Source organism: Cavia porcellus, unplaced genomic scaffold (genome assembly GCF_034190915.1).
Source record: "Cavia porcellus strain 051 isolate PalLab524CR breed Dunkin Hartley unplaced genomic scaffold, mCavPor4.1 scaffold_9, whole genome shotgun sequence".
Lineage (NCBI taxonomy): Eukaryota > Metazoa > Chordata > Mammalia > Rodentia > Caviidae > Cavia > Cavia porcellus.
The window spans coordinates 41,740,791-41,884,969 of record NW_026947492.1 but is presented as its reverse complement, the minus strand read 5'-3'; the positions used below and the strand labels follow the sequence as shown (position 1 = coordinate 41,884,969).

The 144,179-nt window shown below is 37.1% G+C and overlaps 1 protein-coding gene and 1 pseudogene across 14 annotated transcripts; one reads left to right on the top strand and one right to left on the bottom strand.

The window, feature by feature from the left end:
* Nucleotides 1–31,488: 31,488 nt before the first annotated feature.
* Nucleotides 31,489–55,063, bottom strand: LOC100723534 (thyroid hormone receptor-associated protein 3-like; annotated as a pseudogene).
* A 14,238-nt stretch (nucleotides 55,064–69,301) lies between these two features.
* Nucleotides 69,302–143,118, top strand: Deup1 (deuterosome assembly protein 1). Of its 14 annotated transcripts, XM_063256259.1 has the most exons (15): nucleotides 69,849–70,307; nucleotides 71,025–71,097; nucleotides 86,460–86,659; nucleotides 87,171–87,342; nucleotides 88,741–88,836; nucleotides 96,077–96,208; nucleotides 101,394–101,507; nucleotides 102,293–102,535; nucleotides 109,438–109,583; nucleotides 112,778–112,883; nucleotides 116,889–117,086; nucleotides 119,412–119,498; nucleotides 126,457–126,653; nucleotides 132,039–132,153; nucleotides 136,112–143,118. In XM_063256259.1, exons 4-15 carry the CDS (start codon nucleotides 87,205–87,207, stop codon nucleotides 136,286–136,288), a joined length of 1,749 nt encoding a protein of 582 aa, XP_063112329.1. In that variant the 5' UTR covers nucleotides 69,849–70,307; nucleotides 71,025–71,097; nucleotides 86,460–86,659; nucleotides 87,171–87,204; the 3' UTR covers nucleotides 136,289–143,118. The 14 variants fall into 14 exon arrangements, 11 of the variants coding, with proteins under 11 accessions (XP_063112330.1, XP_063112327.1, XP_063112329.1 ...); XM_063256257.1 differs by lacking the exons at nucleotides 69,849–70,307; nucleotides 86,460–86,659 and adding an exon at nucleotides 69,304–69,521; XM_023564595.2 differs by lacking the exon at nucleotides 86,460–86,659 and having other exon boundaries at nucleotides 69,850–70,039.
* Nucleotides 143,119–144,179: the final 1,061 nt, after the last annotated feature.

Below are 144,179 nucleotides of genomic sequence, written 5' to 3'. Positions count from 1 at the left end.
ATCATTCGTCACAGAGGCTTAGTCACTGGTCCAGTGCCGCACCAGTCACTAAGTGGAGTTGCTGGGGATTGAATCCAGAATATCTTATCTTCTTTAATGTCCTTACTCTTAACCCAAAGCCTATGTGGTGGCCTCATTCTGCTCCTGTCTGGACTACTGACTCAATCAAATCCTCTCCTTCTGGGTGGCAGACTGAATGCATTGATGCAGTGAAAGAGTGGAAGAAGCAGAAATATAGAAGTAAAGATAGAGGGCAAAGAGAGTGAGTGTTAACAGAAAGCAGGAGGGATGAAACAACTATGGAACTGGGCTAAGGCAAGGTCACAGAAATGCTGGGACACTTCAGATGTCCCTGATAGTCAATATTCAAGATCCCATCAGGCCTGATGGTATGACATTTCCTCAAAGAAGTCACTGGAGCACATCTCTGGTCCTTACTCCCTTAGCAAATCTAGTACAGAAATGATTTTTTGCTTGGGCAAGGTGCAATTTCCTGAATAAATTTCCATAACAGAAAGCCACTCTGACAACATTTGTAGCACCAGCAATAGGCGGAGTGCTCTTTGATTAATATAGAAGATTACCCTTACTTCAGGAAAATTTAGGAGATAATTTGACTATGAATAGACACCTGCTAAATCTTACTTTGAAGCAGTATCTAAGTGTGAGTTTGAGAGATTTGTTAGTTTTTAGACATTTTGTTTCTTGAAATTCTCCCCCAAATTAAATCAGGTCATTATTGAGTAAAGATTTAGTATTATAGTATTGGCTCTAATGTAGAGAGTCATTTAACAAGCAACATTTTAAATAAGAAATGTTCTGTCACTGGGAGGAAAAGTTCACTCATCAAGATAAACATTATATGCTTCTTTTAATTATAAAAAGGATTTTGATACCTGACTATGTTTTCTGCTTTGTCTTAGCTGCCAGGAAACGCCCAGTCACAATACAAACTGCAAAGCAGTAACTAATGGATTCTAGATGCCTGCTGACATTTATATGTCTACTGTTTTCAAGTCCTTTTGTTCTCATCTTTTAAAATAACCTGTTTTATATTTCACTGTTATATATTAGCCACAGACATTTTTAAATGTTATATTGAACCATCTGAAGTTGTAATTATTTTAAATTACAAAATGAACAATTCCCAATGCTTCCGTTTATGTATCTGAAATAGAAAAAAAATAGATATATGGAAATAGTCTCAAAGGGAAAATGGAAAAATTTTAACTGTGAAAGCTGTGATGGGAGAATATATGCTTTTCATTTTCTTTTTGATTTTAGTGTTTTCTAAATGTTCAACTGATCACTCATAAGGTAAGTTGCTTCTTCTTCTTTGCCTCTGTTGAAGATTGTGCCTCACTGCGGTATGATTATTACCCTGCATTGTACTTTTTAAAAAACAGATATATCTTTTCTGTGAATTTCTTAAAAGGAAATACTATGCCTTGTTTATCTTTATATCTAGTGCACCTGGAACATAGGAAGATTTAAATAAGCATTTGCCTGATTGAGCAAATAAATGTATCCAAGTCTGGCTTAACTAAATCAAAACATAATTCATATATAATTTTTTTCTGCTTTGGCTTTAGTAACTGATTTTTCTAAAAATAATTTTATAAAGTTTCATAATGACTTCTCATATTTTACACCTTCTCCTATATTAATATACCAACCTTTGGGTGACATATATGCTTATATTCTATTCAGGTGACATTAACATTTCTTTTCACTTTATTCCAACCTAGCAATGGCTCTTAGCATTGCATGACCACAGCCTTAAGATCATACTTGGATGTTTTCCAGAATTCTTAAATTAGTTGGAAGTTATTTCAAGGAATGTCCTTGGCTTTTATCCTCTGCTTGGAATTGTTCCTTTTAGTGAACCCAATTTTATGGCAGCTAATCTTGAGGTTGCTTTGTCTCAGAGGTTTTTTTCCTATGGTTTACATCAATCAGCCTGTTGAGAGTTTACAGTATCCCTATAAAACTAACCGGTTTCAGATCATAATGCTCTTCTGGCTTCAAAAGCAAAAAAGACTCCACTCTCCTATGGACAAGACATCCGTAACCTGTAATAAGCAAACACCTCTCAAAATTTAATATGCATAACAAATCACCCAGAATCTTGTTATGACTGAGACTTTGATTCAGTTGACCTGGGCTTTTGCATTCTAACAAGGTGTGGCTGGTGCTCCTAGGCTAAGCCCACAGTATTTTGAATAGCAAGAACATAAACTTTATAATGTATCTTGAATATCCCAAAGTAATCCAATAAAGTCTGAAGAGAGTAACACAAAGTTCCCGAAGTTAGTGACATTGCATCTGAGTCCTCCCACAAGTTAGCCAAAGTTTTCAGTGGCTCTTGAATCCCTTCATTTTTTTTTTCAATCATTCTCTATAAGTTCCTCATGCTGTGGCATTCTACCTGTGCAGAACCTTTATCTTTTGAACTGTCCTGTGTCTTGTATCAAACCAGTTCGAGTTCCCACTTGAATTGGCTGATAGAAAATAATTTGAGGAACCAGTCAACCTCAATCATGTGTCAATGTACAATACAGTTTAACATGCCACTTTGAATTTGGAAACAAAAGTCCTTAGTTTGTGCTCTTAACTTTGGATGCAACAGCTATGGATCTTATCAAATCAGTGCCAATGTAGGCTAAATAAATGTTCCCCAAAAATGCCCATGTCACTATCCAAGGAACCTGCAGATGTTACCTTTATATGGCAAAAAGAACTTTACAGATGGGATTACAGCAGGATCTTGACACAGGATCTAGATTATATGTGTGTGTTCAGTGAAATCACAGGAATCCTTGTAGGAGCAGGCAATGCAAAGACAGAAACAGAGACTGGAGTGATGCACCACAAATCATACCAACCTCTAGGAGCTGGACGAAGCCAGGAATGAGTTCTCCCTTGCCCCTTCAGAAGGAACTGTCCCTCCCAAAGTCTTAATTTTAGCCCTGTGTCACTAAATTTAGATTTTTGCGCTCCAGAATGGTAAGAAAATGAATTGTACTGTCTTAAACCACTGTAATTTGTGTTAATTAGCAAATTAATATAATGTCTTTTCTTAATCTGTAAAATGAGTCTAATAAGATATATATATATATATATCAAGTTTGAAAATTTTAAAGCTACTATCTCAGACTTCAGTGAATATGAGAATCATTTGTGATCTTATGAAATGAAGATTGTTCCTTGTAAATTCTGCCATGATTTTTTTTCAATCTAAGTATATAAGCCTACATTTTCAACAAGCATTCCAAAGTTTCATACTTGGGTTGTTCATGAACCACACCCATAGACATCTTCTGTGTGCCTTGTGATAAGAATTCACAGGCCAAGTGGGCCAGTGGAAGAGATGTTTCAAGAGAAAGAAGCAAAAGTCCAAATTACTCCACTAGAAGTCTCCTACAAGTTAGAGTATATTTGTAGATGTCTTCAAGTGGGATTACAAGGCATCCTTTTATAGATGGCATCTATAAAATAAAAATGATGTCTTCCCATTCCAGTGGCAGGATGTCGCAGCAGCTTGTGCAGGCTGAATTCATCACGCTGGAATTCTCCTTAGTAATTTGGAGATATGGCCTGTCTTGGGGAAAGCCTGTCAGTTCTTCACACTTAAGAGAACTTTCCTAATTAAGGATACCTCCACCATATAAATCTTATCTACAAAGCAGAGTTCTGAGAAAAAGACAGGCATAAAAAATCTTTTAAATAATAAACCTTAGTTGAGGTCCTATGTTAAGCTAGGCATTAAATTTCTGCCCTGAAGGAACTCACAATAAGTTATGGCACAGATATGTGGCCACATCACAGGAATATACATACAAGATCAATGGACATTTTACAGAGTGAAAATACCCAATACTTTAAGTGCTACTTACAACTTAACAGTGCTTAAATAAATGCCTTCTACCTATTATTAAATATGGGTCTTATTACACAAGCCTTCAGGGAACAACTAATTCTGTTTCAGGATGGTACAGCACCCAATGGCTTGGTTAAACATTATTGATAAAAGCTTATTCCAGTGTTTTATGAGGGTGTCTGGGGGCAGATTAACATCTGACTCAGGCAGATCATACTCCGTAATATGGCTGGGCTCCATCCCATCAACTGAAGCCCTGAGTAGAACAAAGAGGCTGACTGTATTACTACATAAGCCTTCTGGTTGCTGAGACAAAATTCCTGACACTCAGTGCTTCAAGAAGAAGGGTTTGTTTTGGACTCACTGTTTCAAATAGCTCCAAGGAAGAAACATCATGGCAGAGCAGCATCAGGGAGCAAAGTGCCCACTCTGTGGTGGCTGGGAAGGAGATCACAGAGACAGAGTTCCACAAGAGGAAGGGGCCAAGGACCAGATCTCGTGCCCAAGACCTCTGTGACCACCCAGACACACTCATAGTGTGTTTACTGATTTCCTAGGCGACTCGCAAGCCAATTAAATGAAAAATCACTGACCTCCAGGGCAAAATTGCTAGCCTTGGGGCTAGGAAATTGGTTTTCCTTGCCTTCATACTCACACTGAAGCACTGTCTCTTTCTCAATCTCAAGTCTTCTGGCCTTTGGACTAGAACAGCACATTGTCTCTCCTGGGCCACAGACCTTTGGGCTTGCACCGGAACTGCATCATCAAGGCTTTTGAGTTTCCACCTTGCTGATTGCAAATCTAGGGATTGTCAACCTCTATGATTATGACAGCCAATGTCTTATAATGGATTTCCTATTGGTTCTGTTTCTCTGGAGGACCCTGACTATAGACAGCCAGAGAAGGCTATTTTTTTCAAAAAGACATCAAAATAATACATTATTTATTTACAAATATTCTATTTTATAGCTATAAAATAGATTAATAAGTTCCCATGTCTTGTGTATATTTCAACATACATTTAGGGCTGTGATAAATTTAATGACTCCTTATTGTATGCCATTGTATGTCATGTCCTCTGTTTTTTTTTTTTTTTTATTGGTACCAGGGATCGAACTCACAACTGCCTGCTTGCAAGGCAGGCGCTTACGCCACTGAGCTATGACATTACTTATACCTGCCTCTTGATTGAGGCAGCCAGGCTTGATACTAAGTATTGCAGAACTATGCTATGATATTTGGAAAAGGCTGTCCAATTTTTATAAAATAGACACTAGCTAGTTAGTATTGCTTAATAAAAAGAATACATGGACACTTTTTAAAAGAACTTATTTTTATTTATTTGAAATTCAGCTTTAGCTTAGCATCCTATTTGTAATCTTTAGGTCTGAAAAGAGGCAGGGAGAGAAGGAGAGAGAAAGAGAAAAGAGAAGATAGGAAATAAACAGGTGAGAGAAGGAGGGGAAGAGGAGGAAAAGCAAAAGGGAGAGGGAGGGGAGAGTGGGGAAATACGGCTGTCCTTTACGACCAAAAAAGTAGATGCCCTCTCTTCTAAATTATTGGATTCAGCCCAGTCTCCCTACTCCTGAGTTCCAGGACTTTCACGTTAGACTCTATGTCTCTCTCCACACAGTAAAGCCTGGGTGCATGGCTTCAGAAACACTATGGGAAGATGCTGCTGGTCTCTGGGAAGGTGTCCTGGACTCTGCCTCCAGGCAGGAGAAGGGACCTGCGTGGCCTGAGTCCCGCTCTACTTTGTCCAAAGCCCCACCTGTCTGGATTTGCTGTTTGAGGTATTTTTAGTTAGCTAAGTCCAGAGCCTGTCTAGAGTAATGTGAGCACTCACAAACAATCTCAGTGGCGGTTGAGAGCACAAGATTTAGAATTAGCTAGCCTGGATTTCAACTCCTGCTCTGTCACTTACTTGTTCTATGAACCTTGGCAGGTAAATAACTTCCCTAAGCCTCCATTTCTTAATTATAATGAAGGAGAACTGTGCTGTGAGGAAGAAAAAAGCGAGGAATATAGAAACATATACTTCTCCATATATAACAGGTACTTCCTGATGGCATTGATAGATTCTTTTACAATTAAGTTATCACTAGTTTTTTGTTCAACGGATTGTTTGGCTCAAATGCTCTGGTGAAAATATTTTAGTGCACCTGGCTTTTTTTAGGTTTGAATTTATTTCTTGGGATATACATTATTAGGTCAAAGTCTATCAGAGGCCAAATGTAAGCTCTGGAGGCAAAACACCTGGGTTCATATCTCAGACCCTTCCCCCCCTACTTTCTGGTTGTGTGAGCATGTCTGGTGTTTTATGAAAAGGACAAATGTAAAAATAATAATGTCTAAACTTCCACAAGGCCCTATTTCTCCACTCTCTTCCCTCTGCATCTCTCCAGATGTTGTCTGCTGGATTCACCAGCCCCCTTCCCACGACTGCACCATCAGTAGCTGCGTGGTTCTCATTGGCACACTTTCTCCTCATCCCAACCAGAAGAGCAAAGGTCTAACCTTCACAGGCTCTCAGTTTTTATCTATTCAGGAAGACAAGGCTAATGGAGCATGTCATTCCCGCGGCTGACTTGAGTTACCTGGTTCTAGATTTTTTAAGCTTATCTGAATTCTAAACATGAGATAATGCGTTTATTCCCCTTTCCAGGAATAATATACAAACTAATATTAACAACACAAACATTTTTTAACATATTGACTCCTGCTTTATCTTTCTCCAGCTAATCACAAATTAAACTTAAAAACTACTTTATACAGCAAGGCAGACCTCCTCTCAATCTGTTTCCTCACTGATAAAATAAAAATGGTTCACAATCTCCATATCTAACCCCTGAGTTATAAGTGTTTTGAGACAATATATTTTAAATTGCCTTCTAAATAACTAAAATGTGCAAAAGTATTAATTAATATTTTATTAGTTTCAAAATCTAATCATTTGTCGATGTCGCTCCCGGCCGGCAGGAAGGACACACGACAAAGTCTGGCAGTGGACAGCCTTTTCTTTTATTTTCTCTCCGTATAGCCTGCCCTGGGATCGCTCCCAGCCGAAGCCTCCTCTGGTCCGCTCCCCGCGGCTCCTTCCGGGCTTCGCTCCGAAGCCTCTACCGGTCCGCTCTCCGCGGCTCCTTCCGGGCTTCGCTCCGAAGCCTCTATCGGTCCGCTCTCCGCGGCTCCTTCCGGGCTTCTACTTCCCCCCAGGGGTGGCACCAGTATATATACGGATACAGTGTCCAATCATATTAAAGTAAGCAAGGCAAGCTGATTGGCTAACATATTATTGAGCGGGTTGTTTACGTGGTAAGCAGGAAACTAACATGCTCGATGGGAGGGGTAATCTAACTCAGGCTTTACTCTTTACCACAGGCCGCATGATCGCTATATGCGGCGGCTCGGCAATGTGGTGGCTCCCAACATCTCCCCCTTTTTTATTTTAAATAAGTCTACGCATCGCAGCCCGTCCTGAATTGAGTGTAGAGGCCTATGCCCTGATAGGAGGCCCACCAAGGGCTCTCGGCGTCGGCCCGGGTCGGCCGTCCCCAAGTCTGCCGAGGCCCCGAGGCCCTCGTCCTTTTTCCAGGGCCAGGAAGGAACCGGACGGAACCTGGATGCACACAGGCATACACTCATGTCGCTCCGCATGATCCCCCCGGGGCGACATTTGGTTCGGGCGGAACCTAGTAATTCAGCGGCTTTCGTGCGGTATGGGGTAGGGCCTGTCTTAGGTTGAGTCATGCTGGGGAGGCATGCTCTTACCCGTCATTGACTCATCTACCCTGCTATATCATAATTTTTTAGAGGAGGAGTGTGGGAAGCTCACCGTCCCTAGACTCAGTCGTAGGCTAGGCGAGCGAGCCATGCATATGCCTGAGGATCTTCTTGTCCATTTCGGGCTACCGCTATTTCTATTCATCTTGTTGGTTGGTCTGTGATGGATCTCCGGTAGGGCAGGTCTGATCTTCAGTCGAGGGCTTTGTCGCCCGTGTCAGTCTCTCCGGTACCCACAGTGGTTCTCGTCCCGATTCCTGTGGGAAGACACAAACCGCACCTCGGTTCCAGCTGACCACTGGATCCGGGCCCATCCATTGTCCTGTCAGGACATCTTTCCACTTCACCCACCCTTTATGGTTGGGGGAAGGGTTGCAGTGCTCCACAGCTGGGGAGCAATTATCATTATTTAAATTTAAAAAATTGTGTGTGAATAGTGCCATGGATAATCGTGCCTTTGGGGCCAGGCCTTGGCCTACTCCCCCTTTTTGTTTAGCTAGAATTGCTTTGAGACTTTTATGGGCTCTTTTAATGATTCCTTGACCTTGGGGATTGTATGGGATACCATGTTTTAATTGAACCTCCATCATTTTGCAGAACTCATTGAAGGCTTTGCCTATATAGGCTGGTCCATTATCAGTCTTTAATATTTTTGGTTTGCCCCATGCGGCCCAAGCCGCCAGGCAATGATTGATCACATTAGACACTTTTTTACCTGTTTCTGCTGTTGCAAATATGACGTGAGAACAGGTGTCTGTGGAAACATGAACATATTTAAGAGTCCCAAACTCCTGTATATGTGTGATGTCCATCTGCCAAACATCACCAGGGATCAAACCTCGAGGGTTTACTCCCATCGGTATGGCAGGTTTGTATGTGGCACAGGAGCCACATAGTCGCACGATATCTCGTGCATCTGCTCTGGAAACATGGAAATGGTTTGCTAGTGTCCTGGCATTGACATGAAACTTATCATGGAAGGCACGGGCTCGCTCGATTGGTGTTAGTAAGGTAAAAATCCATAACGGGCGAGTGGCAGTGTCAGCAGCCGCATTCCCCTGTGCCATAGGCCCTGGCAGGGATGTATGTGCTCTTATGTGGGTGGTGAAGACCTTATGGTGTCTGTTCTGGAGCAATGTCTGGATAGACAGGAACAGCCCAGCCACTGTGGAAGTGGATCTAATTAAACCGGCAGTCTCAAGCACTTGCATAGCATTGACCACATACCTAGAATCGGAGACAATGTTAATGGCTCCTGAGAACCGTTCAAGAATCATTTTAACGATCTGCAGTTCCACCACCTGAGGCTGATCAGGTTCAAATTGTATGGTAACCGGGGGCTTGCCTAGGATCACATAGGCGCCTATCCCCGTCTTGGAGCCATCTGTATATATTGTAGTTGCTGGGACTAATGGCTCAGAGGCAGTAACCTTTGGAAAAATTACAGGGTGCTGAGTAACAAATGACAAGATAGGGTCTTTAGGGTATTGATTGTTTATATCCCCATGGAAAACACATCTCAAAATGGCCCAAGTATCTATGCAGGCAGCCAGGGTCTTGATCTGGCTGGCGGTATAGGGTACTCGGATGGCTTGTGGTCCTGAGCCAAAATGTTGGACAGCTCTATCATGCGCTTCAAGGGCCAATGAAGCAACTGCCTCCGGGTAATGCTCTATGACTTTTGCAGGTGAGACCTTAGGGTGTATCCACAGTAGTGGTCCTTTCTGCCAAATCACCGCTGTGGGCTGTAGACTAGTCTGTAGCAAACAGACATCAAAGGGTCGCCCTGGTTCAATTCTGTGTAAGGTAGCCCCACCTAAGGCTTCCTCCACTCTCTGTAAGGCAGCTCTTGTCTCAGGAGTGAGCCTCCTGTGGGAGGCTATATCTGGGTCTCCCTTCAGAAGGTCGAACAGGGGTTTGAGATCTGAATTTGGTATATGTAAATATGGCCTAATCCAATTAATGTCTCCCAATAGCTTTTGCATGTCATTTAGGGTCCTAACGCCATCCGTCCTAATGGTGACCTTCTGCGGAGAGACTAGCATAGGGGAGATTCTCGCGCCTAAGTAGGTCACCATTTTTCCTACCTGAATCTTGTCGGGGGCAACATGTAGATTGGCTTGTCTCAGGGCCTCGACCAACTGGCCGAGCATATTATTTAGCATGTCTGGGTCCCTGCCGCTGAGCAAAAGGTCGTCCATGTAATGCACACATCTTATCTTGGGAAAGGATTTCCGTAGGGGGGTCAGTAGGGAATCAAGGTAAATCTGACACATAGTGGGACTGTTGGCCATACCTTGGGGCAGCGTTATCCACTCGTATCTGAGATCAGGGCTTTCTTGGTTAATGGTGGGTAAAGTAAAGGCGAACCTATGGGTGTCTTCTGGATGCAGGGGGATTGAGAAGAAACAGTCTCTAAGATCTATAACATAAATCGGCCAAGACTGAGGGATGGCTGAGAGAGCTGGCAGCCCCCTCTGGACCGCCCCCAGGGACTGCATCTGCGCGTTGACCGCCCTTAGATCATGGAGCAGCCTCCACTTGCCAGACTTTTTCTTAATTATAAAAATGGGGGTGTTCCATGGGGAGGTCGACGGCTTAATGTGTCCTAATCTAAGTTGTGCACTGACTATTTCTGACAAGGCTAATAGCTTCTCCTTAGGCAGGGGCCACTGAGGTACCCAGACCGGATCATTTGATTTCCAGGTGATTTTGATCGAAGTGGGTAGGAGAGCTTCTTTAGCGGCCCCTAAGAAAAACCCAGCCCTTGCCTACCTTTTTTGTTCTCTACTGGTATTGGGGATGTCCGACCCTGTAGGGCATTGCCCAAGCCTTTGCCGGGGGTATATCCCTGGTTCCTGAGTATATCCTTAGCCTGGGGGGAGCAGTTTGACGTAAGCGTGACATCCATCTGAGTGAGGATGTCCCTTCCCCATAGAGACACTGGCAACTGCAACACAAATGGTTGGAAATGGCCCTGATGACCCTCCTCATCGCACCAGAGCAGGGTTGAAGCACTAACCTGAGGAGCTGACACCATCCCCAGGTCCTGCAGCGTGTTATCTGCAGTGTTGGTGGGCCAGTTGGAAGGCCAATCCTTTTTGGAGATAATGGAACGGTCAGCTCCTGTATCTAGGAGCCCTGTTATATTCTTGCCATTGACCTTAAGTGAGAGCATGGGCCTTTTATCAAGTGTCATATGGAGTCCCTCGAAGACTTCCCCTGAGGAACCGAAACCTTGACTTTCTCTAATTTTCTGCTTTGAGGGAAATCTCTTGTGGAGACTGGGGAGCAGCAAGAGCTGCGCTATCTTGTCTCCTTTATTGATTACCATAGTACCCACAAGAGATTGAACCATAATTTTAATATGTCCTGTGTAGTCTGAGTCTATGACCCCCGGGACTACTGTGAGACCCCGAAGGGCCGTGGAGGATCTCCCGATCACCAGACCCACGGAATTTTCGGGTAACGGTCCCTTAAAGGTGGTTTCAACCACTTGAACACCCATGTCAGGCACTAATATAAGTCTGGAGGCGACACTGAGGTCCACACCTGCTGACCCAGGGGTGGCCCTTGTTGAAGGCTGCCATCCTGAGCTGTCCTGTCTCTGGGGTGGGGGCCCGCCTGTGAGGGGGGCCCCCTCTGGCCGTTTTTTGGCTCTCTAGCATCTCGTCCACAAATACGGTTGCCCTGAGCATCAAAGACCGACCTACACTCCTCAGCTTTGTGTGATCCCTTCTTGCATCGCCCACAAACATATGGTTCTTCATTCCTAGGACGGGGCCTAGCATCTGCATTGTTTGGGCAGTGACGTTTAATGTGTCCTGGCTCCCCGCAGGCAAAACACCCTCTGGCCTTACATTCCCCTCCTGACCCGCGAGGTCCCCTCTGCTGTACAGCCGCGGCCAGGAGAGCAGCCACTCCCGAGTTGGAGAGCGGCCCCCCTATCTCTCTGCATATCCTAATCCAGGTGTTGAGGTCCTTGTTCTTATGAGGGGCTATCGCTGCCTTGCACTCCTTTGTACATTGCTCGAAAATCAGCTGCCTTACCAGCGGTCGAGCCACTCCCGGATCAGAAAATATTTTATCGGCAGCATCTTGCATTCGGGCCACAAAGTCAACAAATGGCTCTGTGGTACCCTGAATTATTTTTGAAAGACACAAGGAGGCTGTTCCGGCACCACTTACCTGCTTCCAGGCGCGGAGCCCTATGGCATTGATTTGTTCATAGACAGCGCCAGGGAACTGAGTCTGATCATCAGCGTGCCGACCTTCTCCCATAAGCATTTCCTTGTTCCACCCCCGGTTTCCCCGACTGGTGTTTCTCTCAGCCTGCTCTGCAGAGAACTCTGCGTACCAGGCTCGCCAATCCAGGTAACTACCCGAGGGCAGACACGCCTTTGCCAGCTGAATCCAGTCCGCGGGGGTGAGGGGCCCAGAAGACAGGTTCTCCAGCATGGCAATGGTGTAAGGCGCAGTCGGCCCAAAGGTTGTAACTGCATTTTTAAGTTCTCTAATCTGCTTTATCTCAAAAGGCTCCCATGCATTACGTCCCTGGCCCATAGCTACTTGTACAGGAAATATCCCGTAGGGGCCACTATCTATCCCAGGTGGTGGATGTACCTCATGAGACAAACGTCCCCCCTGCCAAAGCCGCCTGTAAAAATACCGACCCGCCGGCGGCGGAGCATAAGACGGCGGCCGTGATTGGGCGGAAAATGGGGGCCCGTGTATCACTTCCTGTTCTGGCGAAAGGGGAGGGAGCTCCCACGCGGCCGCCTCGTGGCGAGGGATCGCTTCCGGGAACAGCCCCCAAGGTGGGGCGGAAGGCTTCGCCTCCCTCTCGCGCCAGGGGGCGCTCAGGAGCTCTCTACTCCTCCGCAGACCAAGTTGAGCGGAGCGCAATTCGCGGCGCAACGCTGGGAAAGAACCCTGCGACTCCTTATCGAGCGGCCTATCCTCTTGGCATCTAGGCTCCTTGGTCTCATCGTTGTCTAAGCCTTCCTCGTTCTCAGAGTCAGACGACTCCGAGGCCTGAGCCCCGTCTTCCTCCTTTATATCTTTGTCTCCTTTGACGGACCCCTCCCGGGAGCTCCCTGACTGGGCCTGTTCGAATGCCCTACGCACTTTAATGAGCTCTTGAGAACCTTCCCTGCAACCACCCTCGCTCTTCAAGCATGCATATATCATTTCCCACAGTGGCCGAGCGAAGACCGAAGCCCCGCCCTCCCTTTCCGCTAGAGAAAGATCCCTGCCCAACTTCTCCCACGAGGGCAGGTTTAAGTGCCCTGTGGGCAAGAACCAGGGAGCGAAACTATCAATCTCCTCAAAAAAGCTCTCCAGCGTTTTGCGTCCCACCTTGAGGTCTCTGGACTTTAAGAGCTTCCGGAGGACCTGTACCAAGGGCTGGGTGTCGTTACTCGGTACGTTACCCATATTTAATATGTTACTCACCGCGTGAGGCCCAAAAATCCGCCACTTACGCGTGAGCCTGAGGGGAGTCTAAAAACCCTGTAGGTGCGCGCCACCCAGGGCCCAGGTTTATCCCCTGCTCACCTGTCTCGCAGTGCTGTATCAAGGAACGTTGTCCACTACCACGTCTCGGGGGTGATCAGTTGTTCCCCGTGCGGGCCTCCAAATGTCGATGTCGCTCCCGGCCGGCAGGAAGGACACACGACAAAGTCTGGCAGTGGACAGCCTTTTCTTTTATTTTCTCTCCGTATAGCCTGCCCTGGGATCGCTCCCAGCCGAAGCCTCCTCTGGTCCGCTCCCCGCGGCTCCTTCCGGGCTTCGCTCCGAAGCCTCTACCGGTCCGCTCTCCGCGGCTCCTTCCGGGCTTCGCTCCGAAGCCTCTATCGGTCCGCTCTCCGCAGCTCCTTCCGGGCTTCTACTTCCCCCCAGGGGTGGCACCAGTATATATACGGATACAGTGTCCAATCATATTAAAGTAAGCAAGGCAAGCTGATTGGCTAACATATTATTGAGCGGGTTGTTTACGCGGTAAGCAGGAAACTAACGTGCTCGATGGGAGGGGTAATCTAACTCAGGCTTTACTCTTTACCACAGGCCGCATGATCGCTATATGCGGCGGCTCGGCAATGTGGTGGCTCCCAACAATCATTAATTCTATTCAATATATATAGAAACAAGACAAACATTCAGAAACATAGCAAGAATAAAAACAAACCAGTTCACTAATGTTCATTGAATATACAGAAATTATGCAAGTGTACATATTAATTCTACTAATATTTTTTTATGGATACCTGGGATCAAACTCACGATCATGCACTTGCAAGGCAAGCACTTATGTTGCTGAGCTAAATCCCCAAACCATTAATTTTTGTTTTATATGTCACTAACTTCCTTTTAAAATTATTATTCACAGGGCTGGGGATTTAGCTCAGTGGAATAAGCACCTGCCTGGCAAGCATGAGGTCATGAGTTTGATCCCTGTACCAAAAAAAGATTATTCATTACATCCTTATGTTTTCTTTAAATTTGTTTTATTAATTTATTTTTCTAATTTTTTAGATCGAGTATTTATGTATTTCTTTTCATTATTATTTAATAATAAAATAATTTTAAAATACAAAGTTGCCACTGAGTATAAATTTGACTATCTCAAAGGTTTAATATATGATAGAAGTATTATTATTTTGTAACTAATCTGGTATTTCAATTTGATTTTCCTTTTAATAAAATTACTTAGCAGAGCTTTCAACCCGGGGAGATCAAGGTGAGTTCCAGTATGCAGCGCTGGCCCAGAGAGAGTTTGGGACCATTGACCCCAGATTAGGCTCGGCAGGTGTCGCAGGCCTAACTGGGCCACTCCTAGTGACATTTCAATTTGGGGAGCTGAGACCATGCAAGGCTAGTTCCAGTGCACAGGCACAGGCCCAGGGGGGAGGGTGGTGGTGGTGGTGGTGGTGGTGGGGTTTAAGAACACTGTTCCCAGCAGTTAAGTGCTCGCCCAGCTTTCAGACACACTGGGCTAGGCTCAGGAGGTTTCACAAGCCTAACTGGACCATGCCCAGAGATCTTCTTTCAACCCGGGGAGCTGAGGCCACATGAGGTGAGTTATAGTACATAGGTGCTAGTGCAGGGAGAGCTTTGGACCATCACAGTGGTTAGGAGCCCACCCAGCTTCCTGGAACACCAGAGGTGGCACAGAAGGTCCTGCAGGCCTGAATGGGCCACCATGTTCAGCAACCTCCATTCAGTCCCAGGAGCTGAGGGCATAGGAGGCTATTTCCAACACACCCAGGGGAAGCTTTGGAACATCGCTTGAAACATGGAAATATAGGAAAATGACAAGATGAAAGACCAAAATGCAATCTCAAACCTTCAGCCCATCCCAAGAAAGCCATGTACATAAAAGAAAATATAAGCCAGACACCTGAAATGCCTGAAACGATAGCAACTGAAATAAAGAAGCAGCTCTGGGAAGCTACAAAGGAACTCAAATTAGAAATAATTTCCCAGGTAAAAGAAGAAATGATAAAAGTAATGAAAGAAATGCTGAACACATCTAAAGAAGACACAGTTAAAAAATTAGAGGAGCAATGCAAGAAGATAGAATCCCTGGATGAACAATATAAGACACAAACAAAATACATGAAGCAGATTCAAAGAGATATACAGAAAATCAAAAATTCTATTGAAAGTTGTCAAAATTGCCTCAACAATAGTGAAGAGAGAATTTCAGACCTTGAAGACAAGATTGCAGCTAGTGAACAAGAAAGGAAAGATCTTTTACAAATAACAAGGAATCAGAAAATAACAATTCAACAGCTGCAAGATGATGCAAAGAAAAATAACAAGATTGATAAGGATAAGTGAAAAAGAAGGGGACAACACAAATGATATCAAAAGGCTATTTACAGAAGTACTAGCTGAAAATTTCCCAAACACGAGAATGGAAACTGACATATGGATTAGTGAAGCATATAGAACTCCAAGTAGCCATAATCAAAATAAAACTACACCCAGACATATGATAATCACCATCCCAAAAATCCAACATACTAAAAGCTGTTAGAGAGAAAAGAATATTAAAAGCTGTTGGAGAGAAAAGACTGATCACCTACAAAGGAAAACCTATCAGAATCACAGCAGACTTCTCAACACAAACAATGAAGCCAAGAAGAGCATGGAGTGAAGTATTTCAGATCCTAAAAGAAAATGACTGATGTACCCTGAAAAACTGTCCTTCAAAATGGTGGAGAAATAAGATACTTCCATGACAAAGAACAGCTGAAGAACTTCATGATCATCAAATCAACCCTGCAAAAAATACTGAAAGACATTCTAGATACATATAGGAAAAAAACACTAAACAAGGCAGACAACTACACAGAATGGAAAGGTAAAGATACAACAGCAGAAAGATAACACGTCAACAATAAATCAATATATAACATTTATAACCATTAATGAAAATTGTCTCAATTCAGCAATTAAAAGAAACAGACTGGCAGAATGGATCAAGAAACAAAATCCAGCAATATGCTATCTACAAGACACCCATCTAACCGAAAAGGAAACTCATAGTCAAAGGATGGAAAATAATACTTCATACAAGAAGAACCTCCCAAAAAGTTGGGGTAGCTGTTCTGTTTGCAGACAATGTGAACTTCAAACCAAGAATGATCCAAAGAGATAAAGAAGGTCACTACATACCAGTTAGGGGAAAACTTTAAGAGTAGGCAATAATAACCTTAAATATATGTGCACCAAATTCCAGAGCATCCAGCTATACAAAGCAAGTGTTAACAGAAATGAAAAGTCATATAAGCAGTAACACAGTTATAACAGGAGACATTAACACACCATTGACACAAAGGGACAGATAAACCAGACAGAAAATTAGCAAAGAAATAACAGAACTGAATGACACCTGTGAACAAATGGGCTTGGTAGACTTATACAGAGTGTTCAACATCAGAATATACATTTTTATCAGCAGTTCATGGGACATTCTCTAAAATAGACCATATAGTAGCCTACAGAACATATTTAAGTAAATGTAAAAAATTGATATTATCCCATGCATGTTATCAGATCATAGCGCCATGAAAAATAGAAATTAATGATAAAAGAAACTGCAAAAAACCCACAAAAACATGGAAATTGAATAATACACTTGAGCAATCAGTGAGTCAGAGAGGAAATTAAAGAAGAAATTAAACAATATCTACAACCAAACAAAAATACAAATACAACTTGCCGGAATCTGTGGGATGCAATAAAAGCAGTCCTCAGAAGAAAATTTATTGCACTGAGTTTCCACATCAGGAAAACAGAACAAACACAAATAAACAACCTGATGCTATACCTCAAACATCTAGGAAAAAGAAGAGCAAGTCAAGCCCAAAGCCAAAAGAAGGGAGGAAATTATAAAAATCAGAGCAGAAATTAATACAATAGAGACTAAGAAAACAATCCAAAGAATCAATTAATCAAAGAGTTGGTTCTTTGAAAGAATAAATAAAATTGATTAGCCCCTACCCAACATTATTTTTTTTAATTTTTATTATTTTTTTTTCTTATTGGTACCAGGAATCGAACTCACAACCGCCTGCTTTCAAGACAGGTGCTTATGCCGCTGAGCTAAATCCCCAGCCCCCAACATTATTTTAAAAAGGAAATAAAAACTCAAATTCATGTAATAAGGAATAAAAAAGGGGAAATCACTACAAACTCTGTGGAAATACAAAAGATCGTCAACATCTATTGCAAAAACCTCTACTTTCATAGATTCAATAACACAGAAGAAACGGACAGATTCCTAGAAACATATAAACTACCAAAACTGGGTCAAGAAGATGTAAAACTCCTGAATAACCCAATTTCTATTAATAAAATTGAAAATGTAATTAAGCCCTTACCAACAAAGAAGAGCCCAGACCCAGAGGGATTCACTGTGGAATCCTACAAAAAATACAAAGAAGGCTTAATGCCAACATTCCTCAAATTCTTCAATGAAATTGAAAGGGAAGTAATTCTTCCTAAGTCATTCTTGGAAGCAAATATTACTCTAGTACCAAAACCTGAGAAAGATCCAACTAAAAAAGAGAAAGGAAAAAGATGAGAGAGAGAGAGAGAGAGAGAGAGAGAGAGAGAGAGAGAGAGAGAGAGAGAACTGTAGGCCAATCTCCCTAATGAACATAGATGCAAAAATTCTCAATAAAATATTGGCAAACAGGATGCAGCAAATCATCAAGAATATTATACAACATGACCAAGTGGGATTCATCCCAGGCATGCAGGGATGGTTCAACATACATAAATCAATAAATGTAATCCACTATATCAATAGAACCAAAAGTAAGAATCACATGATCACTTTTATAGATGGAGAAAAAGTTTTTGATAAGGTCCAACACTCATTTATGATCAGAACTTACAGAAAATTGGAATAGATGGTCTTTACCTCAATATGATAAAAGCCATCTATGACAAACCAACAGCCAGTATCATATTAAATGGCCAAAAACTGAAAGCCTTTATCTTAAAATCAAGCACAAGACAAGGATGTCCCTTATAACCACTCCTATTCAACATAGTACTGGAAACACTGACCAGAGCAATTAGATGAGAGACAAATAAAAGGAGTCTCCCCCCCCCCAAAAAAAGTAATAAGAACTAAGGAGTAATAAAATCCAAAATGTGTAAATTTTGTTGTAAAAAAGAGAGGAAGGAAAAAAAAAAGAGCTCTAATGGATATAATAGCAAGTGTGTTTAGGGGTGTTAAATAGCTGACTATATTAATGTTTTTGGATCATTGAACACAGCTGTTTGCAGTCTCTCTGTTTGAATGTCTACTTTGTATTCTTTGATACTGTGATTTGAGCAACTATTTCCAAGATGATAATATGTAATCTATTAACAGGTGATTTCTTACTGTTATGTTTTTTTTTTGTAGTTCTGTATTATGTGTAACCTTACACTGCTTTGCTTTGTTTTGTGTTTTTCTCTTTTTCCTCTTAAATAAAAAAAAAGAAAAGAAATAAAAGGAGTAAAGATAGGAAAAGAATTTAAATTATCATTATTTGCAGATGACATGATACTCTACATAGAAGACCCCCAAAACTCCATTGAAGACTTCTAGATATAATAAATAAATTCAGCAATAACTGAATTTATTTATTATATCTGGATGACTAACTGAATTTATTTATTATATCTGGATGACTATTATAACTGGATACAAAGTCATTACTCAAAAATCAATAGCATTCCTATACACTAACAACCTAATCACTGAGAGAGAAATAAGAGAAGCCACACCCTTCACACTCGCATCCAAAAAAATGAAATACTTAGAAATTAATCTCATGAAAGAAGTAAAAGATCTGTACAGGGAAAACTATAATACCCTGGTAAAAGAAAACAAAGAGGATCTCAGAAAATGGAAAGACATCCCTTGTACATGGATAAGAAGAATAAATATTGTGAAAATGGCCGTTCTCCCAAAACTGTTATACTGATTCGGTGCAATCCCAATGAAAATATCACTAACATATCTCATAGATCTAGAGAAATCACTCCTAAAATTCATCTGGAACCAGAAGAGACCTAGAATAGCAAAGGCAATTCTAAGCAGCAAAGACAAGGCAGGAGGCATCACAATCCCTGACTTGAAGTTATACTACAAAGCAACTGTAGTAAAATTAACTTGGTACTGGGATAAAAACATATCTGAAGATCAATGGAATAGGTTAGAAGATACAACCACAACTACAAACACACTCAACCACCTTATCTTTGATAAAGGAGCCAAGCAGGTTCACTGGAAGAACGGCAGTCTCTTTAATAAATGGTGTTGGAAAACCTGGCTCTCCATATACTGAAAACTAAAACTAGACCCATGCCTATCAACATGTACTAAATTAAAATATAAATAGATCAAAGATCTGAATATTAAAGCAGAAACACTAAATCTGTTGCAAGACAAATTAGGCAAAAAGCTTGAAGACATAGGGGTAGGTAGAGATTCATCAACAGGAATCAAACCACACAGGAAATACTCCCCAGAATCAATAACTGGGATCAGATCTTATTAAAGTGTTTCCGCATGTCAAATCTCCAGCACAGTGAAAAGAAAACCCAAAAACTGGGAAAAAAATCTTACTGAACTGTCCCTCAGACAAAGAACTTCTGTCTAAAACATATAAGGAATTTTTAAAAATCAGGCCCCCGAAATTCAAAGACCTAATCCAAAAAGGGCATCCGAGATGAATATACAGTTCTCAGATGAAGAAATACAAATGGCAAATTAATATATGAAAAAATGTTTATTATCATTACTCATTTGAGAAATGCAAATCAAAATCACACTGAGATTCCATCTCACTCCTGAAAGAATGGCCAGGATCAAGAACAGTACCAACAACAAATGCTGGAGAGGCTGTGGGGAAAAAGGAACTCTTCTGCAGTGTTGACGGGAGTATAGACTGGTGCAACCATTGTGGAGGTCAGTCTGGAGATTTCTCAAAAAGCTGGGATTCGAAGTCCTATTTGACCCAGATAATCCCCTTCTGGGCACATTCCCAGAGGAACTGAAAACATCATACCACAGTGATATATGTGCACCCATGTTTATAGCAGCACAATTTGTAATAAACAGATCTTGGAAACAACCCAACTGAGGAATGGGTTTAAAAAGTTATGGTATTTTTATACAATGGAGTGCTACTCAGCTATTAAGAATGATCACATTGAGATATTTATAAATAAATAGATGCAAGTTGCGACTGTACTCAAGCGAAATAAATCAAACTCACATGCATAAATACCGTATAGTCTCCTTAGTATACGTAATGGTAAGAGTACATAAGATTTTATGGTAATCGTGATTCCCCATCACAATGCTTTGAAGCTTTATAACGTTTTCATTCATTAGTTGGAATTGTTTTATTCTGTTTTATTTGATTTTATTATGTTTGATGGTATGAACAGCTATTTTGAAGAAAACAAGACATTATGACAGCTATTGCTGATTTAATATCACCTTGCTTTGAAGTCCTACCATGCTTTTGTTCTTCTATTTCCATTGGTTCTATCATGCTGTATCTTATTGGATTTCAATATGTATGATAGTATAAACAAATTTTATATGGAAAATGAGATAATATAGTAGCCATTGTTCATTTTCTGTTATCTGGTTTTGAATGCTCTGTAATACTTTCATTCTCTTGAATGGTTTTATACTATTTTATGATGGTTGATATTATTGTATGTGAATGTATGCTGAACTATTTCAAAGAAAGAGACATTATGGTAGCTACTATTAATATCCAGTTGTCTTGCTGTGAAGTGCTGTGTTGCTTACATTGTTCTGTTCTGATCTGCTTTGTTCTGTCCTCTTTTGTCTTAATCTCTTTAAAATAAATTTTTAAAAAATACTTAGCAGAGATTTTTAGCACTTAGGGAACAGAATTTTTTTGCTCCTATTTCTATTAACAATTCTACCTGTATGATGATCAGATAATACTGATGAGAAATTTTCAGTTTAGTTTTCATTTTGGAACTTACTAAGATTTCCTTTGTGGACTACTATATGATCAATTTCGCTAAAAATTTCTACAATCACATAAAAAGGAAAAGTACAGAATTCTAATTTTCTTAGGTATAGAGCTCTACATACACATTTATTATATTACCTCGTGAATTATTTACCTTATTTGCATTAATATTTTTCAAATGGATGATCCATAGATGAGCTTCAAAAACTATATTGCCTTTTCCAAAAATTTATTTTCATGATCTATTTTTAATTGACACATTAAATTGCACATATGTATGAAACTATACATGATATTTCAATACATGTGTACATTGTGTAATGTTGAAATTGGGGTGAGTATATCAGTCTCCTCATACTTTATCATTTCTCTGCCTAAAATTTAAAATCCTTTCTTCTAGTTTTTTTGAAATATATGTTACATTGTTGTTATCTAGTTACCCCATTCTTCCAAAGAACATCAGAACTTATTTCTCTTATCTAACTACAAATTAGTATCCATTGATGAATCCTTTCCATACCTCACTCTCCCCTACACTCCCAGCCTCTGGTAACCACTCTCAGCTTCTTTTTTAGATTCCACATACAGATGAGATCATGTGATAGTTGTCTTCTGTGTCTGGCTTGTTTCACCTAGCATGATGACCTCCAGGTCAATTCATGTCACAAATAATAGCATTTTATTATCTTTATATAGAAAGATATATGAAAATTAATATTTACATATTTCTCTTTTTAAATTTTAAGTATTTGTTGTCCACATTTGGACTATCATACCCTAATGATAGAGGCAAACATAGCAGAGAAGAAACTCAGACAAAATCCCCAAATTCTTGCAGAACATTTCCTGTTTCAATAATACAGCAGTTTATTCGTATGATTATAAAAGTGATCCATAAATACCTTTAACTCATTTAAGGTTCTCATCTGATATTCCAAGACATATTTTACAAACTCAGTTCTGGGAATAACCTATAAGCTAGAGTGTACATTTTCTTTATTCATTTGTTTTAGTCACATTCTCATTGCTGGGGCTAAATACTCGCTATCCCCAATTTAAAAGAAGAGGGGATTCAATCATGGCTTCAATCTATGTTTGCCCGACTTCAAGGCACAAACATCATATCAGAAGGCACTAACAGAGGCAAAGGCACCCAACCTGTGACAGATAAGAAATAGAGAGAAGAGACGAAACAAGGGGCTGCCCCCAGTGATCTACTACCATCCAGGTTCTACCTTCTAACAGCACATGCAGCTGCTCACCTCATCAATGGAAGAATCCACTTTTAGAGTACAACATCCCCACGATCCAATCACCCTTAATACACATGAGAGTTTTGGGAGACACTTTATGTCGAAACCATAACCCTATTCATCAGCTGATAGATGGTTATTTCCATTTCTTGCCTAGTGTGACTACTACCGTAATAAACATGGAAGTGAAGATACCCTTCCAACATACTGATTTCATTTCCTTTGTGTATATATCCAGTTGTGGGACTGCTGGTATTATGGAAGTTCTATTTTGAATATACTGAGGAATTTTAGTATTTTCCATAATGGTGGTATTAATTTACATTCTTTAGTATTTTCCATAATGGCGGTATTAATTTACATTCCCACCAACAATGTATAACAGATTCTCTTTTGTCCACATCCTCAATAGCACTTGTTATCTTTTTTCTTTTTGGTAATAGTTATTCTAACTGAAGTGAAGAGACATCTTATGGAAAGATCAATTTGCATTTCTCTGATGGCTAGTGATGTTGAGGATTTTTTAATATGCCTAGTGGCTATTTGAGAACTATCTGTTCAAGCTTATTGCCCACTTTTAATAAAAAATTTATTAAACTTCCTTACATATTCTGGATATTAATTCCTTTTGGATGAAAAATTTGCAAGTATTTCTTCACATTCTTTATGCTCTCTTGTCTCTATACATTGTTTCCTTTGCTGTGCAGAAGCATTTTAGTTTGATGTGATCTTATTTTTCAGGGTTTTTGTTGTTGTTATTTTCCTGTGGTTTTCAGTCTTCTGTAAAAATCTTGCTAAATTCCAATGCCTGAAGCGTTTTCTCTAGACTTTTTTCTAGAACTTTCCAGGTTTACATTTGAGACCTTAGCCCATTTTGAGTTAAAATTTGTAACTAGTGAAAAATAGAGATCTCCTTTCAATTTTCCACATGTGAATGTTCTATTTCCCTAATATCATTTATTGGAAAGACTGTCCTTTTCCTAACGTGTGTTCTTAGCAACTCTGGTGAAGGTTAGTTTGCTGTAAATGTGCTAGGCTCTCTCTTTTTTAAAAAAAAATACTAATATCATGTTATTTTGATTATTATAGCTTTGTAGTATAATTTGGAGTTAAGACTCAATTGTTTTATGTTTGTTTTATTTTGTTGGCTAAAGATTTCTTTGGTTACTTGGGTTTTGTTATGGTTTTGGTTGGCATTTCTTGTGTGTGTGTGTGTGTGTGTGTGTGTGTGTGTGTGTGTATAAAACTATGTATTTGCTAGTTCTATGAAGAATGTCCTTGGTATCGTGATAAGGACTCCATTGATCTGTGGGTACTTTGGGTAGTATGGCCATTCTTCCAACCTTCAAATGTGGATATTTTTTTTTTGACTGGGAATTGAACTCACAACCTCTCGATTGCCAGGCAGGCACTTATGCCACTGAACTAAATCCCTGGTCATCCTACCATTTTTAAATGAGTCTTTCTGTTTTTAAATCAATGCTTTCTATGTTTTCATTGTAAGATCTTTTATTTATCTATTTAAAGAAGTTTTTGCAGCTATTGTAAATATGTTTTTAAATTTCTTTTTCTATAATTCACTATTGACATAAAATGCTACTGATTTTTTAACATTTAATTTCTGTCTTGAAACTATTGAATTTGTATGTTTGGTTGTAGATTTGGTTTTTGTTCATTTTTTAATTCTATAGGTTTTTTTTGTTTGGGTTTGTTTATTTTTCTTTTTGTTTGTTTTGTTTGTTTGTTTGTTTGTTTGTTTGTTTTTTATCATCTTTGAAGTTTTCTCTATACAAGATCATGCTGCCTGCAGAAGTGACAGTTTATCTGGTCCTTTTCCAGTTAGGATGTCATTTATTTCTTTTGCCTGATTGCTTGACTAAGATGTCCAGCACTTTGTAGGACAAAAATGAAAGCAGGTAAACTTTTTTTTTTGAAAGCAGGTAAACTTGTCTTAGTCCAAATCTTAGACATATTTCAAGTTTTCCTTCATTTAGGTGTTAGCTGTGGGCTTGTTGAATATTGACCTGTGATTTTCTTCCTTGTCAAGTTTTAGTCCTAAGATTTTGTTAATGTCATAAAAGGTAGGAAACCATACATTTTTTATTTTTCTAATCTTTTATAAAATCCTTCTCCTCCTCCTCCTCCTCCTCTTCCTCCTCTTCCTCCTTCTCCTCCTCCCTTTAAATATTTGGTAGAATTCATCAGTGATATCTGGGTCTATAATTTCCTTTGCAGAAATGTTTTTGATTTAGTATCTCAATTCAAGATTTTCACTTTTATTTCTCCTTGAGTAAATTTGGCAACACTTTACAGGAGTTATCTTTATCATAAATAATTTAGTTATTTTTATCATAAGTAGTTTATTGGTGTGATGTTCTTCCTAAAAATCCTTGTATCAGCATTCATTTCTGCATTGTTTTATATACTCCAGTTTGGTCATGTGGTTGTAATTGAATATGTCAGTTTGAATGGGCAAAGGATACCCAGATAACTGGTAAAACATTCCTTTTGGGTCCCATCTGTGAGGGTGATTATGGACGAGATTAGAAGTAGTAGACTTGGTAATTCTGTGAACCACACAAAGCCCTCATCATAAATTCTCCCCTACTTAAGTCGCTAGAATTAGTTTCTGTTGCTTGCAGTTAAGAACCCTAACTGCAAAAGTGATTGGTTGTTTTAATATTCTTTCCTGACAACCTAAAAGATATCAGCTTTAAGCAATCCCAACAATTTAAAAATTATTGGTTTATGAAATTCAAAAATATTTATGAACCACAGTTGTACACTACAACGCTAAATTGTGCATTCAAAGGTATAGCTAAAGTGATCTAAAAAGAATTTATTTTTTCTTGGAATAATATGTTGACTAGACATAATTTTGGATAACTATGCATTCTGTACAACTTAGTTGTTAGTACAACCAAAGTAACTGAGCCAACTCTTGCAACAAGACTTCTTAGGAAAGAAAATAGATTGATTATGTGTCTGTATAATTGCTTTCTCAGCAGTTGGGAAATGCTTGATCTCATTAGCAATAAAGATCAACTCTTCTTTTTAACAAAATAAAACAGCATGTAATTAATTACCTATTTAATGTATTGGTGCATTATATTTACTTACTGATTATCTCTGTAGGTTTTCACCTAGCAAGATGCCTTGCATGAACAAAAGACACAAAGCTTATGATCTATCTGGGGAGATAATTACAAACCAGTCTTTCTATATTCCCTGCAATCACCATCATGTCCAAGCACTCTGACCTCTTGTCTGAACTGCTGTGATAACTCCCTAGCTAGTTTCTTTTCTTCTGCTCCTGCTCCTCTGCAATCCATTATCCTCTGAGGAAGTAAGTCCTCTTTTAAATCATTAATTGGGCAATATTACTGCTCTGCTATAAACCCGTCAAAATTTTCCTCATATCTTTAGCTTTAAATCTTAAATTCTTAGCCTGGAGGAGCCCACATAATCTTTATATTCTGTATTTTTAACCTTTTTTTCATTCCTGCCATGAGCCCTCTGGCATAGTGCCCCATTTTCAACTTCTAAAATGCTTTAATCTTTTTCTTGGCTCAAGGTTTCTAAAATGTGATTTCCTTTGTTTGGGGTATTTATCTTCCTATTGTTTATTTGTGTAATTACTATTTATTTTTGCTGTTTTAAAAGTTACCTCTTCAAAGCACAGCATTCTTGAGTACCCAATTTAAGAAAAACTGTTAATTTACTCTTTCAAGGCATCTGGTAGTTTTCCTTCACAATTCTTATTGCAGTCTGAACTCTGTGTTTACCTGTTCCACATGTGCCTCCTCTGCAGAAGTCTGTAAACTTCAAGGAGCCAGGGACTTTGCTCAATTGGTTTACCACTTTCTCCCAGTAAAGTACCTGGAATGGGTCCCTAACCATTTGCTGAATAAATGAACTAAATGAGCAACCAAAACTGAGGCTCATATATTTCTGTGTAAAGATGGTGTTTGGATAGAATGTGTTGTGAGATTACAGAGAAGAGGGGACTGTTTTTTAGGAGAAGAGCTGGAAAAGCAAAGGAAAGTCTCCTAAAGAGCCAACACCTTCACTCAGACTCCAAACTATGGGTCATTAACAGGCTCTGATGAGATCTCTGAAGAAGCTTCGCTGATCAAGGGCAGGACTAGGAAGGAGGTGGCCCTGGAAGAAAGGATGGTCATACCTGGATGTCGGTGAGTTATCTGGCTTCTAATTATAACATGAGGCCATGAAACGGTTACTTTCCGACTAAACCTATCACTTAAATAAAAACACATTCAGACAGTAGAACTATAGCAGGGCTATGGTAGGGGCACAGATTTTGCAAGCTGGCTGCCTCAATTCCATGCCAAAGTTCTCTAAGGGTGTGCTTGCTGCATCCTCAAATTTGGAGAGCTGGCTACACTCCTAAGCTCTTGTCATCTTATGTTCTCCATCCAATCTAGATTCTCTAAGAGAGAATCTCTTGTATTGGATTTGGGAGGAAAGGATTATGTATAAAATACCATATTTCTGCTGATGCTTTTTGAAAGCACCATAGTCAAGTTCCTCATTTTTCTAAGCCAGATGCATCAGAGATCTCAGGGTTTGGTCACTGGCTTCCTGGTTATTGGAAGACATGGTGCAGAAGATCACATTTGCCCATGCAGATAATGGCCACAGTCTGCACAGAAAGATTAAACTCTTAGAAAGCTCACGCTTTTGGAGATTCTTTTAACTAATAACAGTTTCATAATCACTTTAGGATGCAAACAGTGTCAACTCAGTTATTTAAAATCTTCAGCCTCAGAAAATAAAATTCAAATGTCATTGAATTTGAAAACCTTCTCTCGCCTCCCCAATTAAACCAGGACCAGCAAAATAAAGGCTGGCCACCACGGCAGGTAGAGTTTGGTCCTTTTTTCCTTCTCTACTCTTCCTTTGTCAGCCTGCTCTCAGGTTTTAACCCCTGTGGGACTGGAGATCCAAGAGGCTGAAAATAAAGGGGTGAGGAAAGTTCTTATTTGACCAGTATTATTGTAAAAAGATTTCACAGTGATTGGGTTGGGCAAATGTGTAAAGTTAACTTATCCTTGGTCATTCCCTAAACATCTAAATATTGTAACAGTCTGTGACTAGCAGGGGTCTTTTTGATCTAGCCAACTGCATGCTATTCCTTCATTTTCTTCAGCAGAAGCTGGAGGGGATAAGTGACCACTTCAGATTCATTTCTACTGAGGATCATTTTCCCCTGATGTTTCAGTAGAAAGGATCTAAGAAGATTCCCCCCCTTACTCTCTAATGCACATATGTACCCATATCTTTGCCACAGGGAACATTCACACATTCCTCCCCTCCTGTATGAGTACAGGTACATCTTTCTATAGCAGCAGTTCTCTTTGGCTTAGTCATCAAAGCCCTGCTACCTCTAGCTTCTGGATTTCCGAGGAAGGAGCCAAGACACGTCCACACTGATTCTCAACTGCAGGGAAAACCACAAGCCAGCTAGTGATTTTGCTGCAGTTCTTCATATTCAGCTTGTGCTAAGATTTTGACACCTCTCTTCCTGAGTGTGGGGGTTTGAAGCAACACACCAGAAACTTTCCTTAAAAATCTTTCATACTAAATCCTCTTTCAATCTCTGGTCTCTCTACCATTTTCTGTCCCTGATATGATTGATTCATCTAATCAGTTCTCTGCCATCTCTCTCTGCCACTTACTTTAAATTTCTGCAGCATAAACTGTCTTAAAGCTCACTAATCAAGTTGTTTTCTCAACTGACATATGAATTTTAACATATTTTTGCACCAGCATTCATGTCTTCTCTACCTCTAATTTCTGCCTTCCTAAGAACATGTCTATTTTTGGATATTTACTTTGGTTTCAGAATGCTGAATGAGATAGTCCAGGCTTAAGCATGTTTGAACCAAAAATTAAATCAAGAATTAAGTCATAATGAAGATATTCTATTGTCTGTTACTCACTCAGATTGAGCGTTTGTCCTAAATTAGCCCAGTTACATCAAACAGCAAGAGACTTCCTTTCTATTTCACCTGTGTGGTATGAAAAAAGAAATACCTTGCTCTAGCACCTGCTAGCAGCCTTCTTATAGACCCGAGGAAAAATATCCTGAGGACCATACCAGTCAGCAGAGCTGAGACAGCTGAGACCTGGGGCCCTTATGATGTGGCTGGGGCTGTTTTACATTTAGACTTTTTGTTGTAAAAGAAAATAGATATCTTTATTATTTTATCCAGTTAAACTAGCAATCTTTTATGGGTTCCCTGTGTCAAGTCATTCAAGCCTGAGTCATCCACTGTGAAAACAGAAGCGTTTGGTGATGGGAGACATGGTGATAGAAAACATTAATTAGCATAAGTTTCTTGTTTCTTCCTGGGAGCTGAGGTTGGAGGTGACTTTTCAGGAACCAAAGAGTTCCCCTGTATTCTGGAGAAGAGGAAGAAGAAAGGAATTCCAGGGAGATAAACTTCCCACTGAGAATATCAGCAAAGCTTAAAATAATCTCCGAAACTGGTCTCTTTTGTGAGAAACTGTTAAGAATGTACGCAGTTTAACGTTCTAATTGCATGGGTACTGATTAACGACACCTGGTGTATTAACGTTATTCTAGATAATTGTTTCATATACATTGCAGAGGTCCACTGTGCTTTATTATTTCCTTCCCAGAGAACATTTTAACTTAAATTTTTTTTTAATTTATGAGACTAAGAGTGTTTGGGGGGGGACCTGAAAACATGTTTTATAGGAAGATACCAAATCAGCCCAACCTTCTGAACTTCATTTTTAATTAAATAGATGTCTTTATGGGAAGTTGATGTTTCCAGCCAGCAAAGCTCTTTAGTTAACCATTTTGTTTTATTCTATAGGAATATTTAATTCTATCGGTTTGGTAAATTACCTATACACTCTGAATTTCTGGGAAGCTCAGGCTCTCTGAGAATTTGATATATTCACTGTCAAAAAATATGATCAAACTATAACCAGTCATAGTTATCTATAGTATCAATGATAAAAATAGACAGGAATGAGACATAGGATGATATTATCTCTGTTACAGTTGAAGAAATGATCAATAACCTCTGAATGCCTCTTGAATCTTCCCCTCTGCTACTTTAGTTCAGACTTTCATTATCTTGCTGGATTACTGCAAAGCCGCTAAAGTGGTATCTTTCTAATCTCCCATCTTTCTTCAGTCAGGGCTTCACGCTGCTTCCAGATAAATCTTAAAGATGCACAACTTTCGTTGCATCACTGTCTTTCTCAAGAGCCTTCAGGGACCCTTCGCTGCCAGCCAAAATCAATGGCATTCAGGCCCTGGGGCTCAAGGGCCTCATCACATGATCCAAACACACTTTTCAAATTTCTCTCCCACTCTTTCCCTGCATGTATCCTGTGATTCAATCAAGTGGGTGCTTGCTGTTCCACAAATGTGGCTCCAGCTCCTAAACATCTGAGCCCTGGTTGGGTTCTTTTCCCTCAGAACCCTGGTCTCCTGTCCTGCCATTCCACCTCCAGTCTTTGCCTGCTGCCTTTATAATCATCCCGCAGGGCCCATCTGAAGGTTGAGAATTCATTCCACACACATTAATCAGTCACTTCATGTAGTTTAGGCACAGAGATACAGATCAGTAAGGTCTGTGCTAATCACATTTTTGTGGCTGAGACAAAATATTTGACACTCACACTTTAAAGGAAAAGAAATTGATTTTGGCTCATAATTTTAGTCCATAATCAGCCATCTCCAGGGCAAATATAGGATGGCAGAGTGGTGTGCTGGAGGAAAAGGTGCTTCACTCATGGCAGCCAGGAAGCTAAGAAAAAGGTTAGACCCAGAAAGGAAATGTACTCTTTCAAGTCACACCTCCAGGAACTCACCAAGCCACACCTCCTAATACTAAATTAGTTTATCTTTGAACTAATTCATCTGTGAGTATAGCACCTCATGATCACCTCCCAAACACATAATGACATTTGGAGGACATTTTAGATCTAAACTATAACAACCTGTCTGCCTGCAGGGGACATAACGTCTGATAAATAGGCAATTTCCCCAATTTAATCACAAGGATCACCAAAGGGAAGTGCTGTGACGACTGTATTTACTGAATGACTATTTTTTGTTGTTGTTTATTGTTTTTATTTGCAGGAGGAGTTGAAACAAATTTTAAGAGTGTTTTTTTTTTCCCCTAAACATGAATCATTCAAGTAAAACCAACTTAACTATAGAAATGTAACAAAGTAAGGGGAAAGCACAACAATTCAAGAAGCAAAGGTTTGGGGAAAGAGGAGAGTACAGTCCACATAGAACATATGCACAAATGCCATATGATTCACCCGCTCAGGACAGCCTCCTCAGAAGGCGAGCACAAAGACCCACGCTAAGAGGATGTTCCCCCCAAACATCTGAGAATGTTCCAACTTAAAGCTGAAGATTAAAAGATAAATAAATAACCAAAAAATACACATAACCCCAAGAACCACCCAGCCATAACCACCTTCCTTAATCGATCATAGGCATTTCTTTCATTTTATAAAAAGATTAATAAAAATATTGAAAAAATTATTTTCTCATCTTATATTTGTAAAGATAATAGAATTCAGAAGTATCTTAGAAAACTGACCAGAAACTGCCCTCCAGTTTTCACCCCTGTTGCTGAGGATCAGCAGGACTAGAAAGTTCAGGACATTGGAGCTGCTGGTGGAGAATGGGAAGCCCAGCCCAGGAGAAATCAGAAAATACAGGAGCAGGGTGCACAGGAAGTGGTTAGGAGCAACTCCATGTGACACATGGCTGTGCAGAAAAGGGGAACACAAGGTGGTCAGAAAGGCCTTAAACTCCTCCTTGACATACAAAACCAGATTTTACAAAGATCCAAGCAGTTTGGTCCCATGCTGAGGTGAACACTCCAATGTTTATTCACATGCTTTGCTTTCTTTCTCTTTTAAAAATCCAAGTTGCCAAATTAAGTCTATTACTACATATACCTAAAAAAAAAAAAAAAAGGAAAAAAGGGGGCCTCTTAAAATCAGGTCGGGAAGAAGAGACTGAAAACCAAATTAGTCCTCTTAGCTCCAAATGAAATGAAAATTAAAAACAAAACTGTTGGTTCCTAACAGTGAACAAACCAAAATCAAGCATCGCTCTCCCTCACTTACCCTAGACCCCATCCCATATACCAACAACAAATGAGAAACACAGCTAGAGCCCAACATGTCGTGTTCTGCTGGGAGTTGAGTTGGGCCTGACCCCAGGCTCTGTGGCAGCCTCCTCTGTGCAGTGGGAGACAGCACCAGGGACACTTTCCACTGTCGCAGGATTCTGCATGGCTGGTGGGGCTGGGGTGGGATATTCGGATCTTCTTGAGGCTCCTCTGTTCAGCTCCTCACCAGCCATCTTCCCAGTGTCTCCTTCCCCTGGACAAGGGCTCCCATCAAGAGTGGCCCCTACTCAGCTGTGGGCTGTAAATTATCCTTCTCTTCTCGGTTCTCTGTTCCACTCTCATCGTCTTCAATCTCCCCTTCCTCCCCAGTGAACTTGTCGTGGGCCCATTTGGGGCTGGTACTAGATTTCCAGTACATGAACAGGCCCGACCCCCGGGGAAGGCTCCTCAGCCGGGACCTGGCTCACCCACTTATCACTGCCTTCGCCTTCTCTGTCGTCGTGCAAGTCGTGCAATACTTCTTGCTTTTGGGTGTGTACTCTGGGACCCATTCCTCTTCCCGGTTTCTCTTTTGGAAATCATTGCTACTGTTGTTACCAGAGTAGTCTGCCCCAGTATCTGCTATTGTTACCAGAGTAGTCTGCCCCAGCATCTCCCTCTGGCTCAAAATTAAGTTCCCCAAGCTCTGCTGCCTCCTCTTTCACTTGGACCCACGAAGCCTTTGGTCTCCAGTCTTGATTTATCAAAACCCGTGGTGCTCTCTTCTCTCTCCTCTGTCTCTTCCATTGTATACGAGTGAGATGATTGGGAGGAGGAAGAGGGGGATCTGGATCGATCTCGTGCTCTCTGATGCTTCTCCTGCTTCTTTGATCCTTTATGTGTTTTCTCTGTTTTCTCAGTTGACCTTTCCCTTGAATGGCTTGAGTCTCGGGAATCCATCGATTCTCTTGATTTACCTCGTTTAAGATCTCTCTCCTTATGTTTTTCACGACATTCAATATCAAGGCAGAGATCAACAGGATCATCTTTGTATTTTCCCTCAGCCTGGTAGCCAGGTTCCCGAGGACTTTCATCAGGAGCCAAACCATGTTTTCTGGATGTACTGGGGGAAATGTCTATCCTCCTCTGTATCTCTGGGCTTTTTTTGTTTTTAGCTGCCTCCTGTTTGGCTCTTCTCTTTAGGTATTTAGTAAAACATTCCAGCAATGTCATTCCAGAGGACCAAAGTGATGCTTTTTAACATGGTGAACAATCATCACTATATGCTGAGCAAACAATTCTGAAGGGCTACACTGAGACTGAACTGACTGTATGTGCCGGAAAATGGAATGAAACTCCTGTTCTTTTTTGTTGCTATGAACTAGATCCCAAGAAAGCTTGTGTTCCTGAGCCAATAAGCCACTGGTTCATGCAAGGTTCTCATCAAATGAGTCCATCCGTACGTTGATCTGGGCCTCACAAGTAATGGAAAATTTGCCTCCCAGTTTTTCAAGGCTCTCAGAGGTCTTCCTTAGGGGAGGTGATGAGCTTTTCTCTTGGACTGCCTTGTAAGCTGTCACTCAGAAATTCTTCTCAGGCACAAACCCCCAGTGCCAACTTTGGCTCCTCTTGGCCCCACCTCGCTCTTCCTTTTTGGATCTCTCTGTGAAAGATTCCTCCTCCAACTCCTCTGCTTTCCTCTGTTTTTCCTTCCCTGAATAAACCAGGCCCTCCCACTTGCCTGACTTCTCTTCCTCCTGGCTTTTACTTGCACCAGCTATGACTTTAGACATAGCTGGATTCATCATCAAACTCAGATTCCTTCCTTCTCTTAGTTTTGTCCTTATCTTGATCATCCATCCCCTCCTTGTGGAAGTCTGCCATCTTCTTCTCAAAGTCATCATGGAGCATATACCGTTTGGGTGACTGACAGCTCCTAAAAGGCTTCTCAGAATCAGTCTTGGAAACAAATGAATCCGATTTCACTTTTGCATACACGTCAGAGAAGCTCCCTTTTCCTTCCCTTTCTCTTTATCAGAATTTGTCTGTTTCTTTCTTTCCCATTCTCTGTCTTCTGGTCTTCTAGATACCTCTTTGTATAGGCCGCTCCTCCCGAAGCAGCACTCTCCTCCTTCTGTGATGAACCATAAGTGGAGCCAGTGGCTGGTGGACTCTTACCCACAGGGCTTTTTTTGGACAGACTCAAAGACCCAGAGCTGTTGGGAGCCGCGGCCGAGCCCGGTCGCCTTACTTGGCGGACGTGAGGCCTGTAAAAAAGAGCAAAGCCTGTGCTAAGTTACCCCTCCCATCGAGTGAGCCAAGTTGGCGCCTGCTTCCTGCCCCCTGATTGCCCTGGCGACTTAAACAACCCGCTCTGTAAGATAGTCTGCCTAGCAACAACTGATGTTAGCCAGTCAGCCCGCATCGCGCGCTTTGAACTGATTGGCCACTGTTACCCTATAAAAGTAAATGCCTCTCCCGCCACAAGAGAGAAGCACAGAGAGAGATAGAAAAAGTCCACCGGTAAGAAAGGACTGGTGGCAGAGCAGAGGCCTCGCGGGGGCCACGCGGAGACAAATAAAGACAAGGTTGCACACCGTCAGAATCTGTCGTGTGTTTTTCCTGCCGGCCGGGAGCGACACCGACACAGAGCCATGGTTGAACTGACTTTGGTGGCTCCCAGACTGATATCCAGCACCACTTGGCAGAGATGAGCCCATCTGGGATGTGCTGGAAAGTGGAGGACTAGGTTTTGGCACAGGGCCAGGACGGGGTGATCGCTGCCTCACCACCACAGAATGAAGAGGGCTCTTGAGAGCTGGGCTTCACTCCCGGGGACTCAGGTCAGAAATTGCTGAGGCCGGTGATGCAGAACCAGTGCTGTGGGTGGTAGCATCTGGCCACGGCTTTGAGTTCTCAGATGTATGTATCTTGAGAGGTGCCTCCAGAGAATGTCTGCTCCTTGGCCTCATCTCCCTGGTCATCCCCAGTAGCTTGAGGTGGCCGGCTATCTTTGGAAGAAGACTTTTTCTCTTTTGCAGATTTGCACTTAGAAGATTCAACTCCACTGTGGTTGGAGGAAGAATGAGAAGATGAGGAGCGCCTTGACCTGTCAGAGGATGACTTATCAGAGTTTCTAGAATGGCTCCTGGGCCTTGCTGAAGGAGACCTTCTCTTTGGGGACTGGGATGGAGAACGGCCCCTACTAGGCCTGTATGCTTGCCGATAGTTCTGCCAATTAGAGTGATAGTTTGCATACCTCCATGGTTATACTGGCCCCATGGATAAAAGCCTCTGTTGTGCCCAAGGAAATAATACGGTCTTTGATAACCTCTGTTGTGACCTCGGAGATCTCAGTTCTGATACACTCTCGGGGGATTTCTTTCTCTGTTATGAGCTGGAGAATACGATCTGGAACGAGACCTAGAACTTAGCCTGCGCTTCCTTGATCGATACACAGATCAGCTCTGGGATCGTGACTTCGAAAATGAAGGAGAGCGAGATCTTGATGCTGATTTTGAGCAAGAAGAGCGAGATACGGACTTGGATTTGTTTGTTTTTGACCTCTCTGAAGAGAGGGTTCACTTTTCAATTATACCTGGGGTGACGTCTAGTTGCTCAGCATGCAAATTATGTAGGACTCTGCAATTTTTTGATTTGTTTCTTGTCAGAACAATGATTCAACTTGCACTAGATCCAGACACTGCTGATGAAGAACACTGGCAATGCCACTGGCTCCCCCAATTTACAAAGTCAGGATGTAATTCTAGGCCCACAGCAGCGACCTCAGCTGCAACCTCGCAACAGGCGCAACAGGCCCAAACCTCACCCCCGGCCCTACTGATTGACTATTAAAGACAGTCATTCATACAAGTGTTCGTATCAGTTGTTAAAGACGATGAGGAAGATATTCTTCAAGAGGGACTATTCCTCTTTGGGGTGTCTTCCCAAAAAAGTTAAAAACATCATACTTCAGTGCTGCATGTATATCTGTGTTTATAGCAGCACAATTCGTAATTGAAAACAGCCTATATGACCATCAACAGATGAATAAAGAAAATGTGATTTGTATACACAACAGAGTATACTACTCTGCTGTAAAGAAAGATAAAAGGCATTTGTAGGAAAATGGATGCACCTTGAAACCATAATGTTAAGTGAGACACACAAGGTCGAATATTGCATGGCTTCTCTTATGTGAAAAAGTTAATGGGAAAACAATGAGGTAACGAAGTTATTGTATTTTAAGTATGTTTCTGCTATTGGTTTCTAGTTTCACTCCCAGATGGACGAGAGAAAGCTTTGCAGGATTTCTGTTTCTTCGGTTATGTTAAGCTCTTTATTGTTGCTATGAGCATGGTTTATTTTGAAGTAAAAAATGAATAAATAAATAAATAAATTCTGAGAATAGGAAAATCTATAAAGAATAGAGAGTAATTCAGTGATTACCTGAAGGTAGTGGGGAGAGATTGGAAGATGATAGCTAGTGGGTAGAGTGTTTGGGATAATAAAAATGGAAAAGTAATCAAACTAAAAATATAGCTATGTTTTGATTCAACTATGTCACTCCTCAGTATATACCAGAAGGAATTAAAGTCAGCACACTACAGGGAAACCTGCACATCCCTTTACAGCAGCACATTAGTAGTTAAGACATGAAATCAGCCTAGGCGCCCATCAATAGATGAATCCTAAGAAAAGATGGTATATGTATACAATGGGGCATTATTCAGTAAAGAAAATGGAATTATATCATCTATAGAAAAATGGATGGAACTGGTGATCATCATGTTGAGTGAAATAAGCTATACTCAGAAAAACAGATAATTGCCTTTTTTCCCTAATATGTGGATCTAAAAAAGAAAACAGGAGGACTATTATTAGAAAAATGAAAAAAATAAGAGGGGGAGTAAGGGAGGATAATGGGGGATCTATAAAGACTTACTAATTATATAATTAAGAGACATGATATTGATAGGAATTTATTGAGATAAAAATACATCCACTACACTCTGTTAAGTGAAATAGCAGGTTACAGAACAGTACATATGGCACTGCCAATTTTTATTTTATTTTATTAATGTATGAAAATTGTCAAGAGATGTTAGGAAACTGCCTAGAATGATGTTTATTTAATTTTCAAAATCTGTCTCTGGAAGTGAGATGATAAGCACATTTAAATAGCTTTTTTATTTGTGCTATTATAAAATATTTTAAGTAGACGAAATTAAGAATTGCTACAAGTAAGTGAGGTGATAGATATGCTAATTATCTGTATTCTGGTAGTCATTTCACAATGTATATGTATTTCAAAACATGATGTTGTACACCTTGAATTTCAATTCAAAATGTTTCCTTTTCATGATTATTTTTTTACAAAAAAGGTCAAAGGCTTGCCATGGCAGAGCCAGTTAACAAGGTAGATAAAAACACACTGTAATGTTTTTACAAGCCTGCCTTTCCTTAGATGGCACTCTATAACAGCGTTCACAGCATTTTGGTATCACACTTTGTAGACCCCCGCAAAGGACTTTCAGAACTGCTTCAAAAAGTGGCAAGGACATGGTATAAATGTGTTTTTGAAGTGAGAGGGAGAATTTTAAGGGGATTAATGGCAAAATGTTTTTTGCTGTAACATTTTACACTTCATAAATACTAACTGTGATAGCAAAAATGAAGATTACAATCATTAGAGAGAATAAGTGGAAGAAGAAGAAGAGGAAGAAGAAAATAATAATGAGAAGAAGAGGAAGGGGAAGAAGAAGGAGGAGGAAGAGGAAAAGGAGGAATCAGGAAGTGGAGAAGAACAAGCAGAAGCAGGAGAAAGAGAAGAATAGATAGATAGATAGATAGATAGATAGATAGATAGATAGATAGATAGAATCACCTGAATTTGCTTTTTAAAAATACAGATTTTCCTGATGTGGGAACTCAGTACAATAAATTTTCCTCTGAGGACCACTTTCATTGCATCCCACAGATTCCAGTAAGTTGTGTTTGTGTTTTCGTTTGCTTATTGGTACTGTTTAATTTCTTCTGTGACCCACTGATTACTCAAGACTGTGTTATTCAATGTCCATGTGTTTGTGGGACTTTTGAAGTTTACTTTATCATTAATTTCTAGATTCATGACTCTATGATCCGGTAACATGCATGGGATAATTTTAACTCTTTTGCATTTATTTAAATATGTTCTGTGAGCTAGTATATGGTCTATTTTAGAGAATGTCCCATGTACTGCTGAGAAGAATGTATATTCTGATGCTGTTGGATGAAACACTCTGTATTTTTCTACCAAGTCCATTTGTTCACAGGTGCCATTCAGTTCTGTTATTTTTTTGCTGATTTTCTGTCTGGTTGACCTGTCCCTTGGTGTCAACGGTGTGTTAAGGTCTCCTGTTACAATTGTGTTATTGCTAATTTGGTTTTTCATTTCTATTAATACTTGCTTTGTATAACCGGGTGCTCTGGAATTGGGTACATATATATTTAAGATTGTTATGTCTTCCTCTTGACGTTTTCCCCTAACCAATAGGTAATGACCTTTTTTTATCTCTCCTGATCATTCTTGGTTTGAAGTTCACATTGTCTGCAAACAGAATAGCTAACCCAGCTTTTTTTGTGTTCCTATTGCATGAAGTATTGTTTTGCATCCTTTGACTTTCAGTCTGTGAGTATCCTTTTGGGTTAGATGGGTTTCTTATAGACAGCATATGGTTGGATGTTGGTTCTTGATCCATTCTGCCAGTTTCTTTTAATTGCTGAATTGAGACCATTTACATTAATGGTTATAACTGTTATATATTGGTTTATTGTTGACATGTTATCTTTCTGCTATTGTACCTTTACCTTTCCATTCTATTTAGTTGTCAGCCTTGTTTAGTGGTTTTTTTTTCCAATGTGTGTCTAGACTGTATTTCAGTATTCTTTGCAGGATTGGTTTGGTGATCATGAAGTTCTTCAGCTGTTCTTTGTCATTGGAGTATCTTATTTCTCCACCCATTTTGAAGGACTGCTTTTCAGGGTACATCACCTGGGTTGGCAGTTGTTTTCCTTTAGGATCTGAAATACTTCACTGCATGCTCTTCTTGACTTCATTGTTTGTGTTAAGAAGTATGCTGTGATTCTGATAGGTTTTCCTTTGTAGGTAATTGGTCTTTTCTCTCTAACAGCTTTTAATATGTTTGATTTTGGGGATGGTGATTATTATATGTCTGAGTGTAGTTTTATTTTGGTTATGGTTATTTGGAGTTTCATATGCTTCACTGATCAGTTTCCATTCTCATGTTTGGGAAATTTTCAGCTATTACTTCTCTAAATATCCTCTTGACATCCTTTATGTTGTCCTCTTCTTTTTCATTTATCAATCTTATGTTGTTTTTCTTTGCATCACTTTGCAGTTGTTAAATTATTATTTCCTGATTCCTTGTTATTTTTGAAAGATCTTTCTTTTCCTGTTCACTAGCTGAAATCTTGTCTTCAAGGTCTGAGATTCTATCTTCATTCTCGTTGAGGTGGTTTTGACAAATTTAAATGGAATTTTTGATTACCTGTATATCTTGTTGAATCTGCTTCATCTATTCTTTGTTTTTTACATTGTTCATCCAGGGATTCTATCTTTTTGTTTTGTTCCTGTAATTTTTGAACTTTGTATTCTTTAGATATGTTCAGCATCTCTTTTATTTCTTTCATCATTTCTTCTTTTACCTGGGAGATTATTTCTAGTTTGAATTCCTTTAAAGCTTCCTGGAGTTGCTTCTTTATTTCAGTTGCTATTATTTCAGGTATTTCAAGTGTATGTCATATATTTTCTTCTATGTACATAGTTCCTAAGCTTTCTTGGGATTGGCTGGAGGTTTGAGATTGCATTTTGGTCTTTTGTTTTGTCATTTTCCTATATTTCCCTGTTTCAAGTGTTGTCACAAGGCTTTCCCTGGGCCTGTTGGAAATCGTCTTCTATGCCCTCAGCTCCTGGGAGTCTGGCTGCACAGTTCCCCGGACTGAGAGAGGGTCACTGCAGGTGGCAGTGGCAACCAAGAGCTACGGTGTAGGTTGAGTGTGGCAGGAAGCTCGGAAATTCATAACCAATATTTTAAACAATTCCATCCTATTATTAGATGAGTCCCTGGAATTCTATAATTGATAATACTTTGATATAGTTTGGAAGGAAATTATTATGACACAGAGCATTAAGTGCCACAAAAGATACATGGTAAAAGAATGATAGTAGTCAGCAGAAATGCTTAAATTGTTTGCATTGCAAAGAGAGAAAGACATGCCAGATAAAGGAAAGAAGTGTACTTAAAGGCAATGATTTTTAAAAGCCTAATATATGTATAAAATAGCTTATACTCTAGCCTCTGTGCAAAGAATGTCCTATGTATTATTTCACAGTGTTTCACAATACCCCATTTCACAGGTATAGAGGCTGAATGCAGTAGTGAAGAGCAAAGGATTAGGAATCAGACAGAATTGTGTGTGACTCTTGTCTCCACCATTTAACAATGAGTGACCATGGATGTGGGAAATTTATGCTGTAAATGCTAGATTTTTCTTTCTCATTCTTCATCTTCACCTCATTCACATAGGATCTCTTTACTTTCATCTTCAACGTTTCAATTTACTTAATACTCTTTATCATATAATCCAATTATGTAAGTTCATTTTCATTTTATCTGGAAGTATAAGAAAGATAAACTAACAATAGTTTCAATAAAATAGAAGTTTATGTCTTTTGAGCAATCCAGGTCTGATATGGCAGATCTGCTCCAAAATGTCTTCAAGGAACCAGAGTCTTCCTGTCATCTTTGCCTGTGCATGGCTTGCACTCCTAAGTTAACTTTATGTTCCAAATTGGCTTCCATGCTAGCCATCTCATCTGCATTACAATCAACAAAAACAAATAAACAAACAAAAAAGAAACAAAGATAAAAGACCAAGGGTAGATGCCAGTAGTCTTTTTTTTTTTTTCTTTTGTCTTTTTCCTTTTTACTGGTACTGGGGATTGAACTCACGACTGCCTGCTTGCAAGGCAGGCACTTATGCCACTGAGCTAAATCCCCAGCCCCTATGAAGTAGTCTTTTTTGAAAGAAGAATTTTTGAAGCTGTTGCTAAGAGACTTCTGCTTATTTCTGCATCACACTTAGCCATATAATCATCCCACCACCAAAGCCACTGGAGAATGTGATAATCATTCTGCTGATCTTATGTCTAATGAAAAACAAGTTTCTGTTCCGGTTGGAGCAGGTGGGTGATATTGTGTCCAGGTTCAAGGGACTTCGGTATTGATATAAAAAAAAAAAAAGACAAGTGGGAGTAACACACAGGCCTTGCTGGATAATTCTTGTGCAGACTGTACAAAAGAGAAAGTCCTCAGGGAAAGGATTCCTGTGTTTAGATCAAGTATCATCCCAGCACAGTAGAATTTCTCCATCAGAGAGCTCTGGAAGATCATAGAGTTTGGGTCTTATAACCCAAAGCTCTACCTTATCAGAAGCCAGCAGGAGTGGAGCGAATGTTGTAAATGCTTTGCATATTGTATGAATGCAAAGCAGATAGACATTATATGGCTAAAGTTTGATTAGACTATTTTTAAAATAATTGGGTGGGTAAAAATATGAGTTTGGTACATTCAGTCTTTCGAATTAACAGATCTCAGCTTGCAACGAAAAAATAAGTAACAGGAACAAATACACAGAGACCATCTTTGGCTCATTTATATGACGTGCTAAGGGATAACTAGTAGACTTTCCCACAGCGACCATTTACAAATTGAATTAATTATTAAGCATTCACAGTTTAGGAGGTACTTTGGCAAATGATCAGACTTATCTTTTAGCATTATAAACTATGACAGAATGTAATCGATATGGTAACAGCAGTTTTGGGAATGAGGGGATAGAAAGGCAATTGTTAACTCAGATAATTATGATACATTAAGTCATCCCCAGTGTTGTTATTCAGAGGTGAAATCGTCACTCTTTCTCATCTTCCTTTTCTGAATAAATCCACAGAAACTATAGTGATCCAGTGAATCCACCTAGTCAGAGTTCAACCAAGACACACAAACCAAGGTATTAATCAGTAAAATGGGGAACAGAGGCTCCAATGCCATAAACACCCTCATGGTGTCACACTATAATTGCTGTGTAGGTTGTTTTCATGAAAGGACTTCTCTTCAAAATTGAAGAGAAGAAAATAATTGGGGAAAAGGGATTATTCTGACACAGGGTGGCAAATATTATAATTGTTTGTTTAACCATAGTTAAAAGTGACCTACAACTTACACCATTCTCCCACAGAGCATATCTTTTTTGTTTTCATGTATTTAGTACCTACAAATTGGACTTACTTTCTATAATGCAGAAGTGATAAATATTCCACTTATTTATATTTATTGCATATCAATACACAAGCATAAACAGATACTATTCACAAAATAAGGGCTTACCATGTTGGAAATTGACAAGTACCTTAGAAGCTTCTGTGGCATGAATCATAATAAAAGATTATAATTACAACTTAATAATCTTTAAGATGTTTTCTAAACTGATTCAAAGAGGAGATTTTATTGTTTGACTCGATATTTATCTTTGTTATTGTTGCTGTTGCTACAGTCCTTCTTGTTCTTGTTCAACAAATATGATTCACTAAACCCCTACATTGTCCCAGGCACACTGGTCCAGATGATGGGGACATGGCGGTGAGGGGATGTTGATGCTGTCCTAATGGGGTTGGAAGTGACACAGGAGTCATATGTTTATCAAAACAGTTACCTCCAAATTTTAAGATTCTGACAAAGTAACCCAAACCCAAATCATTTTATTGTGTTACTTTTTGTGGCCTGCATTCCCCTGAGGCTGGAAATCTGTTGCAAATCTGCAAGAGACAGTGTGTTTTTTTCCTAAAGGAAATTGATAGCTGTGTAAGTGAATCACTGGTCTGAGAAAAGCTTAAACCCCAATCTGCTTCACCAAGGTCTCTGATCAGCCTCAAGGAAGCCAGTTCATGGCCTCTCACATCCCAACTTATCAAAATACCCATTTGACCTTGAAAACATTCTTGTTGAGGCCATTTGGCTTGAAAACAAATAAAGTATCTGAACAAAATGTTTGCATCAGTGACTCCAAATTGACACAAACTCTGTAGGCTGTCTGGGATGAGAAAACTCTCTAAGTCTTGTTTTATTTTATGCCTGCAAGGTCTTGTTATTCTCTGTGCTGACAGATGACAAGCCGCATGTTAATTAAAGAACTGACACCCTTCAGTTTACTATTTTCTCACTATGCAACGTTTCTTTTTCTCTCCCATTGCCCATCTCCACTCCTGCCATTCCCAAAGAAGTGGAAATGAAAGATTTCACAGTTTTTACATGAATAATTTGGGCGCAAATACTGTTCTCTCTTCAACTGCACTACAGCAAAGTCAAATTTTGTGCTGTTATGTTAAATTTGATCCTTTTAACACAAGAAAAAACTCATTTTGATAAAGGTTAATGCCTCCTTAATATTTATACACTTGAATCATATTGAAAATTCATTTTAAAATTCTGAAATCTTGAATTAATATGACAACGTGCAAAGACTGTGTGACACCATTTGTTATTCATTAGCACATACTTTACAATATATTAGCATCAGATATGAAATACTCTGTCATGGTCCTGGCAAGCCTGTAAGTTTCAGCCTAGTCTATTATCTAGAACTTTACAGTTTTGACATGGATGTCCAGAGACAATTCCAAATGATTTGTGCAGATCGGGAATATATTAATGAAACCCAGAATCTGCTAGGGATCATATATTATTGTGAGAAACACGCTTACCTAGCAGCCGTTCAGCATATGTGTGTCTAGTTAGAAGCAGATTTTGAACACCAGTTTTCCATAATGTAAATGAATTGTGACATGATCCCAGTAACTTAGGGACAGCATCTGCTGTACTGCACCTGGCGCTGAGCTCTCCTCCCATAGTAAGTCTGCAGGTTATTAACAATCCCGACTGCTCACATCATTTTGAAATAGTGTCTGGATATCCCCACATGTATTGTCAACAGTTCCTGAAACAGATGGAAATCTAACAGTGTCATAGATTTCATAAGTTTGTTCTTTGCTGCTGCTAAACCTTTTTGAGTGTTTATTTTAATGGCCTGTTTCTTTTGGGAATTGGAAAAACCAGTCTCTGACTGACAGATGCACCATGTCCAAAATAGTAATTCAGTGGCTAAACTTAGTTTGGCTATCACCTTAAATATTTAACTTTTAGCTCTCCAAAACTCCCTGAGTCTCTAAAAATCTTTTGACATTATAAAATATTCAGATATCCCCTGGATTTAAGCATTTTGTAGGGAGTTATAGCACAGGAGTTTATGTTTAAAATTATCTATAAGGGTGTTTCTGGTTTTATTATCAAGAGAAAGGTAAATCCTCTGAATTTTAGAATCAACAGACTGCTTCATGTTTATTAATCTCTGACTGAAGTGCTTAAGGTTTTACTATATCATGACCCTTTACGCAGCCTGTGCACTTAAGAATATGTATGTTTGTGCGTGCATGCTTATTTAGGTACTCAGATCTTCTTGAAACAAATCAGCTCTACTAGTGAATGTCTTAGCGTGGTCTTGTCACTGTGCTCATTGTCTCAAGAACAAATCCACTTGATCTGGCTTCCTCCCTTTGAGCAATGACAAACAGCTTTGTTCCCAGTCTCATCTCAGTCTTGCTGCGTCATCCCTTCAGTTCTGCATCACAGATTGCTACTTTCAGCCTGCTATCCCATTTATTCTTTCTGTGGAAATTGAGCATTGGGTTTTAGCTAAATATATTGATGCACACCCAGATACTCCATTTTCCAGTCTTTCTTGCAGCTGAGTATAATCAGATGGCCTGATTAGAGACAAGAGTTTTTTGACTCATTCTATAAACCTAATGTCTGAACATCAACTTGATGGCTTGGGCTCTAGCAGCCATCTTGTGCAATTATAAAGTAAAGTCCGCACTGTGACCTAGAAAAAGCCTGGTTCTCTGACAACTGAAGGATTCACTAATCTTGGTCTGCCTATCTTCAGATTATTTTATATGAGAAAAAATAAACATCTGCCTTTTTCAGGGCATTATTTTTCTTGTAGTACCCTCAGGCAAGCTGCATCTCAACCAATGAGAGTGCCCTAGGCATTTCTTTAGTATGTGCCATTGGTGCTGTTTGTCCATTGCTCTGAACCCTTCTATCCATCGCATCCTTTGTAGCTCTAGGTGCTCCTTCTTGCCTGGCTAATAGGCTTGACTGATCACATGAAGTCTGCCAAGACATGGTGACGGTCTCCCTGTTCAGCTTCCTTAACCTTCAAACTCCATCTTGCAGCAATTTGGCCACTCTTCCTCACATTTCAGATTTGCATTTCTTCTCTGCCTACAATGTCCTCCTTGTGCTTAACAACCTGGAAAACTCAAGTCTTAGCTACAGTGTTTACCCTCCTATGAAATTTTACATGTTTCCTACAGACAGCACATGTATTTGTCCTTTCTCTGAGGTCCTCTACACTGGATACACGCAATTAATTAATTAGCTGCAGAATATCCTTGGTCTCTATGTTAAACTGTAAATTCCTAGAAAACAAGGCCTGCACTATTTCTTTCTTGTCTATCTTAAAAATCACCTTATAGTTACTTAGTACATGAATACTGGATGAAACACTGAATAAATGAGTGAATGAATGAATGAATCTGCTAGAGACTCATTCCATTAAGAAGCACACCTGTGCCCCGTAAGTAAAGCTTCAACTTTTTCATTGCATGTGTTACAAAGAGCTTCTATGATTTTTTTTAAATATTAGAATTTTTGAGTGTAGTGGATTTTTTCAGTGTTATATCTTCTTCATCTTGACTCTTTTCAGGATAAAAAACTGTATACAAGTAGGAATAACTATATATTTTTAAATTTTTTTATTTTAAAGAGAATAAAACTATAACAGAATAAAACAGAACAATTCAAAGAACACATGACTTCACAACAAGACAACAGGACATCAACAGTGGCTACCATATGTCTCTTGATTTCTTTGAAATAGTTGTCCATACCTTCACATACAATATCAAACATAAGAAAATAGTATAAAACCAATCAAAAGAATGAAAGCATTACAGGACTTCAAAACCAAACAACAAGGAATAAACAATGGTTACTATAATATCTCATTTTCTTCAAAAAGTTGTCCATACTATGACACATAATAAAATTAAATAAAATACAACAGAATAGAACCAATCAAAACAAAAGAACAAAAGCATGATAGGACTTCAAAACAAGATGATAGTAAATCTGAAATGGCTACCATAATGTCTCATTTTCTTCAAAATAGCTGCTCATATCATGACACATAATAAAATCAAACAAAACAAAACAGAATAAAACCAATTAAACAAACGAATGAAAGCACTATGAGACTTCAAAACAAGATAATAGGAAACCAACCACGATTACCATAATATATTCCATTATGTTCAAAATAGCTGCCCGTACCATCAGACAAAGTAAAATCTAACAAAACAAGACAGAACAAAGACAAACCTAACAAAACTGTGAAAACTATACAAGAGTTCAAGACAAGACAACAAAAATTTCCCTCTGGGTATTTCCTCTCCTATCACTTTTACAATAACTATTTTGCTTTTTTGGATCCCACTAACTCCTTCTCTTTTTTACACTACGGTTCACTTGTATGAGTTCAAACTATTTCACCTATCGATATGATCTCCAGTTGCATCCATTTACCTACAAGAGCTTTGAGATTATTCTACTTTATAGCTAGGTAGCTTTCCACTGCACAAATATACCATATGTTTCTCATTCATTCTATGGTTTATGGGCAAGTCGTCCTTGCTTTTATTCTGGTCTTCTGTCATACAGAACAATTGTTTCTCTCCTTTGATTTTTAGTCTATGAATTTCCTTTACAGTTAAATGGGTTTCTTGTATACAGTGTATCGATGGATCTTGACCTGCTCTCCTTGTATTTATTGCTGACCTGAGGCCAACTACATTAATGGTTACAACCAGCATACATTGGTTTGTCTCTGCCATAATATCCTCCTGCTGTTGACCTCCTATTCATTTTTCCCATTCATTCAATTGTCTGTCTTGTTTGGTGATCCTCCTCTGCTGGTTCCTGGAACCATGGTCATCTTTATCTCTCTCTAGAATATCCTTCAGCACTCTCTATAGGGTTGGTTTGGTGGATTGGTTTGGTGGCCTGCAGGTGGAGGCACATCTGTCTGGTTCTTTTCTTCTTTCCTTCAGTTGTTCTTTATCATGGAAGTATCTTATTTTTTCATGAATGTTTAAAGATAGTCTTGCAGAATACATCAATCTGGATTGGAAGTTGTTTTCTTTCAGGATTTGAAACACTTCACTCTAAACTCTTCTTGATTTGATAGTTTGTGTTGCTAAGTCTTGTGATTCTGATTGGTTTTCCTTATAGGTGATCTGTTTCTTATCTCTAACAGCTTTTAATTTTCTGTTCTTGTGCTGAGTTTCTGGGATCTTGATTATTATATGTCTCAGTTTAGATTTACTTGAGTTATGGCTAGTTGGAGTTCTATGTGCCTCACTTATCTGCATGCCAGATCCATTTCCCATGTTTGGGAAGTTTTCTGCTATTACTTCTGTAAATAGCCTTTTAATTTCATTGGTGTTGACCCCTGCTTCTTCACTGACACCTATCACTCTTAAATTATACTTCTTTGCAACAATGCTTTGTTGAATTGTTATTTCCTGATTCCTTGTTATTTTTAAGAGATCTTTTCTTTCACAATCACTGGCTGCATCTTCAAGGTTTGAAAATCTATCATCAGTCTCTTTCAAGTGGTTTTGCCAGCTTTTGATTGAATTTTTAATTTTCTGGGTATCTCTGAATCTGTTGCATGCATTGTAATTTCCTTCTATAGTGTTCATTCAAGGTCTTTATCATTTTCATATGCTCCTCTTTTTTTTAATCTGTGTCTTCTTTAGGTATATCCAGCAATTCTTTCATTATGTTTCTGATTTCTTCTTTTACCTGAGACATTATTTCTGATTTGCTTGCTTTTACAGTCTCGTGAAGTTGTTTCCTTGCTTCAGTTGCTACCCTCTCAGAGATTTCACGTGTGTGAATTCCATTTTTGTTCCTGACTATATCTCTCAGACTTGTTGTGTGTGGACTGGAGGTCTGAGGTTGTCTTTTGCTTCTTCATCTTGACATTCTCCTGGGTTCCTCCCAACAAGCTGGTTGTGGGGCCCCAGACACTTCCCATGTTGACTGCCCCTCTGCAGTGGGACAGGCACCTGGAGTCCTCTGATCCCAGATTTACCTGGAAGCAGCAGGGTGTGAGGAAGGCTTCTCCAGACCTGTGCAGCTACACTGGGGCTTCCCCAATGACCAGATGTGCATGGAGGTGGGGCTGCTTCTCTCAGCCTGTGTGTCTACACTGGGACTCCTGCAATTGTGGCAGGCCCACACGGGTGTGTTTGCTTGATTCTCCTGGTGGGTGATGGCTGCCTGAATGAACCAAAGGCCTTCAATGGTGGCCTACAGGTACACAGGGCTTACCTAACTGCATGTCCCTGCTCCTGCTGGCTGCCCTCAGGAAGGAGCCTTCTGGTGGCGGTGGCCTGCAGGTACAGGCAGATCTGTCTGGTTCTTTCTGTCCACGCCTGCTGCCTGCAGGAAGGAGCCTTCCTGTGGCTGGCAGGTGGAGGTGGATCTGCTGGCTCTCTCTGCCTGCTCTGGCTGTCCTCAGGAAGAAGACAAAATAACTATATTTTTACTTATTGTTTTGTGTCAGGCTGGCCTTGAGCTCACTTTGTAGCCCAGCCTGGCCTCAAACTTGCAGCAATTCTCCTGCTTCAGCCTCAGATGTATACCACTGTGCTCAGCTTGATTAGTTTCAATATTGGCTATTCTGTATTTAGCATCTTGCAGTATGTTTTTGGCACTGCCAAACAATGTGCTAAGTGCTTCATGTGCTTCATTTTACTAAATTTCTGCCATAACTCTATGAGCTAAATATTATGTCAGAACTTTTCCAGTCATAAATGATAGGAACCAAAGTCAACCTAGTTTAAGCAACAGGAACTTACTGGCTCAGGTAGTTAAAGTTCCACGGGTAGTACTTTATCTGGATCCAGAGCTCAAAGCACTTTAAGATACACTCTAAATTCTACTTCTATCTTTATTTCAGATCTGTACCTCTCCCCGTCTCAATCTCTACCTTCAACTCTCACTCTCCCTATCTCTACCTCGTTATTTCTACATGTGTCTCTCTTTTTCTGAAAATCTTCCTTGCATAGCTAGCATGGCAGACATCAATAAATTCAAACTGATCTGCTACATAGGTCATCTGCTTATTTCTAAATTGAGACTTGTTAGAGAGAAGTATAATTAGGGTGGCCTGGGCCCATTCATACACAACCATGTGCATAAGACAAAGTCAAGTTGGCCCCCACCTGATCTAACCACATGGAATGCGAACCCACAGAGGAAAGGGGCATTCCAAAACAAGGTGATAAAATACTAGGCAAACAAAAATGGAAAATTTCTACTACAGATATAGTCTTTCCTCAGAGTTTAAGAAACAGAGTTCAGAGAAATTACTTAACTTCCACAATTACACACAGGAGATAAATGATGCAGCTGAACTTCAAATCTAGTTCTGACTCAAGATCTGCATCATTAATCACTTCAGTGAAATATTGTCCCTTATGTAATACTAAAACAAAAACTTCTAAACCTTCAGTTACCCAATGATATAGTTCAAATAAAAATAACTTATTTTCCCAAATCTTTTAGTTAAGTGTAAGACTGTGAGCTAATTTGTCACCCCATGTCCTAACAAAATTAAACATATACATAAATCCTTTCCCACATATAATGATTTTTCTTTCATTTTTTTGAAACTTTATTCTTAATAGTCTCAGCAGAGACATCTTCTAAATAGTACACAGCTTCCTAATACCTTTCTCTAACCTGATAGGATTATACCAGCCTTAAAACTATTCAAATGGATTCCTGTGTGCTCTGAACCAGCATCTGCACCTCTCTTTAGCTGAGTCATGCTTTTTGACTCCCTCATACAGGCCACCAATCCACATACTTTCCATGTGTAAGTGCTCATCAATAAGTATTCTAACATAATAAATCAGAAATTTAGGGGCAACAAAAGATCTTAGAGATCACTAAGCCTAATAATCTCATTTTATAGATTAAAAAATTAAAGCAGAGGCTAAAGGATTTCTCCAGTGTCATTTTGTTAACTTGGCAGAACTTGAGGCCCTAGGACTCCTGGTATCTTTTTTACCATTGTACTGTTACTCCAAAACCTCAGTGTCTCCTTTACCATGCTCTGTCTCAGCCCTCCTCTCCAACACCTGAGATATAATCCACTTAAGCTTTTGTAGGCCAGAAAATTCATTCTATAAACTTTCGTCCTTTCACACCAACCTTATGATTAATCTAAAGATGAGACAGACACAGCCAAATTCCAGGGAATATAAAAGTTCTACTAAAAAATATTCTGTCAAAAAATGTTGACAGATTCTGTGCTTGATGGCTACGTGTCTTGAATCTTGTATAGAAATCATTGGCATTGTAGAACAAATCATTTCACTGCTGTAATAGCAGAAATGAAAAAAGAGAGGGAAAGAAAAAGATAAAAGAGTGACAACATGTTTGTGCAAATGGTTAGACATTATCCAAATAATTCTAGTATTCAGTCTATCACAAAGCATTTCTTTTCTCTTTCTTTTGATAATTCCATTTCTGAAGCTGGTCAAACCTCATATAGTTCTCATGTTGTCATGGTAGCCTCATTTCCAAATCTGAATTATCTATATATTAACCTGAAGACACATGATTTTCTTATGAAACATTATGTCAATACTGCTAGTGTTGAGATATGCATTCCTTTGAAAACTCTCAGTAATAAAATTTGATTAATCATGAAGCTTAAAAGAATGTCCTTATGTTCACATTCAAAAAATATTTTAATCCTGAATAGCTGTAGCAATTTTACTGAAATAATAGATTGTAGCAGTAATAACTATTGTCCCTTATTTAAGGTATTCTTCAGAATTGGGTAGACAAGGATGCATATTCTAGTTCAGTGTGTCATAAAACACGGTCTGCCTTTCTTCCACTTCAATCTAGAAATGCAGTCAGTCCTGTAAGAGGTTGAAAATTTCCCCTTGGGCCAAAATGGCTCATAATAAAAGGAAACTGCTAAAAGTGATTGTGTGTGTGACAGAAAGATATTAAAAATTAGATTTCACTGAAGAATAATTGAGGAAAACACAATCATTTCATTAGAGGATTTCCACTTATTGGTTTTGTTTCATTCATTTGCTTTTCATGTGAACTGACAACTTTCCCTAGAGAGGAATCCTCCGATTTTCCATCTTTAAATATATGATGGTCAGTATTCTAACATTAAGGAAAAAGTTTTATAGAGACTTTCATTTAGTTGTCTTGTTCTTGGTGTGGTACTCCTATCCTCCTCTCTGCCTTATGTCTTAAGTCCAGAATCCTCTGTTAACATCTCCAGAGAATAAATCTCTAATATTCTCCCGAGGGAAAAGGAGTTGCCTAAGAATGAAGTGGTGCTATAAAGAGAGTCTGCGATATAAACTATACCTGCTGTAAATTTTCAATCAATTCTATTGAATTCATCTTTAACTGTGCCCCATATGTTCTGAATGGAGAAGATATAACTCCTGAAACTTTTTTGGAAATACCTGGTATAAGTTGACAGATTTCTAAACTTTAGCCTGTATGAACTTAAATTTTATCTTCCCCTGATCTGTGAGATTTTGAGCTTTCAAAATGACACTATTCTCTCTCTCTCTTTCTCTCTCTCTCTCTCTCTGTGTGTGTGTGTGTGTGTGTGTGTGTGTGTGTGTGTGTGTGTGTGTGTTTTAATTGACAAATGGGAGGATGAGTCAGAGATGAGAACCAAGAACCCAGAGGATAAAACTATGAAGAATCATGCTGCACAGTTCCTTAAGTTTAAAACAAGGAGCTTCTGGCCTGGGCCTGGGTAAATTTCAAAGGTGCTGTGAACCAGTAATTATGCGTCCTCTGATTTTTCTCTTTTGAACAGAGATGCCTACATTGATTATCTGTCTATCCTACAAATGTATTTTGGTAGAGTCGATGGGTAATTTCTCTTTTTAACTCATGACACTGGAAAAGCTTCATGCATCCCTAGTTCTGATGAAGAAGACAAATGTCTAGATTTTGAGCAATGCTGTGAAAGATAAGACTGAGTTGGGTGATGGGTTTGAAAAAGAATAAATATATTTTCCCTATGTAAAAAAGGTAAGTAATTTATAACCAGAGGACAAGCTAGAATTATTTTATAGTACATCTACCCTTTTCCAAAAAGATAGAGCCTACTTCTCTTCCTCTTAAGGTTGGACTGGACTTGGTGATTTACTATTAGTAAGTAGATTATTACAGATATGATTTTATGTGACTCTGAGATTAGGCCATCAAAGATATTACAGTTTTCTTTTTTAATTAGTTGTTTAACATAAGTATATGACAAATAAATATGCACAATAATATATATATAATATACAACATAACATTTTGAAATATGTATGCATTATTGGAATGGCTACATTGAGCTAATTACCATATACATGCAATCAAGTACTTACTTTTATGGTGCATGTGGTATAGCTTTCATCTTGCTCTTTCTCCGGGTACTTTTTCAGGAAAAGCCGGTTGCTGTATCATGAGAATGCCCAAGCAAAGCGAGCGGTAGAGAAGTCCATGTGTAAGAGACCAAGACTCCCTGCCAGCGGACATGTAAAGGAACCTTCTTGGAAACAGGGCCAGTCAGGCCTTCAGTTAACTGTAATCTCAACCAACACTGCAACTGTAATCTCAGAAGGCGCCCTGAGACCGAAACATCCAATTAAGCCCTTCCTTACTCATGAAAACTGTGAAATAATAAATGTGGTTTAAAACTTGTTTGTTGATATAATTTGTACACAGCAACTGATAAACAAAATAAGCACATACTAATCTGTTGTTCCTGTTCCTCCTTTTTACATAATAATGAACAGTATTATAAAAAATTTGTTGTATGACTGTCTTTCTGTTCCTGTGAGATTATTTCTGTAGCATAAGTTCTTAAAATTGGAATTGCTAGCTATGCACAATTTAACTTTGGAAAACTGCTGTCAAATTACCCAAATATGGCTCTGAATCCTTCTAACAAATTATGTATTACCCAACAGTGAATGAGAATGGGCAACCCTATGCTTCTGCTAATTTTAAATGCTATTAGTTTTTCTAATTTTCTCTACCTATGAAAGTATTTCATAATTTTACTAATTTTCATTCTTTATTGTGAGGGTGAGCATGTCTTTGTATGTCTACAGTTTGAAAAAGTACCTTATATTAGATAAAATTCTCTTTGCGTGCTCATCTCTCTTGATCTTTCCTCATCCACAAGGCTTATCATACAGTCCATGTTACATAAATATGCAGTTTTTCAGTGGATAAATGGATGACTGAGTAAATAAATGAAACCCATACCTGCAGAAAGTAAGACTTCGTTCAACTCCATGGAATTCACTACTGATTGAGAAAATATTTTCAATTAACTTAATTATTTTTTCCTTTCCCCTTTATCACTATTCTTAGTCTAGGCTCTTTATCTTCACAACTTGTAATCTGTTTCTAAAAGTAGTTATATACTTCTGTCTGAATATTTTAAAAATAACAGAGTAATTATATAACAATAATACCAGTAATGACAACAATAGTGGTGCTAATTTTAACTGTTCTTTGGCACTTACTACGTGACAAGTGCATTGTATACATAACTGACCTAATTTATTCCTTTCTATAACTCTATGGGTATTGTTATCCTCCACTATAAAACTAAGAAAAGTAATAGCTCATAGGACCAATTAAATTAGCTCATCATATGACTATTAAATGATAGAGCAGGGATTCAAACTCTATCTGAATTTAAAGTCCACACTCTTTTGACAATGCTCTGATGACGTTCTTAGAAATAAATCATTTATATAATTTTCTCATACTATATGTTCAATAAAAATGGGAGTTCCAGAAGAAAAATTCCATAACATTACACAGTGAACATAATACTTTCCTGGCCTGGGAGAGTAGCTTCTTACTTTTATTGATTTTTTTTCTCAATAACTGCTAAAAAGAAAAAAAAAAGATGAAGTCAAATAAATGAGCACTTTCCCTTTCTTTTGCAGTTAATAAATTTAATTGAACTATCAACAGGCAAGTGACTTGTCTTAGTCCACTGTGGATTGCTACAAGATATTTGAAGCTGAAAGCAATATAAGGAGAACAGTTTTATTTTGATTTATGTTTTGGATCTTGAAAAACTCCAAAAGCTCATGCAGCCACATCTGCAGAGAGCTGTACGCTGCATCATGATATAACGGGTGGTGTTATATGACAGAAATGCATGCAAGAGCAGTCAGTGGCCTGGAAGAGCAGGCCGAACTTTCTAATACCTGCTCTCATGGTGACTGGTCCAGTCTTGTGAGACCTAACCAAGTGCCATGACATGGGCCCTAATCCTTTACAAAGGTAATTTCCTCTTGATCTTATCACCTTCTATTAGGCTCCACCTCTTAAAGTTTTAATCCTGCGGACAAGCTCCCAGCACATGGGCCTTTGGGACAACATAGCATGACTTATATCCACTTAAAACTTAGAAGACATGACCGAAAATTTAACTATGAAAGGAGAAAAAAGGAAAGTATTTCGTTTCACAATGATTAGCCTTAACCATCTAAAGACTTACGTCAAGCTTAAAAAAGTCTTCCAGTCAGATCAGAAAGAGGACTGAATAATGAATTTTAACACAACACCATGAAAATGAGACTGATGCCTTCTTTAAAAAGCTATTTGTGAACTTGCAGGGATAATTTGGATTTCTGGATGTTGAAGTCAGAATAGACTCAAGACAAGTATGTATCTCAGGTTTCATTCTAAAATGGTCCATCAGAATGATGTAGACTTATTTTTTGAGATGATGACTTCCCTAACTGTGAAAAGTTGTTTTCTAACGTAATCATAGAACAATGAAATGCAATCACGTGGAGGAGTGAGGGGCAGTGATTATCAGGGCACTGTGAATTTGATTTTATGTGTAAGCCTTTCTCTTAGTTTTCTGAGACATGCCTAAGAGTTTTCATGAATTTAGTGCAGGAAAAGTGTTGGGTTTTTTTTCTATCGAATGTGGCAAATTCATGTTCCCTCAATGATGAATGAGTCCTAAAATAATGTTTTATTATGGGCAAGAAAACTCATATTTACCAGCAGCAGCAACAATGTTGCCGGAACCAGAGTCAGAAAGAGGCATAATGGTGAAAACACCCTGATTGGTCTCGCAACAGAAACCTAGCCAATAGGGTGCCGGGAGCCTTTTTTCTTCAACCTGTGTGTTCCACATGGTAATTGAAAGTTGACAGTAAAGTGGATAAAACACTGGTATCTCTCTAAAACAGATGCTGCAGGTGCTCATTGTAATGACAGAATGTTTACTCATTAATATTTGTTTGAAATATTTGTTCATGTATCTCTACCTCTGTTGCATTCATCCATCTGCATTTTCACTACCGTTTATAGGGTAAGCAAAAAACATGACTCTCAGAGATAGGCAAAACGTAATTCTCAATTCGCAGAAGTCTTCAATAAAATTAAACAACAAACAAAACTAATAATTGAATTTTCTACTACAAAATTCTATGTTGTACATGTTTTTAAAAAACATGTCCTCTTATAACTAGCTATGCTGTAGTCTTTAGTTTCTCCCTAATACCACAATTTATAACAGATGGCAACTGATCTTAAATCATTCATTTAATCCATTTATAATATTTAGCTGAAGGGAGTATGCAGATATTCATGTATAATGAAATATGAAAAAATTAAAATAATGTAGAAAGGATTTCTATTTCTGGTAGCATGTTTGCTTCAATGCCCTGAATAAGCCTCCTAATTGAAACAAATAAAATACAAATATATTCCTAAGTAGGCATGAAAGAATGGAATCTATAGATTTCAAGCTTAAGTGAAAGCAGAGACTTTTAGAAGGGAGTAAATACCAAAAGTAGTTTTTGTCTTGAGGGTTTCTGCTCTGTGATGTCTACAAATAGAAGGAAAATACGATATAAAGTCCAGGACCACTACAGGTGATGATCCCAATAGAAGACTTCTGCATAAAACTGAGATTCCTCAAAGGCCACCTTCACAAATGAAGTAAACAAGGCACAAATAATGAATTTAATATATTTAAATTTCAAAAATTATTTAGGCGGTTGGAAGATCCCAGGACAGAATGCATAATGTGACAAACTAATCTAATTGTATTAGAAATGTGCAAAACTACTGCACTAAAAGAAGAGAAAAGAAAAAGTACCATCTAAGTATCATTAGAAATAAAAGGCCAATCATACGCAGCACTGTACCCTAATTGGTAAGATTGCTTCCCACACAAGTTAACAATTCTGATGCTGTTACACATATTCTACTGTTGCACAATTAAGTAAATGATGGTAGTCAGCTTTTCACTATGGGGATAGGAGTTTACAGATAACCAAGGAGAGGCTAAAATGACCTATGCAGGGCCAGAGATTTAGCTTAGTGCCTGTCTTGCAAGCTCAGGGTCATGAGTTTGATTCCTGGTACCAAAAATAAAAACAAAATAAAGTAACCTATGCAGATAAAAATGTGGAGATATCTATAAATTTATGTTTAGCTTAATAAAGATACAAATGGCTACCTATAGAAATATTTATAGATATTTGTTTATATAAAGAGTAATGCTACATACATATATTTCCTCAATTGTCAGCTAACAAGGCCTAGAAGCAATGACATTTAACTGTCCATGAGTACATCTAATTCTGAGTTATAGGGTTTTTTTTTTTTAAAGTGATTTTCCTTTTTATCGGTACGGGGATCAAACTCAATGACTGCCTGCTTGCAAGGCAAGCACTTATGCCGCTGAGCTAAATCCCCAGCCCCTTGAGTTATAGGTTTCTAACTGCAGTCTTAATAAAAGGAGCCAGGGACTCTCCAGGAAATATCTGTTTCTAGGACTGGAACAGCATATATGCATAACTAAGATGAACCTGGAACATCTTAAAATGCAAAAAGTACTAAAATTCTCCAAACCAATTAAACAACATACACACACACACACACACAATCCTTCAAAATAATACCAAAACTCTACAGTGCTGAGGGTATGTCAAAGTGATAAAGGAGCCAACTGTAAGAGCTTTCAATGGCCGAAACTGGCATAATTTGAGAAACTAACTTTGGACTATAATTCAAAGCACACAAAAAATATTCATGATTCCATACGGTCATAAACAAATGGAGAAGAGACAAACTGTCTAAGCAGAAACACTGTAAATAATGTACATGGATAATTCCCTTCATGAAGGGGAGCATAGCTTACTCTGCAAGTGTGGACTGCATGTAATGACACCCATCAAAAAAGTACAGTGTAAAAAGGGCCAGGTAAATAGATATGCCAAACACTGCAAGATGACCAAGGTCAGCATCAACAGTCATATAGTTTGTGTCCATGATAAATGTGATGAAAATGGCAGCCTAACCCTCTGATCTTCCTCTCAGTCTAATCATGAGAAAACAATACTCTAATGAGCAATGGAAATTCTACAGAATATTTAACCAACCCTCTTCAGAACTGTCAAGATCATCAAGCACAAATTTAGGAAACTTTCTAGGGGTGGCTAAGAAGACATGATGACTGGATACAGTATGATGTTCTGGATGGAATTCCATAAGGGAATGGATGTTAGGTAAAAATTGAAGAACTCTGAATAAAGAATGGACTTTAACTGATAATGCCGGGTTGGGTTTAGTGACTGAAGCAAATAAATTAGATGAATGTAAGATGTTGATAATAGGGGATAAAGGGTGTAGGTAAATGAGAACTTATATATTCAACTTTTTCTGTAAATATATAGCTATTTAAAGTAAAAAATTCGCTTTTTTACAAAATCAAAAAGATGAAACATACTTATTTTGACTTTGGCACTGAATGAAGGAAAACAAAGAAATATAAAGGGAAAAATCTTTAGAGATTTGTATCATAAGCTGACACTAACACTTATTTTTTATTCATTCATTCATATTACTTGCATTATCTAAGACACCTGTGAAAATGTTTAATGCAGTAAAGTGGTTTGGTCATGCTCCCAGGCAGCTCTCAAAAGCAAATGCAAATCCTTGCTGGAACAATTCAAACTTAATGTTGGTTTCAAATGTTCCAAAAATAGTTCTCCCTCCAAAAGTATCTCATAGTCAAAAATTATATAAAATATACAAGGAAACAGACCGTTTGAGTACAGAGAAGAGCAATAGAACCAAATATTTAAAGAATAAAGCTATAAGACATAGAATAGAAAATGACTATTATTAATACAAATAATGTTACAAATGTTAAAACTTTAAAGAAAAGTTAAGACACTTTGATAAAAACAGAAATTAAGCAAAATACACAGATGATTTGCAAAATTATCAAATTAATTTTTTTTTATTTAAGAGGAAAAAGAGAAAAACACAAAACAAACCAAAGCGGCGTAAGGGTACACGCAATACAGAACTACAAAACAAAACAAAACAAAACAAAACAAAAAAACATAACAGTAAGAAATTACCTGCTAGTAGATTACACACTATCTTCTTGAAAATAGTTCCTCAAATCACAGTATCAAAGAACACAAGGTGGACATTCAAACAGGGAGACTGCAAACAGCTGTGTTCAATGTTCCAAAAACATTGATAAAGTCAGCTATTTAACACCCCCAAACACACTTGCTGTTATATCCGTTAGAGCTCTTTTTCTTTTTTTTTTTCCCTCTCTTTTTTACAACAAAATTTACACATCTTGGATTTTATTACTCCTTAGTGCTTATTACTTTCTTTGGGGGGGGGAGAATACAGTCAAATATGGCAAAACAAAGCTGTCAGTCAATACCAAGGATAGACATAGCACATGGTGTAGAACAGAGTACAAGTTTATCAACAATAGTTATCAACGTTGTCCCTTGTTTCCTTAAAAAGAATTGTCTATCTTATTAGATATTATAAAGTTGGACAAAACAGTAGAGAACAAGACCAATAAAACTTAGGCATTGTAAACATTACAGGACTTCCAAAGAAGACAATAGTCAAACCAGAATGGGTATCTTAGTGAATCTTATTGTCTTCAAAGTAGTTGCCTATGTCTTCAAACTTGATACTATCATATAGAATGGAACAGAGTCTAATCAGTCAAAACAAGATCGTGGGAGTACTACAGGACTTCAAAACAAGTTAATAGGAAATCGAAAAGAGTTACTATTTATATATCCTAATTTTTCTGAATTTTTTCTTTAATTAAGACAAACATAAGAAATGACTAAATAATTTTTTTTGAAACAATAAGGGGGAGATTGAGATAAAACAGGACATAACAATATAACAATAGAGGTCACAGCATGACTGTTTCAACAACCTAGTACTTCACCACCTTATAACCTGACTTAATAGTAGTTACCATAGTGTCTTTTTCCTTGAAATATTTGGATAAAACTTCATATACTCTAGCTTCAAATATTTTCATATCAAGAAGCCCAGAATAAAGCCTTTCTAATTAATGAGTGAAAACTTTATAAGGCTTCAAGGCCACCTAATGGGGAATCATGATTACCACATATTTTTATATATTTGAATCATTATTTACATTAGGGAAACTATTCGGTATTCACACATGCGAGATTGATTTATTTCACTAATGAGTATGGTCTCAAGCTGCGCCCATTTATTGATAAATATCTCAATGTGATCCTTCTTTATAGCTGAATAATACTCCATTGTATAGAAATACCACAACTTTTTTATCCATTCCTCAGTTGATGGGCACTTGGGTTGTTTCCAAGATCTGGCGATTACAAATTGTGCTGCTATAAACATAGGTGCACATATATCACTGTGGTATGATGCTTTCAGTTCTTCTGGGAATATGCCTAGAAGTGGAATAGCTGGAATAAATGGGATTTCCAGTCCCAACTTTTTGAGAAATCTCCAGACAGATCTCCACAAAGGCTGTACCAGTCTACACTCCCACCAGCAGTGCAGGAGAGTTCCTTTTTCTCCACAGCCTCTCCAGCATTTGTTGTCGGTTTTCTTGATCCTGGCCATTCTTTCAGGAGTGAGATGGTATCTCAGTGTGGTTTTAATTTGCATTTCTCTAATGACCAATGATGATGAGCATTTTTTCATGTATTTATTTGCCATTTGCATTTCTTCATCTGAGAATTGCATATTCATCTCAGATGCCCATTTTTGGATTGGATCTTTGAATTTTGGAGGTCTGAGTTTCTTTAATTCTTTATATGTTTTAGACAAGAGGCCCTTGTCTGAGAGAGAGTTCACTAAAATCTTTTCCCAGTTTGTGGGTTTTCTTTTCACTATGCTGGAGATTTCTTTTGACATGCAGAAACTTTTTAATAAGAAGTGGTCCCAGTTATTGATTCTGGGAAGTATTTCCCGTGCGGTTTGAGTCCTGTTCATGAATTCTTTACCTACTCCTATGTCTCCAAGGTTTCTACCTATTTTGTCTTCCAATAGATTTAGTGTTTCTGTTTTAATATTCAGATCTTTGACCCATTTAGATTTTAATTTAGTACATGGTGATAGACATGGGTCTAGCTTTAGTTTTCGGCAAATGGAGAGCCAGTTTTTCCAGCACCATTTATTAAAGAGACTGTCGTTCTTCCAGTGAACCTGCTTGGCTCCTTTATCAAAAATAAGGTGGTTGAGTGTGTTCGTAGTTGTGGTTGTATCTTCTAATCTATTCCACTGATCTTCAGCTCTGTTTTGATTCCAATACCATGTTGATTTTACTACTGTTGCTTTGTAGTATAACTTCAAGTCAGGGATTGTGATGCCTCCTGCTTTGTCTTTGCTGCTTAGAATTGCCTTTGCGATTCTAGGTCTCTTCTGGTTCCAGATGAAATTTAGGAGTGATTTCTCTAGATCTATAAGGTATGTTGATGGTATTTCTATTGGGATTGCATTGAATCTGTATAACAGTTTTGGGAGAATGGCCATTTTCACAATGTTTGTTCTTCCTATCCATGAGCAAGGGATGTCTTTCCATTTTCTGAGATCATCTTCAATTTCCTTTTTCAGTGTATTATAATTTTCACTGTATAAGTCTTTCACTTCTTTCGTAAGAGTAATTCCTAAATATTTCATTTTTTTGCTTGCTAATGTGAATAGTCCAGTTTCTCTTATTTCCCTCTATGTAATTTTGTTGTTCGTGTATAGGAATGCTATTGATTTCTGAGTATTGATTTTGTATCCAGCCACATTACTGAATTTATTTATTGTATCTAAGAGTATTTCAATGGAGTTTAGGGGGTCTTCTATGTAGAGTATCATGTCATCTGCAAACAATGATAATTTAACTTCTTCTTTTCCTATCTTTACCCCTTTTATTTCTCTTTCTTGCCTAATTGCTCTGGCTAGTACTTCCAGTACTATATTAAATAGGAGTGGTGATAAAGGACATCCTTGTCTTGTACCCGATTTTAAAGTAAAGGCTTTCAATTTTTGGCCATTTAGTATGATGCTGGCTGTTGGTTTGTCATAAATGGCCTTTATTATATTGAGGTAAAGACCATTTATTCCAATTTTCTGTAAAGTTCTTATCATGAATAAGTGTTGGACCTTATCGAAGGCTTTTTCTGCATCTATAGAGATGATCATGTGATTCTTATTTTTGGCTTTATTGATATGGTGGATTACATTTATTGATTTGCGTATGTTGAACCATCCTTGCATTCCTGGGATGAATCCCACCTGGTCATGGTGTATAATCTTCTTGATGATTCGCTGGATCCTATTTGCCAATATTTTATTGAGGATTTTTGCATCTGTGTTCATTAGGGAGATCGGTCTATAGTTCTCTTTTGTAGTTGGGTCTTTCTCAGGTTTTGGTACTAGAGTAATATTTGCTTCCAGGAATGACTTAGGAAGGATTGCTTCCCTTTCAATTTCATTGAATAGTTTGAGGAGTGTCGGCATTAGGTCTTCTTTATATTTCTTGTAGAATTCTGCAGTGAATTCATCTGGACCTGGGCTCTTCTTGGTGGGCAAGGACCCAATTACATTCTCAATTTCATTAGCAGAGATTGGGTTATTCAACAGTTTTCTATCCTCTTGATCTAGCTTTGGTACTTCATATGCTTCTAAGAATCTGTCTATTTCTTCTGTGTTATCAAACTTTTGAGAGTAGAGGTTTTCGAAATAGGTGTTGATGATCCTCTGTATTTCTATTGGGTCTGTAGTGATTTCTCCTTTTTCATTTCTTATTGCATGAATTTCAGCTTTTTCTTCCCTGTTTTTAATTAGGTTGGCTAGGGGCTTATCGATTTTATTTATTCTTTCAAAGAACCAACTCTTTGATTCGTTGATTCTTTGGATTGTTTTCTTAGTCTCTATTGCATTGATTTCTGCTCTGATTTTTATAATTTCCTCTCTTCTTTTGGCTTTGGGCTTGACTTGCTCTTCTTTTTCTAGCTGTTTGAGGTGTAGCATCAAGTTATTTATTTGTATTCGTTCTGTTTTCCTGATGTGGGAACTCAGTGCAATAAATTTTCCTCTCAGAACGGCTTTCATTGCATCCCACAGATTCCGGTAAGTTGTATCTGCATTTTCATTTTCTTTTAGGTATTGTTTAATTTCTTCTTTAATTTCTTCTGTGACCCACTGATTACTCAAGAGTGTGTTATTTAGTTTCCATGTGTTTGCGGAATTTTTGCAGTATCCTTTGTCATTAATTTCTAATTTCAGAGCGCTATGATCCGATAATATGCAAGGGATGATTTCAACTCTTTTGCATTTGCTTAAATATGTTCTGTGAGCTAATATATGGTCTATTTTAGAAAATGATCCATGTACTGCTGAGAAGAATGTGTATTCTGATGTTGTTGGGTGGAACATTCTGTATATGTCTATCAAACCCATTTGTTCACAGGTGTGATTCAGTTCTGTTATTTCTTTGTTCATTTTCTGTCTGGTTGATCTGTCCCTTGGTGTCAGTGGTGTATTAAGGTCTCCTGTTACAATTGTGTTACTGATAATTTGAGTTTTCATTTCTGTTAATAATTGTTTTATATAACTGGGTGCTCTGGAGTTTGGTGCGTATATATTTAAGATAGTTATCTCTTCCTCTTGGAGTTTTCCCCTTACGAGTATGTAGTGACCTTCTTTGTCCTTTATGGTCATTGTTGGTTTAAAGTTCACGTTGTCTGCAAACAGAATGGCTACTCCTGCCTTTTTTTGGATTCCTGCTGCATGAAGAATTGTTTTCCATCCTTTGACTTTCAGTCTGTGAGTATCTTTCTGGGTTAGATGGGTTTCCTGTAAACAGCATGTGGTTGGATTTTGTTTCTTGATCCATTCTGCTAGTCTGTTTCTTTTGATTGGTGCATTGAGACCATTTACATTAATGGTTATTACTGTTAAATGCTGGTTAATTGTAGGAATGTTATCTCTCTGCTGTTGCATCTTTATCTTTCGGTTCTGTTTAATTATTTGCTTTGCTTAGTGGTTTTTTCCTTTGTGTATCTAAACTGTCTTTCAATATTTTTTGCAGGGTTGGTTTGGTGTTCATGAAGTTCTTCAGCTGTTCTTTGTCATGGAAGTATCGTATTGCACCATCTATTTTGAATGATCGTTTTGCAGGATATATCAGTCTTGGTTGGAAATCATTTTGCTTTAGGATCCGGAATACTTCACTCCATGCTCTTCTTGACTTTATCGTTTGTGCTGAGAAGTCTGCTGTGATTATGATAGGTTTTCCTTTATAAGTGATTTGTCTTTTCTCTCTGACAGCTTTTAATAATCTATTCTTGTGTTGGATTTCTGGGATGGTGATTATTATATGTCTGGGTGTAGTTTTATTTTGGTTATGACTGTTTGGAGTTCTATATGCTTCACTGATCCTGATGTCAGTTTCTGATCTCATGCTTGGGAAATTTTCAGCTATTACTTCTCTAAATATCCTCCTGACATCCTTCATGTTGTCTCCCTCTCTTTCATTAATCCCTATCATTCTTATGTTATTCTTCTTTGCATCGTCTTGCAGTTGTTGAATTGTTGTTTCCTGGTTCCTTGTTATTTTCAAAAGATCTTTCCTTTCCTGTTCACTAGCTGCAATCCTGTCTTCAAGGTCTGAAATTCTATCTTCACTTTCATTAAGGCGGTTTTTACAACTTTCAGTGGAGTTTTTTATTTCCTGTATATCTCTGTGCATCTGCATTATGTATTCTGTTTGTTTCTTATATTGCTCGTCTAGGGATTCTATCTTTTTGTTTAGTTCCTCCAATTTTTTATCTGTGTTTTCTTTAGATATATTTAGAATCTCTTTCATTTCTTTTATCATTTCTTCTTTTATCTGGGAGATTATTTCGAGTTTGAATTTCTTTAAAGCTTCCTGGAGTTGCTTGTCAATTTCAGTGGCTATTGTGTCCGATATATGAGGTGGATGGGATATATTTTCTTCTATCTACATCGCTCCTAGGGTTTCTTGAGATGGGCTGGAGGTTTGAGGTTGTAATTTGGTCTTTCGTTTTGTCATTTTCCTATATTTCTGTGTTTCAAGTGTTATTTGAAAGCTTCCTCAGGATCTGTTGAAAATCCCCTTCTATGTTTGGAGCTACTGAGACTCTGGTGCCGCGCTACCCCAAGCCATTAGGCCTACAGAACCAGTGGCCCTCCTCTGCCTGCTCAGAACTCCGCAGTTCCAGACAAGCTGGGCCTCAGGGACACTGTGCGCCCACCTGCCCCTTGGAAGCTCCACAGTTCTTCAATCGCAGCCGGGTTAGGGTACTCACCACAGGCCGCAGTGCTTCAGGAACCTGTGGACCCTCCCTGGTTGCAGAGATATCCACAGTCCTCCAGACACATGGAGAGGCCGATGCAGGCACCCCAAATCTGCCCAGCTCCTCCTCTGCAGAACAATGGCCAGGCGCGGCAGCTAAACAGGCTGGGCTAGGCTGGTAGTGTGGGCCAGCTCACCTATGGGGAGCTCAGCAGGTCTCCAAGTGAAGCCGGGAATGGGGAGGCTGATGTGGAAGCCTCAAACCCACCTCTCTCCTTCACTGCACCTGGAAGCCTGAGGGAACTCCAGCAGTCTGGGCGCAGATATCCAGAGTCCTCCAGACACGCAAAGAGGCCAGTGAGGGCACTCCAGATCTGTCCAGCTCCTCCTCTGCAGACCTATGGCCAGGCGCGGCAGCTAAACAGGCTGGGCTAGGCTGGTAGTGTGGGCCAGCCCACCTATCGGGAGCTCAGCAGGTCTCCAAATGAAGCCGGGAATGGGGAGGCTGATGTGGAAGCCTCAAACCCACCTCTCTCCTTCACTGCACCTGGAAGCCTGAGGGAACTCCAGCAGTCTGGGCGCAGATATCCAGAGTCCTCCAGACACGCAGAGAGGCCAGTGAAGGCACCCCAGATCTGCCCAGCTCCTCCTCTGCAGACCTATGGCCAGGCGCGGCAGCTAAACAGGCTGGCTAGGCTGGTAGTGTGGGCCAGCCCACCTATGGGGAGCTCAGCAGGTCTCCAAATGAAGCCGGGAATGGGGAGGCTGATGTGGAAGCCTCAAACCCACCTCTCTCCTTCACTGCACCTGGAAGCCTGAGGGAACTCCAGCAGTCTGGGCGCAGATATCCAGAGTCCTCCAGACACGCAGAGAGGCCAGTGAGGGCACCCCAGATCTGCCCAGCTCCTCCTCTGCAGACCTATGGCCAGGCGCGCCTCAAATTAATTTTTTAAACTTCAAATTCAGCAAGTCCTTCTGGAATACCCCCTAGATGTCAGAGCATGTATTAAATACTTTTACATGCATTTTACTTTTATAATAATAAAAATTTTGTTGATAGAAACTAAAGTTTTTAGAACTTTATATAAAAATATTTTCTACTGTTTCTCTTTTCCCTATAATCTGAACATTTCCTACTGATCTGTTTCCCAGTTTACAAGTTATTTATTCATCTAATGCAAATCTATCTTTATATATTTGTATTTTTTGTGTTAGTAATTTTTTTTAACTTCAGAATTTCTATTTGGCTTCTTTTCAAATATGGTGTTACTTTTATATTTAGTGTTTCCTGCAGATTTTTTCAATTTTATCTTTTATTTATTTAAACATAACATCTACATTTTTATAATCATTGTGTGATTCCGATACCTAGTTCTGTTTCTGTGATCTCTTGTTTCAACTGGTTTTCCCTATATGTCTAATTTCTTGGCCTACATGTGTTCTGGTGATTGTAGCTAGGTAATTATTTTTAGGAACAATTTGAGCTCAAGAAAAATTTTACTTGCTTCTTCCAAATGTCTTAATCTGCTAGTCCATACCACCTTATTCCAAATTCAAAGGCTGAGGTTATCCCAAATTATCTAAGAGAGCCAAACTTGGCTGAAAATTGGCAAGAACAGTGCTTCACTTCTATTTTACCATGTTCCTGAAGGCAAAGTGTTTCAGGGTCTCAGCTTATTGGCAGATTTTTATTTCCTGACTCCCTACCTTGGGTGAGCCCATGGTTTGGCTTTTGCCGCCTTAGTATCATAAGACTTTTATAATTGTCCCTCCTTAGTGTCATAAGACTTTTATAATTGCAACTATTTCTTGCAGAGCATTAATGCCTCGAAATTAAAAACAGCATCTAGTGCTAAGCTCACTTCTCTAGGTTCTTTTTTTTTAGATTTTTGACTCAATAATTTTTATTATCATATTAGCTAAAGGTTTTAACAAATACAAGCTCTCAGAAAAAGTTGACCCAAGTAGAAAAGGGCACTTAAGTAGAAAAACACCTTTCCTCATTGTCCCATTAAGGACTTTAAATTTCACCAATGCCTGAGCCTTGCATGCCTGTCTCCAGGAAATACATATTCTGTATATAAAACTTGAGCTGGGCTTGGTGGCTGATGTTTGTAATCTAAGACCCGGGAGACAGATAGGACTGCTGGTAGTTCGAGGCCAGCCTGGGAAACAAACTGAGTTCAAGGCCAACCTGAACTGCATAGTAAAACCCTGTCTCGAAAACAAAACTGTATATAAAACTTAGTTCATGACTGTACAAGGTCTTTCTTGGTTTCTCTAAGGATCCAAGACAGAACGGCATTGATAAAACTTTAAAGGGTCATAAAAAGGACCCTTTAAAAGGGCCTATAAAAAGGATAAATATGGGGTTCATGACTGATACATTTTTTAGGAATTTGGTTTTATTTTCTGAACTTAAAATGAGACCTGGTGTGTCTAATAACTATCATGAGTACATGCTCATTTGGGAGCTAGACATTGGCCAGCAAAGACTAAGAGGTAAGTAAGGTCCTCCTATCTAATCTGAATGCTCATTGGAGAAAAAAAAACTGAGCCAGCTGACACAGTGAAAAGCCTTACCCTGTCTGGTTAAGGGCTCCAATTTATACATTTCTCTTTGGATGTTCAATCCCTATCCTAATCCAGAGCGAGTTAGTGAGAGTTTTGAGATAGACTACTTTCTCTCTAAAAATCACACTCAATTTAGAGTCTATCATTTTACAATCATTCATATTTAATGAAGGGCTTTAGTACACTGTCAGGCACCCAAATTCTCAGACTTTGCTATTTAATGTTAGCTATCAGTCACATATGACTATTGACCTCTTGAATATGGCCAGTATATATGACTGAGCTATAAGTATGATTATAGATCAGATATAAAGACCTAGTATAAAAATCTGAGAATTTTTATGTTGACTACATGTTGAAATAATATCTTAGATATACTGGGTTGAGTATATTATTGAACTTCCTCTGCTTCCATTTATAGAAGTAGCATAGTATAAATAAGAAAAAAAATAATCATGATCTCTATTCTTGCCATTAACTAAAAATGAGGCAACCAAATAATTATAACTCTGGGTCTGAGTTTCTGCATATAAAGTAGAAAGTGCTTATGTCCCCTCTGTAGTTCCTTCCGATCCTAGGATTATTTTATTATTATGGTTAAATCTTTTTTCTAAGGTATTTTCCATGTATAAGATATCCTTATTTTTAGTTTTTATTGTATGTAGTTTTTTTCAACTTGCTTTAAAAAATTATATACAAAATAAGTTTTGTGTTTAATACAAAGATTCACATCGTTATTTTATATAGTGTACATTAATTTTATATTTTGCTACTGTAAATTTGTTTTTTTTCAATGAAGGCTTGCACTTTAATATTGTCTATTGCTAAGATTATTATTTACTATCTGTAATTGCTACCTTAGCTTTTCTTTCACAGGTCATCCACTTCTTCATCCATTTCTGCCTCTTCTATTCTCTTTTGAACTCTTCTGGGTGTATTTTATGTTTTGTCCTGACTTTACTGTGTCCTTTAATACTTTCTCAGGACTCAACTCTCTGCTCACTTCTCACCATCTCTCCTCTCCTTTAGATTTGGGGCCATTCTCATCTCCTTCTTCAAAACAAATTTGTTTACAAAGATCTAACAATAGGTATATGTCAAGGTGAATTCAAGTCTTTACAGGTACCTATTCCTGAGGAATGGGGTGAGAGGTATAGGATTTTGTGTTTCAAATCTCAGCACTCATTCTGAAATGAAAATCTTTGTTCCTATTAAATTGCATGGAGGTGTTCAGTTTAAATTTAAATTTTCCTAAATTCTGTTATTCAGTATGCATCTTCTGACAGTTTTTGCAAGCCCTTCCCCATCCATTCTTTCTTCTGAAAATGTGAAATCTGTAATTATCTATACAAGACCCTGACTTTCAAAGAAATCAGCTCAGCCCTAATTTTTGACAATTTGAAGAGCTTTGGCTTTTAGAATAAGATGAGCTATTTGAACTAGTGGTATCATCTTGGACAAATCCTTTGTTCTAAGTGGCCGTGGCCCTTTCTTTCTTATCTACTAAAAGAAACTGTTAATATTACTTGTAACCTTTGCCTCCCAGAGTATTTCTGAACTGAAGGAAATAATGAATGTGGTAAAAAGCTACAGAGATTGAATGGCCTTGGGCCTGCTGAAATTTCATTAAAATTTCTTCCTACTTCAGCTTTCTTTTAAGTCAGGAAAAATACACTGACTCATTCAGTTTCGACAACAATAAAGAACATGACTAAGGTTTTCAGAATAGTGGAAAGTTTTAAGGTAAAGTGAAATAATCACTTTCTTCATTCAATAATAATAATGTGAGGACTGTGAAATGCTAATTAGACCTAATGTGTTGAACTCCGGCACATAACTTATTTATCAAACTGGATTTATCAAGAAATAGCAAATGGTTTTATGAAATTCAGAAGTACCCTTAATGGACGAATGCTCGTTGTTTTTTTTTTTTTTTTTTTTTTAAATAATAGCCATATAAAAGGAGCAAATTGATGTTAAAGTTATGAAAGTGAGGGTAAGTGAAAGATTTTAGCAATTAGAAATTATTTACTGGGCATTGGGAAGCAATTGTTTCTAACATATATTCAATATTTTCCAAACACAAAATTCAAGCGCTTGAGCTTTACATTTATCTTTATTTCTGTGTGAAATCAAGGGGGTGGAACAGAGGTTCTGACATCAATTGTTTTTGGAATTTAGCGGACTAAGGAAAGAATTTGGAATCAGCTACCTTGAGTACCGTCCCAGCTCCCCACCTGGAAGCTATTTCTTTTTCCCTGAAAGGGAGGCTACACAGCCTGCTCGCCCTCCCTCCAAGGCGCTGCCTGGGAATGTGAGGTACAAATGCTGCCGTCACCACCAACAGAATGACAGTGAGCTGAGAGCACAGTTAAAAGACCGCCAGCTCTTTCCAGCTGGAGGACACATGGGTGAACAGAGAAAGGTACCACTTCTCTTTACCCTGCTTCCTTCTGCTATTGTTTCAAATCTGAGTAAGAGGACAGCGAGCCAGTTGGATTTAGGGAAACCAGTGGCTTCGTTAACTCCCCGGTTAGTTCATTCATTCCACAGACTTCTCTCGGGCGCCGCTGGGTGCCTGGCAACAAGCGGTGGGGTAGCAGACAGAAGGAGCCCGCCCACGGTCGGCCCTGCGCTCTGGGCAGAGCTGCTCAGCTAGTCCCTCGCGCGGCAAGCGTGGAGGGGGCGGGGCTGCCCCGCCCCGCCCCGCCCCGTCGCCCCACCCCCGTCCCTGCCCCTCCCCAGCGCCAGGCCCGCCGCGCCCGTCGCCATGGCGACCCATAGCGGCGAAGGGGCAGGTAGAGCAAACGCCCGGCCCAGGGCCGGCGGGCGGAGTGGCGGGAGCGCGGTGGCTGGTGGCGGTCCCTGCGGGGCTGGCGGGCAGTGATCCGGGAAGGCCGGTGGCCGGGCCTTAGACCTCCAGGCGAGCGCGGTGTGGCGCAGGTAACCGGCCCCGGCCCTCGTCTCCGGTAGGCAGCTGACCTGGACCCGAAAGGGGTGGCGACCCCCACAAGCCTGGGCCCTGCGAAGTGAGGCTTGACCCCGGCCGGCCGAAGACGGGCCTGGGAGAGTGACCTTGGTCAGGTCACTTAGCTTATTTGCGCCTCAGGTTCCTTCCCCACAGAATCGTTTATTCAGCTGAATGTCCACCAGGGTCTCTGCCTCACACACAGTTCCGGTGTCTCCTAAATTCCTTCGATGTGGGAGTGATGTGAGTCCCAAAGTCTCTTTCTCTTTTACCAATGTTGTTTAACCTTTTGCAATCCTCCTTGGTCCAGTGCTATTTAATTGACTTACTACAGTAATTTGGAAGAGATGAAGTTCTTTCCAGTGCTTTATTTATCCTCTTACATTGTTTTTTAACTAGAATTTTGTGGCTGGGACAAACTTTTCTCTTTTTGAACTTCAGGAAGTACTAACATCTATTTTGTCAAGAAGTGAGTCACTGCTCACAAAGCCACTAAGGAATTGTAAGATTTCTATTTTAAGGCACTCCCTAGGTTTTTGTTTGTTTGTTTGTTTTGCCTGAAATTTTGTACTAGAGCAATCATGGGCCAAAGGAAGAACATACTCAAACTAGAGGATCCACCAGTCTGCAAAGTTTGATAACCTCTGCTTGAACGCCTTTTGAATAAAGAATTCTGTGTTATGCTTCTTTTTTGTACTGAGCACTTTGCAAGTACTGGATTCTAAACTGTTTTTAAGCAAATAGTGCGTGGATGCTCTTTTTAGTGTCATTTCAGCTTATCACTAAGCCAATATTATAAATGTATGGGACACTCTGACCAAGTTTCTGCATTTTGCAGAGTCCAGAGCTGCCACGCTCTGAAAAACTCATACTAACTTGTTTGCCAGTGACAAATTTTCATATTTTATAGGTTAGTAAATCTAATCATTTTAGGAGTCTGGATCATTGTTTCCCTAACAGATTGAAAATCAAGAAATATAAACCGATGTACAGAGTTTCTTAACATGGAGAATCAAGCCCATAATACAATGGGGTAAGTGCTGAGAAATTTCTTTTTTATTAGCTGATATTTAATTATGTGGAAAAACTCCCCGATGAGATGTAAAATTTGAAATTTATTACTATTATAAAAATGTTCCAATTAATTTTGGTGAGGAGACTAAGCGAAAATATCAAATGACTAATTAAGAATCTAATGGTGTATTTCCAATTTCTGCTCTGTATGGCTGCATTCTAAACCACTATTTTTCCAACTTGTAATGACTTCCTGCAGTGTCTGAGGGTGATGCCGCCCACACTGGCCTCGGTTACCTTTCCACAAAGCAACAACTCCTGGTCAGCTTGTGCCCTTTTCCCCTCTGCATCGAGTAGCCCAGTTTTCCTCCTGTGCTCTTACCTTTAAGACTTTACTTACTCAACATTTAAACCACAACCACAAAATAGATCCAGATCTGGATATTTTATTAAGGTTTCTATGAAGAGATAAATAATGTAACTAGTATAACATTCACTGTCACCTCCTTACCACAAACATCTGTCCTCACCTCTTCCACAGAGGTTCCTCTTCCTATTGTTTCACTAGTGAATTGGCCGTGGGCCGACCTCATAGGGTGCACAGTCTTGTTTGTGACTGTTTTTGGCACTAATCACAGCACTCTAGATGTCTTACTTTCAGTGATTCTACTCAGACCATGACTTTGATATCAGATTAAAAGAAAACTTCTGAAGTCTAGATAATAATAACTGCCACTGATTTAACCCCTCCTCCTTTCAACAGTGCTACTGGATATAATTCTAACTGTATAAAAAGAAAACTGCATATATTATCACATGCTCTGAGTTCTTGTAACGGAACCCAAATGAGAGGCTTAAATAAGATTAAAAGTTTATTTCTAGCCCAAGGACTGGCGGTATCTGCCAACATGATTTTCCATCTTTGGACCCAAAGTGATTGCTTCAGCTCCTGTTATCATCACTGTACTCCTTGTTCACAGAGGGAAAGGTGAGGGTGAGAATATTATGTAAGATCTTTCCCATTAAGAGTATGACATGAACTCAGCCCGAGGTAGCAGCAAGAAAGGCTGAAAATGTGGTTTCTGTGTCCACCTAAAGGTTAAGAAGTTCCATCATATTGACTTATCATCAACTTCATGATAGTGCAAAAGTGATACATTGCCAGAAACCATGCCTCATATTTTGGGTTGTTTTCCCTGGCTGGTAATACCTGGTATTCCTTTTTGAGGGAGGTAGACATCAGCAGCAAACCCAAACTTCCAGCCAGCCACATGATCATGAGAGTAGACAACTGATCCTCCGCAGTATACTATGCTGCTAAGCTTTGACATTCAGTAGATTGAGGGTATTGATGGATTTTTAGTTTGGATATTTTTCAATTTATGATGGGTTTATCCACATGTAACCACATTACAAATCAAAACGCATCAATAAAGGAGGAAGAATAGATATATCTGGGTAATTAAAAATGTTTGCCACATTGAAACTTAGACCCAAGGAAAGCAGGAATTTACCTAATCTATACAACTGGTTAGTGCAGGGGGTCTGATTTGATATAGATACTGTATGTCTGGCTCTAATCTCAGCTTTACTTCCTGCACTGTAAATGAGATGTAAGAACAGCCTGCTTAGTATCCATTACAGAACCATGTTAGGATTCTGGGTTGAGCCTATGCTGGATTCCTAGTATGGTAATCACACTCAGTTCTAAGATACTGATCAAAGACCTCAAAGGTAAGATTGAGTACCAGATAGTGTCACTCCTGCAAATCTGATGCCATGACTATTTCTCTCCATTTATTCTTTTCTATTATGTATTGAGTACTGAATATATAACAGGTACAGTATTGAGCCCTGTGGTTTATACAAAGATAATTTAGAATCAAACTTTTGGCCTAAAGAATTTAAAGAGAACCATAGAGCTTGTTTGGGTACAGAATAAGTATAAACCAAAAGTTAAAAAGAATTTCTGTACATCTCCATTTCCATGCATCTGGCAGATATAAAACGAGAGATTGTTTACCATAATCTCTAGAACATGGAAGTCTTTGTTTCACATGACAGTGAGTAGTAAATGAAGGTCTAGATCATGACTCGTAAAACATCATTAGAGATTTGCTATGTGACTTACCAAATAATTTATCTCTGTATCCAGTAGTATTTTCTGGAATAGCCTTCATTCAACACGTAGTTAGCATCTACTATGAGCTGCTCATGAAGCAATATAAACATATGAACATCGTATCGTATGCTGATAGTAAAGAAAGTATGTGTTTGTAATACAAAAAGACATTTGATTCTTAATCACTGTTAATAAAAAGTAAGTCTCCTGTTTTCTGCTTCTCTCAGTTACCCACTTTCAGAGGTAACTACTTTCAGCTGATTCTCCACTCCTGCTTTGATATTTACATACATGTCTCTAAGTAACCTTTTTATCAGTACTGCTTTTAATTTCAGGGAGTACCTGTTGATTATTAAAACCTATCTTTACTTTCTCACCACCTCACCCACAGCACACACAGTCATATTTTTCCCTCCCTTCATCCTCCTAATCCATCATAATTTCAGTAGGGTCAGTGTTCTCATTGCCTTGTTATGACTTTGTAAGTATCATTCACCTCAGTCATGTACTGTATTTTGATTATTTTTTTCTTGGATTATAATTTTCCTGCAGTCAATAACTCTGGTACCGTAATTATCGATTATTAAAATTTATTTTTTTTCTGCATAATTTTCTTCAAAAACACATTTTTCTTCATATTTGACTTGTTTCCTCTTATCATGTGAGCTGCTTTCCTCAAACATCTAGGATGCCTGACAGCTTGTTCCTGTGCAGGGGTAGTGGAGTAGAAAGCTGTTGGAAAGTTTGGGGCTCACTGCCAGCAGTCTTCAGTATTTGGGATAAACTATTTCCTTGCAAGACTCCATGTCACTGTCAGTCAGTCTTCTGTTTCTGAGTGACTTGATTCCAGAGTACCTTCTTCTAATCTCCTCCTTAGAGAATATAAATTGGGTCACTGGAACTCAAAGCTGAGAAAAGGGAAAAGAATTTAGGTTTACTCTATGTGACATTAGTTTAATGTCTCAGTCTCCAGTATAGTGGCCCCACCCTCACTGTGTCTCATATTCTCCTGGTCCGTGTTTTGTCTTCTACCAGAGAATGTGCCTCAAGGCTAATGCCAATGAGAGGATTGGGACCCCAGCCCTGTGTTAGCCATTCTTCCTGATTTCAGGCTCACAGTTAAACCCCTACTTTCCACAGTACCTAGTTAGGTTATTTCTTCACTTTCTCCACCAGCTTCCATTATTTTTGTCCTTGTAGATTTCACCCTGGAGGTTAGAAGTATGCCTTTACTTTAGTAGGACTCAGAAAGGCAGCAGAAAATATGTGTTTACCTATCTTTAATCAAGTCTCATTTTTCTCTACTGAATCTTTTATCATACCTTTTATACGTGACTGATACCTTCGTCATTGATGTCTTTTATAGAATCTTGTCAAATGCTTCCTAAAAATCTTAAGTTCTGCTGCATGATCCACCAGAATTTTTGAAGAACCAAGGTAGAGGAACATAGCTTCTCATGTCTGAATTCAGATTCTTTAAAACACAGGTCTTTTCTGGGTACATCTATTATTTTTGTGTCTGGGTGGCCCCCCCAAAGCCCCATGCAGTCATGAGGGGTTGCTTTTGGGAGGGGCTGAAGAATCTAGAGTTTCTGATTGATTCATTGTCTAATGCTGGGATTTGGAGTATGAGTGCTATACCCACCCTGGAATGGGAACCCCACATACAACACAAGGGACAGAAAGAGTCTTTTCTCTCCTCCCTTTCTGCTCTTGTTACTTTTGCTGTCTCTGCTGCCATGAATGGTTGTTGCTCTCTCTTGGAGCCAGCTGATTATGGACTGAACTAAGACACATTTTTCTTACCTCTTAGCATGTCTTTTTCCTCTAAGATACATTAATTCAGAACCACAACTTGACTTACGAATTGATGAGCTAAATGTATTTTTAATTAGTTTGTAAAAACTTTTAAGTTTTCAGATATTTCAATATGTTGTGATGTTAATAAGTTATGATAAAGTATTTATTTGTTCTTTGAAATTTTCTGTAATTTGATCATTTCTCTTGACTTCTGGATGGTCCAGGCTATGCTTCCTATTCTTCCTCTAACATATTTTACCCTCGCCCACAGACACCGTTATTCCTCCCCAGAGTCATAAATTAGTGTTAGCTCATTGTGAAGAGATTGTAGGGATTCAAGGAGTGACTTTTTTTGTGTGTGGTTGTTTTGAGACAAGGTCTCACTACACAGTTCAGGCTGGCCTTGAGCTCCTTTTATAGTCCAGGCTGGCCTCAAACTGCCAAGGATCCTCCTGCTTCAACCTCCTGAGTGCTGGGATTACAGGTGTGCACCACCATGCTTGCTCAAATGAATGATTTTGAATGAAAGGAAGAAAATTCAGCAGTGGAGCAGCAATGAAGAAAAAGGGAGTTTCCTTTGAAAAACTAATTAGGTTTTTTCTTAGTTACTTTTTTATTGCTGAGACAAAATACTCAACACTCAAAGTTAAAGGAGGAAAGGTTTATGTAGCTCAGAGTTTGTAGAGGTTTCAGTCCATAATCACCTGGCTCCAAGGCAGGGTGGCTTGGAGGAGCATCACAAAGAACAGTTCATGGTGCCCACGAGATGGCAGAAGCAATAAAGGGACTTTAATGGTGTCTTTCTGCCCTCTTACCTTGGGCAGATAACACACACACACACACACGCACCCTTATCCTAGTGTGCTTGAGCCCAGCATTGCACTATGAATTAATTCCAGAGTCACACTCTAGCTCCAGCCACCTGTGAAAAAGCCCAATCATAGATCACATGAGGCTTTGGAGGACATCTAAATACAACCATAACAGTTTGTACTAGGTTTAGGGACGTTTACAAAGTACCACTATGTAGGATACATTTGCATTCAGTTTTTATAGGGCAGTATTTATAAACAGCATTAGTTAAATTACATTAAAAAAAAAAAAAAGGAGGAGGCCTGATAAAAATAAACCTAGGCAAGTACCTTTAACCTATCTGAGTTTTCTGTGGTGCTCAGTTTCCTGGCTCCATCAACTGCCTGGAACACTTGTGAACCTCTAGTCAGAGCACTTGTGAAACAGAAAAGTGGCAAATATACAAATATTACAGAAATGTGAGCAGCGTAAAGAAACTCTCCACAAGGACCGGTCTCATTAGATAGGAGTTAGTCAAAAGCTAGTTCTTGCTTGAACTAAATTGAAGAAGCCAGAAGAAAAGGAGAAATAGAGACAAAAATAGGAAGACAGCCAAGAGCAGAAGTAATGCAAGTACTCAGGGCAACAGGCATGTGCAGCTGATGCAGCAGCACTGTAGGCAATGGAGCCTGAGGGCCCAGGACTGTCTGTCTTCTCCTTGGTGGCAAACACAGACCAACAGCGTTTCTGGTGCTGGTTGGGTATGCAGTCAGATCTTTGAGTGATGAACTGACAGTCTATTAAAGGAATATAGTGTCAGAGATAATGATCCAATATAAATACCACATTCAAGGGCCAGAGAAAAGTGGAGTCAAGTGTTCAGTGGTAACTAAGAACAGGGTGTGTGCAAGCAGGACGTGAAAAATTGGAGAGAATTGGGGAGGTTTATAGATAAATTTGAGGTACCTCGGGCTTACCTCTTTAGTTGGGAAACATATAGGATATATTATGTTATTAGGAAAGGCTTCTTGGTGAGAGAGTAGGCTGTTTTCATGGAGTCTCTGAGGGTAAAATCCTAAGACATATTATTTTCACCTTGTAACATTTAAAGTAGGTTGTTTCGTGAAATTAGCAAGCATTTGACTGTTATTCCCATTTTATTCTAAAAGCAGTACCAACTTGTTGCTTCTTATAATTGGAATTGTAACGGAATAAGGAAACTGTGTTTCATGTATAGTCATATCAAAGCACAAAAGTGGCATAGCTGTTTCTGGGGAAACCACTGTCAAGCCTTAGTGCCAGGGAACAAACATAATTTGTACAAATGCTAAATGTATGAAGTGTACAGGACAGAGCTAGATACACTTACAGAATTCATACAAAATGGCTTCTACATTTTCTCTTTACAAAAGAGACAGATGCAAACACTTTTTGCTAATCTATCAAATTTCAAGTTTATTTTACTTAAAATGATTAAAGAAAAGAAAAGTAATTGGCAGATCAGCAAAACAGCTGACTCACAAAGGATAGCTGTTGAGAGTACCCATGCCGTCAGTCTCCATTCATATTAGAAATTGAAGTGGAATGGGAAATGTAGTGGGTGTTATAGCCAGGGAACCAGGCATATCCAAATCTCGCCTTAAGTCAGGCATTCCCAAAGGAGATACATACATGACAACAATGGCAACAAGGAACAAAGCACCTTGAACAATAATGTAGGAGGTCTGCATTTGGGAGGCTGAATCAGGAGGACTGCAAGTTTGAGTACTGTCAGGGAAATTTAGTGAGATCCTGTCTCAAGATAAAAATGACTGGGGACTCAGTGTGAAGGCACTGGGTTCCATCCCAGGTATCACACATATAAAATGTATCATAATGTAATGAAGCCACCCCCCTTACAATATTACTGGAACCCAAGATGTGCTGTAACCCTCTTTTAAATAGCTGTATGGGAAATTCATTTACATTTCACAGGCCAGGTTTTGATATACAGCATGATTAGTTCCAAGGGAGACTAGAAAATTTAGTTTTGTTTTGTTTTTTAGCTGGACACATATTCACTCCAAATAATATAGAGTTCTATTAATATGAAAGAAAAGAAAGATGAATATTATATAAATATATTAGTTTATTTTCTGTTGCTATTACAAAATACTTAAGGGCAGGTACTTTAAAAAGAAAAGAGGCATATTTCTTCAAAGGTTTGTAATTTGGAGTCCCAAGTTGAGGAAGTTTCATCAGTTTGGTTTTTGCTAAGGGCCTCATGGTGGGTGGTATCACAATGATGAAAGCAAATACAGAAGAGATCACATAGTGAGACAGAAAGCCAGAGAGATGTAGTGACCAGCCTTCCACTTTTTATAACTTGCCTTCTTGGAAACTAACCAGGGTCCTGCGGGAACTACATTAATCTTTTCCAAGGTTGGTGCCCCTGGTAATGTACAATCTCCCCCAGAGGTCGCACCCATCAGAAATTCCACCATCTCTCAACATCACCACACTGAGGACTGAGAGTCCAGTATTTTGCCCTTGGCAGAAAACACTCAAACCATACCTAAATTTTAGCAATTGGCAATTAGAAGACAAGTGATAGGAATGACTCAGACCACTAGTGATGGTGGGAAGTGGTCAGAAGTTAGCATGTACAGGAGGGGTTGCCAGCAAGGCTTCATGTCGGTTTGGGGCCTTGGGGAAAACATACATCTAGAACCATGAAGGTTTTTATCTTAAGCAGCTGTTAGCAGTTATGCCAATTAAAGAGAGAAAGAGGCCTGGAATGGGAACAGGTTCGTGGTGCTGGGAGAAAAGTGCTGTTTTAAATGTGAAGTCTGAGATGCTACTAAATGTCCTATGAAAATGTCAAGGTTGCATAGGTAGCAGGACATAGCATGCTGAAGTTCAGCATACAAATACAGATTTAGAGTTTATCACAACGAGCTCACAGGGAAGTTAATTAGAAATTTCCAACATTCAGAAAACAGCCTATTTTTTAAAAAATTGTCCAGTATTAAACTCAGATTTTTATCCATTTTCCCTGTTATCATCTAGGGAAAAAGCTGGTTCCAAATTTAAATGGAAAAGGACAAAAGACTGTCTTCATGTATATTAACGCTGTAGTCTCATCAGAGACCTTCTGTCACAGGGAAATTTTAATGGTCCTGGAGACTGGTTTACAAAGCACAAGTAATTCAAGTGTAGATAAACATTGGTTTATTATGGACTGCACCATATGTTGATATATATTGCTATGAAATCAGACACATAAGGTTAATGAGGACACTGAAGCATATTTATACATCTAAATTATTACAAAGATCCCTTTGAATAAAAAAGTTAGTGCCTTCTAATAGTTCACTGTCACTCTCATCTTTCCGCTTTCCTTTGGTAAATGAAGAGTGTGAAGGTAACTCAGAATGTGAAAAGTTATTAGAGAAAGAAAAATCCATATACTGTAGGTATTTTAACAGATCATCTTCTTTTTAGAACAGATATAATGAGATTTTAAATTTGTATGTGCCTAGAATTCTGATAAAACATTAATAGTGACTTGGTGGCTGTGGCATTTTGTTTTATTTCTACTAAAGTCTCCCTTTTATGATTATGATAAAGGCTTTAGAATAGGTCTTTATGAGTACATTTAAACACACATAAAAAATAATAGAGAAGTTTGCATTTCCCCAAAATCCCATCATTAAGCTTCTTTGAAATGAGAGGAAAAAAATGGACTGGATATGAGCCTCCATCTTAGTTGTGCAGTAAAATTAGGCATTTTAGTAACACTAACTCAGCAAACATTAATGATGACTGTAAAGAACATTTCTTAGAGTAGTGCTTTAAAAAGTTATTTTTATTTACAATTCAATAATTTCAAAAAGGGTAACCATGAAACTGAGCTAAAGTTCCTAAATCTTATACTTTACCATTGTGTAAAGTAGAAATGGTCAACTGTAGAACAGGCTGAAATCACAGACTTGGCTGTGAAGGTGGGCTCTGGGCCAGGAGTCATGGTACACACCTGTAACACTAGCACCCTGGGAGGCTGAGTCAGGAGGAGCCGAAGTTCAAGCCCACCCTGGCAACTTAGTGATATAGCAAGATTCTTTCTCAAAATAAAAAAAGGTATTGAAGCCCCTGGATTCAATACCTAGTACTAGAAGGAAGAAAGGCAGGCAGGCAGGCAGGCAGGAAGGGAAAAGAGGAGAAGTGAAGAGAGAGGGAGAATGGCAGGAAGGGAGGGGGGAGAGGATTGATTCTGAACTTTGGAGTATCTCTCACTCAGTCTTGTTTCTCAGGTCTGATGCAGTATTTGTATTTGTATTTTGTATTTCAAAACAGGCTCTGAGCCACCGTGAAAGAATTAAATTATATTTAGTTTAAGTTATTGCCTGAGACAAATCAGTGTATAATGTGTTTTAGAATATAAAAGATTAAAGTTTAATTAAAAGATTTTTGAATAAATTAAACCCTAAGAGACTGTTTTATCAGTTCTGTAGAAACTCAGCTTCTTTCTTTCTTTTTCTCTTTCTTTCTTTCTTTGTTTTTCTTTCTGCCTTCCTTCCTTCCTTCTGTACTTGGGATTGAACTCAAAGCCTTCACACTAGGATACATCCCCAACCCTCTTTTTTATTGTTTAAGACATTGTTTTATTGTTTAGTGTTCCGCTAAGTCACTAAACTAGCCATCTTGCCACAGCCTGGAATTACGAGAGTGCACCACCAAATCCAAATGAAAAACTTACTTTCTTAGACCATTTCATGTTTCCTGAAATCTCTATTCTCTCCTTCCCTCCAATATAACTTCCATATTTGTCTTTTAAACCCCCTCTTCTCTCTCCCATCCTTCAGACTCAAACTCATTTCTGTTTACACATCTTGTGTCCCACTAGGTCTCTCTCTGTCTCTGTCTCTGTTTCCGTCTCTGTCTCTGTCTCTTCTTCCACCTCAATTTAGAAATCTGTCTTTCCATCTCTGTTGTCCAGAATAGTGAGTGGTAGGTGACCTTAAATCCCAGTTTTCTAAGAATAGTCACCATTGCTATCTGACATGAGTATTAGTGCCCCTCCACTTTCAGACACATTTTGGATAACAAATAATGTGATCTTCCAGCATTCTGTCTGACAAAGGCCTGCCCTTTTAAGAACCAGTATTTAAACTTATTTTAAATGACTTTTGGATAAGGGTCCACCAGTCACTAAATTGGTATGGTTCACCTCTATATAGTTCGTGCATCTTACCCTGGTTCTTTCTAAAATTTATTATTTTTACTTGTGTATAGTATCTGTACCTGTTTATGAGATATAAGATAGTGTTTTGATTCATGAATCTAATAGGTAGTGTCATTAGCGTATCTATCACCTCAAACTTCTGTCATTTCTTTATGGTGAATACTTTCAGAGTCCTCTCCTCTTTTATTTTGAGATACATAAGATTTGTTCTTTATTATATTCATCGTGCTGTGCTATACTCTACCAGAATCTATTCCTCCTTTCAAACAATAATATGGTGCCCATTGATCAACCTGTCTGCTTTCCCCTATCCTTCAGTCTCTGGAAACCACCGTTCTACTCTCACCTTCTTTGGATTCTACATATAAATGAGATTATGTGGTCTATCTTTCTGCTTTTGATTTATTTCACTTAATTTAATGTACTCCTTGTCCATCTATGTTGTCACTAATGACTGTTTTTTATAGTAGAACAATATTCCTTTATAGGTATCACCTTTGCTTTGTCCATTTATTGGCAGATATTTAGGTTGATTCCATATCCTAGCTATTGTGAATAGTAATAGACATGGGGGTTGCCATGTTCAGTTCATTGTCTTTGGGCATATACCTACCACTGGGATTGTTGCCTCATACAGTAATTTTATTTTCACATTTTGAGAAGTCTCTGTGTTCTTCTGTATGGTTGATATATTAATTTTCATTTCTGTCAACGCTGTATAAAAGTTCCTTTCTCCACATCTTCACCAGAACTTGTTATTGTTTTGTATTTTTTGGTCATAGCCCTCCTTTTAGAAGTGAGAATCTGAGTAGCCAAGGCAGTCTTGAACAAAAATACAAAGCAAAAGGTTTTAACACTTCTGACTTTAAAATATTAACTACAACGCTGTAGTAATAAAAACAGAATGGCATTGTCATAAAGGAAGTCATACAGATTAACAGAACAGAATAGATGGCCCAGAAACAACCCTGCACATTACAGCCAGTAGACGTTAGCAGAGGAGTGAAGAGCACACATGGAAAGAGGACAGTCTTTTCAACAAAGGCAAAACTAGATATCGACATACAGAAGAATAAAAGTAGACTGCTGTCTGTCACCGGTTACAAATATCAACTCAAAATGGGTTAAAGACTTAAGTACTAGAAGAAAACATAAGTGAAACTCATTGAAACACATGAAACACATTGACCTGTGCAATGATTTTTTTGGATATGACCCCAATTGCCCAGGCAACAAAAACAAAAATTGACAACTAAAAGGCTTCTCTATAGTCAAGAAAACAATAGAACAAAGAGACAACCTACAAATGGGAGAATATTTGCAAACTGTACATCTGACAAAAGGTTAATATCTAGAATATATAAGGAACTCAGCAGCCAAAAAAAAAAAAAACAAATAAAACTTAAAAATGGGATAAATAGCTTTTTATCCCCAAAGTGACTTTCCCCCATTCCCCTCAACTCTTTCAACACATTTTTCACTGCTACCATCCTAAATGTTATCAATTTCCTATTCTGATATTCTATATCTTGATATATTAATTGTGCTCCCCTTATTATTATTCTGCTGCCCTGTGGGTCTCAGTGTGCCCCCTTTCTTCTGGCCCGGTATACTAAAGAATCAATCTTACCTGACCCCACGATTCTCTTGTGAGTTGCTCCCAGTGATAAACCCAATAGTAAGGACTGATGTTCACATGTTTTAAGTAAATCTAAATATTAACTTTAATTAATGGGATCATCTATGAGAGAAAGTGCAGAAAAATACTCAGCATAGAGTTAGCTGGCATTTGATTAGAGGAAATGAGCATAAAAATAAAGAATATTAATGCCCAACTATGTGAAGGGTAAACCAAGCCTTTAGTTTTATTTTAAAGTGGGGCAATAATAATTGCAATAATTACTAGGTGAACTACAAGTAATTATCTCTGGAAAACTGAAGAACAGAAGATACACTAGAAGGTTGGACAACTGAATTTCAGAAGAGAATATTAAGTTTGACAAAAATCTGAGTTTGATGTAAAATTGAATTTGACCAAATCTTAGGTAAGCCTCTAGAAAAAGAAGCGCTGGCCACAGGACTCAGTGTGGACATCCCCACCCACTGCTCACTAGACCAACCTCCATTGTTCACAGGTTAATGTGTTGGTGCATTAGAGAAACATAACACGGTATTTTACAGGGCCTTTCATAATTTTTTGTGAGAAAAAAATTGTAAGGATGTTTAAATGGATTAATGATTGATCATAATAAAAGAAATAATCAACAGATCACTTTTACCCTGAAGAGCTTGGTGGGGAGTGACATAAGGTTCTGTCTCCATTCTATTCTTTATCTATATCTATCTATCTATCTATCTATCTATATATATATATATATACACACACACATACATAGTGTGTTAGTTATGCTTTATAGATGCATATTTTATATGCACACATTAAATTTATGTGTAAATGATACACTAATATATGTATATAAAACAGTTAATACTTGTCAAATCTGCAGCTCATACCAAACTGGGAGATACAGTGAATATATTCTCTGACAGAAAGAAAGATCCCAAATTTATGAGCTCTGATTTACCTTATTTAAGATTTCTGTGGTAAGGGGCTGGAGATTTAGCTCAGCAGCATAAGCACCTGCCTTGCAAGCAGACAGTCGTGAGTTCGATCCCTCGTACCGATAAAAAACGAAAAAGACCAAAAAAAAAAAAAAAAAAAAGATTTTTGTGGTACTGCATCTGCTCCAAGTGGGTGCTCAGTGCCCCTTTTCTGTCTGACTCTTGGGATATATTCATCAGTTGTTTACTCCACCTGCCCACCTGCCTACCTGTCTGCCTTCCCCATTAGTCTCTATGCACAGCCAATTGGTCTTAAGCACCTCACATGAAAATTAATGAATGTTTGTTGAAAGAACTAGTGATGGTGATCTGCACTGAGAAGCTAAAACTATTGAGATGAAATTAGCAAAGATAAAATCCTGCCTTTGAGTGTTCCCTAAGAAACTAAACAGCACAAGATGGTAAATAGTTTGTTCATATCATGTATATAGAAGAAGGGTTGGGGCTGGGGATTTAGCTCAGTGGCATAAGCACCTGCCTGGCAAGCAGACGGTCGTGAGTTCGATCCCCGGTATCGATAAAAAAAAAAAGAAAGGTAAAACAAGAAGAAGGGTTTAGACAAGAATAAATTCACTTTTAAACAGTATATCATTGCTATATTCTTCCTCCTTCAAAATTCAAAGCAAATGTGATCTCCTTGGTGGAATATAAGTATCTGACACTGAAAACAAAGAATGTGAGTCCCTCTCCAGAGCTAACCCAACCATCCCTCTGTTATGTTAAAGTCCCGAATGGTACATTTTAAGGAGGAAAGCAACAAACAAAAATTTGTTCAAAGGAGAGCCACTAAGATTACAAAGAGTCTAAAAATCTTACCATAGTCATGCAGTTTCTCGTTCGTTTAACAAATACAAAAATTAAGTACTTTCTAGGCAATATACTGGGTGCAGAGAATAGAGCAGTGGAAAAAATAAGAACAATCAAAGGAAATAAAGATATTTTTGGATATAAGCAGTGATCACTCAAATAAGAATATGCAAAGGCCATTTGTTCCAGCTTCCGGGAACAAGGGAATCACCCACTAAACACTGTGTTTGGCAGAGAATCCAAGGCAAGTGGGCAAGAGGGAAAGCTTTATGTAGAATGGAAAAAAGGGAAGGTTTCAGGTCTGCTCCAACTGAAGCTCATGGCATAGGGAAACTGGAGGCTGGGTCATTAGAAGCGGGCATCGTATGTGACCAGTGGGGAAAATATATTTAGCCTTCTCTAGTTGCTTCTGAGTTGAAAGTGAGCAAAAACCAAGGAAATTGGCAGTCAGTGACTTGAGTTCTGACCACTTGGGGATGATGGTTGCAGACTTTGTGGGTTGGCCCTCTGGACTGGTTGTTCCCTAAGTTGCAGGTTAGAATATACGAACATAAGGTCTGATCTTAATTCATTTGTATATTCAGCCTCTAATACCACTGAGAAAAGAAGATAAGGTACAGTAAAAACTATATTTAAATACTTTAAGGTTTAAGTTCTGAATGATCTGAGTAGATCAAATTAAGACCAGTGGTGGGAAAATTGTTGATTTTTAAAAAAAATTCCTAAAATTCATTGTTATCTAGATACAATCTCACGCTGTGGGTACTTGTTACAAAGATAAGTCAAATCAAGGCTGAATGACCTCTTTACAGAGATGTCACAGAACAGATCACGAACTTTTGAGTTTGTGAGACCAAAGTGATATCTTTATTATCAGTGCAGAATCTTGGGCTCAGTCCTAGTCAAATCAGTACTTATGAAATATTTATGGATGGAATGCACACACTGGACATGTGTTGTATTGGATAGCTTATAAGATGCCCCCTATCCTGGAAGAGCTTTTGCATACCATAGGCACAACCAGGAAATAAAACCATTTATTCATTTGCTTGATAATATTGACTGGGCAATAAGTAGATTACATTATGTCCAAAGTCTGCTTTGTAGATTGTATTTTAATTCCATTCCCACATGCCAAGGAGGTAGTAATGAAAATCAATCATTTGTTCATTCTTTAAATATGTATTGAGGATCTATTGAACCTCACTGGAGCACCATACTAGGTGCTCGTGTGTAATGAACAAGGCTATTAAAGTTCTTTCTTTCAGAACTTACACTAGCAAAAAACAAAAACTAATGAAAAACCCAATATATGTACAGTAAGAGTTACATGTGTTAAAAGAAAAAAAATGGTACAAGAACACTGGGCCATACTTATATTCTTTTTTGCTCCATCATAATTCTAATTAAAAATCAATGAAATTTTTTATAGAAGAATTAGTATATTTCCTTTCCTCAGATTTGTTTTAGATTTTTAGGCCTTAGTCTAGGATGCTATAAGAAAACTTCAAAAGTGGCACTTTGTACTTAACATCTCTCTGATGCAAAACTGGTCAATGTGTTTCTAACAAACTAAGGGACATTGATTGGTCAGGTTTATGCTGGGTATTTTAGAAGTGATTCCTGAAATTTTGAATTATTTTGTATCTTCTTACTTGTTTCTTGCCTTACTGCAATAGAGCAAATTTGTGCGTGTATTTTTCAAGCACCATAAGAGGGGAGGAAGGCATGTAAGATGGCGAGCAGCTGCTTAGGACCTAGCTGTTCCATGAATCAGCTGTGTGACCTTGGACCTCTGTGGGCCTCCATCTTTTCAAAATGCTAAATGATCCTTAATTAGCCCTGAAATCTTGATTTGGAAAAACTAAATGAAGGAAATGTTATCATTTTGCACCTGCTTCTCCCTCTTGCCCTCCTCCCTGCTACACAAATATGTTAGAAGCCTGATCATCACCATTGAAATGAATACTGAAATAACTCACTGACCTAATCTGGACATTTGTATGTCCCTTAGGCTGAAGTCTGAGGCTTCAAAATCTACCTGTTTTGTCAGCTCCCTGAGGAATCTTTCAGCTTCTCCCAAGGAGGACCCTGTACCGGGAACACCTTTGTCCTCTCACCACTGTTCAGCCTCTGTAACCCTAATTGTTACCACGAATCTTGTTTCAAACTCAGTGTACCTTCCTAGGCCCAAGATCCTGCCGTGTTCCCATGGTATGAAGATTTACTCTGTGCTGTACGCATCCGTCTGATAAATTCCTCCCAGACAGAGGTCCTGCCAAGTTCTTTGAGGAACAGGACCACAGCTGTTAGTGCTCCTGATCGTCTTTCCCCTCCCCTCCTTGCCCTCCTATCCTTGAGAGGCATCAGAATGTTGCAGTTTGCTATTGTCAGACCTCTTCAAGTCACAGCAGACTTCGGTACATGTATGTTTACTTGTAAGAGCACTGATACCTCAGATAAATCTTAGCATTTTTCATAGCATATGTCATGGAATTAACCTCTTCTTAAAAAAGGCACTTTAAAAATTAAGTATACATAACTCTTAGCTGTGAAGTCAACTTTTAGTTTAATTTGTAATTTAACCTTTACCTTTGAACGTCTTCCTATTTAAATAGTTGAACTATTTAAGGAAATAATAAAGCTGTGCAAAAAATGTCAAAATTATTCTTGTCCTTACTTTTCACTCTTTTAAAAATGTGTTTGACTTTTCTACATTTTTCAGAGCTTCTCCTTGTGAGGCTGAGCTTCAGGAATTAATGGAACAAATTGACATCATGGTGAGCAACAAAAAATTGGACTGGGAAAGAAAGATGAGGGCTTTGGAGACACGATTAGATCTTCGCGATCAAGAGTTGGCAAATGCACAAACTTGTTTGGATCAGAAAGGTCAAGAGGTACTGAATACATGAGTTAACAAGTTGCTAATTCATCAGACTCCTGAAAATGGTGTTATTCTGTCATAATGTGTTTTTCATGATAGATGCTTTTTCTCAGGAACTAGAAACAGCATTTATTGCATAGTATCCTATACGTATTCAATGAAATAAGGGCAGAGATCAAGTCCATAGACATTTACTGATAAAGAGACACAGACTATCAATGTCATGTATAAAAGTAAATGTTTAATACATATGTGAAATAAATATTTTTGCAAACAAAGATATGAATGCTTTTGCTGCTATAGAAACAGAATAAGTGATTATCAAAATTGTGTCTGTTCAAGGTAGAGTTTAGGCATGCGGGCTTCAGCAGCCTATATAGTAAGACAGAGTTCAGGGGCATTTGTCTCTTGTAATCTGTTAGAAAAATATTTCCTGACAATGAGGTGTAAAAGTTGATTGTAGGAGAGAGAACAGAGTTTGGCCAAGCGTGTGTGTACATGGGAGGCCCCCGCCGTGGAGGTATTTTCTCAGGTCCAAAGGGGCTGGCTGCCCGCTGCTGGAACCTGTGCTCTCAGGCCTGAAAAGGCAGGACAACCATACACATTATTTAATATGGACTTTTGTGTCTCTGGACATTTCGTTAAGAAAGACACAAGTCACTTTGTTAATCATATTCTAAAACATCATCATCAATTATCTCACTACAGCCATTTTCTATACCTTGATTGGTATTTCAGTGCAACTTGGTTTTTTACATAGTTAAGTATGTTACTGTTTGGTGTGGTTAATTTAGCTGTTGGTAACTAGTTTCCCTTCACAATAGCATACAGGTCATCAGTCCTTCTACAAGCAAGGGATTAGTCTCTTTTACACCTATAATGGCACAGATATGTAAACAGGAGTCTTACCTACTTTTTAAAGCAGACCAACTGAACAAGCTAAATTCCTAACATTTCTTAGATATCCTTTTTTAAAAAAATGTTATTTCCTGTTTAAAATGTAGCAGTTATTCATAGTACTACTAAAACAGACTTCCCCTTGCAGGCAGTGGAGAGTGGGAAGGAAAGGAGAGAACTGAATTGTGTTAGCAGATTTTACCTGAGTAACAATGACATAGCCACCCAAAAAGATAATGCAAAGTAAATTCTAAATCTTTGTTTAATGTGATAGTGACAAGAATCATTTGTTAAGTATTCATACCATGCTATATTAAGGTGTAGTGAGTGGGATAATGTTAGTGTTTGTTTTTGTGAATTTAATTATTAATAGCAGTTTTAAAAACTGCAGTATAAATATTTATTCTTGGCTGGGGATAGCAGTTTTATTTGAATTGTGCTTATCTTTTGCATGTTTACTGGTTTTGTCAGGCAAAATTTAGAAAAATAAAATAAAATTTTATTGTTAACACAGGTAGGGTTACTTCGGCAGAAGTTGGACAGTCTGGAAAAATGTAATTTAGCAATGACTCAGAATTATGAAGGACAACTGCAATCTCTAAGAGCTCAAGTAAGGAAACTTATTACAATTCTATTACACATTTTGATACTTGTGTTTGACTTACAGAAGTGTGTTTTTATTAAAAATCAATTTGTTGGTGGTGGTATTTGTAGTACTGGTGATTGAACTCAGCACCCTCACAATAAAATACATCTTCAGCCCTTTGGATAGCGTCTCATTAAGTCACATATAGGCCTCCAATATAGTTCAAAGGTTCAAAAATTTGACAAAATATATTCAAGAAACTGAATGAAGTTGATAAACCCAAAAAAACTATAGCAGGGCATATTACAACAAACTTAGAAGGAGTAAAAGAGAGGTGACACTTTTCCTGTAGGGAAAAATCAACTCAGATAACAATAGATTTTTCATCAGAAACTATGGAGGCCATAAAGAAATGGTACAGTGTATTTCAAGAAAAAACTATCAACCCAGACTTCTATATGCAGTAAAGATATCATTTAAGAATGAAGAATGGAATGACATTGTCAAATGAAGGAAAACTACAAGCATTTGTCATCAGTGGATGTAAACTAAAAGAATGACTCACAGAAGTTGATACATATCGATTTTTTTTTTTTTTTTTGGTGATACTGGGCTTGAACTCATGACCTTGCATTTGCCAAACAGGCACTTATGCTTCTGAGCTGAATCTTTAGCTACCAATTTTTATAGCAATACGATTCATAATAGCTAAGTCTTGAAAACATCCTGTTACATCCCTCAATAAATGGATGGATAAAGAAAACATCTTATTATATGTAATAAAATACTACTTGAATATAAAGAAGGATAAATTCAAGACATTTGTCAGAAAATGGATGCACCATGAAAACAATGTTAGGTGAAATACATTAGATAAACAAGCTTAAATCCCATATGGTTTACTCTTAATGAGAAATCCAAAGTATAAATAAAGGTCCAAAGTTGATAAAAGGAAACAGGGAGATAGAGCTTATACTAATAGGAAGGGGACCAAGAGACTGAGTGAGAGTAGGGGGCAAAAGGAAAAGAGAACATAAAGGATATTTAAAGCATGTCATGTACATTTACAAACTACCCACAATGAATGGCATCATTGTATGTTGTAAACATGAACTAAGTAATAGGAATGAAAATGGGAGAAGGGGATCTAGAGACAGTGTGGGGGGAAAGGCGGAATAGATCAATATATATTAAATATATGTATCTACTCCCTAAGATGAAGGTAAGCATGTGTAGCAAATATGTACTAAGAAGAAGTAAACAAGTAAAAATGAATAAGAATTTTGAGAATCTTGAAGGGAAGAGCAAATACTGAGAAAGGTAAAAACATGGGTAACAACAAAATGCTTTCCTTCTTTTAACTCACCTTGATTGATTGACAGTAAAAAATTAATAACAGTGTTTAATGTAGTTCTCAATGTATGTAGAGAAAATAAGATAACTGTGTTATAGATGGGGCAGGGTAAAGGAATGTAGAGCAAAGTAAGGTTTCTACACTTGATCTGGCAAACTGTCTGCACCACTAGCCTGTGATAAATTATGCAAGTATAATTTAATACCTGCAGAAATCACTGAAAAAGGTATACAAAAGATACACTCAAATCATTATTAGATAAGTAAAAATTCATCCTAACAGGTGTTAAGTAACCTGAAAATAACAAAATAAAAATAAAAAATAAAAACTAGGAGACAAAATAGGACAAAGCAAAACAAAAAGTACAGCCTTAAAAGATTCCTGAGCATCTCCTAAGAATTCACCATGCTGAGATTTGGAGGACCAACCAGGAAATCAACTAGCCAGCCTTCTTGGTAAGCTATGCAAGCCATGCACATTCCAGAAAGAGAAAAGACAGTATCTCCTGTGAGCCTACTGGTACACAGGCTGAGAATCAAACACTGTCTCCCTGCCCCCCATTAGAACTGGATGGTTTCAAGAACAGTCTGAGTTGATAGACACTAAGATGCAGAAAGCAGCTAAATGCTTATATTGTTTGGTTGATTATGCTGACCTGGGGCCAGTAATCTGAGCATCTTTTGAGAGGATGACAGTATGCAACATAGCAAATATGAGAGAAGTTCCTTCTATCTTGTCTTAGAAATCCAATGTTCTGTTTTGCTTTGTTCTGATTGTTTTCCTTTTTCAATATTCTGTTTTGATTGGTTTTATAGTTGGATTTTTTTTTGGTTTGATTTTGTTATACCTGATGGAATGGACAACTACTGTGAAGATAACAAGATGTACTCTAGTGTCATGGTTTGTGTTTGTGTCCCCCAGGACTCATGAGTTTGCATTGTTCATTTGTGATGGTTCATTGTATAGTGCTTGGATTGATGGTGTCAGTGCTCCACCCACATAGGGGTGGAGCCAGGATGTAATGTAATGGCAGGAAGAAGGTGTGTCTTTCTCTTTGCTGGTTCGAGTTTGCTGTGGGCGGCCGCCATGAACTGCAGCCCAGCCATGCCTGCCTGTCTCGGAGCCAATTGAGTGTGGACTGAAACCTCCAAAAACTGTAAGAAATAAACCTTTCCTTTCCCAGCCTTGGGCTTCAGGTATTTCGTCTCAGCGATGAGTAAAAAGTAACTAAGACAGAAATTTGGTACCGAGGAGTGGGGTCGTTTGCTGTGACTATACCTGGCCATGTTTTTCAAGAGGCTTTGGAAATGGCTTGTGGGCGGAGTTTGGAAAGGTTTGGACATGTTGCCTGGATGCATAGAGCTGGAGCGGCTTAGGTTGTTCTGTAGAGGAGATTCTGGTCAGAGCTCAGGAGACCAGAAGGCTGATGATAGAAAGCCTCTTGGTAAAGACCAGGCTTGGGAGGTTCCTGCTGGAAAGGACTGCATTGGTTGTTGGACTCCACATGATGTGTGTTATGGCTTGGCAGAAAGTTTGTCTGCATTTTGCTCCTGCCCAGAGACTTTGCCTGAGACTGAGATAAAGGGCAATGGACTGATTAATCTTGAGAAAGAAATTAAAAAGCAATCGAACATTGAGGCTGTGGCATGGCTATTGTTGGGAGCTTTTAGCCAGCTTTATGCTTCAAATCAGGAGCAAAGAGCCCAGCAGGATAATTTCCAATACTGAGTTTGGCCCGAAGGAAGATTCCAGGAAGGGTGTGGATTGTAAAGACAGAGTTGAGATTTTGATTCCTGAGGAGAAACAGAGAGATAAGAAAGATGGCCCCAGGGCATCCCAGGAAGCAGGTCCCCACCCTGTACAGCCTCACAACAAAGGTGAAAATATTTACTCAGAGGGAAAAGCTGCCAAGCGCCATGTCCCAGAAGGGCGACAGAGGCCATGTGAGTTCCCAGAATGGCGACAGAGGCCATGTGAGGTTCCAGAATGGCGGCAACACAGAGAAGCTTTTCATCACAATCAGGTAGACAGAGCCCTGCGATCCAGGCAACTGACCCCTACAGCCAAGAGAGAGAAAAGCCTGGCTAGTGCTTCAGCTAACAGCAAACCTTGGCGGCATCCACAAGGTGCTAATTTTAGGTGCAAGGAAAATGCACGAATTCTGGGGGTAAGACGGCTTCCACCTCTATTGCAAAGGGCCTGGGAGGCCAAGCAGTGTGCCCCTGAGAGGGCAATTTGTGCAGATGTAAAGGTGAAGCCGAAGGTGCAGTGGAGACCCCAGAAGTTTGGAAAAGCCAGGAATGTGGATGATCCAAGGGAAGCTGCAAAAAAGCGAGCAGAGAAGATTTAAGAGAAAAGCTGCAGGAGTTGAAATTACCAGAAGTGCCCTGGGGGTGGAATCACCCAAGGCTTTTGGAACTTGCAGCCAGATTGCTTCAGATGCTGAGTGTAGAACTCTAGGACTTAATGTTTTCCCTGCTGGATGTTGGAATTGCTTTGTTTCGGATGCTTTCTATTCTCCTGTTTGTAACTTTTGGAATAGTAATGTTTATCTTGTGCCTTTGCATTTCAGAAATGTTTAACCTTGTTTCTTTTGTACAGGAGCTTACAGTTAAGAGTTTGCCATAGATCTTGGAGGAGACTTGGGACTTGGACTTTTCAGCAATGTTGAAGCTGTTAGGACTTTGGCAACTCTTGGAGGTGGACTAAATGTCTTTTGTATAAAGGATGTACATGAGTCCTGGGGGCCAGGGGTGAAATGTCATGGTTTGTGTTTGTGTCCCCCAGGCCTCATGAGTTTGCATTGTTCATTTGTGATGGTTCATTGTATAGTGCTTGGATTGATGGTGTCAGTGCTCCACCCACATAGGGGTGGAGCCAGGATGTAATGTAATGGCAGGAAGAAGGTGTGCCTTTCTCTTTGCTGGTTCGAGTTTGCTGTGGGCGGCCACCATGAACTGCAGCCCAGCCATGCCTGCCTGTCTCGGAGCCAACTGAGTGTGGACTGAAACCTCCAAAAACTGTAAGAAATAAACCTTTCCTTTCCCAACTTTGGGCTTCAGGTATTTTGTCTCAGTGACGAGCATAAAGTAACTAAGACATCTAGGAAGCTATTATGGTTTTCCCAGTATCCTGCTCTGAAGTTCTGTACCAGTTTCACTGCATTGTCTTGATTGGCTTTGTTTTGTCTTGTTTTGTTGGATTTTACTATCTTTAAAATTAAAAAAACTTAAAAATTTAAAAAACCTGTTCCCAGAAAATCACTTCAAATGTAACTATATAGTCAAATTGAAAGTAAGAAAATGGAAAAAATATACCATGCAAATATTAATCACAATTAAACAGAAATGCTGCCAAAGTAATTCAACAGAACAAGATTAGTGTTTTCAACAATTGTATGGGGACAACCTGATAACCACATGCCAAAAAAAAAGGTTACCTTAACTCACAAACAAAAATTAACTTAAAGTTCTAAATGTAGACATCAAATCTATAAACTTAATACAGGAGTAAACATTTGGGACCTTGAATTAGTCATGGTTTCTTAGATGTGTCACCAAAAGTACAAATAACAACAACAATTAGAGAAGTTTGACGTCATCGAAATTTTAATTTTTTTTTCAAATAATACTGTCAACATAGGAGAAAGGATATAGCATTTGTAAATCAAAGATAACATTTGTAAATCATGTAGAATATGAAAATAACCCTTAGTTGTATCAATTGTCTGTTTCTGTAACAAAATACCTGAAGTGTTTTATAAAGAGGTTTATGGCTCTCAGAGTTTGGGTGGCTGGAGTCTAAAATCAGGCAATCTTGTGGCCTCTCTGCCTCAAGTGAGAGACCCCCTGGTCAGGGAACAGCATGGGCTTGCATCACAAGACAGAGTGTGTGTCAGTGCTGATGTGCTGAGACAGAAGCTCAGACTCAGGAGCCAGTGTTGATCTTTTCTAACACTTGATCTCTCAAAACAAACTGAGGTCCCACAAGAACTTCATTAATCTCTTTCTAGGACAGGGACTTAATGACTATTCCCATGACACCTTACCTCTTAAAGGTTCTGACTCAACATTGTCATATTTAGTACCCAGATTCTGGCACATGAGTATTGTGAAGAAGCACTTAGACCATATCCAAATCATGGCACTGGTCAATAGTGAGGACCAAATGACTGATCTTTAAAATAGACAACAATTTGAAAAAACTTTTATCAAAAGATTTACAAATGATTGACAAATATATGAAATGTTTAACATTGTTTTTTAGAGAAATGCAAAGCAAAACTACAATGACATTCCCCTTATACAACTAGGATAGCTATAATAAAAAAGACAGACAAGAATAAGTGTTAGTGAGGATATGGAACCTTGTACATTTTGAGTATGAATGAAAATGGTGCAGTCATTTTGGAAAATTGTTCCTCAAAAACTTAAACTTATAGCTACTGTATCATGCAGCAGTTCTCCTAGGTATGCATCCAAGGGAATTGAAAACATATGTCCACAGAAAGACTTAATACAAATTTCATAGCTGCATATTCATAATATCCAAAGTGAAAGCAATTCAAATGTCCATCAATTGATGAATGATAAAGTGTGATGTATCCATGTGCTGGAATTTTACTCAGGTTAATTTATAAAACCAGTGAAATATATCTCAGCAGAAGAAATTATATGAGAAAAAGGAAAGCAGAATTGGGTACTTCAAATGAGATAACATAAACACAAATTATAGCTTTATTGTAATAGTCCCAAACTAGAAACCATCAAAATGTTTTAATATGTGAATAGTCGAACAACTGATGCATTTATAGCATGAAATGTAATACAGCACTAACTGTTGTATCTCAAGGATATAAAGTGGAGTAAGAAAATTCAGTCTCAAATGATCACATATTACATAAATATATGTTCATATATTACATGAATTCATTTCATAACTCTCAAAATGTCAAAATTACAGGCATAGAAAGCAAATTAAAGTATAGAGATACAAAAGAGGGGTGAGGGGTAGGAAGCCGAGGGGTATAGCGTGACTCTAAACAGATAGAATGCAGGAAGGAGCAGTTCTGTATTTTTTTCATTGGTGTTGTTTTGGGATCAAACGCAGAGTGCTGCAGGCTAAGTATAAGGTCTTATCTATCAGCGAGTTATATCCTCAGCCCTGGTCTACATCTTGATGGTGGTTGTGGTCACTCAGATCCACACATGATAAATGACATAGAACTATACATATATATTGGACTAATCTTCCTGGTTTTGATATCACAGTTTATCAATAAGTTGTACTTATGTTATAGTTTGATGAGATAAATATTGGAGAAAATTGGGAAAGGAACTGAAAACCTCTCAATAACAATTTTGTAACTTCCTGCAAACATCTAATTATTTTGACGTTAAAGTATGAGCAAAAGATACTTGAAACAGATATATAGAAATTTTCTCATATATTGATATACTATGCCAATTACAGGAGATATTATCTTTTAAGTTAAATATTTGATTTTCTTTAACAAACTATAAACTGGGTATTTTAATAGATTGAGTTACTGAAATTGAAACTGTCAACACAAGATGGCACTAAATAAAAGTAAGAAAACAACTTTTTTTTAATTGTGAGCTTTGCGAACATTCAGTTAAAACAAAACTGAACAAAACATTTACCAAGTGAATCATTGTTTAACTGTGCATTTAATTAAGTCCCAGATTTACATGAAAGCTGAATTATGTTCAGCTTCAATGATTTAGTTTTAATAACTGGTTCTATCTTCACTAATTGGAACATTTAAGCTTTACTGCACTTTCTAATCATGATTTAAATTTTCAAAGAGATACCCAAAAAAGAAATAATTGTGAAATCAAGCTAGAAATAACTGTTAATAGTAAAATGTTAGTTATTTTTTATTTACAGTTTTCCCAACTAACCAACAGCTTTGAAAAACTGAGATTACATCAAATGAAACAAAACAAAAGTCACCAAAAAGAATTGTCTCACAAAGAAGAAATACCCTTTGAAATGAGCAATTTGAACCAGAAATTAGAGGTGAGGTGCATTTTCTTAGTTTGCACGCATTAAAGATTACTTTTCACTGTTGCTCTTGTGGGCTGTTAGTTTCTAGTGTACACAGTGGCAGGTACAGCTGTGGTAAAAACACCATTACAGATCAATCTTATTGAATGTATTTTCTTAGTGTACCTTCACTTCAAGCACTTAGTGAATTAAACCATCACTTTGATTTATACGTCTGTTATATATATCAGCATTTTGGGAGAGCAAAAAATGTTCAAAGAAACTGCAGCTGTTGAGTGAAACTGAAGGACACCCTTGGGGTCAGTTAAAGGGAATATCTAATAAATCTTTTAATGGCCACTTAACTATTAGGTACTTAAATCCCAATGAAGCCTCAAAATAGTCTTCAGTGCAAGGCTTAAAGTTTCAGAGTTTTTCTTTAAAGGGATAGCACAACTTCAATTTTGGCCACCCTTGTCACCAGGACTTCTAAAATCTTAGTCTGTGGAAAGATTCACTATGTCCTAGATTCACTTATTTATAGCCTTTTAATTTCCAACTTTAGAAAACACAAACCAGCTATTTTTCTTTCTTATATTTTTGAGCATCCCAGCTATGTCACAAATGAGAAAATACATTCTACTATAAATTCTTATCATCTAACCTTAGTTGGGTTCCAGGTGCTGCCCAATGACTATTTTTTAATTGGCCCACACTAACCCTTATATGGTCTCACTCAATCTCTTTCATTCCTCTGAAGTCCTACATTCCAGCATCCCTACTCCTTGCTAAGGAACTCTTTTTCCTCTATTCATTGATTGGTAATGGTTCTTTACCTCCCAGTCACCAAGTTTAGATACTTTTTGGAATCTTTGATCTGTATCTTTCTCTTATTCTTAATATTCCTGCCCAAACTTGCCTCTTTGCTATTTCTCCTAACTAGTTGTCACTGCTCATTATCTTCTCTTCAATTAACAGTTCTCTGCTCCAAAATATCTTTAATAAAAGTAGAGAAAATGAGACCTGGGTTATAGCCTTAAAAGTAGCATGTTGCATGAACTTTGTAGGAAGTCTTGGACTTTGTTCTTTAAAAGGCCTGGGAATTTTACATTTTTTATGTACAGTTCTTTACAAAATTTCTATCAGTGAGTGAATTGGCTCTTGAGAAGAATGCACAATAACACTAATCTTGGCTTTCTCTGGCTCAGAAATTCCAGACTGGCTTTAGAAGTATGCTGGTCTCACAGGGGATGCCCAAAGATGTACTCTGTAAATAACATGTTCTTTCACTCAAATGGAGATCAAGGTACCGATTATCCATTTGATTGACTTTTTGTGTACTTGGAGAAAGAACCACATACATATAAATTGTTCCAACAACAAAGCTTTACACTTAAAATGTGAAACATACGCTGATGACTCATTTATTCGCCCCATGACCTTTAGGCATGTTGTTAACCTCACAGACATTCCATTTTCCCATCACTAAATGGTATTTAAAAATACGAGTGGTATTTTGGAGATATGGAGAAGTGCACAGTGAAGGATTTAAGGATGAAAATACATGAGGTCAAGAAATTGTCTTACATTATCCCAACAAAAAGGGTGGAGAGTGGAGAAATAAATATACACCAAGTTGATGCTAAGTGAGTTTAAGCAAGATGAAGAGTATCCAAAAGTTTCTTGTGTGTCATTTCCAAATTGGTGAGTGTCAGAATAATTTTAAGTAGACTATCTCCACTTACCCTATTAAATATAGCCTATCATAAGGTATTAATATGTGTTTAGAAGAGAGGTAATCTATCTAAATTTCTCTTAGCATCACTCAATTTCAGGTAACATTTAATTACTATAAAAGCTTTTTAAATTATAGGTTTCCTTCACTGATTGTTTTGAGACTATGGATTTACAAAATGGAAATTTTCCTAAATGTTCTTTAAAATCATTTCTCTTTAGAAAATATTAAATACCATGTTCTTCTCATTTTAAGCAAGATATAATTTTCATCCTTTAAAATAGCATATTTATTTTCTAGTATAGCTGCTCTCTAATCATTTCAGTTATCTTCAAAATAATATAAATCACTCTGGCCAAATGAACTATGTTTCAGGTTGACATATTAGGGTAGATGTCGGCATGGATTTTAAGTGACAAAATTATTATACCTATCATACTATAAATTGCTACCTTATATATATATTTCCCTACTTTACTATATATTCCTTACCTTTTTCCTTCAAAACAAAATTTTAACCAAGTAATAATTTCAGTTTTTCTTCCCTCCACATAATCTGAATATTAGGTTATTCATATACCATGTATGTACACAATAATATATAACCATGAATTTAGTAGTTACACAGTTCATTTCTATGTTGTTTTCTTTGCAAAATTCAGTGAGAAATTTCTAAATTTCAGGCAAGGTTAATACCATGCTTTTGCTTGTAAATGCATGGAATATAAGTGGTACCTGACCTTTTGTCACCACTGTAAGCAATAGAAAAGTAATAAAATACATAATCCTGAGAATAAAGTTGCTTACAGCCTGGACAGAGAGATAAATGCATTGGTCAGTTCTAGGCAAAATTAAGAAGTCTTCTTTGGTACCTCCAAAGCCATATCCTTTGTTCACATCAAGTTGTGAACAGATAACCACATTCTGTGACTCCATTACTTGAATAGAAACTTCAAGAACTAAGCATACTCTATCAAACTAGTTCCATTTTTTCCTACTTAAGTAACTCAGTTTGGTACTATCTAAATGAAATTTGAGATGGTTTTTCTAGTCCCAGGAGTGATGATTTTGGCTTCAGTTTGGATGGTAACTTTAAGAGCTGCAAAGGATGTTAGTATTAGTTTACAGTGCTATGACATTTAACCATACACTGCGTGTGTTGCACACCAGACATCTATTTCTCACAGTCCTAAAAGCTGGAAGTCCAAGATCAGAGTGCCACTATGGCCAGATTCTATTAAGAGCCCCTCCAAATGTCTGTCTGCTGCTTGTCTCTCACATATCAGGGAGAAAGAATGAAAGTTCTTTCGTATCTCTTATTAAAAGAGTTGACTCCAGCATCATAAGCTAATCACCTCCCCACCCCACTCCCATATTATCACATTGGGCATTAGGGTTCCAGATGTGGACTTTGAGGAAGATACATATGTGTAAGCCCTGCCTCAGCAGGGGAACACATTCAGTGACTGGAGAGTAAGGAATAAAAGAAGAGAAAAAACTGCTTGTGTCAGGAAATAAAGTACTAGTTGAAGCAAAAAGTTATTTGAAACTACCTACTCATACTCACCATGTGTTATTAGAAACTTAGATATGTAAGCTGTGTTATGGTTGATACATTGTGTCGACCTGAGAAGTTTAGAAGTTTAACTGAGCACCATGATCCAGAGTGGCAGTGGAGGCCCCACGAGGTTGCAGAACGGCAGTGGCATAGAGAATCTCTTCCTCACAATCAGGTTCAGAGTGCTCAGCAATCTAGGCACTCAACCTCCATAGCCAGAAGAGAGGAAATCCTGGCTACTGCTCCATGTGGCAGTAGATGTTGGCATTATCTACATGGTGCTGGTTTTAGGTACATGGAGAATGCACAAGTTCTGAAGTTAAAAAGGCTTCTACCTCGATTTCAGAAGGCTTGGGAGGCCAAGCAGTTTGCCTCTGACAGGGCAATATGTGAAGTTGTGAATGTGAAGCCAAAGGTGCATTGGGGACCCCAAAAGTCTGGAAAAGCCAGGAATGTGGATTATCTAAGGAAACTTGCAATAAGGGAGCAAACCAGCCCAGGAGAGAAACCGTGGGATTGGTAACCACCAGAAGAGCAGTAGGGGTGGAGTCACACAAGCCCTTTGGAGCTCACAGTTTTCCATGTATTTCCTCTATGGTGAACATGGAATTATAGGGCTTAATGTTTGCACTGCTGGATTTTGGAGTTGCTTTTGTCCCAATCCTTTGTACCCTCCTGTTTGTAACTTTTGGAGTGAAAATGTTTATCTTGTGCATGTTGGAAGTGTGTGTTTTCATTTTTACAGGGATATGCAGCTAAGAGTTTGTTTTCCATCTTGGAGAAGACTTGGGACTTGAACTTTTCAGCAATGCTGAAACTGTTAGGACTCTGGCAACTCTTGCAGATGAACTAAATGCCTTTTACATAAAGGGTTGTGCATGAGTCTTTGGAGATCCAAGGACAAAATGTTATATTTCTAATGTAATATGATAAAAGTTAAGAATAAGTATGCCTTTGTATCTGGAGGCTGATGTAAAGAAATAAGTCTGATTGCCAAGTTGACAAGGAGTGGATTGTTACAGTTGATACATTGTGTCAACTTGAGTAGTTTATAAGTTTAACTGAGTCAGTGGGCTGGGAGCCAGGGTTCTTACTTTGTAAATACCCTCATCCTGTGCAAAGGGAGACAAAGAGATTTTGTGAGTGCTACACCTGCCCCGAAGGGAGGTGGAGTGGGGGTGGCCTGTGTACAATATTAAGTGAGAAGAAGCTTGTTTTTCCTTTTTGCTCTGGCTGCTGCCTTGAAGTGTTGCCCCAGTATGGTGTCACACTGTCTTGGAGCCAGCTGGTTAGGAACAGAAACCTCCAAAAACTGTAAGCTAAATAAGCTTTTTCATCCCTAATTTTAGGTGTCAGGTATTTTGTCCCAGCAATGAAAGAGAAGTAACCAAGTTGTATATTTTTAATAAATCATATGTTTGATACCTTATAAAAGGATTAAGTTTTACATTTGCATACCAAAAATTGAAAGATTTATGTTGACTATAGAGGATCTGAAAATTTGAAATCCCAAATGCTGTAAAATCCAAAACCTTTTGAGCACTGACATGATGTCACAAGTGGAAAGTTCTGTGCCTAATCTCTTATGATGAGTCACAGTCAAAACATAGGTAAACTAAAAATACTGTATACAAGTACCTTCAGACTGTGTGGATAAGGTATAAATGAAACATAAATATTTTTTTTATACTTGAGTGCTATCTCCACATTATCTCATTTTACATATATTCAGATGCATCAGGGGATATTTAGCCTATAGTAATAAACCCAACACTAGTGATTTGATACTTTTGTGGTTTCTTTATAATATATTAAAAAAAGATTTGTTACCAGAAAATAGTTACAAATGAAAGAAGCCCTACTCATTGTGCTTTAAATGAATAATATCCCTCAATTTATGTCTCCCCTCACCACCATTTTTAAAGGAATTTAGAGCAAAATCAAGAGAATGGGACAAGCAAGAGATACTGTATCAGACTCATCTGGTTTCTTTAGATGCTCAACAAAAAATATTATCTGAAAAGTATAATCAATTTCAGGTAAATTATCTAATACTGTCCTCTAACTCAGAAGAATTAGAAGCTATATATTGGTATCCTTGCCATTCAACATATAATCCATTTACAAATAGAAATTTAAATGAAGGAACATTAACTAGACTTGATCCAATGACGAATTTAGTCTACATGTCTGAAATGATTGTCCGTTTAAAAATCCTATTGTTTAAATGATGTATGTTTTTGTATGCCTATAGGAAGGAAGGCAGTTGAGAGAGTTTATAATTGCTTGAGTTGCTTGCTTACATTTCCTTGCATATTTCTAAGGCTGAGCATCTCTTCATGTACTTTGTAGCTGTTTTCATTTTCTCTTCTGGGAATTGCCTATTAATATTTTACTTATTTTTCTTTGCCTAATTGGTATGTAGAAACTGTATACATTAGGAATTATTAAATCTTCTAACATGGGTTGACAGCTTTCTTCCTACCATCTAAGGTTCTGTTTTATTTCTGGTTGAGGATACTATTGTGGAATTTTAATCCATGATTTTCTCTTTCTATAGTTTTCAGATTTTTTTCTTAATAAGACAACTCTACCTTTAGCTTCCTTCCCTGTTCAATAACTTTGCTTTGAAGTTATACAAATGTATTTTCTCTTTATACCATCTGAAATTGAGATTTTAGAACAAGCATAATACAGCATTATACAAGCCAAGCTTCATTATCAGATAACATTCAAATATTTTATTAATTCTGTTCTTAACTTTATATAAGATTAAGTATGGGTTTTTTTTTTCATTTAATCACTCAGTTTTCATATTCTCCAGAAACAGACACAGAATTACCAAACTCAACTACATGGTAAGAAACAGTGCACAGAAGACAGCAGCTCTGAAGTTCCTGGCTTGATATGTCATTCAGATCCTGGTTGTGAAACCAGTGAAAGAGATGAATTCATTATTGAAAAATTAAAATCAGCTGTGAGTGAAATAGCATTAAGCAGAAATAAGTTACAAGATGAAAATCAGAAGCTTTTACAAGAACTGAAAATGTACCAAAGACAATGCCAGGTAAAGATTTATCTTTTTTATTTTCAAACTAACACTGCCTATGAGTTGTATTTATGTTGACTAAACAGGTAAAGGAATTAGAAAGCTAATTTTCTATTACTTGTGTAAATTCAACTTACCCTTAGGGTGTAATTCTTACTTAATGAGCAAATTCAGTCATCTTGCAGGTACTTTACCACACAACTTGATTCTGCAGTGACATAATAGTAATGTATTCAGTGTATTACAACAGTAATCACAAAGCCATATACCACCATCTCTGCCTTCTGTTTTTCCTGGTCTTGTGTCTCTTTGCCTCATAGGAATCTTGGGTTAGAGATACAGAAAATTCTGAAAGGATAAACAGTCTACTAAGCTCAGTGCAAGGCATGAGGGGGTTGCTCCTTGTGATTTATGATTGGAAACCTCATTATTAGTTTTATGTCACCATAACAAAATATTCTGAACGACCAAATTATAAAAGAGAAATGGTTTATTTGACTTACAGTTTTGAGTCAGTTTACAATCAGTTGGTCTTGTTATTTGGGGCTTGTGGTGAGGCAGAACATCATGCAGGCATATATAGTAGAACAGACTTCATGGCCAGCAAACAAAAGAGAGAATAAGAAAGGTGTCGAAAAAAACATACCTCCAATGACCCAGTAACCCGGCGAGGGCCTGCCTTCCAAAGATGGAACTTCCTGGCCATACTCACCTTGAGTACCAGGCCTTTAACACATGGGCCTTTGAGAGAACATTCAGTATTGAAACCACACCATTTTATTATAATCATTTAGTAAATACTAACCTTGAATTTTTTTTTAGATACATTTCACACTGTCAGATATGGGTTGATGGTTTATCCAAGTATTTTTTCTTAAACCAACATCTTTTTTGTTTGTTTTTCTGTCTTTGTACTTCTAGCAGTTATTAGGGAGGTTATACAGCACTCATCAAAATTGGTCATGACTGACTTCTTACTAAATATGTATCTTTTGTTTACAAGTAACCAATTCCTTGAGAATCTGTGGAATTCTGTGTATGTTGTACCAGCATTCTGTTCTTTTATGATTCTCTTTTCACACTAGTCTCACAGATTCTCTCATTTATTATTGTGTGTGTGTGTGTGTGTGTGTGTGTGAGAGAGAGAGAGAGAGAGAGATTGAGTTCTCTTTTTTTCTTACTACATGTTTACAGCGCATAATGCTTACATTCCTTGTGGGGAGTTGGTATATGTACAGCACACTTCAATTCTATTTAGAGAAGCATTCCATGGCTTTTCTAAGAGACCTACATCCCTCCATCTCAAAATCCAGCTTTGTTTGAGGTTGGAGGTATTATTCTACTACGAATTAAAATACACATGTATGCATAAACAAATAAACCAACCTAAACTGCAAATATTAAAACACTGAAGAAGCTAGAAATTTTTTAAAAATAGAAAAGATAGTGATAATGTTTTCTCTGGCTCTGAGTCTAAATGAGATTGACTTGTATTCTTCCGTTGTAGAAAACCCAGGGAGCTTTGGGGTTTAGCTTGCCAGCTAGCCCACCATGCCCTGTTTGAGCTGCTTGCTGACTGCTGGTTCCAATTGTGTTCCCTCTCTTTTAGTGGCTATTCTGCACTCATTTCCCTGGTTATAGAACAACTGCTCATGCCTTTAAAGGACAATTTGAACTTATATCTAACAACTGTGTTTGTACTGTCATAGATTGTACCAAGATCGCATGTGATGAATAAGAAGATTATTTTTCTATGTTCTTAGCAAATATTCTTCCCCGGGGCTTCAATTTATCCTGCATGCACTAAAGAATATTTTGCTTTGTCCCTTTTTGAGACCTCTTTGGCTTTGGTCCCTACATATCTATTCACTGCACAGGCCTATCTTTATCTATTCATTTTAGTTTGCCTGAAACATAATTCTTTAGCAAGTCCAGCTATCACATCTGCGTACAACCTGGGAATTTGGAAGTGTAGCAGAAAGTGAGAGAACATGAATCAGTTGGTGGCCAATGTCACCCTATCTTTAATTGATATCTGTTGATTTACCTAACCCGCCTGACCCATGTGCAATGGGATCTGACTTACCACCCACCCCACCACCAAAGATTGCTACACAATTCTGAGGTTTACATGTACACCAGAGAAGGCTCAGTGGGCTGCCTGAGCTAAGGAAAGTCCATGCTACCCATTTGGATTTTCCTTATGAATGCTTGTTTCAAAGTACTTAATAATTTGTTAATGTTTTTTAATATATTCTAACAAACTTAGAACACACTTTTTTAGCTTAATATAATCATGAATTTTTTACTGATACTTACACTAAAGGATGCAAAACAACAGCATTATTTGTCTAATTGTTAACTTCCTTTACATCAGTGGCTCTCTTCTGGGATGATTTTGCCTCCCAAGTGTCATTTGACGATGCCTGGTTATAATTTGATTGTCACAAGGGGAAGAGAGTACCAGTATCTAGTGGGTAGAGGCCAGAGATAATGCTAAATATTTATTGTAAAATATTGTACCCCAGGACATCCCCATACAAAGAATTCCCAATCCCAAACTGTCAGTAGTACTGAGATTGAGAAACCTTTCTTTTAATTTTCAAAATGAGTATATTTGTTATATTTTTCACTAGTAATTCTCAAACTATACACTGTGTGTTTTCTATAGGTAATGATAAAATTCAATGTGACTGATACTTACATTGACTAATATGAAGGAGTTACCAAAATTATATTCTTATAAAATTTTGTTAGGAATAATTTATCCTTGAATCTAGGAACTGTGTAATTTAAATTTAAACAAAGAATCTCCAATTTATATTTTTCCAAAGAATTGCATCTATTAAACACAAACCAAATTACTCTGAAATGTATTTCACACACCAAAAAATAATAACAGTCCTAAGGAAAAGATTTTTGAAAAGTAATTTGGTTTTTAAAAAATCAAAGTTTCCAAAAGATAAGATTTCTATGCCTAAGAAAATATTGTGTATTTTATCTATTTGGAAACAAAACTGAAAATCTTTTATTTTTTTTAGCCTTTCCCCTATTTTATTTCAAGTTTTACTCATGGTTTTTCCTTTTGTTTTAGGAAATATTAAGTAAGAAGATATCAATTATTTATATTTGTTAGTTAATTTGAAGGCTTAAAATCATTTTTCCTCTAAAATAAGGGAAAAGGAAAAAAATAAAAAGTTGTTCATAGATGCATAAAATAGCTAAGATGATTATACTACTAGTTCTGTTAGTTCTTGGAAAAGACCAGCTAATATTCATGATTAGATCAATTTTGCCTGTCTGTACCTGGTAATCTAAGCAACTCTTTTGAAGATATCAATATGCACTATTACAACCATTGTTAAATTCCTGTCATCTTGTTTTGAAAGCCTGTATTGTTACTGTTTTAGGTTTTTGTTGTTCTTGTAAAAATCATTTCTCTCAAATTACTGGGCAGATTTCTAACCAAATAGATAGACCTTAAACTTGTCTTACAAAATTTATATTTTACTAACTGAAAATAATTAGCGGTAAATAGTATGTACTGTAATCAGAATATGAAGTTAGAAGTTATCTTATTTTCACAAAGCTATCATATGACAAAATATTCTGCATCCTGAAAACAAATGCTGAAGACAACCATTTCAATTTGAGTTACTATCATTTATCATATATAAAGTTCTCTTTGGCTTGTAACATATTTTAATGCCAGATGCATCTGATTTTAATATGAATCACATTTTTCTATTTGTCTTTCTACAACCTTGAAATGTGTCAATAAACTAATTCCATTACATATATTTATTTACTGTGCTACACTACACTCACATTTTTTAATGTACAATATTTCCCATTGGAGGTTAATGACAAAAATAAATTGTTCTGCATTTTTCAAATATCTGTGCCAGAAAAGTTAATTGTTTTGTGTTTGCTCATTGAAGATAGTAGAACAGCAATATCAAGAAAAGTAGTATATAAATTACTAATGTAATTTAAATTTTCTAATAGTTTCATTAAAAGAAGCAAAGAAATGAGTGAAATTAATGTAATGCTAATATATAATTCATGGGTACATACCCATAATACTTCAACATGCAGTCAGTATACAAAAATTTTTTCAAATATTGTGTACTTTTTCTATACTAAGACTTCGAAATCTGATGTATACTTTACACTGAAAAATATATCAAAATTGGATAGACGTATTCATTGGAAATATCTGATTAATAGTTAGATTTCATAGAAGTTTACAGTTAAAGATTTTACCTTCTTAATTCATTCTAAACAAATTTAAGTGTTTGAAGACCCGAGTCATGTACCAAAGAATTCTTTTCCTGAATATTTTGATTCATTGACAAGTAACTGATTTGACTGTCATGCAAAAATCATACCAACTTCAAAACTACATATCAGTTTTAAAAATTCATTAATTCCTTAATTAATTATTAATATTGAGTTCAAAGTAAAAAAATTATCAAAATCAACAAGTCTTCACATTTTTATACTTTTGCAGCCAATTTACAAATGCTGTCAATTATAATTAAAATCTTTTACATATGCATTTGCTTGTTAAATTTGTATTATTTTATATTATGAAATTTCAATTTTAATATATATTTGATATGTATATACATATTACATATATATATATATTCTAATGCCTGTGCAACTCAATCACTACGAGCTTTCTCCTTTGATATTTTCAAATGTCACTCAGATAATATTTTATGATAACAATAAACAAGTGGATTACTATTATCACATGTCAGAGTTTCAGCTAATTCTAGTTCATGATGACCCAGCATTTCAAGAGAAGAATCCCAGTTAGTTTCTTTTGTGTACCTCCCTTTCACAACTAAAGGCAGGTCCACTTTTCTACAGGAAGATTCACATTTGATGTTCACTTTGCCTGGTGGAAAATTTGCAAATAAGGAGCCCAGATTGGACCATCAATTGGGCAAAGTAATAGGTGATATTCACATCAAATTAAATTGCTTTCTACATCATAATATACTGTTTCACATCTTTTTTATTTTGTAAACTTTAATCCTTTCCAAAGCATTCTCATGTTCAGAACAGATTTTTTTTATCCAGGTAAGTTCCCTAAATCACCATTTTGAATGTTTTATACTTAATTCCAAGGACTTCTAGAATTCTAGGAACTTGTGAAGCTAAAATAGTGCCACTAAACCTTTCACCTAGTACTCAGCTCAGATCTCCAGAGCTCTTAGAAAAGTGTATATTTAATGATTTGCTTAAAAAAGAACTAGGAACTCATTGTATTCTGTTTTATCTGATTATTCTTGAGGGTTTGTGATTTTTTGGGTAAGAATAGGAAAACATCTTGTACATTAACTTGTATGCCAGCATTATTTTCTTGTCTTTCTCGTTCTCTGTGTTGTTATTGTTTTGTTTTTTGGTAATATTGGAGATTGAACCAGAGCCTTCACACTGAGCTACATCTCCAACTCTTTTTTATTTTTCATTTTGATACAGGGTCTAAGTTACTAAATTGCCCAGCCTGAGCTCATACTTGCGATCCTCCTGTCTCAGCTTCCCAGAGTGCTGAAATTATGTTTGGCTTGATCATTATTCTTAATAGGCAAAATGTGGAATAACCCAAACAAATTGATGAATAAACAAAATGTGATATACCTATATGCTGTAATGAAATATTATTCAGCCATAAGCAGGAATGAACTGATATGTACTAAAATAGATGAACCTTGAAAACATACAAAATGAAACAAGTCAGTCACAAAGCCACATATTGTATTCTCCTAGAGAAACAGTCAAATACTCAGCAGGCCATGGTTATGAACTTGACATGGTACTCGGATAATTGGCAGTCGTACTACCTCTCTAGTTAGCTATCTTCCTCCCACTGTAAAAGCCATTTCAGATCTTCACTATCACATCCCACACCTATGACCTCCTCCCTTCCACCATCAGCACATCATGTAACATTTTACCTCACAAAGAAAGTATGTCAGCAGTAGTCAGTCCTTGTTCTCTTTGTAGCCAAGTGTATAAACTTGCCGATTGTATCTTCCTTGTTTCCTGTTGGAAGAGAGGAGGGAGTTGCTTGCCCTCCCCACCGCCCTTGGGAGCTCATTCCACCCACTTTGTCAGGGACACCGTTGCTATTGTCCCGTTTCTTTCCAAAGGGAATCCTTACCAGCAGCTCCTTTTTTCTTCTCTTCTCTTTTCCTTTTATCTTCTTCCTTTCCTTTCCTTCCCTTCCCTTCTCTTTCTTTTCTTTCTCTTCTTTGGGACGGGATCTTCCTTTTTAGCTTAGACTGGCCCTGAACATTCTGTGTACTCCAGGCTGGCCTTGAACTCTGAGAAATCCTCCTACCTCAGCCTCCCAAATACTGGCATTACAAGGGTGCAGCTTCTCCAGCCTTTCCTGTTAGCAGTGTGAAACACTGAGCCCCCAAGATTTCTGGTATTTCTAGCTACTGACTGAATTATGACTACCATTAGGCAAGCATGGAATCATAGTTTATAATTTATTGTTGGCCAGCTTCGCCACTAGATTCTCATTTGATTGTTATCTTTTTAATTAGGAAGTATGCATCAATTCAAATTTTATGCATTGTGTGTTACTCGAATTTTCATATTTCATGTCAAATTTACATATGATGTGATCATATTATGTGATTTGATTATTGTTTCTCTTTATCAGTGGACAGTAAGACCACTAACAGTTCCTGTGAATGTGTCCCCAAACTACATACAAGATTAATAAGTATCTGTTAAATAAATGAATAAAGGGATACAATTCTATAAGATAGAACAATAAAAGGACTAAATCTTTGTTTAAAAGCAGGCTGATGTTATAGTTGTTAAGTGTTTTCAAACGTACGTACATCATGATGTTGAAAGTAAGCAGTGGCATGCTGTGATACTTTACTCAGGCCATGGAAGCTGGACTCTCAGAAGTGAAAAATGAGCTACAGTCACGTGATGATCTCTTGAGAATTATAGAAATGGAACGATTGCAGTTACACAGAGAATTATTAAAAATAGGAGAGTGCCAAAGTTCTCAAGAAAATAAAAAAAGGTATAGTCTTTATATTTGATAATCTGAGCTATTCAAAATATATTTATATACTTTGAGTTTTATATTTGAAACTAGAATTAAAAGTTATTTTTAATTGTTAATTGGTATATAAAATTAAATACTAACAAAATTATTATTTCATCTTCAAAATTGATCTTTACCTAGAAAATTATATCATTACTGATACTCATGTACTGGATACTCTGTCAGACCAAGTCAGAAATTTTCTTAGAATTTTTATTCTTTATGCTTCTCAAATGCTCTCATTTTGGTTGCATAAAGCCTATTTGTTGTTCATTTACCTCCACACTCACCGTCTTGTTAATTCCATGAAGGGTCCTTTTTAAAACTCATAATGTTCCTCTTTAAAATCAGACAAATACTGTGTACTCCAAAACCACAAAGAAAATAGGATTGCTGAGGATTAGTAAATGCTTATGACTGTGCATAGACTGTTTCAGGGCTTTAGTAGTTAATTGATGTAGGACTGCTAATGTCAAATCTGTAACAGGATTTTAAAAGTTTAATAGCAATATAGTGAGAGATATTTTATTGAACGATAATTATTGTTTTAAAGGCAATAATTATTCCTTCAAAGTTGCAGGACGTGCTGTTTCTTTCAGATTTGTCCTCAACAACAAATAGTAAATTGAAATTCCTAAAATGACCTATTGCTTGTGTCTCCAAGGACAGCAGGGTACCTGTTACTCAGTCACCATTATTGAGTGCCCTATATACAAGCTATATATCACGATCGCCGATGATTAATAAATCTCTTCAGTATTTATTATGTGTAAGGTGCTGTTCTAGTGTGATGAGTTGGTGAGAAATGTCCTCACACACAAAAAATAATGTATATGCCTTAAAACATAAGACATTTTGTGGAAGAACACATCATTCAACCTGTACCTGTCTCTGGTTTTCTGAAGAGTGTGGTAGATACTTTCTAAGGTGCTCTTACACAGCCAGTGCTGAATTCTTGATACTAATGCCTTTCCTTCAAAACATGATTTCATCTTGAGTTTTGTATTTATTCACATGTTTAGCCAATAGAAACTCTACTTTGTTCTGCCTGCTTGCCAGCATCTATTTAATGTGATCTCTAAATTATATGTTTTTTCATTTGGAAGTATTGCTCAGTTCTAATATTCTATGATTTCATAAAATGTTTTTAGATATTTAACTTTTCACATTCCATTGTCTTTAAGGTTCTCAGCCTTGTTTGCTACTGCAAGTTCAGATTCTTTTAGTTTGTTCTCATGCGAATGCTGTTGCATACACTTTGTTATTTTGGTTTCTTTTATTGAGACTCTTGTTTCTTCTTTAGAGTTGTAATGAAGACAACCCAGACTACTGAAAATAAAGTAATGTTTTTATTTATTTTCAGAACTTTTCTCAATGCTGAATTTTACTAGCTTTTTTGCTTTTGCATTATTAAAATAACTCCAGTATGCCAGGAGTTTAGCTCAGTGGCATAACCACCTGCCCGGCAAGCAAGAGGTTGTGAATTCAATCCCTGGTACCAAAAGTTAATTAACTAATTAATTAATTACATTTTTAGAAAACTATAATACTTCTTTCCTACATGACAAATAATAGTTCCTTTATGTATTTTTTAACGTATTATGTTAGCATATTTATTATTTTCTTACCACTTCTCCGTATTTGGAGTTTAACTTTTTCTCCAATAATTCACCAAATGTTGCACATTTGCCATGAGATTTTTAGCATTCAGTTTAGCATTCTGTTCCCTGAAACTTCTTACAAGAATTGAGAAATAAGAAATTTCATTTTTTACTTTTTCAGTTCATAGAAAATTAGAAAAATTTAAGACTAAGCCTGAAACAATATATTGGGAAAATACTGGATAAAATGGAAATGCTCACAATACAAAGTGGGGGCGGGGGAAGGAAACTGAAAAAGTCCGCAGGTGTTTTCATTATAGAGGAAATGTGTACTTGTGAACACATAAGTATACATGAGAAAAAGACAATATACACAAAAATGCTACCAGTTTCTCCTGGATAACATTATTGCAGCATATAATAGACTGATACACTGTTATTCACTCTCTCTCTCTCTCTCTCTCTCTATATATATATATATATATATATACACACACACACACACATTATATATTTCAAATATATATATTATACATGACCAAGACACATATACCTCTGAGTTAGCACTATCAGTTTATATCCTTGAGAGATTTTTTTTTTTTTTTTTTGGTACCAGGGATCAAACTCACAACCTCGCGCTTGTCAGGCAGGTGCTTACACTGCTGAGCCAAAGCCCTGACCCCTTTAGAAATCTTTTATTTTCAATCTTTATTTTTCCATCATTACTGATTTTGGTTTGTCATTCTGTTTGTGAACTTTATATTTCAAAATGTGAAACCTTTTCAGAAGTGCTTTGGAAAACTAAAATTTGTCTCAGTTACAAGTATAGTCCTCATAACTCCAGACCCACAAAAGTAGTCAGGTCTGACTTCCAATAGAAAGCGTTTTGTTTTCTCTATGTGGTTGTCTTTATTTTTGTGTGTTAATAATTTATATTTTACCTATTTACTGTACATGGAAGTGAACATTGCCCGCTTAAATCTCACCATTTCCTATAGGAATTATCATTTTTTGAGAGTTTCTGCTTCTCCCCTCCATTATTAATATGTAGTTACAATTCCATTTCATAAATGTATAGCCGCATTTGAGCTCTGTCTGGTTAGACTATCAGATTGAATCATTTTTAGTACTTTTATGGTTTAGTACTTTTACGGGGTGTAATTGTGCCCCTTGGATTTTTCATGTCAGAGTTACTTTCTGCAGTGCATTAGCCAGTTGGGTATGTTTCCTTTTTTAGGATGGGTGCTCAAGCTATTTATTATAAGAAGCAATCTGGTTATTTTATCCAAAACTTTTGTGTACATATGCATTCCAGTGTTCTGCCAATTTTTAATGTATAATTGAAATTCCATATTAATTGCTACCTTTTTCCCATTAAAATCACTGGCACTCAAAGATATAAATACTTAATGGGATATGCATATATTAGGACTTGCAATGTTGCAAGTCAAATTGTTTCTAACAAAGTAGTGGACTCTCTCTGCAGTCTACAATGGTCAAAATTCACAAAATAATCATAATTTATTGAATTAAGCATATTATTATTATTATTTTATTTTCAATTTTTAGAATTGCACCATCTTATTCACCTTCTGGTGAAGAAACAGAAAGGAAAAAGAAAGAGCTATTTTCAGGGGTCCAGGATCAATCAAATCAAGAAAAAGAACTAAACAAGGTATGGAAAATAATGAGATACATTCTTCCAGGTAGATCTGAACTCTTTGCATACAAACAAATATAAAAATTCTCCTCCTCTCTCCCTTTCTTTTCCTTCTTTATTTTCTCCTACTATCTGTCAAGTTAATAATCTTGACTTTGTTCTGTGTGAACACAAGTGCCCGGATATCACTGCCCATGAAATATGGAGGGCCAGTGGCTCTGTGACAGGTGGCATGTACAAAGGTTAGGAGCACAGACTTGGTGCTCAGCCACATGTGTAAGCTGGGGGAAGCTCTTTGTCTTCATTCTTCAGGATCCTTATTTCTAGGATGAGGATAATTAGTGTGTACCTCGTAAGGTTGTCGTAGAATTAAATGAGCCAACAGTGCCTGCTACTTGCATACCATGTATCACGTGCCAGGAAGTGTTCTAAGGATTTCACAAATCCTAATTCATTTATTCCTCACAGCCATCTTATAAAGTGACTCTAAATATTATCCCTTTTTTATATTTGAGGAAACTAAGACACCAAAATATCTAGTAACTTCTCCAACATTGCTTGACCTTCCATTAAAGTCTATGAAATAATGCGTGTAAAGTGCTTAGAGCAAGGCCTCCCTCAGGAAGCACCTAGTAAATGTTGGCTGCGAGTGTTTTCAGTAACACTCACATTTTTCATTGAGCACCTAACATGCCAAGCACTCTGCCAGGAACAAGGAGTGCAAAATGAATAAGGTATGGGTGCTGCTTTTAAAGAGCCTGCAGTTCTGTACCTGCCAAAAGAGAACGTATTCTCTTCTCTGAGTAAGATTCAGTAATGTCTTTCTTCCCATGAGTCTTACTGCCTCTGGAAAACTACTGTCTAACCTCTCTGGTCTTTAGATTTGAGAATCAAAATAGGTGAATCAAAATTCAATACTGCAAAATCTAAATAATAGTTAAAAGTTAAAGAAACCTGGGCATGGCTTGAAATTATCATCTAGTGGCCTGCACATTGCTTGCATGATGTAAATGAGAGTAAATAGTTAGTTAGTTAGTTTTATTTTGGTTCCAGGGATCAAACTCAGGACCTCATGTTTGCCACGTAAGCATTTATGTCACTAAGCTAAACCCCGAGCCCAAAAGTAAATATTTAGAGAATGAATTAACTAATATTTTTTTTTGAAACAGAGTCACGCTATCTAGTACAGATTGGCCTTACAACTCACCGCCATCCTCTTGTCTCAGGTTTCTGAATGCTGGGATGAATTAATTAATATTAAGGCTAAGTTGTCCCATAAATTTGTTGCCCTTTGTATAAATCCAAAAACCATTTATTGAGTATATAGTATGGTTATAATTGTTCTACTAACTCCTATAGAAAATACAATCATATGAAATATGGGCCCTGTCTGACAGAGTTGACCATCACAGTACTAGTACAGGTTAAATGTAGAAAAGATGTTACAAATTAATGATCATTTCCATTATATTTTGAAAAGTTCAGTAACACACAGTACCATGAAACTCATTTTACTGATTTTAAAACTGTAACTAAAAAACTGTCCTTTGTTGATGTCTCCAGTGAATGCATTAAGCTAAAGGATTGATTAAAACCAACTGAAGCCACCTGTATTCCATCCTTCTAAACCTCATTGATTTTGATAAATAATAAAAGTTGGACTAATATAAAGAATCTGCTGATTTCTCACAGTGTTGACATAGAGGGAGAGAGTGTGAAGCACAAATCTCTTTGTAGGCTCTTGGAGGCTACTTGATAGTGTAATGCTGTGCAGAAAAGGTAACGAATGAGTTGTATAAAAATAGCTACAGCTTCCAGGGAGCATTTGTGGAGAGCATTTTCATACTATTGTAATAAAACCAACAAGAGCCATATATTATAAATCTTGTTTTCTTTTCTCCTTTTCCAGTACTGAACTATTTTTAGTCATTTATTTTGTTAGAAAATTCACATTCTTAGTAGAGTGAAAAGTCATTTGAAGCTCAGGTAAATTAAGAATACAGCTTTGCAATATAGCATTTTGTTTTAATAGCTAAACATTATAAAATAATAAAAATAGTTTACTACTTTACAACAGTATAATCTTCCTTTTTTTTCGAAGTTCCATTTTAAGGGGAACATATTAAACCACATCACAGGAAGCGATCAGCAAGTCCAGACCAACTGCAGAACAGTGCTGTTGTCTCACCAAGTGAATTCCAAGGGAAAAAATGGAATCAGAAAATCAGAGACTTGTAACATCATTCTGGGTTAGGCTGTTTGCATTCCAGTCTCCTCTTTTACTTCCAGGATTCGATAATTTAGGTCCCGTCAGTTTTCTTCCTTTTATTTTTTTTCTAGTCTGTTAAATGGCAGTGTTAAGACCACGTGATGTGACCGTCATGTCCAACTTCAAAATTCTAAAATGTCTGTAATGAGACTTATGTATATGTTCCATATTAGGTCATCATCCTGCTCCAGGCATCATTTCCTGAAAACCAGCTTTTCCAAAGCATGAACAAGAGGCTAAGAGCACAGTGGGCAGAGTCACAGGTCCAGGAATCAGACTCCCTGTCACCATGGTGTGACTGTGAAAAGTTATGCACCTTAATACTTTTTTAATCTGCAAACGAGAAAGAATTTGTGAGCACTGCATGAGATGATGCACATAAAGCACACAGAAACACATAAAAACAGCTTTAAAAAGATACATGAAGAGGACTGGGGATACAGGTCAGCAGCATAAGCTCCGGCCTCCCAAGTGCAAGGTTGTAAGTTTGATCCCCAGAACCAAAAAAAAAGAAAAAGATATGTGAGGAGCTGGGTGTGGTGGCACACACCTATAATCCCAGCATGCTCTGGGTGCAAGGCCAGCCTGAGCTACATAGTGAGTTCAAGGCCAGGGTTGAATACATAGTGTGCCAGTTTCAATGGATAATAGTTAAAGTCTACCTCAATTAAATTTAAAGAACATTTGTTACATTTTCTAGACCATTGTAAATGTGAATTCAGCCTGAATATTTGATGAAATGGAGTAATTACTAATTATTGAAGACACTATAAAGGTATTGTGGTTATGTTAAAAGTCTAAGAGAAGAAAGTGTATCCTTGTTCTTTTAGAGATATACACTGAAACATTTAAAGATGAAATTAAAAAAAAACTTTGAAGCTAAATGCACTGGCATAAATTTATGTAAATATTTTGCAAATGACCTCTTCCTAACCTTTCTAGCCTTGTGTCTCATGACATACTTGATCCAGCCATCCGAACGCCTTTTGCACGGTGTGTGCATTGTTCTCGCCCTTGTGTCTTCACCGCATTCTTCGCCTTGGAGGCCTTCTGCATACTCTCTTCTGACTGGCTTGCAGTCCCCCTTCAATATTCAGTCTGATGACTCTCCTTGGAAGTCCTATGTAGACGTCCGTCCCAGATCAAGTTATATACTACTGTTAACAATCATTATCATACTATACTGGCATTATCTGTTTATTTTTTTGTTTCACCAGTGGAGTATGATGTTTTGAAATTGTTTATTTCATTTATGAGTGTAGAGACTGTTGATTTTATGCTTTGTGAATTTGAAGAATTAGAAACTGTTTGTGGCTTGTGGAAACAATGCTAGCAGGCTGGATCAACATAGCAGTAGCAGGAATAGAGAATAGAGAAGGATTGAAGCAATGTACTGATTTTGTTGCCTGAGTCCAATTGAAAGGATAAGGTTGGAGAAGAGTCCAAGGTAGCAAGGGGTTCCTTAGCCAAGAATAAGAATATAAGAGACTCCACAGGCGTAAGGGGTGATGATGCCTATTTATGAACACATTAAATTTAAAGTTTATTATATTCTAAAATACGTAGTGTTTAGTACCAAATCATACAGCATAAGTCATTTATCCTTTTTAAGCAATTTTTTCTCCATAAGAAGTGCTTGCTAATATTTTATCTAACTTCCAAAGTAGTTCCAAAGTAGTGTCAGTAGTGAATGATAACATGTATATAATGGGAAAGACTTGTTCATGTTTTTGGTACTTTATCTGCTACAGATAAGAAACCAGCTCTATCACGAGGAAGAGTACCACAACTCTGAGCAGGAAAGAATGAGAAATGAAATCTCTAACTTAACAGAGGAGCTTCATCAGAAGGAGATCACTATAGCAACTGTGATGAAGAAAGCTGCCCTTCTGGAAAGACAGTTAAAGATAGAATTAGAAATAAAAGAAAAAATGTTAGCAAAACAACAGGTATGTAGTCAGGAACAGAGCACCTTTGCAGGGCACCTCTTGCTGGGTGGGTGCTAATAGTAACCTTCATTGCTGACTGATAAAATCATTGCATTGGTTGGTTTTGTTCTAGGGCTTAGCATCACAGCAATGCCTGTAGTGTCACTGCAGTGTTTTGTAGAGTCATATAAAATCTTTGTGACGTATTGCAAAGTACTGTGAAAAAAGAACTAGGGAGATAAGTGACAATGCAAGATAATGTGATTAAATCTCATCCTAACATTTTCTAGTAACTTATTCTAAGCACCTCCCACACATGCTCTAACCATAGATTTCTTCCTCAGGTCCTTTTCACTAACATTGATTTTTAAAAACTCTACCCAGCTTTTCTTGGATATTTCCCACCCTCCACTTCAGGTATTTGTAACATGAAACCATTTCATATTTACTGAATATTCATGCAATGCACAACAGAGTGCTTGGAGAAAAAATAACAATTGCAGTTCTGCCATTAAAATACTGGAAGTAATTTCTAACCCCACCAGCCTGCCCTTCTCTCTTCCCTTCCTTTCTTCCTCCCTCCCTCCTTCCCTTCTTCACTTCCTTCCTTCCTTCCTTTCTTCTTTCCTTCCTTTCCTTACTTCCTCCTTCCTTTCTTCCTGTTTAGTTTTTAAATTTCCTAATCTGTTATTCATAATTAAATTGGTAGCCTGCTATTGACAGATTTATTATCCCCTTTTGCTTCAAATCTAGATGTTTTCAAAGCACAAAACATTGAGATAATTGCACTAACTTTCTAGGCATATGAGGATTACTTCACAAATAGCATGACAATTAAATCCTATGTATTATGGGAAAAAAAAATGATTTAGCCTTTGTCCAATCTGCAGCCTTAAACTATGACTTACATGATAATACTCAGGAAAACCAAACAGATGGCATAATACCACTCACTGGCCAGACATGATTGGTGAAGAATATTTTACAGATGGTAACAGTGATCTAAGTAGTTGGATTATGAATGATTTTGACTTTCACTTTTATACTCATATTTTTATAGATTTTGTCAGTGAGCTTGTATTTTATAATTGGTAAAAATAAAACTTTTTTGTAATTTTTAAAGACAATAAAACACGCAAAGTAAAGCAAAATAAAGCCCATAAAAACAAAACAGTATAATACAAGACTTCAAAACAAGATAATAGGAAATAGGCTACCATAATGCCTCTTGTGGTCTTCAAAATAACTGCCCATACTTTCAGACATAGTAAAAATCAAACAAAACAGAACAGAATAGAACCAATAAAAACAAAACAATGAATGCAATAAAGGACCTCAAACAAAATATTAGTAAATCCAAAATGGCAACCATAATATATCTTGTTATCTTTAAAATAGCTGCCCATGCTTTTGGATAGAATAAAATCAAACAAGACACAACAGAATAAAACCCAGTCCAACAAAACAATGAAAATGATACAGGACTTCCAAACAAGATAATAGGGAACTATTATCACCTTCAGAAAAAGATCCCCTGTAGATGCTACATTGCATATTGTGATCCTCTGAATAGATAGATGATCAGACTACCTACTTTAGATCTGCAGTCAGTGAAGCACTAAACACTATAAGCATTAAGTTGTATTTTACCTCAAATGCTATCATCACAGCCTGTGTTTCTCTAGATCAGCTGATCACTTACAGTGAGGGGTGGAGGGAGCTGGCTCTTCGTGTTACCCAGCTGGCAGGCCAGAGCAGGAGGGTATCTGGAGCTCCCCCAATAAAAGTAAATTTTCTAATCATTTTTTAATAGAAATGAGCCCTAGGTAAATAAAATGACAACTATATCCAAGTATTGTCAAGTAGAAGAAATCAGGAAAACAAACAAACAAAAAAATAAGAGGTAGGTGAAAAAGTCACAAAGGAAACTTGGGAGAAACACCAGACAGGACAAAATTAAACATAAAAGTCATGTGTTATATACTGTAAAAAAAATTAATCAAGTGCTAAAGAAATTGAGTGGACAGTGTTATTTCAAGAATGACTTAAAATTGTGATTTTTTCTGGTAATTTGTGTACAATTAAAAAATAGAAGAAATAAGATTTTAGAATTGGAAAGAAAAAAAGTGAATCATTATTATACCCTTTTAATTTAATACTAATTGCAAAAGGAGGGCCTGACAAAGATGGAAAAGTTAAATAAGAATACTCAGTCAATAGACCTAAGAAGTCTGGCCCTTTACTACTATTAGAAAATATTAGTTTTCTCAAGGTAAAGCTAATTTTAATAAAACTATGCATTTTCATTATGAGTTTTACACTTAACTTTTATTACTAATTTTTCAGTTCTCAGATATGAGATATAAAGCTGTCAGAACGGAAAACACACATCTGAAAGGAATGATGGGAGATTTAGACCCTGGACCGTACATGGTAATATGCTGAATTCATTGGATAGTTGGACAAGAGATTATTTAGCTGGTCAGGATGTACCATGATATCCCTGCTGAGCACTTGCCATGTTTTAGGCATGCAAATGTTGGGGCCACAAATTGTCTTTCACTTTAGTTCAATTTACTTCTATCCTCAAGCTGGAACACTTGAATTTCTAGTTTTCTCACTTGTTTTCTTGGTTTGGGCTCAATTCTGATCAGTTCCCAAACATGCCAAACACGCTATTTCTATGCTTGTGATCGTGTTGCCTTAAAATCCTTCATGGCCTGATTGAAGTGTCAATATTTCTTCAATAAAACCACCCCCAAAAGCGCAGTCAGAACGAATTGTTTTTTCCATACTTGGTTTCTGTTTCTGTCCAGTTTGTTTTATGTATCTTGTCATTTTCTCACTAGGTGGCAAGCAGGAGTTATGCCTTGTAATGTCTGTATCATTATAGCTCTTCACGACATCAGGTATAGATTAAGTGTTCATTGTGTGTTGTCTGAATAACAAGAGGGATGAATTAATGAATGAATTAATCAGTGACTTCAGGTTTACACAAGGCTCTGTAAGCTCTGTGCTTCTCATTTCTCTTGTTTAGTGTAACAGTCAGTGTTTGATTTTTATATGAGAATTTTTGTTTATTGAACTGGTGAAATATCAATAGCATTTATTTTCACTGTGAGAAAATTCTAAAATAATCCTTCTATCATTCAAGGCATAGAAAGGATAAAATAAGACCTAAGTTAGCCTTAGTTTCTTTAGTTAAAAGTCAAGGTGTTGGATTAGGCATTCTCCAAACTCCTTTCTTCAGCCTTAATGCTGTATTTCTGTAATATTATGTACCTGTTCTCTTAATAATCCATATTCTAGCATCAAAATGACAGGGGCACCTGGAAGCATTCTGCCTCTTTGGAACATGGATATCTAGGCTGTGGTTGGTGTGCAGATGAATAAATACCAAAGCGCCTGTGATTTCCCTGTTAAATGTTTAAAAGTCTGTTTGTCATCTAAACATCAAACATATAAAAAGTTAAATGTGATCCTTGATCCATGAGTGTCTTTTTTTAACCACAAAATAGTATTTGTACTTTTTGATTCAATTGAATGTTGTGTTGGTGTATTTGGTGTCAATACACATGGAGGCTGCCTCACTGTGGTTCCTGGGGGCTTTTGGCTTTATTCATTTAATAATCTTGGATTTGTAAGAAATAAAACACAAGGGCTGGAGATATAGCTCAGCGGCATAAAGCAGGCAGTCATGAGTTCAATCCCCAGTACCGATAAAAAGTTAAAAAAAAATAATAAAAATAAAACACAAAAAGATGTACAAAGAAAAAGCTAATTATCCCCACTTCTACCCTGGATCTCAATCAGGATTCCGGAGATAACCAGTGCTAACAAAGTAATGTGTAGCATTCTGTCACTTTTTCTTTATTTGGACACACACAAAGTGTAATATATTACTATGTATTACAAATAGTAATATATTTATATATATATCTGAAACATATATATATTATATATATATCTGAAACAGCCTTCTGACTGTATATGTGGACATGCATATAAGCCAGAAAATATCTTATTTTTCCTAATTTCTTAGAAAAGTTAGTCATATAAGACATATTTTTATAAATTGAGCCATAATTTAAATACTGATCATTTCAGTGTGACCTTTTCTCTCACTTTAGCCCTCTCTCCCTGTCTCCATTCTTCTTCCCATATCAGACCCCAAGAGATAACATATGTCAACTACTCGGTTTGTATCATTCCATATTTTACATATATCAATATCATCATAAACCTATCAGGATTTTATCATTTTTACTTAGAAATTAAGGTTTGTACATAAAATTAGACTTATAATTCTTTTCTACTTGTTTTAAAGTTATGGTGACTTCATAACTTTGAAGATTTCTATATGATCTAAAATAGTTTAGAATTATCAGGGCTTTATAAAAAGAACTTAGCTGTAAAGCCATCTGGACAAGATACATCTCTACTAATGTTTTCTCTTTGAATACTTAGTACATTCAAATTTCATTACTTCTTCTTAGATCATTTTGCTAATTTGTGTTTTTCTAGGACATCTTTACCCATTTCAGTTTGTTTATTACCAAAGGTAGTAATAGCATACAAATTTTTTCATCTCTTCTATATATTCTACTTTTGTGTTTATTTTTCATCTTACATAGTTCAACACATAATAGATTTTCTTTTTCGTCTTAGTCCTGGCTCATAAGAAGTTTTGTTATTATTTAAAAGTATTAACTATGGATTTATTATTTTTCATTCATTTATTTTTAGCTTTTCCTGGTTTGTTTCATTTTGTTGAACTTTTTCTTTTCCTGGTTTGTTTCATTTTGTTGAACTTTTTCTAATTTACTAAAATGAAGAAAACTCTCTTTTGTCTGTCCTGTTAAAATTCCATAAGCTTGGGAATAGGTGTAGGGACAGATGCCTGTAAATCCCAGCACTTAGGAGGCTGAGGCAGGATTGACAGGATTTGGGACAAGCCTGGGCTACAGAGTGAGTTTAAGGCCAGCCTGAACTACATAGCAAGACCCTGGCTCAAAAAAAACTGGCTTTTTTTTTTTTTTTTTAATTCCATGAGTAGAAGAAAATCTCTTAGATAACTATTTCTAAAATCATTGGAATGGATAAGTGAAGATAGAATTACATTATTGGTGCTGAAGTTTTATCTCTGGAAATAAGATACAAAATATATTCATCATTTTAAGCCTAATGTATTTGGATAATATTAAGTTAATAATTACCATTTTCTTTCTAAACATGGAGATTGCTGATTTTAAATTAGTCATATTTAAATAAATAAAGCTTTGAAAGTTTTTATGCATAACTAACTATAAAATTCCCTGTTTGTTTCTATATTGGGAGAGAAAGTTTATCAAAGCAGCAGGAACAGTGGTGCTGTACCTAATTACCACAGTGCATGGAGGGGGCTAGAAGGCTGCTGCTTTCCTCGGTCTCAGTGAGGTAGTTAGAGTAATAACAGAACCAACAGGATAGTCCTGGCTTAGAAAGAGAGGTGTTCTCCATAGATTTGTGTTGAAATTTCACCGCATAGAAGAAAAAAAGGAGTTTGTGTGTTTACTTGTTTGTTTGTTTGTTTCACACATCTCCTGGGTGAGCTAACAAAGAATTAAATTTACCGTGACAGATTTCTCTTTATTCCATATTTACTTAGTTCTGTAATTGTATTTATTAATGATTTAAGAATGTTGTAATACAATTTGACTTTATCAGAACTCAAATTTGTAGTAATTTTTGATTATTTGCTTTTTAAAACATCCATTTATACACTGAAAACTAAAATACCCTAAAACATAACTAAAGCATATTTTTCTATAAAAATAGACTATTATTATTAAATATAGACTATTATTATTAAATATATAACTGAAAAGAAAAATGTACATGTAAAACGCAGTTATTCAGACATTTCAGTAATTCAACTGGCCTCATCCTATTCTTTCCAAGTAAATAAGCACCAAGAGGTTTTGCCATTTCAAGAGCAAAGAAATGAATAAAACTATGGAACTGTAATTTTTTTTTTTTTTTTTGTCTTTTTCCTTTTTACCAGTACCAAGGATCGAACTCACGACTGCGTGCTTGCAAGGCAGGCGCTTATGCCGCTGAGCTAAATCCCCAGCCCCCTAAAATTTTTTAAAGAATAGAGTAACAGGCCTATGTAAAAGAATCCATCAGAAACAGAAGTAGGAATGGTGGCATAGTGTTCAGTGGTAGACCTTTTGCCGAGCATGCATGACATAAAGCCCTGGGATCAGTCTCCTGAGCTGCAGAAAAAGAAAACAGAGAAACACAGTGGTAGGCTTCATTGTTGTGTGTTTTCATATGATAATCATACAATAACAAATATACTTCTGAAATCACTAGAAAAGTATTTAAGAAAAAAATGCAAAATAAGAGAGTCCCTGAAAAACTTACCAAGACAAAAGGAATATGCTTTCAGATATAAAACTTGTAGATAAATTATTTATCTAATTCTTTCTGGTCATGCTTATAATATTTATTTAATTATGCTACATTTAGAAAATTGCAGGGTTTTTAAAAATCATTACTATCATTCTTAATTACTTTAAATCAGTAGTGGACCAAAATAGTCATAAATAAAGTCTAATTTTATTTTAAAAAATCATGAATACAATTTGAGCTGAACAGCAGGCCATTAAGAATTGCATGTTTTGACTGATAGATGTCTTATTTAGAGTAAATTTTTGAATCCTATTCAAAGATAAGATTCTGGTGACCTTTTTCAACCATATCTGCCCTTGAGAATTTTTTGTTTTTGGAGAGCAAAAATTTTGTAAGACTGTGCCTGCTTTTTATTTATTGTAAATCCACTTTAATTTTAGAGTAAGCAGTCTGTTCTTTTTTAAAACAAGAGTATATATTGCTCTTTTAACTGCATGAATGTCTCAAAAAACTAAATACTGAAAATTCTCAAAGGTGAATGCCTAACGAACAAAGAAATTCTTTGAATGCTATCCTTTTCTAAAAGATACCTCTATTAATAAACTTGGGATAGTACAATCAATCTCATATTATTCTGTGGAGAAGTTTGCCCTCTTGGAGCATTTTCATAATCTAAAATGTATATATTTGTGTTTGTATTTATCAGTATTAAAATTAATATAGCACATGAATAATTTTCAAAACGAGTAATTTTCAAAAATTTAGAATAGCTATGTACAAATAATGCTAGAAACCTTTCATTTAGGAACTTCAACAAGTGTATTCTAAGCTATACTCACATACAATCTAAAGAATTTTGAACCATAGATATCTGGAGGTTCACAAAAAATTGTTTTAGGGGAGGGAACTGGTACATAAAAAAGAATTAAGATATGTTATTCACATGTCCCAACTCCCAGGATGAATGTCATCATCATGTACTGAAAACATGTACTAATATTTTTTTAATTTTATAAAACAAAATATTGTACTCAGGGTGTGCTTGTTATGCTAAAATACTAGCTTTCTGAAATCAGAGAACTGTTGTTTAGTCAGCAGCTATGCAACTGATAAACATTCAAATCATGGGGCTCTGTGGATTTTAAACAGGCATGTAAAGTACTTTCACTGTGAGATTATAGCCTACTTTTTAAAACTTGTAGAGATTTCCTAGGAAACTACTTAAAACAATTCAGTTAAAACAGCCACAGAGGCTGGGGTTGCAGCTCAGCGGCACAGCTGCCTAGCAAGTGTGAGGTCCTGAGTTCGATTCTCAGTACCAAAAAGAAAAAAACAGCCATGGAAATCTCTGTTACTCCAAATCTCCCATTTTGTGATTTAAACATTTTATTTTGTATTCTGATGATGGTACCTCCCTCCCACATAGTGAAATTTTGTTATGAAGTCACATTGCTCCAAACTTGCATTATTGGCACAATGTCACCTGTAAGACCAATAGGATAGAATGATCCAGAATAAGATTTGGTCTACATGGATTTAGTGTATAATTTGTTGCATCATCCAGCAGTGAGTGATTGGTGTTTTAATCAACATGTGATTTAAATAATTAAAATGATTTATTATTTTTGGTTACTTCTCTCAATTTAGATAAAAGTAATTCCAAATAAAGAATTAAATATAATATACTAAAAATATAAAAGTCATAGGAAAAATACAGAAAAGCAAAGAAATCACAAAAGAACAAGAGTGATAAATTTGTTTAAATAACAAAAACAAATCTGAATAAGCACACCATATACTGAAACTTAAACATTACATAAAAATATACTTTCATACAACTGCAGAAACAATGAATTACTATTTCTAATGTTAAAAGAAACTTTCAGATTAGTAAGACACAAACACCCTAATGGAAAAATGAGCAAAGAATACAAATAGACAATTTATAAATAATGGAATAAAATTGTCCAAAAATATGAAAATATATGCAACTAATAAATAAGTTGCTATTTCATCTCTCATTAGAATTTAGTAAAATAGTAATATTAAATTATTGTGAGTTTGATAAAATAGGCTTTATAATACATTATTGGTGAGAATTTATAAGGCTAGAAATTATGAAATTTATTAGGGGGAGATACTAGCACTTTTTATTTGGGTCCTCAGGAAAATTCCTATAATTTACTCCTGCAGTCCCAATCCTTGGCCTCTTATCTAAAGGAATTCAGGCCAAGATTTGTGTGTAAGAAAAGCAACACAGTATTATTTATAATTTTGGAAATAAATTTTCAATAGCAGAGAATTGACTAAATGAATTTATTTATACCTCTTCAATGCCATCATTAAAATCTTATTTTTTAGATATATAAAGTATTCAGGAGGAAAAAATAGCCCCTAAAATTTTATTATATCTTGTAATAATAATTTTGTATTTATACATATGTATATTTGATTTGGATTATATTGCACTTCTTATGATTATGCATATACTGATTATAATTCTATATAAGTATATAATTATACTGACATTTATATTTCCTATTTGAAAAAGACTAGAAAGATATGAATATTAATACTTATTGCTGAGTAGTGGCAGTATAAAACATTTGTTCTTAATATTCCTTATTTTCTATAATCATATGAATTATTTTAATCAGAAAAAATCTTTTAAAGTTGAAATGTATGTTATTTCCATTGTTGATGAACACTAACAGTTATACCTTATAAACACACACAAAGAGGCTTTGAATCCGGCCAATTTGTTGTAAAGAACAGTAAACATTTTCTGTATTGAAATGGGCACTATGGTATGCATTCCTTTCATACGTGTCGTGAGAAAGCAGAGAGAAGGGAAGAAACATTCGGATGAGCAAAGTAGGACCGTATCACATGGCTCATATGAGAGGGCCTTCCCGTCACATGTGTCCAAACACACAGAAAATATGCATCCCTTATACAGGTTAGTTTTTCAGTGATAACTTACTTTATTTTCTAGTGTATGAACTTCACTAATAAGGCACATTCAAGGCATACATCCATTAGCAAACTGGAATATGAGAATGAAAAGCTCCGAAATGATCTTGCAAAACTTCATGTCAATGGAAAATCAGCATGGCCTTATCAGAATACCTATGAAGAAACAGGAATATATGCCTATCAAAGCCAAATAAAAATGGAAAAAAATGAAGATAGGTATGTTAGCTGCATTATGTAAGTTTAAAAACATTTAATTGAAATTTATTGTTAAGTAATTCAAATTTTAACTTCATGTACTTCCTCTTCATTTGTCTAAAATTTATTTAGTCATGATAGATACTTCTAAGAAATTTGTGTCATCAGCAGTTTTCAAGATGTAACAGTGAGGTGGATGGAGCATTACAGGAGATTTTAGTTTATTAGCCACATCAGACCATTCTGCAAGCTGTGATACACAGATATATACAAGTAAATAATCTTACTTTTTACATCATGGGAACAGAGAAAACTAGAATTTGTTCATTAGGTATTCTGTTAAAACAAAACCAAAAATACAAGATGTCACTTCTGACTTAGCTTCAAAATATATCTAACTTTACATTTACATTCTAGCCATGGTGACAAACTATTGGTCACTTGATAGAGGAAACATATATATGTGTATGAGAGATTTTCTCTGAGTGAAGAGTATAAAGAATCTGCTGTCCTTATATGCCTATCCTCTTTAAAATGTTATACTTTAAAATCTAAGAAAATATATCAACCACAAAAAATAGGCCAGTAGATTCAACTACAATAAAATATTTATGAGGCCAAAACCATCTATGAAGGCCTTTGTTATCTCAAGGTTGGAAAATGCTCAGCAAGACACGTAAGTTTCTTTTTTATAGGCTTTCTTGGAGCCCTTACCATGCTAATTTACATTGTGGGTTTCCAAGAGACGCAATAGTATGCAGCATTCCCAAAACTTGTTTTACATCACAGCTTGTTAACCTTCCATGGTCCTCAGAAAAGTTCAATTTATAGATCCAGACTCAACTTCAATGTAACTTTTTTTCTCAGTTTGATGTTTGATGCTTAGCATGAAAAACTTTACATATTGTTTTCACATAACAGAATATTGACTGACAGCCGTGAAAAATTTGCTTCATCTTTGTTACCCTTAAATTGCCATTTAATAAATAGGGATAATAATTTGTAGAGTTCTTATAAGGATTATAAGAGATAACCCATGTATGACATATAATTCTATAAATATTAGCTATTAGTGATATTATTACTGACAAAATTATAAGTATTCATAGTAATAGTACTTCTCTAATAATTCACAGTGCCTAAAATTAGTATGTTTTGGTGAGTAGACTACGAGTTGGATGTGACATTTCTTCAAAGATAGTCCTGTGCATGCAGAGGTGACACCGGGCTCACTTTGATAACTAAGCATAATCAGTCTATGGGAGACAAATCCCAAGTCTGTGGGACATGTTAAAAACATGTCTGTTCTACATTCTTGCAGTATTGAGCAGCATTGTCCTCTCAACCTCTCTCTCCTCCTTTGTATTTTGGAAGAACAGATTCTAGTCTGCTACCCTGAACAGCAACCATGCAAAAGCACTAAAGTGATAATTGTTCAGGTGGTGAAAGACAGCAAAGGGAGATCAAGGCCCTGCAGTGGGAGTGCTGTGGTGTGGTGCCGCAGTCGAGTGGTGGCAGAGGTGGTGGCCACAGGTTAGTTAATTGGGAGGATGAAAAAGCCTTTGGACCATGGCCTTATACCAGTTCTCTGATGAATATGCTCATATTAGTTGACCAGCAGAAAAGATAATCTGTCCAAAGGGGTTTGTCTTTATTTGGGTTTAAGAATGTTTCGTAATGTAGAATAAATGTTTCACAAAGTGCTTTGCAGAGTGCAGTTTTCTTTAGGTCATCACATGCCTGTGGAAGGGAAAGAGAAGCCCTGAAAGATTCTTCCTGTGAATGGCGTCCATCCCTGCTCAGGTCTGAGCACCACTGGGTGCAGAGCAGTGTTTCCTATAGTTGCTTGCAGAAAGAACTTTGAAAGCCTTAGATGAAGGAACCAGGTGTTATTTAAACAAAAAGCATTTACTTTGCCTTTTATTATTTTTTTCAAAATATTTTTTTGTTTCCATTGCCCCCTTTTTCTTTGTGGGGGCAGTAAAGAACATGTTAAAAGTGCCTAACAAAAACAAGACAGTAGGGGACAGAGAAAGCAACATAAGAGGTAAAATGCTCAGCAGGAGATTATCTTAATAAGCAGTTTGGGCTGACTATTCCTGCTGCAAAGCTTATGTCCTGCCAGTTGCATTTGTTGAAAGTTTCATTAAATTTGTTTTAATGCCTCCTCTGATTTCAGCGTTCTCCAATGACCTGGTTTTTTAAAAGAAACAGCATTTCAGATGTTCTGAATAAATTATTAGCATATAAAACCCACTATGGGAAAGAGTTGTTGAGATGCAAGGATACTGAACTCAGCAGAGGAGAACTGTAAAGCTTATATCTATTAATTTTAGCAAGTCAAAATGACCCTTTTTTCCCTTCCCAGCACAGCACAGTGAAGTCATAGTAAATATATATATTAATACACACATATCAGGCATAAATTAATCATAAAATATGCAAATGATCTTTACCTGTCAATAGCTAATGCATGTAGTTCTCATTGAACTATTTTAGAAACAGAAAACCTTTTAGGTGAAGGTATATGATGTAACATTCCACAAAATTTTAAAGTCCATATTGTAAGGAAATTTTTGTTTTAACTGAGAAAGATTAGTATATTATTTTATTCACTCAACTCAAATTTTGTTTCATTCTTTTGTGAAGTGTTAAGTTTTTGACATTCACTCAATAAGTGAAGCATTTTAGAATATTCTAAAGCATTTATTTTCCAATAAAATAGTTACTCAGCGTTTTAAAAAAACTTTCAAAATGAAATTGAATTTGGCTAGGATATTCTGAGTGTTGTCTTAAAAGTTAAGAGTTTTGAAGTTTCAGGATAGTTTATAAGCTAATTTGGAGTAAGTCATCTAGAACTATTAGGATATAAACAATTTTAATGGTAAATCCATTTGTAGATAAAAGGAATTTGTATATAAGAGACATATTTAAAGGTGAATTGATGATTTTAAAGTTTGTATCATGTACTGGGCAGATTTTAGTTATCACAGACATTAATCACTCAAATGGCTTCATGTCTAGCTAATAAAAGTTTTTAATACTAAAAATCACAGAATCGGCAGGTTTCTCATAGTCACTCAGGAGGTCTCTTGTCAATGAGGGAACAGTTGTGAAGCCAAAAGTAAATTGAGAAAATTTTGTGCCATGGTGTTTCTCAGTAAGAAGCAAAACACTGCAAGCTGAAAGGATGCAGGCCAGAAAACAATAAGCAGTTCACAGAATAGGGAATCAGAAGATGAGGCTGGACAAAGGTCGTTTAGCATGGATTATGATGAGATCATTACTCCATAGCCCTGTGGGGGTGAGGAGGAAACAGTTTTGGGTGTACACATCAGAGGACTGTGAAAACCCCAGAGAGACGACTCGGAAGTCAGAAGGGAGGCAGCTTGGTCCTGCAAAGCAACTGGACTGAGAATTGGACCTATGGAAAAGCCAATTGAACAGATTAGCTCATGAAAGGATACTAAAAGCCTTCTGAAATAATTTTTACAATAGCTTTTAAGATGATATATGTGGCATTTTTAAAGATAGTTTTATGAAGTATTTGAGTAGCTATATCCTAGAAGAACTTGTCAGATATAAAGATGATTTAAAACAAAAGTACTTTACTTCATAATGTCTTTCCTTTCAATCTCCATATTTTATTGATCTTACAGTAAAAAGAATGTTCCTACATAAATTTTAGTAATTAACACCATAAAACTGTATCTATACATCCATAGCAAATGGATAATTGAGATAATTACTTAGATAATTTAGAACAAATACTTTGCCTGAAATCTCCATATAATTCAGATTGCAGAGAGATTGAACCACTTCTATAATTACATTGTTTTTTCCACTGTGCTCTAAAGTACAGATAGTAGCCTCACTCAAATTGAAAGGTTCAGCTAAAGATTGTACACAGATGTACTATACAATTGTTAGTACAAATTCTATTTGAATTGTGAGTTGTTTCATCTTACTGTGTACATCATAAACCATATTACTTCAGTTTAATTTGCTGTTCTGTTACCATGGTAATTATGGTTGAGAGAAGAAAGATTTATTTCAAGATAAGTAAAAATGGGAAACATGTTGTGTTTGTTTTTATGTACTAATTTACAGATGCTTCATTTAACTTTTATTGCTGTTTGTATGCATAGTTTTGCAAATGTTTGCATAATAAGAAACAAGTCTATATAGATTGGTCTTTGGATAAGAACAGAGAAATATATGTGGATGTTTTTAACTGTGTCAAGCTATGAAGGTTTTCAAAATGCTTCATATTGTAAGGCATTTGAATTATTAGTAAAAATAGATAATCTTAAATTGAACAGATTTTTATGTTTTTGTTGTCTGTTTTCATTGTCTTTGATAATGTGAATAGAACCATTTTCGTGAAAGATACTTCTTTAATCTCAAATAGCCCATTCTATTAGAACCTTTTGTATAGTTTCAGTGTAAATTGATTTCTTTATTACTACTTGTCTAGTCAATAGACCAAAGTTTAAAATCTCATCAGTATGTTTTTCAGTCCCATCTTCTACTTTATATTGTAACACAAATGAAAAATTCTACACTATGACTTTCAAACAGATTTTGGAGTTTGAATTCAAAAAACCTGGATTCAAGTCCAAAATCCAAAATCATTGCTTCTTGGCAGTTTACTCTAATACACAAGTAAATGAATAGATTAAGTCTTATTTTCCTCACCATGGCTAGTTCCCATTTGTTATGGCTATTTTGAAGATCAAATGAATTTAAAAATAGTAAAACCTAATCTTTAGTTAGTATTTGTGCTCCTTATTATGTGCTCATCACATGTGCTCATCATTCAACTCTTATTACAGCCTTTTCATGTGAGAAAATTTAAGTGAGAGGTAGTCAAGTGTTCAAGATCACACAATTTAGAAGCGGAGGAATTTAGGAAATGATGTAAACTGAAACATGCTATAAATTTTTATACAGTATAGAAATTAGTATACAAAGACTTGTTTAACATCAAAAAGTATAATTCTGTCAAGAAAGTCAGTTTTAAGTGTAATAGAGAACTAAAAACAATACTTAGATCTGCACCTATTTAGCATGGCAGTCATGTTAACTGTAAGATTTCTCTCAAGTTAGCTTCAGTTATACAAAAGGCTAAGAAATAAAAATGTTTAAGACAGAAAGGGGAACAATATAGTCAATTAAAAGTAGCCTAATATCTAAAAATTATTAGGTTTTATGCTTCACTATAAGTCATTCTAAGTCTTTCAAGTAAAGTAGAAATTATTCAGGAAAATCATCCTCAAAAAATAACCAAACAACAAACCCAAACATTTTGTTGTTTTCCTCTCTTGGAAATCAGAGAAATCCTTAGCAACATAAACAAACATGTGTCCTTTGTAGAAGTAATGACAACCATTCCTTCTCTTTTAGACTTGGCCAAGATGGCGAGCCAAATAGAAGTATAACACCACCATTGCCATCTTTGGCATTTCAGAGCAAAGAAATAACAAGTCCATTTGTTAGTGATGATGAAGTATTCCCACTGGTGAGTTGCTGAGCTATTTTTCTTCTAAAAGATGATTCCTTTTACACTAATATTAATGTACTAATGGTAGTTTCACAGGGCAATTGCTTGAACAGGACTCAAGGATCAGTACTATTGGCCATACCTATCTATAGAACATAAAGAAACCCATAACATGTCATCAAGTATTTCAGTCAACTTCCACTGCAGGGCAGAATTACTGGTGATGCTCTTTAAAAATACAAATATTTGGGACTCATTCTTGAATATTCTAGGTACCTTCAAGGATCAGTGTATTTTAGGGAGCTACAGGTGATCTTTTGTTCTTGTTTAAAACTACCATTTTTATAGAGTCCAGCATACATACAGAAATGTGTGCAAACATAAATAGACAGCTTGATGAATAATCACAAATGGAGCACATTAACGTTCCTACCACCCAGGTAATGGATGGAACATTACCATCTCTCACGTTCCACTGTTGCATCTTCTCACTCTCTTCTGTTCACTCTCAAGATAACCACTATCCTGACCTTTCAAGTCATTAGTTAAATTTTATCCATTTGTGAATTATATGTAAATTATGTTGTACTATATGTATTCATTTGGGTCTGGCTTCTTTTGCTCAATATTGTTTCTGAGATTCATCATTGCCCATGTTGGGTTTTTTTGTTTTTGCTTTGTTTTGTGGTACTGAGGATTAAATCCAATACCTTTAGCTACAGTTTATTGGTTTTTGTTTCTCTATGACATTCTGTTGTATATAAATAACACACACCTGTGGATATCTGGTAGATTCCTTTCAGAAGATTAATTAAATTTAATTAAATTAATTTAATTTTATTTGTAGGCTGCTAATGTTTTCATGGATGGGGATTTTATCAAATGCTTTTTTTTTTTTTGGTCTTTTTGAGACAAGGCTTCACTATGTAGTGCAGGCTGGTCTTACATTCACTTTGTAGCCCAGGCTGGCTTCAAACTCACAGCAATCCTGCCTCAATCTCCTGAGTGCTAGGAGTATAGGTCTCAAATACCTTTTTGCCTCTATTAAAATAACCATATAATTTTTCTGCCTTGCCCTATTAATGTGATAATTTATCTTGATTATAGATTAATGCAATTTTTCATTCTTGGAATAAACCTAATTAGATCATTGGATTTGGTCTATAAATATTTGGTTTAGAATTTTTATGTGGTACCCACAAGATAAATTAGTCTGTAAATTTCCTTTAGTATCCTTGTCAAGTCTTGTATCAGATTATGTTGACCTCATAAAGCAGGTAGGAAAGGTATTTTTCAGTTCTTGAATTTTCATTTGATTATATATCATTTCAGTTATTTTGCTGAAATCTTCTTTCTGATGTGGCAACATAAAAACCACAGCTTTTTAAAAAAATGTAGTTTTCATATCAGAAATTAATGTAGTAGTACTTTTAGTAATTATCCTTTCCTTTTATTCAAAGTATATTATGTAATTTTTGGTGTCACTCCATGATAAACTAATATGGGATATAGATTATAAATAAACAACAGAACATATTTTATTGGAACAGGATATACTATGAATACTCTCCACTTTTTTGGAATCTGTCGCCTTCTTTGGTAAAGACTGATACTAATTAAGATTTAAACTATTATGGTAAAAAGAGAAAGCTTTAAACCATGAATGTTTGAAGCTTTAGAGATCTCTAGAGCTCCAAAACATTCATTTTGTCTTCATTTCAACATAAAATGCCAACATTTTCTGAATAGAATAAAATTCTACACCAATAACGTAAATAAAATGAAGTGCCTTGTTTAAAAGTTACGAGAATCTCTATGGAGAGCATGTTTCTGCACAGACAAGACTTCCATCTTTACATACCCAAAGCAATCCTAATATTCTGGCTAAGCCATAGGGAGGAAAGTGAGAAGCTGCTAACTGTTTCATTATTCTAATATCTGATAATTTTAGGATTTCAGAATAATTAGTCTGCTATAAAACTGGCTCCCATGTCAGCATGTCAGTCACTGAGTTCTCAGATAGTTTGCCTTTCCAGTGGAAAAGTCAGGCAAACCCGTAGAATGCATGTCAGTTCTGGTAAGCATGAAACATTGTCCTTCCCAAAGTGTCAGGCACCTGGTTACATCCGATGCAGATGCAGTCAGATTGCCACCAAGAAGCTGGTTGGTCTCCTTAAGGCATGGTGCATCTCAGGAGCTCAGCTATATTTTCTGTTTTTAGTAGGTCAAACCAAACATTCAGTTGCAACAAAAGTTATTACCATTGGTGACAGGGAAGCACTGCTGTTTCATAATTTCTACTGGGGTAACCAATACCAGAGGATGGATTACACAAGCTATCCACTTCCTAGATTGTCTGTTTCAACCATAACTCAACAACATGGCAGCAGTTGTTTTGCAAAGAATTCATAGGTTTCTGCTACTGATAGTGTATCTTGTTTCAGAATCCTGTCTGCAATACACCTGTTCTACTGAGACTTACAAAGGATTCCACAAGGCATTTTCTTCTATAAGATATTCTCCTAGCATAGGATCTACCAAGTCATTTGACCCATGTAAGAAGATTGTTACACCCTATTCTAAAGTCAGCCTTGAGCCCTTTAGTGTTCTAGGTTTGCTGTTACGTTACTCAATAAGTAGGTCATATTTTCAAGGTTTATTCTTTTGTAATTTACTTAGATGTTCTGATATGCCCCCATACTACTAAAAATAGTATGTCAAGCCCTTGAATCTCTGGAACACGTGCATTTTCCAAGCTTTTGTCAAATTTGCCACTTCTGGTGTTTCCATTAATATATGCTAGTCTATGTAATAATCTTTAGACTATCCCTATGATCTAAGTTCCTCCAGAAAATACTGTGAAAATATCAACACAGGTGGAGGCAAGGCTGTAGACATACACTGTTGTCTATCCCATGTGAAGGCGAACTGCTTTGACCCTGTTGTTGAGTATTAGCAAGGATGCACTTGCCAAATCAACAGCAGCGAACCGTATACCCACAGCTGTGATAGTCTACTCCAGCAAAAGTGCTACACTTGGCACAGGAGCTGTAGCTTGACTGCTACTTTAACAAGTTTGTAGTACTCCATTATACTTTGCCATAATCTCTGGTTTGACAGGGACCAAGTTGGAAAACTTAATCTTCTGAGAGCAAGATTCATTTCTATACTGATTGTTGACTCTTCCACATTTCATGAAGTCCTATTCTTCCTAACATAAATTATAAAAGTAAAGGGAGCACAGAACTGAAAAATTAAGACACAAATTTCTCCGGGTATTTTTTAAAATTGTTTTTAAATGTTTTTTTAAAGTAAAGATTGTATAATTATCTAATTTTTTTATTCTGTAAATAAGCATTTTGTCTTACTGTAAATAAGCATTCAACAAGTCACAAACAGTTAAGTAGCATTTCTGCATTGCCAAGGTGGGTAAATTTAGGTACTTATCACTCAAATTTTCCCAAATAAGATATAACCCAGCATTATGTACCTGGTTAGCTCCAAGTATCAATTAGCCCCCTTGTTAGGACAATCATGCATATAAATATGAATATTATGAATATTACATATAATATATATATATATAATTTAACCAATTCTGCCATAATCCTTATTTTAGCTTTTTGGAGTTGCCTATTTTCAAATGAAAATCACTGACTTTGCAAATTAGTGGAGCATACAGTAGGCAGGTTCCCTGGTGGTTACCTTCCCCTGCATTTGCAGTTGGATACTATAATATTCACTTCTAGAGCTTTTTAATGTAATGGTGCTGTGATGTCTGTCTTAGCTCCTTGAGGATTTCATTAGCAGTAACTGCATTACATTACACTAGTGGAAGGAGTTCAGCTTAAGATGTATTATTTCATTAACAACTGCAGAGTTTGACAATATGTCAGAGATGAAGCCTGCCTGGAAATATGAAGATTTAAAAAGGCGCTGTATTCTCCATCTCATTTTTCTTTCTTTCTCTTTTTAGTCTCCCCCTGATATATCCTTCCCAGCTTCTTTGGCTGCACAGCATTTCCTACTGGAAGAAGAAAAGCGAGCAAAAGAACTTGAAAAGCTTCTAAATACACATATTGATGAACTGCAAAGGCATACAGAATTTACTCTTAATAAATACACCAAACTAAAACAAAATAGACATATATGAGCTTTTAAAGTTTTTGTCGCCCCATCACCCCCAAAGAAGCTCTGGTAAAATATTTACAAAACTGATTAATGAAACAGAAATTTGGGGGTTTTTTATCTTGAGTAAACAATTTCTGTAATGCAGCTTTTGAAAATAGTATATTGTTTGACAAAGCTGTTTGTATTTCTGCATTAACATACTAGATTGTTTTACTGTAGAGTTACTGTGAAATAAACATGACTACTCCAAAAGATTTTTTTCCAGTCTAAGGACTACTGTGGAATTTAAAAATGCAAATTTTTTCCACTTGAATCATGTATACTAAAAAAAAACATTTCCTCTGCAGTGATACAAAATTAGGGAAAGGGAAGTGCTGTATTCCAAATATATATGACTCAGTCAGGTCAGATGTACTAGGTATAGAAACTCAAGGATTTTTAAAAGTGAAAAATATTTCAATATTTTTAACTATGTAAGATTTCTTTTATAAAAAGAAAATATATAGCTTTACTGTTCTGATACTCACTTTTGTAATACCTCTGTTATAAAACCACAAACCACAACTTCTGCTTTGTAATCACTTGTTTTTAATATAATAAAGGAATTCAGAATTCAATACATTTAAACATAAATGTCTAGTTTTCATAGAACAGTAATAACATGGTAATAACAAAATTCAAGTTACAAACACCCAATAATACTAGTTCAGTATTCTAGTATTTTTTCTAATGTGGTATATATCTGGACCTTGTCTATCCTATACCAACTTCATTGGTACCTCAGTTAACATTTAATTTGTTCCACGACTTTGGAAAAGACGATCACATTTGTGTTTATGTAGGAAGATAGCCATGGTTCTGTTTGTCACTGATGTAGAGTTTGTGAAGCAAAACAAAATTTTGCCAGACATGTTTATTTGCAGACTGTTTGCAGTGAAAAACATTGAGAAACTGAGATACCACTGTATATATAGAGATCATTAGAAATTCAAGGCAAATCTTACAACTTTTAGTTTTTTCTCTTTTTAAAAGAAACAACCTTAACATATTGGAAGAGAAGATGAAATGTCTTTAGATAACAAGTATCACTTCCCTGTGAAGAATGAAGAACATTATTCATTTTAGGTGACGTGACCATGTGTAGTTTTACAATACTTTTACAAAGTTTTTCTGTCCTAGTTTAGGTTGCTTTAACAAAAATATACCTCACAGTCTGGAGGCAAGAAAGTCCAAAACTAAGGCACCAGTTGATCTGGAGTCTAGTGAGGACCTAATTCCTGGTTGAAGACAGGCATTGATGAGAAAAATTTATCCCATGTCTGTTCATATAAGGCCACTAATTCATTATATTCATGGAGATTACACTCTTATAACCTGTTATCTTCCTAAAGACCCTACCCCTTAATACATCACATTGAAGTTTAGGATTTCAATATATGAGTTTTAGGATGTATAAATATTCAGTCTATAACCTCATAGTATTTTTCATTTAAACTTAAGCCTGTGAGGTCAGGAAGGCTAGGATTATCATCCCTGAGAACCAGTTTTTATAAGAAGTATATTTAAAATCATGGTAAAGATGAGAGTCAGAAAGGAAATCCTGGCTTCTGATTTCTGACACCACTCATTACTTCCCAGTGTTACTTCTAAGCAAGCAAAAGTGGAAAAGGTATACCCATAAAAGCCATGCTTGATGACAAACCATTAGAGGGGTACATAGCCTTTAGGGGACCTCTGAAAACCTCAAGTGAGGAAAATAATAAGATTTATGGTACTTTCAACTTACTTAGTAATTTCTAGCCTGGACACGAAGAAACTAAAATATTTTTCCATGATATTTTTAGAAAGTGAGGAGAAAAGATTCATTTAGGAAAAAAGACACTCTATCAAATTCTGAAATCTTTATATCCCTAATGAAAATAGAAAACATATCCCCCATGCTATTTAGTCCCTTCAGAATAAAGACATGGGTGAAAATTGTTTGATGAACTAAAAACCTGGACTACAGCATTCTTCAAATTTAGAGGAGCCAAGAAAACATGAATGTGAGCAGTATGTCCAGGACCATCAAGTCTATAAGTAAATTTGTTTTAAATTAGTATTCCAGAATTCTACTTAATACTAATTTTCTTAAAACAATGGGGCTTGTTACTTTTTGCTCAGTAGAATTCAATGTTTAGAATAAATCATTTACTGAAGTCCCTCAGATGTATAATCAGGATAAAAGGCCAGCAGCTCTAGCTGGACATTAATAGGAGAAAAGGAGTGAAAGTTGTCTGCTGCTCATCCCCTCTCCACTGCCCTATCCTACCCACCTGCCCTCCACCAGCCAAAGGAACTCCACAGAAGAGTTGTCCCAGATGTCCCAGATGAGAGCCATCCAGATGAACCCAGAAGTTTAGAGCTAGAAGTTTAGAGCTTTAAGGTTCTAACACATTGAGACAGTTTTACATTTGTTGGATATAAGATTCTTCATGGAGGAGCTAAAGATGGCGGATTGATAAACAACAGCATACAGAGCCTCCCTGAGAGAAAGAACTCAGATCCAGAATGAAACATTTTGGAGAGGTTAGGACAGAAGGAGATGGATCCTCTTGACCCAGGAAGAAACTAAAGGGAAATGAGCTGGTCAAACATGCAGTTCTGGGGCTAGCATTGGAACAGCTAAGATTAAGAGTTATGGTGCTCTCGCCAGAGTGGCCAAAATTCATGCTGCCGCAACTCGCCAGAGCCACCTGAACTAGCACCACTGCAACTCGCCAGAGCCACAGTCACGCTGAAGTCGGAGGTCAGTGAACCAAATGGAGAACAGAGCCAGCAAGGGGCCTGCGTTAACCTGTGGTGAATGCTGGAAACAAGACCCTCGCATGGGAAAGGGGTGACCAACTGGACAACATAGTCAAGACGGACCTGAACTGGGAATGGTAGTTCAGTCAGTTACTCCCTTCCCAGAGCAGATGAGTGAGATTTGCTTGACCTGGGTCATGCCCCTGGCCGGGACCCAGTAAGTTCCCAAACCAATTCAGTACATGCAGCACACACTAACACAATGAAGTCCCCCACAGGTTGACTGACCCGGAAGGGAGGGACCAGCATACACCACCACTGCTTGCACCTCAGTGACCAACAGCAAACTCGAGAGGACAGAGATCCCTAGCCAGCATGCTTCAGAAGAACCATAAGCAACAAGGAAAGGGGCTAGGACCTCTACTATACACCTGTATGGAAGAAAACAAAAACATGACAAAAGAATTAAGAAAACGCCCCCAGCCCCAACCCTCAGCCCTGAGAATATTGATCCAGAAGAGGTAAGTACAAAAGAGATTGAGGGCAGCAAACATGCAATATCAGACACAGCATCAACAGACTGTGTCTCCAGGACCTCATAGAGGAGCTCAAAACAGAAATATTCAAATAAAGCAAGATTTAAGTAATAAAAGAAATGCTAAGCACTTCTCAAGAAGACACAGATAGAAGAATGAACTCAAAAAAAGGAAATGTTTGATGTAGAATTTAAAGAAATCCTAGAGTACATGAAGCAGATTCAAAGAGATTACCAGGAAATTAAAAACTCCATTGAAAGTGGCAAAACTGCTTGAAAGAAACTAAGGGTAGACTTATCAAAACTTGAAGACAAGTTTGCAATATATGATTGTGAAAGGAAAGATCTCTTAAAAATAACAAGGAAACAGGCAGTAAGTAACAATACAAAGGCTAGAAGACAACAAGAGGATCTATAACTTAATAAAAAACATGAATGAAAAAGCAGGAGTTAAAAAAAAAGGAAATAGACTATTCACAGAAATAATTAAGGAAAACTTCCCAAGCATAGGAAAAGGAAATGATATTCAGATGTATGAGGCATACAGAACTCCAGCCACCTACAACCAAAACAGAGATACACCCAGACATATAATAAGATCCCAGAAGTTCAATATAAGAACAGAATATTAAAAGCCATCAGAGAAAAGAGATCACCTATAAAGGAAAACCCATCAAAATCACAGCAGACTTCTTGACACAGACCATCAAGTCAAGAAGAGCTTGGAGCAAAGTATTCCAAGCCCTGAAAGAAAATAATCTCCAGCCCAGATTGGTATACCCTGAAAAACTGTTTCTAGAAATTAATGGAGAAACAAGGTGCTTCCATGACAGAGGAACCGGGGGAATTTGTGACTACCAATACAACTCTACAGAAAATACTGAAGGACATTCTAGAGAGAAAAAAAAAATACCAGGATTTCAGGAACAGTGGCAGAGAGGCCTCAATGAACGGGGCAGACAGTGGAATGAAGGAGAAAAGTAGATAACCAATGGCAGGAAAATAGCATAGAAATGAGGCAGAGAAGGTTGCCTATAATCTCTAACATAGATGAACTTGATACACTAAAAAAAAAAAGAAAGAAACATAGGCAGAGTAGATCAGGAGATAAAGTCCACCAAGATGCTCTGTATAGGAAATATAATTAACTTGAAAGTGGTTTATGGACCAAAAATCAAATATGAGAAAACAATTCTCTATATGTCAGGGAACCAGAGAGAAACAGGCGCAACTCAATCAGCACCTGCAGATAGGTTGGAAAGACAAGATACTTATGTGCAGAGGAGAACTCAGCTATAATGAAAGAAAACCTTGAGGCTTTTGTTTGTAAAGAAATACAACTTGAGATCAAGTCCAGCAGTGATAAGTATAGCAGGTTGCCCCCACCAATCTAAAAACTGAGGGAGTTGGTAGAACTCAATGTGCAGCACCCTGTGAAAGTGAGAGAGGAGGAATAGTCTTAAAAAAGAAGGCAGAGGATTTTATTAATAGTGAATCAGGACTTAAAACCCACATTACTTACACTGCTTTGTTTAGATGTATTATATTCTGTTCCAGATGGTTTACTTGTACTAGATTTGAGGGCACAGACAGCTATCCCGAAAATAGCAGGATATAGTATGGCAATCATCCCTAATTTCCCATTAACTTAATCTGAAGCCTTGTATAATTTACACTGTTTTATCATGACTGATCTTACTTAGTTGAACCTGGTTTGTTAGATTGCAGTTTTTATTGACAGATTTTATTCAAATCTGTTATGGTTGATAGTATCAAGTCTGAAAACAGGAAACTACACTGAAGATGACAAGATTCACTAGGATACTTGCTCTGGTTTTGATTATTGCTTTTGAAGTTTTACACTGTCTACAATGTTTTGTTTTTATTAATATTGTCATGCACTGCTATATTCAATTATACTATGCCTGATGATATGGACGATTCTATTGAAGATAACAAGAGACAACACAGTAACCATATCACCTTGTACTGTGGTTTTATATAACTTTTTCATTTCATGTTTTTATAGGAGTTTGTTTTGTTTTGTCTTGCTATGCTTTGTTTTTGCCTCTAATACAGAAAGGATAGAAATACATGTAGAGACTCATACATCTGTAGAACCTATAAACAATTTATGAGAACTAATTATACAATGCATGATGAAATGAAGAACTGCTTTGAAGAAAAAGAGACACTACAGTACCCAGTACTGATTCCAAGGTGTCATGATGTGAAATCCAGCAATACTACCATTCTTTGTTCAAAGTGATTTTAGCCTGTTTTGTTTTCTATAATTTCAACATACATGAAGATATGGACAATTACTTTGAAGAAAATGAGAGACACTATGTTGACTTCCCTATTTTCAGGTCTTGAAGACCTAAAACGCCTTCCTCATCCTATTCAGGTCAGTTCTATACTATGTTGTTTCATGTGAATTCTCTGTATGTGAAGATATGGACAACTATTTGGAAGAAAACAAGAGACGATATAAGATCTCTGTCTTGCTTTGAAATTTATGTCTCTTACATTGGTTTCTTACATTCTGTTTTGTTGTGTTTAATTTTGCCCTCTTTAAAATAAAAAAAATTATTTAAAAAAAAGTTTCTTCATGTCCTGGTCCTGTGGCCTTAAGTGAAGTTTCCATTTCGTTGTAGGCTTATTTCACTATCTGTCAAGGAATTCTTATGAAGATAAAAAGAGGTTATGTACACAGCACAGAGCCTGCACATAGTAAGCATTCAGAGTACATACTAGATGTAACCAATTGTTATCCTTGCCTTCTGAGGCATTAGGGCTCAGTCTAGAAGACTACATCAGTCAGAGACTACATCATTTTTGAGAATGATATGCTAGCCACTAGCCATAGGTTAAATTCATTTAATCACTAACAATTTCATAAAATAATTTAAACTGGGTGTGGTAGTGTATGCCTGCAAAGGCCTCCAGAACTGCAAAGGCTAAAGCAAAAAGATTATAGGTTTGAGGTGAGCCTGGGCTACATAATCAATTCAAGGCCAACCTGACTTATCTCAGAATAACAATAACAATGAATAACAGAATGACAATGAGAAACAGTTTACATGCCAGAAAAGTTATCCATTTCAAGGGTATGAGTCAATGACTTTTACTAAGTTTATAAAGTTGTATAACCTTTGCCACAATCCACTTTTAGGACATTTCCATCACCCCCAAAAGATTAATATGCATCTGCAGTTGTGCTCTATTCTCATCCCCAACTCCAGGCAGCCACTGAACTACTTTATAGATTTACCTGGACATTTCTTATAAATGTACTCATGTAATATATAGGTTTTTGCATCTAAGTTCTTTCACTTACCAATATTTTTGTTGTCTGTATTATGTTGTAGAATGTGCTGGTATTTTGTTCTTCGTTGTATTGCTCAATAGTACTATACTGCATGAATAAATTGTTTCATATATCCACTTTACCACTTGGTGGACATTTATTTGGATTGTCAGATTAGGGGGACATCTTGAATAAAGCTGTTATGAATGTTGGCATACAAGTCTCTGTATGGACAATGTTTTTATTTCTATTAAGTAGTTTAGTGGGGATAGAATTTCTGAGTCACATGGTTATATTTAATTTTGAAAAAAAAGCTGTCAACCCATCTTTAAAAGTAGCTGCATCATATTACATTCCCAAAAACAAAGGCGTTAAGTAGTGAAGGGCAGAGCCCTCATAATGTAATTGCTTCATTTTATGCCCTACCTCCCAACATTATTGCACATGATTCCAATACATGAACTTTTGGAGACAACTCAAACCACAGCACACAAGGCCAATACCTGTTCTGCCCATAGACCTTATTCTTATTTGAAAGTAAGAATTGCTGGGGCTGGGAATTTAGCTCAGCGGCATAAGCACCTGCCTTGCAAGCAGGTGGTCGTGAGTTCAATCCCCAGTACTGGAAAAAAGAAAAAAAAAATTTTTTTTTAATTTAAAAAAATTAAAAAAAAAAAAAAGAAAAAAAGAATCGCTGCCTTAGTGAGCCAAACATGATGCTTACAGGCAAGTCTTCTAGACAGGTATCCAAACATAGAGGCTGCACTCAACAATTTAAACTGACACACTTTCCTCCCTTGCCTGCCCAAAAAGGAGAAATGACATACCGAAGAACCTACATGAATGGAAAAAACCACATGTGTTTTAATATTAGCAGATGACAAGTGATAATTGGATAGTAGACTTTCTTTTTCTTTTGGTATTAGGAATCAAACTCACAACCTCACACTTGCCCAGCAGGCACTATGCCGCTGAGCTATATCCTGGCCCAACAAATGATAATGTATCTGCAGAGGACTGGGGATATAGTTCAACGGCACAGACCTGCTCGTCAGCCATGATGTTGTGTGTTCAACTCCCTCATACCAAAAAAAAAAAAAATCTCTGCAGAATTAGAGCTTGGAGAACCATGTTGTTTACTCACACAGAAATAGACTTACTTCCCACTCTAACAGAAAGAAAGACTCCAACATAGAGAAAAGTTGCTTGTCGATGTGTGCATCAAACAAAGAATTAGCCTTTTTAGTAATAGTAATCTGGTCAATGTATCCTTTGTGAGGT

Bases quoted from the DNA above. Each gene is read 5' to 3' on its own strand.
- Deup1 (XM_063256253.1), top strand. From the start codon at position 71,924: ATGAGAGGCTTAAATAAGATTAAAAGTTTATTTCTAGCCCAAGGACTG. The intron at 72,067-87,170 runs GTGAGGGTGAGA...TACATTTTTCAG, and splicing joins CCTTGTTCACAGAGGGAAAG to AGCTTCTCCTTGTGAGGCTG. The intron at 101,508-102,292 runs GTAAATTATCTA...CATATTCTCCAG, and splicing joins AAAAGTATAATCAATTTCAG to AAACAGACACAGAATTACCA.